A 112,179-nucleotide genomic window follows, 5' to 3' on the forward strand; every position below is an offset into this window, starting at 1 on the left:
AAAATTCGGTTTTATTTACATGTATTTCCTCCCTCCAAAATGGATGATATTTGCCTAAATCTGCCAAAATGTGAGTGTTTGAATATTGATTCATGCTCCACTCGTCTCCAGAGGTATTTCTGCGTTGTTTTGAGAAAAGTCAATTTTTGGCCCAATTTGGCTCAAAATGTAAGGCTAACCCCTTGTTTTTTTTTTCAATTTTGGCCAAAAAATGAAATTCCTTGAAACTTGCAGGAAAGATGCCTAAGGTAACCCTGAACACATTCCAATCCGATTTGGGAACAAACGTGCCTTTGAAAAGATAATTTGGCCGAAAATTTAGGGTAAAAACAGTCAAAATTCGGTTTTATTTACATGTATTTCCTCCCTCCAAAATGGATGATATTTGCCTAGATCTGCCAAAATGTGAGTGTTTGAATATTGATTCATGCTCCACTCGTCTCCAGAGGTATTTCTGCGTTGTTTTGAGAAAAGTCAATTTTTGGCCAAATTTGGCTCAAAATGTAAGGCTAACCCCTTGTTTTTTTTTCAATTTTGGCCAAAAAATGAAATTCCTTGAAACTTGCAGGAAAGATGCCTAAGGTAACCCTGAACACATTCCAATCCGATTTGGGAACAAACGTGCCTTTGAAAAGATAATTTGGCCGAAAATTTAGGGTAAAAACAGTCAAAATTCGGTTTTATTTACATGTATTTCCTCCCTCCAAAATGGATGATATTTGCCTAGATCTGCCAAAATGTGAGTGTTTGAATATTGATTCATGCTCCACTCGTCTCCAGAGGTATTTCTGCGTTGTTTTGAGAAAAGTCAATTTTTGGCCAAATTTGGTTCAAAATGTAAGGCTAACCCCTTGTTTTTTTTTCAATTTTGGTCAAAAAATGAAATTCCTTGAAACTTGCAGGAAAGATGCCTAAGGTAACCCTGAACACATTCCAATCCGATTTGGGAACAAACGTGCCTTTGAAAAGATAATTTGGCCGAAAATTTAGGGTAAAAACAGTCAAAATTCGGTTTTATTTACATGTATTTCCTCCCTCCAAAATGGATGATATTTGCCTAAATCTGCCAAAATGTGGGTGTTTGAATATTGATTCATGCTCCACTCGTCTCCAGAGGTATTTCTGCGTTGTTTTGAGAAAAGTCAATTTTTGGCCAAATTTGGCTCAAAATGTAAGGCTAACCCCTTGTTTTTTTTTCAATTTTGGCCAAAAAATGAAATTCCTTGAAACTTGCAGGAAAGATGCCTAAGGTAACCCTGAACACATTCCAATCCGATTTGGGAACAAACGTGCCTTTGAAAAGATAATTTGGCCGAAAATTGAGGGTAAAAACAGTCAAAATTCGGTTTTATTTACATGTATTTCCTCCCTCCAAAATGGATGATATTTGCCTAGATCTGCCAAAATGTGGGTGTTTGAATATTGATTCATGCTCCACTCGTCTCCAGAGGTATTTCTGCGTTGTTTTGAGAAAAGTCAATTTTTGGCCAAATTTGGCTCAAAATGTAAGGCTAACCCCTTGTTTTTTTTTCAATTTTGGCCAAAAAATGAAATTCCTTGAAACTTGCAGGAAAGATGCCTAAGGTAACCCTGAACACATTCCAATCCGATTTGGGAACAAACGTGCCTTTGAAAAGATAATTTGGCCGAAAATTTAGGGTAAAAACAGTCAAAATTCGGTTTTATTTACATGTATTTCCTCCCTCCAAAATGGATGATATTTGCCTAAATCTGCCAAAATGTGGGTGTTTGAATATTGATTCATGCTCCACTCGTCTCCAGAGGTATTTCTGCGTTGTTTTGAGAAAAGTCAATTTTTGGCCAAATTTGGCTCAAAATGTAAGGCTAACCCCTTGTTTTTTTTTCAATTTTGGCCAAAAAATGAAATTCCTTGAAACTTGCAGGAAAGATGCCTAAGGTAACCCTGAACACATTCCAATCCGATTTGGGAACAAACGTGCCTTTGAAAAGATAATTTGGCCGAAAATTGAGGGTAAAAACAGTCAAAATTCGGTTTTATTTACATGTATTTCCTCCCTCCAAAATGGATGATATTTGCCTAAATCTGCCAAAATGTGGGTGTTTGAATATTGATTCATGCTCCACTCGTCTCCAGAGGTATTTCTGCGTTGTTTTGAGAAAAGTCAATTTTTGGCCAAATTTGGCTCAAAATGTAAGGCTAACCCCTTGTTTTTTTTTCAATTTTGGCCAAAAAATGAAATTCCTTGAAACTTGCAGGAAAGATGCCTAAGGTAACCCTGAACACATTCCAATCCGATTTGGGAACAAACGTGCCTTTGAAAAGATAATTTGGCCGAAAATTGAGGGTAAAAACAGTCAAAATTCGGTTTTATTTACATGTATTTCCTCCCTCCAAAATGGATGATATTTGCCTAAATCTGCCAAAATGTGAGTGTTTGAATATTGATTCATGCTCCACTCGTCTCCAGAGGTATTTCTGCGTTGTTTTGAGAAAAGTCAATTTTTGGCCAAATTTGGCTCAAAATGTAAGGCTAACCCCTTGTTTTTTTTTCAATTTTGGCCAAAAAATGAAATTCCTTGAAACTTGCAGGAAAGATGCCTAAGGTAACCCTGAACACATTCCAATCCGATTTGGGAACAAACGTGCCTTTGAAAAGATAATTTGGCCGAAAATTGAGGGTAAAAACAGTCAAAATTCGGTTTTATTTACATGTATTTCCTCCCTCCAAAATGGATGATATTTGCCTAAATCTGCCAAAATGTGGGTGTTTGAATATTGATTCATGCTCCACTCGTCTCCAGAGGTATTTCTGCGTTGTTTTGAGAAAAGTCAATTTTTGGCCAAATTTGGCTCAAAATGTAAGGCTAACCCCTTGTTTTTTTTTCAATTTTGGCCAAAAAATGAAATTCCTTGAAACTTGCAGGAAAGATGCCTAAGGTAACCCTGAACACATTCCAATCCGATTTGGGAACAAACGTGCCTTTGAAAAGATAATTTGGCCGAAAATTTAGGGTAAAAACAGTCAAAATTCGGTTTTATTTACATGTATTTCCTCCCTCCAAAATGGATGATATTTGCCTAAATCTGCCAAAATGTGGTGTTTGAATATTGATTCATGCTCCACTCGTCTCCAGAGGTATTTCTGCGTTGTTTTGAGAAAAGTCAATTTTTGGCCAAATTTGGCTCAAAATGTAAGGCTAACCCCTTGTTTTTTTTTCAATTTTGGCCAAAAAATGAAATTCCTTGAAACTTGCAGGAAAGATGCCTAAGGTAACCCTGAACACATTCCAATCCGATTTGGGAACAAACGTGCCTTTGAAAAGATAATTTGGCCGAAAATTGAGGGTAAAAACAGTCAAAATTCGGTTTTATTTACATGTATTTCCTCCCTCCAAAATGGATGATATTTGCCTAAATCTGCCAAAATGTGAGTGTTTGAATATTGATTCATGCTCCACTCGTCTCCAGAGGTATTTCTGCGTTGTTTTGAGAAAAGTCAATTTTTGGCCAAATTTGGCTCAAAATGTAAGGCTAACCCCTTGTTTTTTTTTCAATTTTGGCCAAAAAATGAAATTCCTTGAAACTTGCAGGAAAGATGCCTAAGGTAACCCTGAACACATTCCAATCCGATTTGGGAACAAACGTGCCTTTGAAAAGATAATTTGGCCGAAAATTGAGGGTAAAAACAGTCAAAATTCGGTTTTATTTACATGTATTTCCTCCCTCCAAAATGGATGATATTTGCCTAAATCTGCCAAAATGTGGGTGTTTGAATATTGATTCATGCTCCACTCGTCTCCAGAGGTATTTCTGCGTTGTTTTGAGAAAAGTCAATTTTTGGCCAAATTTGGCTCAAAATGTAAGGCTAACCCCTTGTTTTTTTTTCAATTTTGGCCAAAAAATGAAATTCCTTGAAACTTGCAGGAAAGATGCCTAAGGTAACCCTGAACACATTCCAATCCGATTTGGGAACAAACGTGCCTTTGAAAAGATAATTTGGCCGAAAATTTAGGGTAAAAACAGTCAAAATTCGGTTTTATTTACATGTATTTCCTCCCTCCAAAATGGATGATATTTGCCTAGATCTGCCAAAATGTGGGTGTTTGAATATTGATTCATGCTCCACTCGTCTCCAGAGGTATTTCTGCGTTGTTTTGAGAAAAGTCAATTTTTGGCCAAATTTGGCTCAAAATGTAAGGCTAACCCCTTGTTTTTTTTTCAATTTTGGCCAAAAAATGAAATTCCTTGAAACTTGCAGGAAAGATGCCTAAGGTAACCCTGAACACATTCCAATCCGATTTGGGAACAAACGTGCCTTTGAAAAGATAATTTGGCCGAAAATTGAGGGTAAAAACAGTCAAAATTCGGTTTTATTTACATGTATTTCCTCCCTCCAAAATGGATGATATTTGCCTAAATCTGCCAAAATGTGGGTGTTTGAATATTGATTCATGCTCCACTCGTCTCCAGAGGTATTTCTGCGTTGTTTTGAGAAAAGTCAATTTTTGGCCAAATTTGGCTCAAAATGTAAGGCTAACCCCTTGTTTTTTTTTCAATTTTGGCCAAAAAATGAAATTCCTTGAAACTTGCAGGAAAGATGCCTAAGGTAACCCTGAACACATTCCAATCCGATTTGGGAACAAACGTGCCTTTGAAAAGATAATTTGGCCGAAAATTGAGGGTAAAAACAGTCAAAATTCGGTTTTATTTACATGTATTTCCTCCCTCCAAAATGGATGATATTTGCCTAATCTGCCAAAATGTGGGTGTTTGAATATTGATTCATGCTCCACTCGTCTCCAGAGGTATTTCTGCGTTGTTTTGAGAAAAGTCAATTTTTGGCCAAATTTGGCTCAAAATGTAAGGCTAACCCCTTGTTTTTTTTTCAATTTTGGCCAAAAAATGAAATTCCTTGAAACTTGCAGGAAAGATGCCTAAGGTAACCCTGAACACATTCCAATCCGATTTGGGAACAAACGTGCCTTTGAAAAGATAATTTGGCCGAAAATTGAGGGTAAAAACAGTCAAAATTCGGTTTTATTTACATGTATTTCCTCCCTCCAAAATGGATGATATTTGCCTAAATCTGCCAAAATGTGGGTGTTTGAATATTGATTCATGCTCCACTCGTCTCCAGAGGTATTTCTGCGTTGTTTTGAGAAAAGTCAATTTTTGGCCAAATTTGGCTCAAAATGTAAGGCTAACCCCTTGTTTTTTTTCAATTTTGGCCAAAAAATGAAATTCCTTGAAACTTGCAGGAAAGATGCCTAAGGTAACCCTGAACACATTCCAATCCGATTTGGGAACAAACGTGCCTTTGAAAAGATAATTTGGCCGAAAATTAGGGTAAAAACAGTCAAAATTCGGTTTTATTTACATGTATTTCCTCCCTCCAAAATGGATGATATTTGCCTAAATCTGCCAAAATGTGGGTGTTTGAATATTGATTCATGCTCCACTCGTCTCCAGAGGTATTTCTGCGTTGTTTTGAGAAAAGTCAATTTTTGGCCAAATTTGGCTCAAAATGTAAGGCTAACCCCTTGTTTTTTTTTCAATTTTGGCCAAAAAATGAAATTCCTTGAAACTTGCAGGAAAGATGCCTAAGGTAACCCTGAACACATTCCAATCCGATTTGGGAACAAACGTGCCTTTGAAAAGATAATTTGGCCGAAAATTGAGGGTAAAAACAGTCAAAATTCGGTTTTATTTACATGTATTTCCTCCCTCCAAAATGGATGATATTTGCCTAAATCTGCCAAAATGTGAGTGTTTGAATATTGATTCATGCTCCACTCGTCTCCAGAGGTATTTCTGCGTTGTTTTGAGAAAAGTCAATTTTTGGCCAAATTTGGCTCAAAATGTAAGGCTAACCCCTTGTTTTTTTTTCAATTTTGGCCAAAAAATGAAATTCCTTGAAACTTGCAGGAAAGATGCCTAAGGTAACCCTGAACACATTCCAATCCGATTTGGGAACAAACGTGCCTTTGAAAAGATAATTTGGCCGAAAATTTAGGGTAAAAACAGTCAAAATTCGGTTTTATTTACATGTATTTCCTCCCTCCAAAATGGATGATATTTGCCTAAATCTGCCAAAATGTGGGTGTTTGAATATTGATTCATGCTCCACTCGTCTCCAGAGGTATTTCTGCGTTGTTTTGAGAAAAGTCAATTTTTGGCCAAATTTGGCTCAAAATGTAAGGCTAACCCCTTGTTTTTTTTTCAATTTTGGCCAAAAAATGAAATTCCTTGAAACTTGCAGGAAAGATGCCTAAGGTAACCCTGAACACATTCCAATCCGATTTGGGAACAAACGTGCCTTTGAAAAGATAATTTGGCCGAAAATTGAGGGTAAAAACAGTCAAAATTCGGTTTTATTTACATGTATTTCCTCCCTCCAAAATGGATGATATTTGCCTAAATCTGCCAAAATGTGAGTGTTTGAATATTGATTCATGCTCCACTCGTCTCCAGAGGTATTTCTGCGTTGTTTTGAGAAAAGTCAATTTTTGGCCAAATTTGGCTCAAAATGTAAGGCTAACCCCTTGTTTTTTTTTTCAATTTTGGTCAAAAAATGAAATTCCTTGAAACTTGCAGGAAAGATGCCTAAGGTAACCCTGAACACATTCCAATCCGATTTGGGAACAAACGTGCCTTTGAAAAGATAATTTGGCCGAAAATTTAGGGTAAAAACAATCAAAATTCGGTTTTATTTACATGTATTTCCTCCCTCCAAAATGGATGATATTTGCCTAGATCTGCCAAAATGTGAGTGTTTGAATATTGATTCATGCTCCACTCGTCTCCAGAGGTATTTCTGCGTTGTTTTGAGAAAAGTCAATTTTTGGCCAAATTTGGCTCAAAATGTAAGGCTAACCCCTTGTTTTTTTTTTCAATTTTGGCCAAAAAATGAAATTCCTTGAAACTTGCAGGAAAGATGCCTAAGGTAACCCTGAACACATTCCAATCCGATTTGGGAACAAACGTGCCTTTGAAAAGATAATTTGGCCGAAAATTGAGGGTAAAAACAGTCAAAATTCGGTTTTATTTACATGTATTTCCTCCCTCCAAAATGGATGATATTTGCCTAGATCTGCCAAAATGTGGGTGTTTGAATATTGATTCATGCTCCACTCGTCTCCAGAGGTATTTCTGCGTTGTTTTGAGAAAAGTCAATTTTTGGCCAAATTTGGCTCAAAATGTAAGGCTAACCCCTTGTTTTTTTTTCAATTTTGGCCAAAAAATGAAATTCCTTGAAACTTGCAGGAAAGATGCCTAAGGTAACCCTGAACACATTCCAATCCGATTTGGGAACAAACGTGCCTTTGAAAAGATAATTTGGCCGAAAAATTAGGGTAAAAACAGTCAAAATTCGGTTTTATTTACATGTATTTCCTCCCTCCAAAATGGATGATATTTGCCTAAATCTGCCAAAATGTGGGTGTTTGAATATTGATTCATGCTCCACTCGTCTCCAGAGGTATTTCTGCGTTGTTTTGAGAAAAGTCAATTTTTGGCCCAATTTGGCTCAAAATGTAAGGCTAACCCCTTGTTTTTTTTTCAATTTTGGCCAAAAAATGAAATTCCTTGAAACTTGCAGGAAAGATGCCTAAGGTAACCCTGAACACATTCCAATCCGATTTGGGAACAAACGTGCCTTTGAAAAGATAATTTGGCCGAAAATTGAGGGTAAAAACAGTCAAAATTCGGTTTTATTTACATGTATTTCCTCCCTCCAAAATGGATGATATTTGCCTAAATCTGCCAAAATGTGAGTGTTTGAATATTGATTCATGCTCCACTCGTCTCCAGAGGTATTTCTGCGTTGTTTTGAGAAAAGTCAATTTTTGGCCAATTTGGCTCAAAATGTAAGGCTAACCCCTTTTTTTTTTTTCAATTTTGGCCAAAAAATGAAATTCCTTGAAACTTGCAGGAAAGATGCCTAAGGTAACCCTGAACACATTCCAATCCGATTTGGGAACAAACGTGCCTTTGAAAAGATAATTTGGCCGAAAATTGAGGGTAAAAACAGTCAAAATTCGGTTTTATTTACATGTATTTCCTCCCTCCAAAATGGATGATATTTGCCTAAATCTGCCAAAATGTGAGTGTTTGAATATTGATTCATGCTCCACTCGTCTCCAGAGGTATTTCTGCGTTGTTTTGAGAAAAGTCAATTTTTGGCCAAATTTGGCTCAAAATGTAAGGCTAACCCCTTGTTTTTTTTTCAATTTTGGTCAAAAAATGAAATTCCTTGAAACTTGCAGGAAAGATGCCTAAGGTAACCCTGAACACATTCCAATCCGATTTGGGAACAAACGTGCCTTTGAAAAGATAATTTGGCCGAAAATTGAGGGTAAAAACAGTCAAAATTCGGTTTTATTTACATGTATTTCCTCCCTCCAAAATGGATGATATTTGCCTAAATCTGCCAAAATGTGAGTGTTTGAATATTGATTCATGCTCCACTCGTCTCCAGAGGTATTTCTGCGTTGTTTTGAGAAAAGTCAATTTTTGGCCAAATTTGGCTCAAAATGTAAGGCTAACCCCTTGTTTTTTTTTCAATTTTGGTCAAAAAATGAAATTCCTTGAAACTTGCAGGAAAGATGCCTAAGGTAACCCTGAACACATTCCAATCCGATTTGGGAACAAACGTGCCTTTGAAAAGATAATTTGGCCGAAAATTGAGGGTAAAAACAATCAAAATTCGGTTTTATTTACATGTATTTCCTCCCTCCAAAATCGATGATATTTGCCTAAATCTGCCAAAATGTGGTGTTTGAATATTGATTCATGCTCCACTCGTCTCCAGAGGTATTTCTGCGTTGTTTTGAGAAAAGTCCATTTTTGGCCAAATTTGGCTCAAAATGTAAGGCTAACCCCTTGTTTTTTTTTCAATTTTGGCAAAAAAATGAAATTCCTTGAAACTTGCAGGAAAGATGCCTAAGGTAGCCCTGAACACATTCCAATCCGATTTGGGAACAAACGTGCCTTTGAAAAGATAATTTGGCCGAAAATTTAGGGTAAAAACAGTCAGAATTCGGTTTTATTTACATGTATTTCCTCCCTCCAAAATGGATGATATTTGCCTAGATCTGCCAAAATGTGGGTGTTTGAATATTGATTCATGCTCCACTCGTCTCCAGAGGTATTTCTGCGTTGTTTTGAGAAAAGTCCATTTTTGGCCAAATTTGGCTCAAAATGTAAGGCTAACCCCTTGTTTTTTTTTCAATTTTGGCAAAAAATGAAATTCCTTGAAACTTGCAGGAAAGATGCCTAAGGTAGCCCTGAACACATTCCAATCCGATTTGGGAACAAACGTGCCTTTGAAAAGATAATTTGGCCGAAAATTTAGGGTAAAAACAATCAAAATTCGGTTTTATTTACATGTATTTCCTCTCTCCAAAATTCGATGATATTTGCCTAAATCTGCCAAAATGTCGGTGTTTGAATATTGATTCATGCTCCACTCGTCTCCAGAGGTATTTCTGCATTGTTCTGAGAAAAGTCCATTTTTGGCCAAATTTGGCTCAAAATGTAAGGCTAACCCTTGTTTTTTTTTCAATTTTGGCCAAAAAATGAAATTCCTTGAAACTTGCAGGAAAGATGCCTAAGGTAACCCTGAACACATTCCAATCCGATTTGGGAACAAACGTGCCTTTGAAAGATAATTTGGCCGAAAATTTAGGGTAAAAACAGTCAAAATTCGGTTTTATTTACATGTATTTCCTCCCTCCAAAATGGATGATATTTGCCTAGATCTGCCAAAATGTGGGTGTTTGAATATTGATTCATGCTCCACTCGTCTCCAGAGGTATTTCTGCGTTGTTTTGAGAAAAGTCAATTTTTGGCCCAATTTGGCTCAAAATGTAAGGCTAACCCCTCGTTTTTTTTTCAATTTTGGTCAAAAAATGAAATTCCTTGAAACTTGCAGGAAAGATGCCTAAGGTAACTCTGAACACATTCCAATCCGATTTGGGAACAAACGTGCCTTTGAAAAGATAATTTGGCCGAAAATTGAGGGTAAAAACAGTCAAAATTCGGTTTTATTTACATGTATTTCCTCTCTCCAAAATTCGATGATATTTGCCTAAATCTGCCAAAATGTCGGTGTTTGAATATTGATTCATGCTCCACTCGTCTCCAGAGGTATTTCTGCGTTGTTTTGAGAAAAGTCAATTTTTGGCCCAATTTGGCTCAAAATGTAAGGATAACCCCTTGTTTTTTTTTCAATTTTGGTCAAAAAATGAAATTCCTTGAAACTTGCAGGAAAGATGCCTAAGGTAGCCCTGAACACATTCCAATCCGATTTGGGAACAAACGTGCCTTTGAAAAGATAATTTGGCCGAAAATTTAGGGTAAAAACAGTCAAAATTCGGTTTTATTTACATGTATTTCCTCCCTCCAAAATGGATGATATTTGCCTAGATCTGCCAAAATGTGGGTGTTTGAATATTGATTCATGCTCCACTCGTCTCCAGAGGTATTTCTGCGTTGTTTTGAGAAAAGTCCATTTTTGGCCAAATTTGGCTCAAAATGTAAGGCTAACCCCTTGTTTTTTTTTCAATTTTGGCCAAAAAATGAAATTCCTTGAAACTTGCAGGAAAGATGCCTAAGGTAGCCCTGAACACATTCCAATCCGATTTGGGAACAAACGTGCCTTTGAAAAGATAATTTGGCCGAAAATTTAGGGTAAAAACAATCAAAATTCGGTTTTATTTACATGTATTTCCTCCCTCCAAAATTCGATGATATTTGCCTAAATCTGCCAAAATGTGGGTGTTTGAATATTGATTCATGCTCCACTCGTCTCCAGAGTTATTTCTGCGTTGTTTTGAGAAAAGTCCATTTTTGGCCAAATTTGGCTCAAAATGTAAGGCTAACCCCTTGTTTTTTTTTCAATTTTGGCAAAAAATGAAATTCCTTGAAACTTGCAGGAAAGATGCCTAAGGTAGCCCTGAACACATTCCAATCCGATTTGGGAACAAACGTGCCTTTGAAAAGATAATTTGGCCGAAAATTTAGGGTAAAAACAGTCAGAATTCGGTTTTATTTACATGTATTTCCTCCCTCCAAAATGGATGATATTTGCCTAGATCTGCCAAAATGTGGGTGTTTGAATATTGATTCATGCTCCACTCGTCTCCAGAGGTGTTTCTGCGTTGTTTTGAGAAAAGTCCATTTTTGGCCAAATTTGGCTCAAAATGTAAGGCTAACCCCTTGGTTTTTTTTTCAATTTTGGCAAAAAATGAAATTCCTTGAAACTTGCAGGAAAGATGCCTAAGGTAGCCCTGAACACATTCCAATCCGATTTGGGAACAAACGTGCCTTTGAAAAGATAATTTGGCCGAAAATTTAGGGTAAAAACAATCAAAATTCGGTTTTATTTACATGTATTTCCTCTCTCCAAAATTCGATGATATTTGCCTAAATCTGCCAAAATGTCGGTGTTTGAATATTGATTCATGCTCCACTCGTCTCCAGAGGTATTTCTGCATTGTTCTGAGAAAAGTCCATTTTTGGCCAAATTTGGCTCAAAATGTAAGGCTAACCCCTTGTTTTTTTTTCAATTTTGGCCAAAAAATGAAATTCCTTGAAACTTGCAGGAAAGATGCCTAAGGTAACCCTGAACACATTCCAATCCGATTTGGGAACAAACGTGCCTTTGGAAAGATAATTTGGCCGAAAATTTAGGGTAAAAAACAGTCAAAATTCGGTTTTATTTACATGTATTTCCTCCCTCCAAAATGGATGATATTTGCCTAGATCTGCCAAAATGTGGGTGTTTGAATATTGATTCATGCTCCACTCGTCTCCAGAGGTATTTCTGCGTTGTTTTGAGAAAAGTCAATTTTTGGCCCAATTTGGCTCAAAATGTAAGGCTAACCCCTCGTTTTTTTTTCAATTTTGGTCAAAAAATGAAATTCCTTGAAACTTGCAGGAAAGATGCCTAAGGTAACTCTGAACACATTCCAATCCGATTTGGGAACAAACGTGCCTTTGAAAAGATAATTTGGCCGAAAATTGAGGGTAAAAACAGTCAAAATTCGGTTTTATTTACATGTATTTCCTCTCTCCAAAATTCGATGATATTTGCCTAAATCTGCCAAAATGTCGGTGTTTGAATATTGATTCATGCTCCACTCGTCTCCAGAGGTATTTCTGCGTTGTTTTGAGAAAAGTCAATTTTTGGCCCAATTTGGCTCAAAATGTAAGGATAACCCCTTGTTTTTTTTTCAATTTTGGTCAAAAAATGAAATTCCTTGAAACTTGCAGGAAAGATGCCTAAGGTAGCCCTGAACACATTCCAATCCGATTTGGGAACAAACGTGCCTTTGAAAAGATAATTTGGCCGAAAATTTAGGGTAAAAACAGTCAGAATTCGGTTTTATTTACATGTATTTCCTCCCTCCAAAATGGATGATATTTGCCTAGATCTGCCAAAATGTGGGTGTTTGAATATTGATTCATGCTCCACTCGTCTCCAGAGGTATTTCTGCGTTGTTTTGAGAAAAGTCCATTTTTGGCCAAATTTGGCTCAAAATGTAAGGCTAACCCCTTGTTTTTTTTTCAATTTTGGCCAAAAAATGAAATTCCTTGAAACTTGCAGGAAAGATGCCTAAGGTAGCCCTGAACACATTCCAATCCGATTTGGGAACAAACGTGCCTTTGAAAAGATAATTTGGCCGAAAATTTAGGGTAAAAACAATCAAAATTCGGTTTTATTTACATGTATTTCCTCTCTCCAAAATTCGATGATATTTGCCTAAATCTGCCAAAATGTCGGTGTTTGAATATTGATTCATGCTCCACTCGTCTCCAGAGGTATTTCTGCGTTGTTCTGAGAAAAGTCAATTTTTGGCCAAATTTGGCTCAAAATGTAAGGCTAACCCCTTGTTTTTTTTTCAATTTTGGCCAAAAAATGAAATTCCTTGAAACTTGCAGGAAAGATGCCTAAGGTAACCCTGAACACATTCCAATCCGATTTGGGAACAAACGTGCCTTTGAAAAGATAATTTGGCCGAAAATTGAGGGTAAAAACAATCAAAATTCGGTTTTATTTACATGTATTTCCTCCCTCCAAAATGGATGATATTTGCCTAGATCTGCCAAAATGTGGGTGTTTGAATATTGATTCATGCTCCACTCGTCTCCAGAGGTATTTCTGCGTTGTTTTGAGAAAAGTCAATTTTTGGCCAAATTTGGTTCAAAATGTAAGGCTTACCCCTTGTTTTTTTTTCAATTTTGGCCAAAAACTAAATTCCTTGAAACTTGCAGGAAAGATGCCTAAGGTAACCCTGAACACATTCCAATCCGATTTGGGAACAAACGTGCCTTTGAAAAGATAATTTGGCTGAAATGTAGGGTAAAAACAGTCAAAATTCGGTTTTATTTACATGTATTTTGTCCCTCCAAAATGGATGATATTTGCCTAGATCTGCCAAAATGTGAGTGTTTGAATATTGATTCATGCTCCACTCGTCTCCAGAGGTATTTCTGCGTTGTTTTGAGAAAAGTCAATTTTTGGCCAAATTTGGTTCAAAATGTAAGGCTAACCCCTTGTTTTTTTTTCAATTTTGGCCAAAAAATGAAATTCCTTGAAACTTGCAGGAAAGATGCCTAAGGTAACCCTGAACACATTCCAATCCGATTTGAGAACAAACGTGCCTTTGAAAAGATAATTTGGCCAAAAATTTAGGGTAAAAACAGTCAAAATTTGGTTTTATTTACATGTATTTCCTCCCTCCTCAATGGATGATATTTGCCTAGATCTGCCAAAATGGGGGTGTTTGAATATTGATTCATGCCCCACTCGTCTCCAGAGGTATTTCTGCTTTGTTTTGAGAAAAGTCAATTTTTGGCCCAATTTGGTTCAAAATGTAAGGCTAACCCCTTGTTTTTTTTTCAATTTTGGCCAAAAAATGAAATTCCTTGAAACTTGCAGGAAAGATGCCTAAGGTAACCCTGAACACATTCCAATCCGATTTGGGAACAAACGTGCCTTTGAAAAGATAATTTGGCTGAAATGTAGGGTAAAAACAGTCAAAATTCGGTTTTATTTACATGTATTTTGTCCCTCCAAAATGGATGATATTTGCCTAGATCTGCCAAAATGTGAGTGTTTGAATATTGATTCATGCTCCACTCGTCTCCAGAGGTATTTCTGCGTTGTTTTGAGAAAAGTCAATTTTTGGCCAAATTTGGTTCAAAATGTAAGGCTAACCCCTTGTTTTTTTTTCAATTTTGGCCAAAAAATGAAATTCCTTGAAACTTGCAGGAAAGATGCCTAAGGTAACCCTGAACACATTCCAAACCGATTTGGGAACAAACGTGCCTTTGAAAAGATAATTTGGCCAAAAATTTAGGGTAAAAACAGTCAAAATTTGGTTTTATTTACATGTATTTCCTCCCTCCTAAATGGATGATATTTGCCTAGATCTGCCAAAATGGGGGTGTTTGAATATTGATTCATGCCCCACTCGTCTCCAGAGGTATTTCTGCGTTGTTTTGAGAAAAGTCAATTTTTGGCCCAATTTGGTTCAAAATGTAAGGCTAACCCCTTGTTTTTTTTTCAATTTTGGCCAAAAAATGAAATTCCTTGAAACTTGCAGGAAAGATGCCTAAGGTAACCCTGAACACATTCCAATCCGATTTGGGAACAAACGTGCCTTTGAAAAGATAATTTGGCCGAAAATTTAGGGTAAAAACAATCAAAATTCGGTTTTATTTACATGTATTTCCTCCCTCAAAAATGGATGATATTTGCCTAGATCTGCCAAAATGTGGATGTTTGAATATTGATTCATGCTCCACTCGTCCCCAGAGGTATTTCTGCGTTGTTTTGAGAAAAGTCAATTTTTGGCCAAATTTGGTTCAAAATGTAAGGCTTACCCCTTGTTTTTTTTTCAATTTTGGCCAAAAAACGAAATTCCTTGAAACTTGCAGGAAAGATGCCTAAGGTAACCCTGAACACATTCCAATCCGATTTGGGAACAAACGTGCCTTTGAAAAGATAATTTGGCTGAAATGTAGGGTAAAAACAGTCAAAATTCGGTTTTATTTACATGTATTTTGTCCCTCCAAAATGGATGATATTTGCCTAGATCTGCCAAAATGTGGGTGTTTGAATATTGATTCATGCCCCACTCGTCTCCAGAGGTATTTCTGCGTTGTTTTGAGAAAAGTCAATTTTTGGCCAAATTTGGTTCAAAATGTAAGGCTAACCCCTTGGTTTTTTTTTCAATTTTGGCCAAAAAATGAAATTCCTTGAAACTTGCAGGAAAGATGCCTAAGGTAACCCTGAACACATTCCAATCCGATTTGGGAACAAACGTGCCTGTGAAAAGATAATTTGGCCGAAAATTTAGGGTAAAAACAGTCAAAATTCGGTTTTATTTACATGTATTTCAGTTCGATATATCGTGCGTTTGTAGAGTACCTCTAGGAGCGACCGCGAATGATCGCCCGTAGAGGTACCCATACTTCTAGGGGCGAACGTGAATGATCGCCCCTAGAGGTGCGTACCTCTAGGGGCGACTGGTATTGGTCGTCCCTAGAGGTACGTACCTCTAGGGCGACTGGTAGTGGTCGCCCCTAGAGGTACTGTATCTATAGGGGCGACTATTAATGGTCGCCCCTAGAGGTACATACCATAAAGGTAATAATGCGGTTTTATTTACATGTATTTTCTCCCCCCAAAATGGATGATATTTGCCTAAATCTGCCAAAATGTTGGTGTTTGAATATTGATTCATGCTCCAATCGTCTCTAGAGGTATTTCTGCGTTGTTTGGAGAAAAGTCAATTTTTGGCCAAATTTGGTTCAAAATGTAAGGCTAACCCTTTGCATTTTTTTCAATTATGGCCAAAAAATGAAATTGCTCCAAACGTTCTGGAAAGATGTCTCAGACACCCTAGAACGCATTCCAACTCTAATTCTGGGGAAAATAGACTTTGAAAACGAAATATTGCGTCAATATTATGGGTTAAAATCAGTCAAAATTATTAATGTTTTCTTTAAAAAATGATTCTTTTCGCCCAAATCTTGGAAGTTATGCTGTTTCATTAATGTTCCTTTTGCATCCAAAGACATTTCTGAGTTGTTTGGAAAAAAGTCAATTTTTGGCCAAATTTGATCAAAATTGTAAGGCTAACCCCTTGCAATTTTTTTTTTCAATATTGGTCGAAAATGAAATTGCTTGAAACATGCTGGGAAGATGCCTGAAAGTCCCTAGAGCAAATTGGAACTTGAATTTTGGACAGATTAAAAGAAAGATTGCATGTAGCTGAATTTGCTGTGTAAAACCGGATGCAGTATTGGCAACAAAGAAATGACTGTTAGTGTAGTAAATATTACTACACTATCAGTCAAATTTTGTTCACGTTATCGGTTAGGACCGATAATGTAACAACAAAGTACTACACTATCGGTCATTTGTTTGCTACATTATCAGTTGTTACAACACCCCCCTCCCCCCCCCCCCCAAAAAAATTCTGTATCCTAATGTTGCATGTGATGAGATTGAAGCCATCGGTCTGAACTCATAACATTAAAATAAAGGATACGGCTGCACAGAAATTCAATTTTCGCATACAAATTTATTTTGACTACTCTCTCAATTTATCGTCTTCAGAATAACTTTACAAAAATAATACCCCAAAATTATGAAAATTACTTTGTCTTTTAGAAATCTATCCACTGCATGTGTAATAGTATTGTGATGTCTTATAATATTGTGATAATTACAATTTTTCTGTTAATTCTTTGGTAAAAGGCAGGTTGGAGTACAGATTTTGTTTTTGTTTGTATATAAAAATTAATACCACAAAACAGATCCATGCATATTTTGTTGTTAGGCAAATTAATAAGACTAAGATATAAGTAAATAAATTATATGTGATGTTATAATCAAAACTGAAGTTGTAATTTCTTTACTCAGTTTTGTCTCTTCTACATTGGGTTATTGCCCTTCACTGACATATTTTTGTAGCAATTTTACATCTTAATTTTTTACATGGTAACAATTCTTTACATATATTTTACAATCATTGTAAATACTCATACGCTATAAATTTCATACACCCAAACATAAATAAAACACTCTTATGTTTTAAATTAGCCAATCGAGATAACCTTAAAAATAAACCAAAATAATTGCATTGTAAATAACGCTACCTAAACAGATGTTTCTACAAATTTAACGCTAACGGAATACTTTAAATCCATCATTATCCACACCTACGTTTGCTGCCATGAAATAAAGTATTAAAGGTAAAAACAAAAGCATAATATGGGGCTCAACCCTCCCATGCAAACAATGCATTTTTTTGCCAAATTTGATCAAAAATGTAAGGCCAACCCCTTGCAATTTTTTTCAATTTTGGCCAAAGATGAAATTGCTTGAAACTTGCAGGGAAGATGCCTGAAGGTCCCTAGAGCACATTCAAACTAAAAATGTTGGACAGATTGGGCATTTAAAAAAAAAACTGCGTCGATAATTTGGGTCAAAATTAGTGAAAATTTTTGTCTCAATAAGTCGGTGATTTTGGCCAAAATCTTTAATATGTTTAGTGTTTGAAGGTCGATTAATGTTCCTCTTGCATCCAAAGATATTTCTGAGTTGTTCGGAGAAAAGTCCATTTTTTTGGCCGAAAAATGAAATTGTTTGAAACTTGCAGGGAAGATGCCTGAAGGTCCCTAGAGCACATTCGAACTGGAATTTTGGAAAGATTGGGCATTAAAAAAAAGATTGCGTCGATAATTTGGGTCAAAATTGCAGCAATAATTTGGGTCAAAATTAGTGAAAATTATTCATAGTCAAATTCAAACCAGTGACTGTTTTTAACAGTTAAGACTAAGAGGTCCCTGCCTACATTAAGCAGGATCGACTGGCTGGGACTGTTTATGTAACTTGATACAGCTAAGCTTTTACTATAGGTGATTGATAAGCCAGCTGTGCCTACCACTTGCCTGCTTTTGTCTGTTGACTGAATTTAACTAGTCACAGTGCTTGGTTGAAGCATGATCTATGTAACTGTTGGTGACTAGCCTGTGTAAAAGGCATGGCAGGGGAGAAAATCAACATTTTGACTGTCTGTGACTGTTCAGATAGCAGGAGGGTTAGTGTCCCAATTATTGTGCTTCTACATTGCATTTGGGTGGATTCAGGAGAATTGCCGGCAGAAAAGCCTTAAGTAAAGTTACATATAAATTACGACTAAAACATGTTTTAAATTAAAAATGTGGAACTAGCGTTCACCAGCACATCACACGTGTCTTGAATCAAAATTCTTCTCATCTTCAAAGCTGTGTACTAACTAAATCTTTGCATATAGCGAGGCAACGCATCAGCTTAACGAGGTTGTGGAATGCTCGAAGACATTTCCGTCATTATTCGGGTATATGTAGCCTAAGGTGTGATGAAATAAAAACGACTATTGTTTCTATCATGAAATGAATACAAAAGGTACTTTTGAGAGCTGTTTCTCAGGTCCTGTTTCGACCCGAACATGCAATTTGTGTAAAAGTCGTCGTTGGGGGCAGCAAACAAAACATAGTAAATCGTGACGTAATAAACAGGACCCCCTATGCAGCGTAGTATAAACGAGTCCTGTTTATTACGTCACAATTTTTCTGATTTTACGAAGAACCCGATTACTGTTGATTTCAATTATGCGCTCGCCGACCAACAAATTACTCGATGAATTTCAGTTTTATAAACATATAAACGCACATTAAAAAAGAATGGGAGTTTGTTATATTGATATATATGGGTCTACTCTACTATAAAAAAAATTGTAAAAAACAAAACGACTTTCAGCATTCCACAACCTCTTTAAAATGCTGTCAACTGGAGACAATACAACTTATTCATGGGGAAGCCATTTTGGATCGTGTTCCCTGACTCTATTTTATAAATTGTAAACTGTTGAATGGCATGGTGCCAGACTATACGTTCCAAGCCTCACTTTCAATTTGTTTGTAAAATGTGACTTAAAATTAACAAAATTTAAGTTATTTATCAGAGCCGACTGGTATTTGAAATGAAATTTTACTTCATTGCCTTCATTTTAAGTCGCAAGTTCCAAAAAAAATGATTAGATTACATCACTTTCAATAAGCCATTTGCGAGTTAAATTTGAATAGAATCTGGAACGCTGACTTAATCCAATGCTTTGCATGTTTAAGGCTTTGCATTCTCCTGACCAAAGAGACTGTTATCATGTGATTCGGGGCAAGCCTTGTGCTAGCAACCCCTAGCTCCAACATAGTCTGGCGTCTTTGTGCCATTCTCACCCATTGTGAACAATGTATTGGTGCTGAGCGTCTCGTACGTAAACTATGCAAGAGCTTGCCCCGAATCACCTGATTAGCAACAGTGTCATTGGTCTGGAGAATTCACACTTAAAATGTGCCCAGCATTCTGAACAAGTCAGTGTACCAGACGTTTTTCAAATTTAAATCCAAACGGGTATAGGTCACTCGCAATTGGCAAATGCATGGACACTCACACAACTTGATTTGTATATTTTCCAGTTAGAACTGCAAAAGTACAAATTTGCTACGGTGCGAGTTAACTCGGAAAGAATGATAAACGAAATGAGAACGTTAAAATGATTTTGTCTGTTACCCTATTTGCACACACACACAAACACATTTTCAATTCCTAAAACAAAATCATGATGTTTCTGCTGGAATTTCACATAGAGCTGTTTTTATTACTCCAATTTTCTGAAAACTGCAAAATTTAGTTCAGACCCAAACTAGGTTACCAGTCAAACGTCACACACTTAATATTACCTGTGACTGGTATCCTGTATATCTCGGTTGAAGACATACCTCTAATAGGTTTTCACTTCTCCTTTGCAGTTTCATATAATTGAAACCCAAAGTTGATCAATTAAAAATAAATTAAGGTTATACACTGCCTTATGTCCCGCATGCATTCCTGCGGTCATCGGTAGCAAGTTCCCTTACATCGTGACAAGGCACCTGCCTATATGCGGTCGAGAGCCTCACGCTTGAGCAGACGTCAAAATGGCCGCCAGCCGTGACAGAAATCATCCGTTTTTGTTTAAGACCCAAACTCGACGGTTTCCTTGTCGATGGGCTTGTACTCGTAGGCACCGCGACCATCAAACATCAGGTAGTACTGTTGGTACAATGGGGAAACAGTCATGTCAACAAATAGTGTGGGCCTTGTAAGAAACACTAAGCATTGTCATGTTAGCATGAGCAGTGCTCGTAACAGAGCATGCAAGTTGACCTAAAAAACCTGCCAGATTTTACGAAAACACAGCACATCCGGGCACCGTGTAGAGGATCTACAACATGTGCGACGTCCTTTTTCTTGTATTTATTTGGTGTCCTGACTGGGCCCATCCAATCAAGGGCAATAAATGGGCATTTGAAAGACAAAGAAAGTATTACAATTTACAACTTATTGAAAATGTTGTGAATGGATGACTATTATAAAATTAAAAATGTTGACCTCAACTTCCGTTCAATCGATCATGCAGATAACAATTGGGTAAATTCAAACACGGGAGTCTGTGACTAGACTAGTCGGTGGTTGTTATTCAAAATGTTCACATAAAACGCGAACGTTGAAAGGCGACACTTACATGCTCTACGCCAACATGCATTAAAAGGGACATAGGATCATTTGCTTTTCGTGCAATTTTTCTCATTTGAAGCAGCAAAATTGCTCAAAATGCTTAACAACTTAGATGTCAACTTCGAGTCCCCCCCCCCCCCCCCCCCCCGAGTGATTTTATTCCAACTTTCACTCGGGAGGTAACACACTGAGTATACAGTGTTTATAGGTCGGTGAAGGGTAAAACCTAAAATTGATCCAAAAATTATGATTCGTACGTGTGACAAATGTAAAATTCGTGAGATGTATAATACGCGTGGGAGAACATTGGATTTATAACACGTGTGGGAGAACATTGGAGCCTTTCAATGTAATTTTCTTGAAAAGTGATTTTTTTGGGTGATAAACAGACCTGCCAACCTGTGAGATAACAAAACTGTATTCTGAAACTCAAAAACCTGTATTTTTCCTTAAAAACCTGTATTTTTTTGTTTTAATGCACAAACGAGCTTACAAAGGTTTAATGTTGCTGCAGTGCAATTCCACGTGGTGTGAGGATTTTAGCAATACCTAATTTAAAAAAATTGAGCAGAGCTTTGCTGTATTCAGGGACTTTAAAAAAAAGGGCCCGCTAAAACTAAGTCATCATTTTTAGTAATAGGTAATAGCCTAGGTAACATAAAAAAATAATTTTCAAATTCAATTCAAGGAATTCAATTCCATTTAAAATTCAATTCAATTCTATTCACAACTGACTATATATCGAAGTAAACTTAGTTAAGACCTTTCTCAGTTAGTTGGATTACGGATTTGGTTCCCCGGGTCGGGCGGTGAGAGGGAATTTATAAATTAAAAAAAAAAATCAACGCCCTTTACAGCGCGCCCGTAATAGTGCGCCCAGTTTTCGGACACAGTATTCGTGTTCGAACAAAACGTCGTCATTCAGTTTCACTGCACGAGTTTATCACATTAAAAGTACATAAATAATGAAGGAGAAAGTCTGCAGACTAAGCAAACTGTCATTATTTATCTTGTTCCAAACTATGTTTGCTTAAAAAAAAAGTCGTCGCTTCAATACCTGTCATCGAAAAGTACGCGAGCATTAAGCTGTCGATGCATACTCCGATACGGTCGCATGGTCGGTGCAGCTGGTACCCGGCCCGTTAGGCCCAAGATATATTTGTTGACAGGAACCAGTGCACAAACGTAAAACACGTTGCTGCGAGCATGCTACATCCTGATAAATAAGGGCGCCAGCGTGGTGGGGCGGCCGTACTCAATCAACGATCAGGGCATGTGGAAATGTACGGACTACGGTGATTTCTTTCTCTATTTTTTTCCACTAGACGCCAGGATTCCAGTTTAAAAGTGAATCAAAAGCTTGTGGTTACTAGGGAGGCATTTTTTGAGGAATTCTTTTTGGGGGGCGGCGATTTTTCAAAATTATTTCCCCCGACGTTATATGCCCCTTAACGTTACAACTTATTTTAAAAATGCCCTAATCCACCTAAAACTGTATGGCGAGTAAACTTCAGTAAAAACTCACAAAACCATTCTGATTAATAATAATAATATTAGGCCTACTAAACGAAGAGACGAACGGCATGTTATGTTCGATAACATACTCAGTCCTAGCCCCACTAGTGTGGCCGTCGGTATGCTGCGCTGAACCCAGCGCAGCATACCGACGGCCACACTAGTGGGGCTAACTCAGTCCATAAAGTTTCCGCTCTAATCAGATCATAGTCTGTTGGCATAAATTGTCTAACAGAGCGATTAGCACTCTTACTCGGCAATATTTCGGTGCTTGGTCGTTTCAATGTGCTGGGTAATATCATATGATCCACTATGACCGATGCTAAAATCGGAAATACACAACGTACACCGTGCGTAATTCTCTCCTCTCTGGGACGGCTGGATGAAATCCCATTTCTCGGTGTACTCTTTTTTGTACAGTTGCTTCCTTTTAATATCTTTTTTGGAGGTCGAAGCCATATTTATTTCACGCCAGTGCTGCTTTCGAATTCCACGCTCAATTATCCTCAGCTACACATGTAGCTAGTTGCACATGGTATGCGCAGTATATGCCTAGCGCTTTTGTATGCAACGATCCGATTGGTTAATACGCCCGGTCCATGCGTTTGTTTACATCCCATGCACCAATCACAGACACCCTAGCTTACTTGATCGCGATGTCGAGCCTCGTGTCTCAACGTAGTTTACGTTCGCAGCCGTTTTTTTTCTTCTTGCGCACTCTTCACTCGCAGCCGAACTAGGATTTTTTTTTGGCGTGTCAAAATGGTCAAAACCCGTATTTTATGGAGAAAAAACGTACGGCCGTATTTTCAATAAATTCCCGTATTAAATACGGCAAAACCGTACTGGTTGGCAGGTCTGGATAAAGCGTTCATATGCCCTTCTGCCGGGCACCTGATGGTCTCTAGAACATTGTGAGCACTTACCTCATGATGTTTCCATAGCGACTTCCTGTGAGAAACTGTGAAAAGTGTGATCCCGACCTGCATTGGAAAGAAATTGAAATGAAGCCAAGAAAACATTGTCAACTGAATGTTGTCATTTTTTTTGGGCCTCCATTAAAAGACTGACCACATCAGAAATGGTTTGACAATGTCTTTGTTTTGGGCAGTGGCATAGCCAGGGGGTTGCAGAGTGCAAGGGCTAGAGTTTTTATAAGCAACCTCGGGACGCTGAATGAAGCAAGATCGGGACGGTGAAAATGGATTAAAGGGATGAAAATTCCATCTTGCAAGGGGCAAACAAAACCATGGCTATGCGCCTGGTTTTTGAGGCGCCAGTCTCGATAATTTCATGGCAAAAGATATTATGACAAAATAAGAAATCTACCTCTCTAGCATGCGAGTAGATGAACCCCTCAACGTCCACACTGACTGCGCTGGTACATTCATCCAGGATTGCGAACTGCGGTTTGTGGTAGAACAAACGAGCCATCTACAGAAATGGAGAAAACAAAGTCAGCCATCTCATTTTTCAGGCAGTATGTCCAATTTCTCATTAGTCATTGTTCCCAAAGCAAATTCTGGGTAGTATTCTTCCAGTTTCTTTCCACGCACTGCCTTACTACAGAACTCCAGCCTTACCTTATCTCGTTTTCCAGTTGATTATGATCCGTCCCAATTCAAGCGTAAGGTCAATACGTATCTTTCTACTTTAATAAAGTGCTTTTTCTTTTTCTTAGCTTACTTTTCTATCTCTTCCTTTCAAATTTTCCTGAAAAACTGCAAAACTTTAGCTGAACCCCAAACTAGGTTACCAGTCAAATGTCACACACTTAATATTACCTGGACTGGTATCCTGTATATTTCGGTTGAAGACATACCTCTAATAGGTTTTCACTTCTCCTCTGCAGTTCCACAGAACCTCAAGTGGCCCTTAAATAGGGCCTTGTGATTGGCAACTCGCACACACAAAAATGTCCTCCAAAGAAATGCTCAGTTCAAGAAGGCAGGCACTTACAGCCACAGGCATCGCAAGACAAATTTGAATGACGGGGGTGGGGGTGGGGGGACTGTGACAACAAATTTGCCTACGAACCACTCTATGCTGGAGGGTAGCAAAGACTTTATTCCAGTCACCCGCCTCCTCAAAAAGTAGGGGGGGGGGGGCTAGGGGGGCTGGGGGGGGGGGCTAGGGGGGCTGGGGGGGGGGACTGGGGTGCTGTCCAAAGCGGACGATATTTGACACTGTCAGACAATAGATGGCACTAATCATCATGGCATATTTACCAACGGAACACAATTTTACTAACGATTTGACCAATTTGCTGACAAAAACTAATAATAAGGGAGGGGAGGTTCCCCCCCCCCCACCACCCTCTAGCAACACCCATGTTTACCTTAGTATAAGAGGGCAGAGCTGAAATTGGCATGCTAAGCCCAGATCAGTCGAGAACCGAGAACCGGTTACTAGTAATATACATCGCACAATATTTCAGCTGGTGACATGCTGCACCTAAGCAAAACTCCATTGTGCTCGGCATAATTATGTGTGTTGAGCAACTCCAATTTAATGATTTGTGATTGGACTTACTGCTACTCGCTGCTTCTCTCCTCCACTCAGCACGTCCATCCAGTCCTGAACCGCATCCCAACCGCCCTCACGCTCCAAGATGTTGCTCAGTTGAACCTGATGACAAACAATACAGGAGTCAGGTTGGCAAATAGTTATTTGATAATTTTTTTTGTGTGTACTAAACAGAATACCCACGACTACTTTGTCTTAGGCGAGGCGTCATAAATAAATTAACCGTTCGAACGCGTGCGCACGCTAGGAACGGGGCCTTTTGTTACATCTACCTCCCGTTCGCACGCGTGCTCACGGCATCCCGTTCAGAACGCGTTCTTATACAACAAAAGGCCAGTCACGGTCTGTGCACACACGAAGAGCTCATCGGCACTAAAAGTATCCGACAAACTTTCTCGTCGCTACAGGCTAGCCCGTACAGTACAGGGGGGACGTATAAAAATACGGGCACCTTGAACGGGGAAAGCAGTCCTTTGCAAACTTTACTATGAGTATGTAAAAACCTTGAATATTCGATTTATAATTCGCTGATCGTGTGTACAAGGCCAGTTTATAACATCAGTCAGCAAACTCCGCATTTTCTAATAGAACCTGCATGGACCATACATTTTTTTTCGCCCCGCCCTGCGGCCGACAACGATGTTATTGCTTTTATTCTGAGCATGTAGCCGCCCACCAAATATTTTTTTAACCCTTCCAATCTCCGCATTTTTAATATAACCTAGACCATACATATTTTTTTGGCCCGCCCAGCGGCAGACAACGATATTTAAGGATAAAAAGGCATAAATCTTATCAAACTCCTCATACCTGCTCGTGCTGTCTAAACTCTGAAATGTTTTTTTTATTTAATGCTTGCTCCGATATCGGGTTTTCAAATTCCAAATCTGATTTAAATTCCAAACCAAAACGGATTTTTTTTCTGTACAAGTATATACACATAGTTGTTCTTCGCATCTTTATTGTGCTGCTCCCGTTCTCGCACGCAAAGGAACGGTTGATTAACATAACAATACCCCCTCAGTGAAGCTTGCCCAAGCACGATCTACGGAACGCGTTCTAAAAGCCGTTCGGCACGGGAAGGAACGGGGGCCGTTCAGAATGGGAAGGAACGCGTGCGCACGCGTGCGAACGGTTAATTTATTTATGACGCCTCGCCTTATCATGTCTGTCAAAAACAGACTAGCCTTAAGGAGCAAAACTATATAGACAGATAGACAAACAGCCTGACTGTCTGACAAACAAACAACCCCACCTGTGCCATGGAATGTTCCAGATCCTTGTCTGAGATGCCTTTTCTGATCATGTCTTCTTTGCAGTCTGGGTAGATGATCTGATCTCTCAGTGTGCCAAGGGTCATGTATGGTCGCTGAAAAAAAAGGAAAAACCATCAAGACAGGTAAAATGTAATAATATTCTTCTAAAAGGATCATGGATGCACAATAAAATCTATGTTTCTGAGGTTTTTATTGAAAACAAAGTATGTGCACCCATAATGCCTCATTTAACAGTGTTGTTTTTGTGACTTTTTTCAGTCCTTTCAAATATTTTGTATTTTTCCAAGGAAATATGTTCCCGGATCCAGTTTTGTTTTTAGTTTGTTTTTTACCTTTTTTCAGTATGCTGACACATCGGGGTAAGTTTTCATGGTTTTGACACTTGAAAATAGCAGACAGTATTTAGGGTACATTATTTGCTATTTGTGCATTTTTGTTTGTTTGAAGCAACAAAAGTGCTCAAAATCTAAAGACAAGCACTTAACAACTAACCTGATGAACCTTTTGCTCAAATTTTTCAAAAAACAGATTCTCCGAATTACAAACCAACTACTAACCGAAATTTCCAAAAAAGCATTACATGACCCATCTTTGGAAATCTCCTTATTATATTGTTTTCTTCAAAATAATTTGGAATAATTTCACAGTGAGTTTAGTGCTGTTACCATCTATAAACCAAAGTAAGCTTATCAACAAAAATATGATCTACTCTACCTTTAAGTTAAAAAAAAAATACCTGAGGTACATAGAAGAGTTTCTTGGCATCTGGTTTGATCAAAGTTCCTCCAAATAATGGCCAAAGCTGAAACAAAAATCAGAAAAAGTTAACATGTCAATAAAAAAACAACATGTACTTGGGGTTCAGTATGGCAAAATCTGAAATGAACCATTATCCTGCACAAAAATCATCCAATCATTGATGGTAGGTGATGGTCACATGGCACTGATGTCATACAATCAGAACCTATCCCCTCCGTTCACAAGTACCCTCTCACCGGCAAAGAGAGTACAGTTGGGGGTGACCGACCGACACCATCTTGCCTGACTGCAATATTTCGTCGCGGAGCGCGGCCACTGCGTGTGCTTAGTACAAATCCCCTGGTGTATGTGCGTCATCACACACAAGGAACGGTGCACGTCAACCAGCGAAATGTATGTGTCCCGCACATGGGACGTCATTGCCAGGTAAAAGGGCACCCTCTTTTTGTTGGCGCACGGAGCCCATAGCAATAGAGCCCCATGCTTTACATATATCATCTTGACATTATACAAACACAGCATGGTTTGAGGGGAAGTAGGGGAAATTTAGTCAGTTTGACTACCTCCCGACGCGAAACCGACCTACACAGAGGGACAAGTAATTCCAACTATTTTCCAGAAATAAACCGTGCTGTGTTTGTTTTACTACACCTCAAAATATTTAGTAGCCTCACTGCCTTTTTAGTAGCCTCACTGCCTTGTCGATAATGGCCTTCACAGATTTTGCATCCTTATTCAGCACAATTCAAGTTTTTCGTCACAGCACATGAAATAGTCTGGTGCTAACACTCTATAATGTGTCTTTACTGTAGTACTAACAAGGATTACAACAACAGACTGGTTCCGTAAAGATAACGTGCTATAGACTACATATCTACGAGACGGGTTCCAGAGGGAATTTTTAGTGCTGCCAGAAAAAACTACCGCACGGCAATGCTCACCGAGATGACGTCACCTGGGCGCGTATCATTTTTACTTCCCGGACGCCCGGCAAAATCGGCCAATGACGCGCTCCAATTTGATCATGAATATTTATGAGGTATAGTAAAACACAATACTGTAGAAGGGTGAGGAATGTTTTTTATACCTCGCCGAGTATCCTGAATAGTGAGCTTTTGCCGCAACCGTTAGGACCACACACCAGGACATTGACCCCAGATTTGACCTCAAAGGTCATCTCCCGAACCAGAACGTCGCCGTTCGGAGTGACTAACGGAACCTGCTTGAACCTGTGTGGACAAAAATCAGTAAGGCAGAGTTAAGCCTTGTAGGGAAGAAACTGTTGCACAAAAAAAATTTGGAACAATTTAGGTCCATAAAAAGTCTCCAGTTTTTGGTATGGAGCTTGCCCCAAAAGTGGTGCGGTGCCGTGGCCTTTTTTTTTTTTCACTTTTTTTTCTTCAAATGTTGGCTGATGACTGAAAAATGGTGCCAGACTAACTTTAGTCTGAAATATATATGAGTCCAGAGAGGCCATGTAAAGCTTATACTAGATCGTAACCCCATCTATAAACACGTTACAAATTTGCAGCAGCAGGATTCCAGTCAAACCAGTGAGTTTGGAAGTTTTGAGACATCATCTTACATTGAAAAAAAAAAAGTTTTCATTTTGCCGACGCGCATGTCAACGCACGCATACCAGAAACCGGATCCTTTTTTTTTTTGCCTTACGTTAATAATTTTCAAATGAACCACAAAATAATTACAAGTGACTCACTCAATGACATGATCCCGATGAATCAATTTACCACTGCCGGGTACCAGTGGCTCTCTGTCATCCTCGCTGTCAGAATCTGCTAGGAAAATGGAAAAAAAGGTACACCAAACGCACCACGTCAATATCATGTACATGTCATTTCAAGTAAATGGTCCCTTACTCAATTGTGGATGCAGGGGTTGGGGAGGGAAGGAGTGGGGGGGGGGGGGGGGGGGGGGGTTAAACGGGGCAGTGGGACAACAGGGGGCATGCCCCCAAAGTTTTTTTTAGTAACAATACCAGAACAGTGTAAACAACTGTTTTTAAAGCGATGCCTCTTGTTCGCTTTTCTTTTTACGAATATGTGAAATATGAATAAAAAGAGAGATACGGAGAAAAAAAAAGAGATACGAAAAAGAGAGTTACGAAGAAGGATACGAAAAAGACCCAAGCATTATATGAGATCCACTTCCGCTAATTTTTGAGCAGATTCGTTGATTAATTATGCAAGACAACTGCATCTTGACCTCTAGATTTTGACCAATCAGCGGGCGCTTTCTATATCTGGTCTTTGGCCATTCACCCGTTGTCGCATCATAGACATTGGATTTAAAAAAAAAACTCGACACAGCAACAAAGGTGTGGTCGTGCACTCTGTATTATGTTACGCGATACGTGCCTGGCTGTTCTTGTATTACAAAACACTGCATTCGAATTGACCAATCACACATTAAGTACTGATTTGGAAATGAAATGACGTCATGATTGAGTAAAGTCGACTCCGATTGGCTGAGGCACGAGACCGCATAAATCTGCATGCTTTGATATATTAGACGTTATACGGTGACTGGCTCCATGGATAACAGGTGATACTCAGACTAGCCTTAGTGCACCCTTAATACCCTAAATCAGTCAATGCTTACTGTGTGGGGCCATTTTTTAAAAACACCTATCGTTCCTAGATTGTTCCAAATCAGGAACATATTTTGGCCAAATCTTAACAGCTGATTCTTCCTAAAAGGGTCAAAGGTCGTCCAGAATGTTTCCTGACCTTTGGCCTCTCGGACCATGGTCCGCTCATAGCGTCCCATGTTCAGCTCATTCAGGACGGTCATCAGCTCAGTCACTCGTTGCGTGAACCTGAAAACGTTATAAGAGAAACAAGAAAATTTTTTAAAAAGCACATCATTCACAGCAGTCAGATAGTTGAAATGATGAATTCTCAATAAGCAAGTCTTGGGTTATTCTAGAATTGAATGAAATTATTCCGTACTCAAATTAAGAATCATACTCTCAATTTTTTTCTTTTTTTCTAAACAATTCCAGTTTTCCACGATTCAGTTTCAGAAACTCCTTTAGAGAGGGCTACTAACACCTTAATAAGACTTCACATCAGTGATTCACAGTTACTGTCTTGGGTTATTCTAGAATTGAATGAAATTATTCCAAACTCAAATTTAGAATCATAATCTCATTTTTTTTTCTAAACGAATCATGTCGCCAATTCCTGTTTTCCACTATTCAATTTCGAAAACTCCTTTAGAGGGGGCTACTATAACACCTTTTTATGACTTCACATCAGTGATTCACAGTTAAAGTTCACTCGTAAAATTATGGTGCTCTTTTTTTCTTGTCAAAATGCAGTCGTGTCAGCAGTCAAAGGCAAAAACCATTTTCGTTAAAATTGGTCAAACTATTAAAATATGCGTTACATCATGTCTGATCAAACAGATTTTTGTATACACAACGAAAGAGTAGCATTGTACAAAAAATTGTGAAATGAATATTGACAATAGGCTTTATTTGTGAGTCGGCCATATTACATTGAAAGCGAGGTAAAGTCTTCATTTTTGGACTTGCGAATAGAAATGAAAATAATGAAATAAAGTTGATTACAAATTAATACCAGTCTGCTCTGATGGATAATTTAAAATGTGTGATTTATTATACTCTAATGTTTTAAGCCACATTTAAAAAAAAAATCAAAGTGAGGCTTGGAATGCATAAATAGTCTGGCACCATCCCACTGAACAGTTTACAAGGCCGATTTACACATACGTGATTTTGTCGTAATGACTATGTCGCGCAGCAATGTCACACACACATGTGTGTGTGTGAACGAACAAATACGCAATACGTGCTGAAATTCAGCACGTTAAAGCAGCACAACTTTGTCGCAGAAATGTAAACAAGCTCGATGATTTGTGCATATATGGGCCATTCCACTGGGTTGGGAATTTGCTCCATTTGATACCTGACTACCATAACAAAAGCTTTTCTTATTGTGTTGCATGTATAGTAAGAAGTACCCAAAGTGAATTTGAGTAATGTTTCGCAGAAATTAAAAAAACAGGTACAAATGTCATATTTGGACGTAACACTGATACGGTGTCAGTGTTGCGTCCAAAATGACATTTTTTGCTCAAATTTTTGGCAAAATACATTGAAATGATTTCAAACTTTCTGCAGTAGTGAAACACACAACATCAAATATTATGTAGAGCAATTGCTAGCAAGGCATTCATGCTTTTCTTAATATGGTCATATGTCACACATTGTTCCCCAACCCGGTGGAATGACCCACATATAAAAACACGCGACCTTATCGTGCGACAAAATCGCATATTTAAATAACATTCAGGGAACACGATCAAAATGGGTTCCATATGAATAAGGTCTATATGCAGGACAAGCTTTTATTAAGATCACTTTTTTGTTTAGTCACCATCCACCAGGCAAATCGTTAACCCTTCAAAACATCCACCGATTTTTTAGCCAAGAAAAAAAAACACCGATTGAAAATGTTCAAATTTGGCCTTCTATCTGATTAAATAATAAGCTGTAAAACACAAACCCACCATTAAAATATTAACAAAAATTATGGGGCAAGCAGATGGCATAAGCTTGGGGATAAATGAAAGTGGAAAATGTAAAAAACAAAGTGAAAAATTGGGAAGAGATTTTGTTTCATCTTCTAATTTTGAGGAATGAGTTTCTTCTAATTTTGAGGAATGAGTTTCTTCTTCTAATTTTGAGGAATGAGAAAACAAGTGAGAAATGCAGACTCACCCCGCCAATCGAGTCATTTCTCGACCAGCCAGGACAATACGACCAACGGCCTCAGCCATGCGAAGCAGCATGCGCCCCGCCTGGTAATACTCCTGATCATTGAACAAAGTAATAGGGGAAATAGTGACAAGGAGTCTGGGAACTATGCGAAACCTCTGGGTTCGAAGTAAAACGGGTTCAGCTTTTCATTTTATTTTGCTTCGGAAAGTTGACAATTCGGGCGATTCACAATGCAGTGCGCCACCAAGAGTTTGCCACAGAGAGCTCATTTTTCCCAGTGCATTGTGGGAGATAGTTGACAAATTCGCAGCGCGGGACATTTGAAAATGTTATTTTTTTCCGGTCAGAAGTTTCGTAAGCGTATGATTCAAGAATAGGTTTGCCCTTTTCTTTTCTTTTTATCAATATGGTGTTTTTTGTAAGGCGGCAGAACGCTATGCCCAATCTATGACAAATAAGCTCAATCTATGACAAATAAGCTCAAGTTGTCTACTGACACTCATTCAAATGGGTCATGTTTTGTCGACCGTAAACTTGAAAAATGGACTCTCCATGGCAAACTCTTGGTGGCACACTACATTGTGAATCGCCCAAATTACTGAGACACAGTTTTACAAACTTCGAACCCAAGGGTTTGTGATTGGCGATGCACATGATTGGCCAATGAGTACACAGGCACCTTGAATACAAAAATCAACCCCTGTAAAACAAAATGGAAGCTTCCACACTTTCATTTTTTTTTAAAGCCTGATGGAAGATTCCATTTGGTTTCCCAGGAGGTGGCAATACATTCAGGGAGGGGATTACTTACCCAGCCAGCCGGGCCATTTCGCGTCCGGCTAGGACAATGCGACCGATTGCTTGGGACATGCGTAAAATCATGTAGCCGGCCTTGTAGTAGGTCTGTGGCATTAACGGTGGGGGGAATGATCAAGTTAAAGCTATAGTCCATAATTTGTAATTTGTGCATTTTGTTCATTTGAAGCAACAAAAGTGCTCAAAATCTAAAGAAGGGTACTGAACAACTAACCTAATGAAATTTCAGCTCAGCTTCAGCTGTATATTCCGAGAAAAACAGCATTCTAGGATCTCAATTTCAAATCAGAAGTTGCTGAATCATGTTTTGCATTGCGCATGAATTCAGCGTCCGAGACACGTTCTCGCTGAGCCGATTGCAGCTACGCGATATTGCGCAGCGATCCGACGAATTATAGCAGCCGCGCACGTGTGCGTCGTGCCAATGATTGCGCGCGCTTCGCCAAATAACAAAACGAACCACTATTTTAAATTTTCCTACGGTGCGTCTTAAGATGCACCGTTGGAAAGGCCTTCTTTCGTTGATTACTTCAAAATGACAGCTTGCCAGAAATAATAATTTCACAGGGAGTTTAGTCCCCTTACTATCTTTCAACCATTACCAAGTATGTTTTTCAACAATAATTACGCCAGCTACTTTTCGGATAGCTGCAAATGATGGACTATAGCTTTAAAGGAAACATGCAGTGGAAATTCAGCTCATCTTGTTTTCAGGCACATTACTACGTGTTGCAACAATGCATACCGGCACAAGATCTTAATAGTTGATTTCATTGGAAGTGACAAGAAAACGGTAGTTTTTCAATTATTAGCAAATCCTTTTAGGCTGCTATTTTGCTTTTGTCTCACAAGGTACTCCTTGTCAAAAGTGCATATGAACAGTACAAAAACAAGTCCTCCAAAATTACCTACACAATTTTTTTGAAGAAATATTGGCCACTACTATTGTCCAAACAAGCTGTCATAATAAACAAGTAAAAAGTCGAACTGACTCCAAGAAAATGAAGCAAAAGTTTGATATATTTCTGCACAAAGCTTTGGAGACACTACTGTTCTGCCTTGAATGTCATCACGCTTTGGCTCATGAATATGGAAATTTTCATTAGCATCAAAACTAAAATGTTGAAATTTCTCCCTTTTACTGCTACAAAGGCGGTTGAAAGTCATAGTTACATGGCCAGAAAGCTGTTTTAAATGTATTTCAGTTATAAAAATCCTACTGCATGTTTCCTTTAAGTCCGACATGGCTGGCTAGGCCCAATTTTATGGCGCTGCTTAACAATAAGCAGAAAAGTTGTGCTTACTATAGTAGGAAATTTGACGCGCTAACGGTTGTGCGAGCATAGGGTTTTCTATTGTTACGTCAATTTTATCAGCAAATTTTTTCCTCTGTAATTAAGAGTGTTTTTTGATGCGCTTACTGCTTACGGAAAGTGCAGACAGATACTCGGTTAGCAGAAAATTGAGTGCTTAGCAGTGCCATGAAATTGGGCCCTGGTTTTCATTAGTTTTTTATTAGTTCAAAGTAGATATAATTTCAAAATAAATTAAGTTGGATGCTTGGAATTGAAAAAAAAAAGCCAATTTCAATCACATGTAAAGGGTGCACTTCGTCAAAATCCCTTCACAAAATGTTAACAGACTTAATACATTGTAGTTTCAAATATTTAGGGTCAAATTCAACATAAGCTTTTCAAGTTTTGTAGGGGCTAATCATTCTTGCTAAGCTATGGAATGCAACTTGTATTAAGGCACTCAACAATGTTTTATGTATACAAAGTTTGTAGGAATACAATAAGCAAAAACTTTGAATTCAGAATTCTAAATTCAGTAACCATTTCTTCTTCTGTAATATTTAGTACTGCCATTTGCTAAGAATGAATACTCTCAGTACTAAATGAGGAATTTTCCTTCATCTAATAAAAAAATAAAAACTCATTTTTTTGACTCACCTGCATCATGAAGGAGTGGCTCTGACCCTTGAAAGGGGCGTGGTTAAGGTTCATGAAGGGGCGGCTGACCACAAGGTAGCCCACTACTGTAGCAAAGTCTGAAATGAGCAGAGTTGTTTAAATTATTAATTTTTGGGGGTACTACATGCTAATTGGCCAATGCGCCTTGAAGCAACCGATCCGCCATATTGGATCCCCAAAAGGTTACTCCAAGCATACATACATAGAGGATTTTTTTCACTTAAAGGGAAGATACAACATTTGCAAACATCAAAAAACGAAATGATCAAATAATCCCGAAATACCTTACTGAATTGTTAGGGATTGACAGTCTAAAGCATCCTGTAGAATCGTGGCTCCTGGTGTGCTGACATTTTCAAGAAAAACTGTATTTTTCCAACGCTGGTCAGCCGACCAGCGTTTGGCAAAAAAATGGCTTTTTTCCAAAACTGCTCCTAACTTTTCACTTAGTTATTCCGCACTTTCTTTGCAATTGATTACACACCTGTGAAGAGGGTACAAGCCTGCTCGAGTGATTCTTTGACCTTACAATTCCCCAAAGTCTTTACATTTCTCCGTTTAATCTTAAGTGGGGTCAGGGAACCAGACTACAAGAACATGACTGGTTTTCTTGGTTTTTCCAGCATCTACAAGCCCAAAACGTGAAACAAGTCAGTTTAACAATATTTGCTATAACATACTAATCAAAGTCAAAATATTAATAATAATAATAACTGTATTTATATAGCGCCTTTTGCCAGAGGATACAAAGCGCTGGGGGAGAATGCAACCAAAGACAGGTAAATGAAGTATGTGAACATATGAGACCCATTATGTAGCACCTTTTTTGCTAGGTGCTGCGGCGCATAATTGCTGCCACTGCCAGAAACACCGGGGCAAACCCCTTCTCTTAGCGACAAGTGTTACTGGGTTCTTTAACGTGCATTACACTACACAAGGGACCTACGGCTTTGCGTCCCATCCGAAGGACGAAGCAATAATGGTGAAGTGCCTTGCTCAAGAGCACAAGCACCATGTTCCCACGGTCAGGATTTGAACCCATGTACCACGGCACACAAGTCGAACACCGTAACCATTGGACCACATCGCCCCACAAAATATGGTCGAACTATGCTCTTTGATCGAACTTGCCCTAGCATTTACTGCGGTGACCCAATATTGGCTGATGGCTGCTTCAGTGCATGGGCATCGTTAGCCAGTCCATGCACACATGCAAACTTTACCCACTTAATAATATTCTCTCTGAAGAAATGGGAACAAGTCACTATTCTACTCACACTTTGCGATGATGTTGTCCACGAATCCCATGGAGAAACGGAAGAAAATGAAGTTGCGTAAGTGGTCCACCTACAGAAACGAGTATAGATGGGGCATCAGTACGAGGTTTAATATGTAACAAATAATGAAAGGTTTGCGGAAACACCATGTGCGAATAATTTTTCAACTAAGAAAATGGTTCTGAAAAGAACCAGAGGTATAAACTCGACGTTCCAGTCAGTATGCTCTGACCGTCTTCAGGAGAGCATACTGACCGGAACGTCGAGTTTATACCTCTGTTTCTTTTCAGAACCATTCTCTTAGTTGAGAAATTATTCGCACACGGTGTTTCCGCAAATCTTTCATTATTTAGTATCTCCACCATGCAAAGCCTCAAATCTTACTTAATATGTAACAAATTTCTGGTCTCCAAGGGCCCAGGGAAAAAAAATCATTTTAATAATAAAATCCATTAATAAGCCAAATCGACATTTCGTGGGAGAGAGTTTTGGACAAGGATTATTCTATAAAATGTGGGTCTACTTTTATCCTGTGCCTGTTACATCTGACATTTATGATTTTGTACTCATTGTACATCATTGGCTTTTGTTGTAAGTTTCAGAAATTAACTATTTGAGGGGTTAGTATTACAGATCAAATATTGTAACACTGACATGTTTGAGGTTTTGTGTTCGAAAATGCTGGAAAAACAAAGAAAAACAAAAAATGTTCAAGTAGTCTGGTTCCCTGACTCCACTAAAGATGAAATGGATCAATTTAAAGATGCCGGAAAATTGTAAGGTAAGGGAACCAGTCTAGCTCGCCTGCACCCTTTAATGAACATGTAACCAATAGCAAACACAATTTGAACTGAAAATAATGGTAAATTTGGAGCAGTAGTTGAAAAATAGTTAGGTTTTTCCAACTAGTTCAGTCGGAAAAGGGGGGTATCGTGCACCCTTGGAAATCAATTTCTAGTCAACATTTCTAGGTCAGAAAAAATGCGTAGAAAACGATTTGCTATGTTAAAAAATTCAAAAAATGTCCCACGTATTGTTTTTATGCAAATTAGTGCCGCCATTACCGAAAATCTATTTGTAACTATATCTCAGCCAATATTGCAGATAACTGAAAGAACTAGGTGTCTAAACCCATGTTTTCAAGGTCAGAGATCACAATAAAACTATTCTGGAAGTGACCACATGTGTCTGTGGCATAGGAATATGCAAATTAGTGCCGCAAATACCGGAAAGTCATGTTTTTGGCATATCTCGGCCAATATAGCACATAACTATACCTGTAAGGTGTCTAAACCCATGTTTTGAGGGTCAAGTATCATTAGAAGACCATTCACGAAGTAACTTTGTGTGTCTTTGGCATGAAAATATGTAAATTATAAAGTGTCGGTTTATCAGATATTTGATTTTTAGCCAATATTTCGGCCAATATTGCACATAACTACACAAGTGAGGTGTCTAAACCCATGTTTTGAGGGTCAGGTATCATTAGAAGACCATGCACGAAGTAACTATGTGTGTCTTTGGCAGGTAAATATGTAAATTCTAAAGTGTCGATTTATCAGAAATTTGATTTTAGCCAATATCTCGGCCAATATTGCAGCTAATGTTGACAGAGGGGTTTTTGATAAGCAATAATGATCAAAGTTTATTTTAAGCCATCATAAACTGTTATATTGGCTGAAATTGAATATAATTTGGCTGAAAATCATTTTTTTGATAAACCGGCAATTTAGAATTTACATATTTTCATGCCAAAGACACACATAGTTACTTCGTGAATGGTCTTCTAATGATACCTGACCCTCAAAACATGGGTTTAGACACCTTACTTGTGTAGTTAAGTGCAATATTGGCCGAGATATTGGCTAAAAATCAAATATCAGATAAACCGACACTTTATAATTTACATATTTTCATGCCAATGACACACATAGTTACTTCGTAAATGGTCTTCTAATGATACTTGACCCTCAAAACATGGGTTTAAGACACCTTACTGGTGTAGTTATGTGCTATATTGGCCGAGATATGCCAAAAACATGATTTTCCGGTATTAGCGGCACTAATTTGCATATTCCTATGCCACAGGCACACGTGGTCACTTCCAGAATAGTTTTATTGTGATCTCTGACCTTGAAAACATAGGTTTAGACACCTAGTTCGTTCAGTTATCTGCAATATTGGCTGAGATATAATTAAAAATAGATTTTTCGGTAATGGCGGCACTAATTTGCATAAAAACAATACGTGGGACATTTTATGAATTTTTTAACATAGCAAATCGTTTTCTACGCATTTTTTCTGACCTAGAAACGTTGATTAGAAATTGATTTCCGAGGGTGCACGATACCCCCCTTTTCCGACTAAACTAAACGGTGGTCGGCCGACCATCGTTGGAAATAAATACAAAAATACAACTTTTCTTGAAAATGACTTCACACCAGGTGCCATAATTTTACAGGATGCTTTAGACTGTCATTTACCAACATCCTAGTAAGGTATTTCGTAAAAAATTGGTAGGTTTTTTTTGTTGATGTTTGCAAATGTTGTATATTCTCTTTAATGTATTCTTCCTCTAAGAGTGTTGATGTGAAGCAAACGACCCACCCATGTCGCCATTTATCACCACTGCTATTGGTCAAAAACATTAGGGGGCGGGGTGTTAACGGATCAGGTTTACAAGTCATGCGTAATGCTCTCACCAGCTTGTTGAAGGCGTGGTAGATGTTTCTCTGCTCCCGCTTGTTGCCCTGGTAGAACGCCACCTCCTCGCTGTTAGTGATCAGGCGAGAGTTGACGTAACGGAACTCCCCTTCGTATCGCTGTTCCTCCACTGTCATTCTACCTACTGGCCGACGTAACCTTGAAAGATCCATGAAAGACATTTTTTTAACCATATATCCTTGAAAATATCCCTTTGTGTCCCTTCATTTTCAATCTTCGTATTTCCAGTTTTAATGAGGTTTTTTGTGTATGCGTTTTTTTTTTGGTTTTTTTAATTCTTACACAATTTTCACATTCATGGGCAAAAATTGATGTCATTCAAAGCAGAAACTTATGTATCACAGCTATCTTAGCACCAAAGGCCAAGTTCGCGCAAGGACTATAGTTGATCAATGGTTAACTAACGTTTGCCCGAACTCTGTCTAGTCAACGGTGGTTGACTACGCTAGTCAACTATTTGGAACCAGCCTACTGGGTTGGTTGCTTCGCTGGTAACCAATAGCCGCGCGCATTCATAACGCTAGCAGAGAGCCAGGATCCAGAAGTTTTGCTATGACATTTTGACCAGCGTTTGACGAGAGACGTTCGCACGTTGCTATCAGTGCGCAGGCGTAAGGCACGTCACAAATCAACCACTAGTCGACTAATGGTCCTTGCCCGAACTTGGCCCTTGTTGTTAGAATTTTAGGATTTTGGAGTGGCATTCTTCTGGTTGAGGCTTCAACATTGCAGGAATCGAACTGGTAGTATCGAAAACGAAGACTCCTAAAACGAAGACCGAAGACCCACTCGAAAACGAAGACCCGTTTTCGAGTGGGTCTTTTTTTTGGAGTGGGTCTTTGTTTTGGAGTGGGTCTTTATTTTGGAGTGGTTCTTTGTTTTGGAGTGGGTCTTTGTTTTGGAGTGGGTCTTTGTTTTGGAGTGGGTCTTTGTTTTCGAGTGGGTCTTTGTTTTTCGAGTGGGTCTTAGGTCTTCGGTCTTCGTTTTAGGGGTCTTCGTTTTCGATACTACCGACTCAAACTCCCCATATAAGTAAGCAGATCAATTCAAACAACATGTGTGTCTGTTTTCAATGTCATGAGCTGTGCACTCTGTAACTGTCCAATGACCATTACCAGGTTCGGATGGAAGGGGGAAAGGGATTAATTCTTCACTGCAGACTCTCAATTACATGTTGATTAAGTTTTTCACAACGGCAAGACAGAAGCATGGCCAACATGGCCGAAGGCATGCACAAGACAGAATCTATAAACAGATTACCCACAATGCACCTCTCACTCTATGGTGTTCTCAACACGACATGAAGTCACATGGAATGTCCAGCTACAACTCACCTTGTAAGCACCAGCCCTGAGAAGAGTAGGTAGCCTATCATGTAGGCGGGGCCCTGCGCTCCTATACTGGCCGCCAATTCTCGTATGTAGATGAGAATGTCCAACACAGGCTGTAGATGGGACCAGAAAAAGTCACCAAAAAACCTCTGTTATGGACTTCCGTGCACAATACCAACTCACAATGAGAGTTGGAGGACACCACTGGTTAGACTTAAACATTGCGTTCACCATGCGTAGGGGGGGGGGGGGTCAAACTGAGGTGCATACGCAGACTGATTATTTGCTTTCAATAAATTGTCATGAAATCAATGTAATTTCTCATTTTTAATACACACAAAGGAGCAGCTTTTATGCATCAAAAATTGTTTTACTGTACCTTTCACCCCCACAATTCATCTTCCCAGAGACCGCGACATTACTAAATAAAAAGACTGCTTCAATTAGCCGGCATGCATAACAAATTCGTAACACTTTATAATGTACATGTAATGTACATGTACGTGCACATACACATACACTGTACTTGTACATGCTTATGTGCAGTACATGTACACCGGAAACATAAAGATGGTAGGCATTACATTCACTGTGTGGACTTCCAACAAAAGAGGTCCACATAAACCAGGTAGAGGGGACTTTGTGTGGACGTGGGCAAGTCCACACAGTGTTTCCCCATTTCTGGCAAAACAGGTTTAGAGGCATTTTGTGGTTAGGTTTATCCGTGGCAAAATGAAGAGAAACACTAAAGGGAATCATAAAAAAAAAAAAAATTCACAGTGAGCGTAAAATGATTTTTTCCAGAGGTTTTTCTTAACTACACGAAACCAAGGGAATGTCCACACTTGGTATGTAACGTAAACACAAGTTTACTGTACATGTATCTTTCTTGTATCAATTTAAGGAATGCGTATGCGTACAGCAGGGGAGGGGGGTGTTGGATCAACTGCGTATGCAATACTTACAGAGGGGGGTCCGACAAAGTCGGCATTTCAAGCGTACGTACTTTATGGATGCCCCTAATTATAATATCCAGCTGAAAAGTTCAGTAGCCCTAACACAGGTCTGTCTTTCATCTTCAAGTCGGATGGTTTTTTCCTTCTTTTCTGTTTTTTACCTTGCTGAGATTGGAGTAGAGATCGGCCACACTGTTGCAGAACCTCTCCACATCCTGCGTCAGGAGCTGGTCGGCATTAGCGATGCGGTTGTCAAGGTTACTCATCTTGTAATACGTGAATCCCCTGTGAGTTGACAAGCAAAAAAAAAAAAAAAAATTATCATTATCTCAAGTTCCAATCATTTTGCTATCATATTCATTTCATTTCTCTTTGACTCTTTCAGTTTTAAAGGGAAAATACAACATTTGCAAACATCGAAAAATAAAACTACCAAGTTGTAACGAAATACCTTACTAGGATGTTGGTAAATGACATGCTTAAGCATCCTGTAAAATTATGGCACCTGGTGTGAAGCCATTTTCAAGAAAATGGTATATTTGTATACATTTCCAACGCTGGTCGGCCGACCACCGTTGGAAAAACCTAACTATTTTTCAATTACTGCACCAAATTTACCATTTTTTTTTTTTAGTCTAAATTTTGTTTTGCTAGCTATTGGTTCCATGCTCATGAACGGGTGCAGGCCAGCTAGACTGGTTCCCTTACCTTACAATTTTTCGGTATGTTTGATCCATTTCATCTTTTGTGGAGTCAGGGAACCAGACTACTTGAATATTTTTGTTTTTCTTGGTTTTTCCAGCATTTTCGAACACAAAACTTCAAACAGAAAATTACAGCAAAAGCCAATGATGTACATTCCCTTTAAAGGAGCATTATACATCAGTATGGAAACTTCACATTAATTTAATGGAAACTACACGATTGAACGATAAATGCTTTAAAGGTAGGGAACATCATTTGTCATTTGTGCATTTTTTTCCGTTTGAAGCAACAAAAGTGCTCAAAATCTGAACAAGTCTGCTTAACAACTAACCCGATGAAGTTTCAGCTCAGTGAATGCTGTATATTCTGAGAAAACAATACTCTAGGATCTCAATTTCAATTCAAAAGTTGCCGAGTCATGTTTTGAATTGTGCCCGAAATCAACGTCCGAGACATGTTCTCATTCAGCCAATTGCAGCTACGCAATGTCACGCACTGAACCTATGAATTATAGCAACTGCACGCGTGTGTGCGTCGTGTCAACGCTTGCGCGCACCCATTCAAGGCTTCGCCGAATTAAAAACGAAGTACTAACAGAAATTTCCAAAAAGTTCCAAAAGTTTCCAAAACTGCATCTTCAGACACATCTTTGGAAATGACCTTCTTTTATTGTTTTCTTAAAAATGACAGCATGCAAAAAAGAATAATTTCACAGGGAGTTTAGTGCCATTACTATCTTTCAACCAAGTATGCTTTTCAACAATAATTTTGTCAGTTACTTTTTGGATAGCTGCAAATGAAATACTCTACCTTAGGCAAAAAAAAAAAATATTCGGTCTCTGGTTGGACCTAAGTTCCGGAATTGACGCGGCGACGCAGTTTTTTTTTTTTTTTTCTTCAAGCTTGGATTGTACAGACAAGGTGGGGTACTGTTTTGCTTTTTTGGTGTCCTCATGTACATTGGTGTCCTCCATAATTTGCCTTGGTGCTCTCGATCATTTGCCTTGGTGCAATTTCCCATTCCTTGGTGCTCATTGATAAAAAAAAATTGAGGAGGTGCGGCAATAGAGGGCGCTGTTGGGAACATTTTGGGAAAAAAAAAAGATTGACGCGCATGATTAAAATCGACGCGCGCTGACCAGAGACCGACTTATTTTTTTTGTTGGCCTTAAGTACATCCTGCACTTTATTTTATCTTACATATACATCATACTTTTCTCAATGTACAAAGATTACATTTAATTCCAACTTACATAATGAAACCTATGGAGTAAGAAGACGGTTTGCATTTGAAATTTTCTTTATCTGTTGCTTATTGAAGGACAAATTTTTTTTTGGTCATTTAATGCCCCATTGAGAAATCCAAAATTAAATAATACTGGAAATTTATTTTTTTTTTTTAAATCCGATGCCCGAAAATGACAGACAGTAAAAATGTTTAATCATGGGCGGTAAAATGCATGCAATTAGTAAAATCATTTTTTGTCTTTAGGTTTTGTTTTTTTGGTTTTTTTTGGTACTTAATTTGAAAATTCAATCAAATTGTATAAATAAGGACCTCTTGTCCGAACTTTTCAGTAGGGACTTTGAAGCTGTTATGTTAGACGACCATTCTAAAAAATATGTATTTTTTACAGAATGGACAACAGTTTATGGGCAGCTCCATTTGTAAATATATTTTTTCAATGTGGGATAAATTTATTTTGTTAAGTTCATTGACTTACTTCAAATACTGCTCATACAGATGGGAAGTTAGCCGCGTCCTAAACCGAAGTTTGACCTCGTTCAGACCAAACTGCAAAAACAAATTTCCTACATGTTTGTATTCATTATAAGGATCTGTGCATTTAATTTTAAAGATTAATCCAAATGCAAAAGCAGACAGTTCCATTTATGTTCCTTTTTTCAAAGGGTCCATGCGATGAATTTGTCTTAGAAACACATTTTTTGCAACATTCTACTCCTGTTAAATGTATGAAAACTATTTGACATCCCTTTTTGGTTAATTTGAAAAGTGCACTTCTTTAAACATTTAATACTGTCCATGCTTTTCCGGACAACTGAGGGCGATGTTGCTGCGATGTCATTCCAGGAAGACACTGTTCAGTTTAGGGGTTTTTTAGTTCAAATTGTGAACCCAAAATGTGCTCAAGGAAAACATTTGTGAGAAAGGTTTGCTCATTGGCTTCCTGCCGTGTACTAGCACGACAACGAATCGCCTAAAGAAAACAAATATACAACAGCAAAATATCCCAAATTCTAACAACGTTTTGGGCTGAATTAGCTGTAACACTGAATACGGGAATTTGCATTAACATAAAAGCAAAAAAACCCACCAAAATACCCGTGAGAATGGCAAGTTGACAATTGATAATAAAGATGAATTGGACACAAAAGTGGATTTTCAAGGATTGCATTCAAAAGAATTACATTGCACAGACCCTGTATTAAGTAGGCCTATTCCAAGGATTTTCGTATCTCAAGACGAATTCTCCATTACAAAAAAAATCATGAAATGGAAATTGAACGACCGATTATCCTTTAAACCATTTCCCCATTTTGAGTACTTCCGCCACAGGAGGTAAGACTTCATACTCCAGCAGAAAAAAAACCCAAAAGAAATATGGCATAAACATCCGTCAATCGTAATAGGGGCCATTATGAACACACGCACTGCGAGTACATCAAGTGGTCGTTAACAGAGGCAGTCCCACTTAAGACGCACTCAGTACTGGGAATGAAAGGCTTGTGGATAAAAAAAAACCCACCAAAACCAAAAAGGAAAATTACAATCAAACTAGAATTTCATGAAAAAAACTACTGTTCTTTCAAATTATCTTACCTTCAGTAGGTTGTTGATGAGTGAAATCTAAGAGAGGTCAAGAAAAAACACAAACCAGGTTTAATTTTTTTTCATTCATTACGTTCTAAAATATGATACACATTTTGTTCAAATTAAAATAAACGTCGAGGTACCCTGCCACTTAATGGGAATATACAACATTTGCTTGTTGTGCTGTAATTTTCAGAAATGGATGGATTTGGGGGTTCAGTATTTCATAGCAGATATTGTTACACTGACTTGTTTGAAGTTTTGTTATTATTATTAATGTATTTATTTGCAACCAAACATGAAAATGGTTTGATTAAAAACAAAGAAACATCAAAATCTTACACAAATCGTAACATTAACCCTTAACCAAAAAAACCCACCAGATATTACATATATATAATTTACCATGAACAAAAAAACAAAAAAAAATGTCATTTAAACACCCCCCCCCAAAAAAAAATCCCAAACTACCTTCAATAACAGTAAAAAGGAAAAAAATCTCATAAAGCTAAAAAGTGTGTGATAAAAAATTACTTCAAGTTAAGAAATGCGTAGATGCTGGAAAAACCAAGAAAAACAATCATGTTCTTGTAGTCTGGTTCCCTGACCCCACTTTAGATAAAATGGAGCAATTTATAGATGTCGGGGAATTGTAAGGTCAAGGAACTAGACTAGCCGGCTTGTGCCTGCTCATAGGTGTGTAATGGATTGCAAACAGAATGCAGACTAACTAAGTATTGTATTAAATTGGGGGCAGAAGTTGAAAACAGAAACATCAAGTGTTGAAAAATTATGCGACCGCCATTATCTCACGGTCGTTGACATGACAACAGTTCGACTAGAGTCGTTCGCACTTCAACTTCAGTGCGCATGCGTTAGGTACGTCACGAACCAATCACTAGTTAAACCACTGGTTCCTGATCAAACTTGCCCTTAGGTTCACATCCATTCATACTCCCAAAATGGCGCCCTCAATCACTCAAAATTATTCAGTTTTCTTACTGATCCAAACTTGAGTCAGTTTTGTTGGAATTTGAAAATTGTGACTCACCGCGGGCATGGCGTAGAGGAAGTTCAACAGATACTTCTTGAAGAGGTTGATATCCCGACCAATAATAGAGCTGTTACAAACGAAACCAAAAAAAAAGAAAAAAAGGAGTTGCCAATGAAAGTGTCCATGAAATGAATTTTACACTGGAGAATATTTGTAGCAAATAATTATCCATTCCTCTGACATGTATAAAAACTATGAGACATCCCTTTTTGAAAAATAAATTTTGCAAATTGCACATTAAAAAAAACATTTTAAATGTTTCATGCCTTTCCTGACAACTGAGGGCGCTGTTGCTGTGATGTCACACTCTGAGGAACACACTCTTCAGATTGGGGTTTTTCTCATCAAATTGTAAACCCAAAACTTCTGCTTATTGAAAACATGCGTGCATAAAGTTTTCTCACTGTATTACTGGCATATACCGTATACCGAAACAACAGTGAACATTGAAAGCAGAAACTTAACCACAGCAAAAAACCTAAAATTCCGGTGACTTTTTTATGCTGAAGCAGATGTGAAAGTGAAGTTTCTGCCTTGCGTGACATCAGAGTTTTGCTCATGAATATGGAAATTTGCATTAGCATGAAAACCAAAAAGGCACCAAAAACGCCCTTAAAGTGGTAGTATGAAGATTAAAAATAAAGATACCCGGTAAATGTGTAAATGAGCATGAAGGTACATAAACTTTCAAGGATTACAATACATTGACGCTAACCTTCCAAAATCCTCCAAAATCCACTTTGCAAAATGGAGGATTTTGCAAAATCCACTTTGCAAAAATGGAGGATTTTTGACACAGATGCACTGTGTCAAGGTCATGGACCAGACCTTGTGTTGTTTATGCTCAGCCGTGCATAAATTTAGGCCTGCCCGCCTACATAATATTTCAAATCCTCCGCACTGCTTCAGGATGTCACTTGCTCTACCTCAACATATTGACAGTGATTGCTGGAGGATTTTGCAGGATTGAGGCAGTGGTCACCCCTCCGAGGACCACATTCAAGAAATAACGGGGATTGAGGTTACGCAATTTTTACATGGAGGCAGTTGGAGGATTTTGCAGGATGAAGTTGCATCCTAGCAAAAATGCCTTGGGAGTTAGGGTTATAAAAATCCATTACATGGGTCCTTTCACGTTTAAGATCGACGTCAGCTGACCACAGCTCCAGAATCTGATTTTTCATTACCAAATTGGAAATATTTTTCTCAGGTTTCCTGGTATGTTTCAATGCAATGCCAATTTCAACTCGAGAGGAATTTTTCGCAACTAGGACGCATTGGAATGCTATATTCATGAAGTACACTGCGCGTAAAATGAAATCTATTGGGGCATATTTGAATTGAAATTAATAACCAAGTTGCGGAACAAAATTACAGTAGATTTCCATGGAATCTGTCACATAGAAGTGTTTAAGTAACCGGGAAAACCTACATGTATATTCATGTGGGTTAAATATTTTTAATGGAATATTAAAGCGCCATGTAGGTTTATACTAGATTAGTTAGGCCAAAAAAAAAATATAGTCGGTCTCTGGTCAGACCGAAGTTCCAGAATTGATGCGGCGACGCGTTTTTTGGGGGTTTTTTTGGCTTTATTTTTTCAAGCTTGTATTGTACAGACAAGGTGGATACTATTTTGCTTTTTTTGTGTTCTCATTATACATTGGTGTCCTCCATAATTTGCCTTGGTGCCCTGTATCATTTGCCTTGGTGCAATTTCCCCATTCCTTGGTGCTCCTTGGTACAAAAATCTGAGGAGGCGCAGCTGTTGTAGCTTCCGTGTTAATTTGAAAAAAAGAAGAAAAAAGGTTGACGCGCATGATTAAAATCAACGAGTGCGCTGACCAGAGACCGAGTATTTTTTGGGGGGGGGGGGGGCCTTATACTGGAAAAATAATCTTGGAAGTGTAGGGGAATCAGAATGCACTGATCTAGATGTAGTGCTTTGTAATCCTACGAAAAATATGCTCCCTATAAATGGGTGACATTACGCAAATATACGTAAACAAGTATGAAAACAGAATTGCTGCGCTTACATACCAGACAATCCGGACTAATGATTCCGTATTTAGGAGATTTTACCGTGCGGTTCCATTAGAGATCAACGTTAATCAGTCACAAACACATACCACACATTGCAATGAGACTAACCAGGATTTCTGTTGTTATTGTTTTCCTTGGATAACAAATAATTATAAAATATTTGATGGCTTTGAGATGGATACAAGAATATATTGCATGAGCTATGACAGACGAGTGCAATATTGTCGTAGCGAGTGCAATATATCCTTGTAGCCACTGAAAAAAAAGCCATCCAATATTATTATTATTATTTATATCAGGCTGACTTGACCCGCACGAGATACAATTCAAGACACTGTCTTCATTTCATCTTTTTCGTCAAACTATTTGAAGCTACTGTAATTGATGACAACATTGCGCGTATACCTGGCCTTCTTCGCGCTGCACGCGCGCAACGCGCGCTACGCTCTGTTGAGTGGTTAACAACTGTGACTTTCTATGCTCTTGATCGTGCGGGAACCAGCGAAAATGCCCGGATGACTGCAATAATAATATTATTGCAGTCTCCGGGTACCGTAATATTGCAGTCATCCTGGTACTTTTTATGAAAGCATGCAATATGCTGATTTACTTTTACCGCTGGCAGAGTTGTGAAGAGTCACTGATTTTTGTTACATGAGTCGAGTCAAGTCATCTTAAAGAAATGACTCGAGTCGAGTCGAGTCATTTTAAAGAAGTGACTCGAGTCGAGTCGAGTCATTAGGTCAAAAGGTCGAGTCGAGTCAAGTCGAGTCAAATATTTAGCCAAGAGTCAATTCGAGTCACGATTATTTGAACACTATATACCAAAATTTATAAAAGGAGGCCATAAGTTTAGCCAGCGTTCGAATCCAAGAGCTTTATAAGAAATCGCCCAAAACCAATGTTGAAACAGCGAATTAGAAAATGTGTTTAAAAATCTGGTTCCTGGATAGTATTTTGTGCATTCTAGAACCACGAGGTGGGAGTCTGTGACACGTTGTATATTTGTACATGACTGCTATTCGCAAAGTAAAGTGAGCATAAATTTTGCACCGTAAGTCATTGCAAATACTTTTTGCAAAGTTGCGCGTTTTTAATATTTTTTTTTGCTTTATTTTTTCAAGCTTGTATTGTACAGACAAGGTGGATACTATTTTGCTTTTTTTGTGTTCTCATTATACATTGGTGTCCTCCATAATTTGCCTTGGTGCCCTTTATCATTTGCCTTGGTGCAATTTCCCCATTCCTTGGTGCTCCTTGGTACAAAAATTTGAGGAGGCGCAGCTGTTGTAGCTTCAGTGTTAATTTGAAAAAAAAAAAAAGGTTGACGCGCATGATTAAAATTGACGCGTGCGCTGACCAGAAACCGAGTATTTGGGGGGGGGGGGGCCTTATACTGGAAAAATAATCTTGGAAGTGTAGGGGAATCAGAATGCACTGAATCTAGATGTAGTGCTTTGTAATCCTACGAAAAATATGCTCCCTATAAATGGGTGACATTACGCAAATATACTTAAACAAGTATGAAACCAGAATTGCTGCGCTTACATACAAGGGATTCCGGACTAATGATTCCGTATTTAGGAGATTTTACCATGCGGTTCCATTAGAGATCAACGTTAATCAGTCACAAACACATACCACACATTGCAATGAGACTAACCAGGATTTCCGTTGTTATTGTTTTCCTTGGATAACAAATGGTGCCTTTTAGTGCCTAGACATTTGCATCATAATTACAGACTCGTTATTTTCCACGCAGTGACTGTCTCTCCCCTTCCCTAATGATTGAACGTCAACATCCAAAAAGGGGAAATGGCCAGTGCCAAAAATAAATTTTAAAGCCAAACAAAGACAATTATATCAGATATTATTAACAAGAATAAAGTATTTTTTTACCTTTCGATGGCCGTTCCGTTCTGGATCATCCAGACATCGCAGTACGTTCTCGCCATCAAGGCAAGCGCCACTAAAGCAAGGTACCCCACCTGCAAAAGGATGACATTGATGCGAGTTGATTAACAGAAACGAGTAAACGATGCATAATTTTAAAGCCAGAGTCCATCATTTGCAGCTATCCAAAAAGTAACTGGCGTAATTATTGTTGAAAAACACACACTTGGTTGAAAGATAGAATGGGGACTAAACTCCCTGTGAAATTATTCTTTCTGGCAAGCTGTCATTTTGAAGAAATCAGCAAAAGAAGGCCTTTCCAACGGTAAGCACCGTAGGAAATTCAAATAAGTAGTTTGGGGTTTTTTTCGGCAAAGTGTGCGCAAGCATTGGCACGACGCATGCGCGGTTGCTATAATTCGTTGGATCAGTGCGCGACATCGCGTAGCTGCAATTGGCTCAGTGAGAACGTGTCTCGGACGCTGACTTCAAGCCCAATTCAAAACATGATTCAGCATTTGAAATCGAGATCCTAGAATGTTGTTTTTCTCGAAATATACGGATGAAGCTGAGCTGAAACTTCATCAGGTTAGTTGTTCAGCACCTGTCTTTAGATCTTGAGCACTTTTGTTGCTTCAAACGAACAAAATGCTCAAATTACAAATGATGGACTATACCTTTTAGTATAGGCCATCAGCCTCCAAAACAGGGGTGTGGACTTTGATGGATTTAGGTAAATTAGGGTTAAAGGGAATGTACATCATTGGCTTTTGCTGTAATTTTTGGAAATGAACTATTTGAGGGGTTAGTATAATAGATCAAATATTGTTACACTGACATGTTTTAAATTGTGTTTTCGAAAATGTTGGAAAAAGCAAGAAACAAAAATGTTCAAGTAGTCTGGTTCCCTGACTCCACTAAGATAAAATGTATCAATTTATAACTGCCAGAAAATTGTAAGGTAAGGGAACCAGTTTAGCTGGCCTGCACCCATTCATGAACATGTTACCAATAGCAAACAAAATTTGGACTGAAAAAAAGGTAAAATTGGAGCAGCAGTTGGAAAATAGTTAGGTTTTTCCAACGGTGGTCGGCCGACCACTGTTGGAAATGTATACAAAATACCACTTTTCTTGAAAATGACTTCACACCTGGTGCCATAATTTTACAGGATGCTTTAGACTGTCATTTACCAACATCCTAGTGAGGTGTTTCGTAAAAAAATGGTAGTTTTGTTTTTCGATGTTTGCAAATGTTGTATATTCCCTTTAATGTAAACTGGGAATAAAGTTTGGAGTTAATTGTTGGGTTTTTAAAGTAACCATTATCACATACCTCTGCCGAAAACCATCCTGGGACGAGAACTTTAAGAACTCGCACTAAACGTCTGTTTAAAATCAAAGCAAACAAAATCATTTTAGTTTTGAGTACGAGTCACAAATCATTTGAGTTTTGAGTCTGAGTCACAAATCTTTTTAGTTTTGAGTCCGAGTCACAAATCATTTTAGTTTTGAGACCGAATCACAAATTAATTTAGTTTTGAGTCTGAGTCACAAATCATTTTACTTTTGAGTCTGAGTCACAAATCATTTGAGTTTTGAGTCCGAGTCACAAATCATTTCAGTTTTTAGTCCGAGTCACAAATCATTTTAGTTTTGAGTCCGAGTCACAAATCATTTTAGTTTCGAGTCCGAGTCATAAATCATTTTAGTTTTGAGTCTGAGTCACAAATCATTTGAGTTTTGAGTCTGAGTCACTAATCTTTTTAGTTTTGAGTCCGAGTCACAAATCATTTTACTTTTGAGTCTGAGTCACAAATCATTTGAGTTTTGAGACTGAGTCACAAATCATTTGAGTTTTGAATCTGAGTCACAAATCTTTTTAGTTTTGAGTCCGAGTCACAAATCATTTTACTTTTGAGTCTGAGTCACAAATCATTTTAGTTTTAAGTCTGAGTCACATATGATTTTACTCTTGAGTCTCAGTCACAAATCATTGTATTTCTGAGTCTGAGCCACATATCATTTTAGTTTTGAGTCTGAGTCAAAACTCATTTAATAAAACAATTTAACAATGCAACTTTGACGATTACAATAACATCACCAAAGCTTTTGTCATCTTTTTGAAACCACAAGTCTTTGAATTGGAAACATGTTATTCGTATAGTCAGTGGATGAGCGCATAGTCTTGGTCCTTCATCGGTTCTAACCAAAGCTCACAATAATAATTTATGTGACAGACACACTTCGTGGGGTGCTGTGGTCCAATGGTTCGACTCGTGTGCCGTGGTACATGGGTTCGAACCCTGACAGGGAACACAGTGCTTGTGCTCTTGGGCAAGGCACTTTACTACAATTGCCTCTCTCCACCCAGGAGTATAAATGGGTACTGTGAAGGTTGAGACCAAATTGCGCTGATCTCGAGCTGCTGCAGAAAAAAATGGTATCATTCCTGATAAACAGGGATAATTGTGATGCGCATTTGATCATATTCATTGGGAATTTGCGTAATGTACAAATTATCAAGTCTTTATTATTATAGACACTGATTGATGCAAAAATCTGTACGTATGCACATGTACACACAGTGTAAATTATATTAAAAAACAACGAAACTTACTTGAAGAAGACGATATCAACCGCAGCTCGGTCCTTTTTGACTTTCTTCACAATTGGCTTTTCCTACAGGAAAAAAGAAAGAAAGAAGGTAAATCGAGGCCCTTCTACGAATATTCTCGACCCGCTGACTACAGAGGGTGACCAAACTTTAAAATTGAATGGTAAAATGACTAAATTGGTTTTGTTAAAAGCGTGTGAATTTTTTTGTGGACAAATTGAATGTTCGAGTTGGTGAATTTGAATGAAAAATCTTTTAAAAAAGCTGAGAAAACCTATATTTAGAAAGGCTTAATTGCGCTTCAATATACACATTCATGGTACTTGAACATTAATTATTAATTTTATACAACTTTATACAATACGAAATCTTTGAAAATGAACCTGGGTCCCATGCATCAGTCTTTCTATTAGACTGCTATTCTAGGATAAAATCAGTCGGTTTTTTTTTGACGCAAATTTCAATACTCATCATGTTCATGAGAAAGTCAGTAATTTCATCCGTGGCTGAAGCTTCAGGGTTACCTTACTTGAGCACAGGAAGTAACAGGAAGGAACAGGCAAGCTTAAAGCCCATTAATCAAAAGATATGAACCATTAAAAGATTTCCATTAAAAAAAAAATTACAATTAAGGCCAAAAAAATAATAAGTCGGTCTCTGGTCAGCGCGCGCGTCGATTTTAATCATGCGCGTCGATCTTTTTTTTTTCCAAAATGTTCCACGGTAGCTCCAACAGCGCCCTCTATTTACGCACCTCCTCATTTTTTTTTTTACCAAAGAGCACCAAGGAATGGGAAATTGCACCAAGGCAAATGATCAAAAGCACCAAGGCAAATTATGGAGGACACCAATGTACATGAGGACACCAAAAAAGCAAAATAGTACCCCACCTTGTCTGTACAATCCAAGCTTGAAAAAAAAAAAAAAAAAAAAATCCGCGTGGCCGCGTCAATTCCGGAACTTTGGTCTGACCAGAGACCGAATATTTTTTTTTTTTTGGCCTAACTTTTCCTTTACTTACATCTATGGAGGCAGGCAAATCAGCAACACTGGAAAAAAGGGAAAATAAAGGTGCAGTAATTAATTAAAGGTAAAAAGTTCTTCATTTAAAAAAAAAAAAAATGGTGCTATTTAGCAGTCATACTATAGCTGGGTTGATTTTCTGCTGACAAAATAATTTTGATCATTAATTAATTTTCAGTTCCCCTAGCAACAGGACCATCCATGCACATACCACATGTGGGATGTGTGACGATTAATACGGAGGTAGTCCAGTATTTCCGTCACATTTCTGGAACTAGTTTGGATGGCGCTGTACACTTCACGCAGGCGTAGTAGTATGGCTAGCTTCACGTAAACAAAATGGCGGCCAACACAAACTCAACAAAGTCGTCGTACGTTTCGCGTATACAAAACAACTTTTGAAATAAATTTAACTTTAATTTAGGCCGAGGGAATGAAAGTCATAGAATACCGTCCACCGCCTGCATGTGCCGAAAGGTGCCGCCGAAATTTTTCATTATTTACAAAAAAATCATTATTTTTCCAGAATATTAATCTGCCACAACAGTTTACTTTCAATTTTATCAGAATCTGCTCTACACAATTTTTCTAACGCAGAATAGTCGTATTCTGTGTACCACATTGGTGCGAAACCCAATCTGCCCTCGCGTACAGACTAGTACGGTGAACACGCGGTACATATACAATGCGTGCATTCAATGTATAGCGCGTGGTTACCAGCACTAGCGCTGCATGATACCAACGACTGCCTGTGGCCGTTTTCCCAAACACTTTTTTATTGTCTACATAGTGACATCATGTATGATTTTACCTGATTCTGGTTAGTGCTTCAGAATAATGAATAATGAATAATGAAAAAAAGCCTCATTGTTTTTCAAAATCAGCAGGACGGTATTCTATGACTTTCATTCCCTCGGCCCTATGCTGAAGCAGTGAACAATGGTGAAGGTGTTTTTTGTTGCTATTTCTACCATATAAAGTTGTTTTTGATGTTCCTAAACTTATACAAAATTTGTTGACGCTGGGTTGACGACCGTACGCCTTGACGCTTGTTGACACAAGTTGACGCTTGTTGACGCATTTTACTAAATTTAGTAGGACCGCCCACCAGCATAATATTAAGATAGTGGATATTTTGCCGGAGGTAATGACGGCAAACTAACGATTACTAAAGGTTTGCCAGCGGCAATCCATATCAACAGAGGGCGCTGTACTCTTTAAAATAGGGCTGAATTATAAGATATATTAAATTCCCACCAAAAGTTGTGAAGCACGTTTGGTGTAATGGTTAAGCAAAGGCTCTAGTAAGCGGGATGACTCGCGTTCGATTCCGACCGCACCACCATTTTAAAGTTTTTTTTTCTCATCCCCAAATAAATAAGAATATTCTTCTTTTATTATTTTAACATGTCTCAAACATTTTTTGCAGAGTATAACATTTTCTTTTTCAGATTTGTGGCTCTGGAGGATTTTTTTTAAAAGGGAAATAAAGTCCGAAATTATAAAATGGTCTGAATCCCATCTTGTGAATACGAGGTAACAACGATAATTTTGGCATGGAGCCAGACTAAAACTTGTCACCGGAAAATGTTTAAGTACAAAAAAACAGTAACTGCGCATGTTCAGTGCATATCCGGCAAACTAACGTTTACTAAAGGTTTGCCGTCTCCGGCAAAATATACACTGCCTAATATTAATATAGCTGCATAGCCAATACGCAATAGCACATCACAATTCACATGCACAGCAGTAGCCCCATAAATGTGGCCTATTTACTGGACTGCCTCCGTAAACATAGGCCACACATCCACATGTACACAAATCGTGTCGACGGAGCCAAATTTTGATTTTCACATTTAGGCTTAGTTTGTAGGATTTTTTTGCTTTAGAAGCATACTCACCCTCTTTATAGGCTAATCAGAAAGTGCTGCCTTTTTCAGATGTCTAATTTTTGTGAAATTTCATGCTGAAATTTTGATACGCAAACGTGTTACAAAGTGGCTATCGTTACGGCACTCGTTGTTTAGCGCCCTCTACGATATTTTTTTGATACGCACGCAGGTATATAATTATTTGTTTCCCCACGTTTTATCGAGCAGTGCGCCAGCTCAGCCGATAAAGGGTAGGATTTTGCACCGCGAGGTTGCGGGTTCGAATTTCGGTTTTGCACTCGAATTTTTTTCCTTTTCTAACCTGAGGCTTTGGAGGATTTTTTTTAAAAGGGAAATAAAGTCCGAATTTCATAAAGTTCAAATTCACTTTTTTCCTTCTAATTTTATATTTTCTTGTCATGTTTTTTTATAAAAGTTGCCAGGTTGCAGTCTACCGTAACGATAGAAAATGGGAAATGCGTTACGGCTGCCGTAACAATAGCCACTGCCATTGCCAACGTGTTAAAATGAATCTGGAAATTTCACGAAAAATATACATCTGAAAAAGGCAGCACTTTCTGATTAGCCTATAAAGAGGGTGAGTATGCTTCTAAAGCAAAAAAAACCTACAAACTAATCCTAAATGTGAAAATCAAAATTTGGCTCCGTCGACACGATTTTTGTACATGTGGATGTGTGGCCTATGTTTACGGAGGCAGTCCAGTAAGCACAGCAGTACACCGGTCAAAGTTTGGCAAAAAAATAGGTCAAGCATCACAGTGATTTGTTTTTCTTCAGGGTCATACCTCTCTACTCTTCGTATTTGTGTCTTTTTTCGATTACTCCGGAGGAGATGAACCAAGAAGGCGCCAGTTACTACAGTGGCAGAAAGCTTACTCGAGAGAACTTTGCTCAACACCGGCGCCATCTTGAAGCGGAAAGATCAAAGGTCAAAGCGAGTACAGTGAATATAGGATCGGAATCCTGCCAGATAGATATTCAATTAACATTAGGTTGGTGACAGGTCACCTGACTAACAAAGTTTGAGAAGTGCTTTGTCACTGTTTGAAACACCTAGGTCCACTGTACTAATTCAAGCCCCATTGAAAACAGTGTAAAATCCACAAAGTTCAGGGCCAAATGCAAGCCGACATCACTGGGGTTTCTCAAACAAAAATTTTAATTATTGTCTTGTCTTTCATCTTTTCATTTCTTTTCAATTTTAGGTAGATTAGCCAATTACTTTTTTAATATTCAAAGCCAAACAAAAGCGATAGTTCCCAAGCCTGCATGTATGCCATTTTACAAGTGGCATCCTTCCCTTAAAGACCCATATTTTTCATCCGTAATGATCAAGCCTGCCCTCAGATGGAAGCCCAAAACTAGGGAGGTACTTCCACAATTCCACCGTTTTTAAAGCCAAACGGTCTCCGTTTTCAAAAGAAGTTGGGGGGGGGATTTTTATGCTACTAGTGAACTCGCGTAGAAATTCTCACTTGAATTAGTTCAGTGCACCCTTAAGCAGCCACGGTTCATGTTTACCCCATGTTGGCATGTGTATCAAAAAAAAATCCCTACCTACCTACCCATTTTCGAACGCCATGTAATCGGAAGCAGATTTTTGTTTTGTTTTTGGCCTAATGGCATGGTTTTGAGATCGGAGGGTGTGAATAACCGCGTTTTTCAAATATTCATTCTTTTCTAATTTTGTGGCTTTGGAGGATTTTTTTTAAAGGGTATTAAATTCCGAATTTCATTAGGTTCGAATTCATTTCTTCTTCTTTTTTCTTTTACATATTTATTTCTCATGTTTTTAGGAAAGTAAAGTCCAACACGTCATAGCGCACACCCCATATGGGTCGTTCGGATGAAAAAATTAATCGCGGCCGGGGGGCCGGGGGGGGGGTAGTCCGTCCCCCCCCCTACCTCCGGTACTTCCGCTACTTCTCTCTCTCTCTCTTACCATGGAGGAAGGAATTAACTCTTTATATAATAGACAAAATGATCATTAGTGACGATGCGGCCTCGAATCCACAGTTGCAGTACATCTAGTATTGTGATTAATCAGTTTTCGTTTTTCTAAATCTGGAATCGAAGTAATTACTTTCCCCTATATCTGTATCTGTCAGCTTCTGTACAAACGCCTGGTGTGGCTATCGCGTACACATGCAGCCTAATCATGGTGTATGTATGAGGATAATTGCCAGAAACACCGGGGCGAACCCCTTCTCTTAGCGATAAGTGCTTGCTGGGTTTGTTTACGTGCATTATACAACACACGGGACCTACAGCTTTACGTCCCATCTGAAGAGGAAGCAATAATGGTTAAGTGCCTTGCTCAAGGGCACAAGTGTCCGGGCCCGGGCTAGAACCCACTTGTTCGTGTGACGTATTAAATCTCAATTCATCCATGCGTAAGTTCATACGGTGTATAGCACGAATGGAACGCAACTCGAGCGTTTATCCAATAAGCGATAGTAATCAGTGGTGCGCGCGCGTGTATGATGTATTACTATACCTCATAAATATTCATCAGGCAATCGCGGCTTTTCATTGGTCCATTCCAGCAACTCAACCGTGTGAAATTTTTACTATCACCCCGCGTCTATCGCACGCGCGCGTGAGGCGCAAAAACAAGGGAAGTACTATCACATCACACTTGGGTCGCAGCCTTAGATTTGTTCCAGTACTGTGTTATCTCTTTACCAACGACGCATGTGCTTAACGTGCGTACCGTGGAGAACACCAGTGAGGACAGTTGCATGTGCCAGTCTATTACGGCAAACATCAAAATGGCGACCGGTGCAGTGGTGCTCGCTTTGCGATTTTAACCGAGGAGGAACCGAGTGAAATTTTACACAATATTTATAATAATAAATGCAGTGTTTTCCGTGAATGTTAAAGTTATTAAATGACACAAAATTAACTTTCAATTCTGTCTGTCTCCTTAAATTAAAATAATGTTTCACTTTATCTAAATACTGCACGATCAAAAACATGGTGGGATGGACGAATGAAATATCGCAGCTGCCCGATGAATATTTATGAGGTAAAGTAAATTCGCCTCGGGAGATAGTCCCAATCATCCAACACCTCGGGGTCATTAGTTTTCCCTATTTCCCGACAAACCATGTTGTACTAAAGAACGCATTATGGTTGAATTGTGATGACGTCACACTTACGAACCGGATAGTAGGCCTATGTACTGATGATGTCACACAATGTTTACCGCAGTGCATTGCGGGTCGCTGCACCGCGATCGCTATAGAAAACATGAGGTATTGTGTATTTCGGGTCTGAATTATTTTAATTTGCGCCTCGAACGCTACCGGTATCAAAAATGACCGTAAATGTGATAAAACCTTGTCTTCATTAATGTAAACAGTATTTCTGGTCGATGATTCTTAAAAATAACGGAGAATTTAGAAATGCGCAACGCTAGACACGATGACCATATATCGTACGGTACTATTAGCGCGCGTGACTGCACTGGGAATGTGGCGCTGTACAGCGGGCAACGAGCGACTTACTTCGGCAGGAAGTTTCGGTGAAACACGTACAGTGCTTCAAGTAAGAGCGGTGCATCCGGTAGAACCTTGAAATAAATGATTAAACCAACTAAATACATCAAAAGGTTAACCACGGAAACGAAATACACAAAAAAAAGACAGATCGTGTTCTGAGAATCAAATTGCAGAAATTTACTCCATCTATTTGTACGTATCGGGACGTACCGAGTTGAATTGGGACCGAGTTGACCTGGGACGTATAGTTGACTGGGGAACGAGTTGGTTTGGGACCGAAAAGACTCGAAACCCGCCTGTGGTTTCCCGCCAACTCGGTCCGAAACCAACTCGGTCCCAAGACAACTCGGTCCCAGTTGCCAAACAAAATATAAAGAACAAAATTCTGCAATTTGATTCTTCGAAGGTGATCTGTCTTTTTATTGTGAATATATTTTCCGTGGTTAACTTTTTGATGTATGTATTTGTTTAAATCACTCATTTCGAAGTTGTACCGGTTAAGTACCGCTCTTGAAGCAGCGCGTTTCCCGCTAACTTCCTGCCGCAGCAAGTCGCTCGTTGCCCGCTGCACTAGCGCTATGTAAATCCTCATATGTAAACAGTGCAGTCACGTCACGCGCGCTAGTACCGTGCGATATATTGCCATCGTGACTAGCGTTGTGCATACCTAAATTCTCCGTTATTTTTAAGAATCACCGACCTGAAATACAGTTTACTTTAAGACAAGGTTTTTTTAGGGTCATTTTTGAAAGCTTTCGTGGTGCAAATTAAAATAAATCAGACCCCCACTCAATCCCGCGGTGCACTGCGGTAAGCATTGTGTGACGTCATCAGTACATAGGGTTATTCCCACTGATCTCTATTCTACGCCGATGGATGTTTCCTTTCAGCAGATGGATGTTTCCTTAAGGTAACAATATCCCTTTAAGGTAATATAGCTTTTCATGGCCCATTTCCTAAAATGTTCATTTACTTCTGCAAATTGGTCATTCATTTTCGCCTGAATTTAGGAATCGCTCTGAACACGCGTTTCATTTTCGCTACCAGAGCATTCGATTCCATTTCAGTTCAAGCGATTGAGCAGCACGTTTCGTTTATGCTCATTCAGATTCGTTTACAAGACTTCCTCGGGCTTTTCGCTTTTAGAGGGGGTTTTCAAACATTGGCCATTCTATGTCACTTTTAGTTTAATAATGTTATGTGATGTAATCTGCTATTTTGAACGAGAAAAACGTACTTTTGATTGCACATTCACGAAATTGTATTCCAGAACTCTGCGCGCAAAGGTATGCTGGTACGCGCGTGTACGTGTATGACGTTTTTACTAACGACCCGGATAGCCACGAGACGTGACGCCGGTCTATGTACAAAAACATCAACATGTTTATTGATATGAAAAAGGCATCATTGAGTCACCATGAGAAATGAAAAAGGATGCTTATTGCACACAGTGAGTGCTGGGTCTAGCCTCTTCACTTGGTGGATTCAGCGAAAGATGGGACACTGTAGATAAGTTGTTCGGAAGCAGACTTTTCTTCCTGCGAATGATTCGGTGAAGGTGTCTGCGAATGGTGCTAGAAGACATTGCATTGAGGTATGTACACAATGACTTGCAAAGGTGTTTGGCTATCTGGAAATTTGCTGCCCAGATGGAATTATCACGAGTATACGTCACTTGTTAGAAGAAAATGATGAAAACGAACACCAAGTCGTATAGCGACTGGGACACGATGCTTGGGACACACAATCAGAGAGTCAGGAGTAAATCATATTATACAAGGATGGATATACAGCTGTGGCTGAAGGGTTGCATATCCCAGAAAATGAAAGTGCTACATGCAGAATTTCACTAAAACAATGGTCCAGACATTTGGGTTTCGGTTTTTTTTACTCACCCTGTACGTCAAATAAATTGAAAGTGGATTTTGTTCTCTTAAACCAAACCGGGCCCGTAACTACACGATCGCTGTTTTCGAAAAAATAGAGAAATTTCCATCATTTCTTCACGATGGTTGACTAAACCATCGCTTTGCCAACGGAAACCTATGCTTTGAATCGAGACAAATGAAGATGCATTTTCACAGATTTCTCAAAAAAGGATTTTATATCCACTGAGCTGAAATTTCGACAGGGTAGTTTTTTTTTTAAAGAACTTACTTCAGATAATCAGATTGATTGAATATGGTTGTTCCTTGAATCAGCCAAAAAATTCCCCAAAACAACAACAACACGCATTTGTTTGCAAAACCTTTTAATGAGGTTTCGTGATTGTTCTGTGTCAGCTTGCTTGAATGTTATTATAATTATACATGTATAGGGCCCCGGGCCGATTTTAATGAAGGATTATGTAGGCATACACAATAAATTATAAGTCCAACATCTGCCAGAGCAATTACGCCATTTCCCCTCATTTGCTTTGAAACTTGTCAAGCCAAATCAAGAGATTCCTTAATTGACAATAGAACCCCCCCCCCATAGCTCTTCTTTCATTAGATAATGTACAGCTTCTTCCCATCCACCATCTCAGAGACGCACCGTGCAAGGAGGGATGCGATGCTAAATGACCAGCGCAGTAATTGTCAGGTTTGTTGACGACAGTCATTGACGACAGTCACGATTGTTGCCGGCCCGTGGTGTCTTTTTTTTTAACTCCTGTCTCCGAGGATCTAGTCTCACTGATGAGCACGATGGAGGAAGACGCTTTCGCATCCGAACTCCCCAATGTTGCTGCAATCCTGTCCGGTGTCTGGATTCTAATGATCAGTGAGTAAACGAAAACAACATTTAATCTTGTTTTGTCAAAAACAATGTTCGGCCTTCGATCCGAGTTATAGCCGGCTCATGCTTGACCACTAAAGCGAAGCGCATTTCAAGTTTCGTTGTGAGAGTCGACGAATACTCTGGCGAATTCGCTTCGCATTGAAACTCGCGCGTGTGAAGTATTAACCGGACTGGGGCCTTGATGTATAAATTGGCGTTGGCTTTACCTTTCGGGCCGAGTATATGAATCCATTATGCGTTTTAGATAACGACTTCGTCTAATGCCATTGACACACCGTGATGATGAACATGTACACCAATCCATTGCACGCTTTCACTTCTATCATAACAACCCCTTTAATCGCGAATGGCTTTGTGCTATTGTTCAGATAATCCGTCACACACGGGGGCAGTACCGCTATAACCTTCTTGCGGCGTCACAACTCTATACCAAGGCGTCATATCCCAGGATTTGACGTCAACCTCGTACTTCCCGTGGCATGGTGTCGAGCAGTACGTTCCCCCCACTATTGAAAACGAGGATGGAAGTAAAGAAACCTCTGGGGACGAAATAGCTTTACATGTTGCTTTAATTCAAAATTTACATTGTTACAGTCGTATAACCAAATTAGGTTTTGCCCTTCACCGACGTATATACACTGTATACTCAGTGTGTTACCTCCCGAGTGAAAGTTGGAAAAAAATATATACGTCGGTGAAGGGCAATACCTAATTTGATTTACATCACCCCGACGCAAAAAAAAAATCCATCTTGTGAATAGACGCATAATGTTACCAAATTGCTTCATAGCGTGAGATTCCACGTCGCTACAACGCCCAAATTGTCTCTCAACATATGGCCATGTTAACGCTTTGAGCATTGTTCGTAATAACTTCCCATAGACACTAGTTCTAAAGGCCCGTACTTCAAAAATCTTTTAAAAATACTCAGAACTCTCACAGGTATTCAAGCTGCACAGAAAAATGATGATCAATGTGTCATCTTTTCTTATCTTTTTTTTTTTTGGTGGGTTGACCATTGACTTTTCCAGAAATTCTTTACATGTTGCTTTAATTAGGCCTAAAAAGAAAGAAAAAAACATTTAACAGTTTTGATTAATATTTTTTTCTGAATGTTGCACTTGTTTCAGCACACTCTGTAGTACATTATTTTCTCAGACGAATCGTAATATTTGTTGGGTTTTCTCCCCAAAATTCCGACAGTAGCAGTTTTATTCAATATGAACTGTTGACGTTTCTTCGGACATAAAGCAATATCACAGACCTGCATGTAAAGCCCTTCCTAAGCCTGGGGGCGGATAAGCTCCTAAATTATCTTCCGGGCGGCAGAATTACGGAGCCCCTAAAGGGACATCCAAAATTATTTTTTTTATCTCGTGCGCACGACATAATTATCTCGTGCGCACGACATAATTATCTCGTGCGCACGAGATAATTATCACGTGCGCACGACATATATCTCGTGCGCACGACATATATCTCGTGCGCACGAGATAATTATCTCGTGCGCACGAGATAATTATAAGTATTAACGGAGCTTGCTGCACGTGCAGTGGACGAGTTTGTGTGTAACGAAAGCAGCGTGTCAGGCGCTTTACGCTATACATTTCAAGTCATATCAGTTCAATGATTGACAGCTATTTAGCCTTCAGCAGTGATTTTCTTTGCCTCATTTTAACGTTTTTTTGCAAATTATGTCGTGCGCAAAATTAATTATAAAAAAATTATTTTGGATGTCCCTTTAGGGGCTCCGTACAGAATAACCCCCGATTGGTGACATTAATCTTAAAGTTGGAGTTAGAAAACGATGAATAAAAACATTATGTCGATGCAGCTATAGAATGATATCCCTTGGGCAAACTGATCGATGTAACAAGCTCTTAAGGCGCAACCGACTCGAGTTGTCCGGTTATATAGCAACCAATCTGCAGTAAATTGGTCTGCGTGTATAAATCAAATCTAAGGCCTTAATTTCAAGGTTTTTGAGAATAGCAAAATTACTGCGTTCATTGTGAACGTTGTTTCGTTTTGCCCGGACGTTGTTTCGGGAAATGATTACCGGGCGACCTTCCCTACTTATAATGGCATCATTATCAGATTACATAATTATTACCTATAATATTCGCATGACAACATGAAGAATGTGTTGGTCGATCCATGATTTCAGGATTTTTTTCAGGCACTTTTGTATGAGGCGCCCTTTATAACTTTATTGCGAAATTAATCAATATGTAGAAAACGAAGCTAGTTTCATCCTATATTTATTTATTTGTTTTGTCCGATATTTGTTTCGTCCTAAATTTATTTGTTTAGTACTATATTTATTCGTTTTGTCCAATATTTACTAGTTTCGTCCTATATTTATTTGTTTCATCCAATATTTATTTGTTTCGTTCTATATCTATTTATTTGTTTCGTCCTATATTTATTTGTTTCGTCCTGTTATTCGTTTCGTCGTATATTGATTTGTTTCGTCATATATTGATTGTTCGTCCAATATTTATATGTTTTGTCCCATATTGTGTCGTCCTGTTATCTGTTTCGCAATAAAGTCATAAAGGGCGCCTCATACTTTTTGTGTGCAGTTTAAATGATCGAAACATCAACTAAAAGTCTTTTGCTTTTGTTTTTAATTAACTCGTTTATGTAACCACGTACGTGTGTTAATTGCATATCCCTCTTACACCAGGATCAATTAATATTACTGACATTTAACGGAATTTTTCATTTACAAATATATTTATTGATTTTGTATCGACAGTGAAGTTCGGCTTTTGATAATTGTATTGATTGTTTAATTGATTAATGACTTATTTACGCGTATCGATCTCTTTATCGACTACTCCAACAGTTCTAATATCCTGTGTTGGCAACGGTGCCGTCCTGGTGACCTCACTGCGCAAGCGCAGGAACTTGAAAGCGCTGGACCTTCTGACGATTAACCTAGCGGTGTCAGATCTAACGGTTTGTCTGATTGGTTATCCCTTGCCAGCTGTGTCAGGATTTGCCGATAGGGTGAGCCAATAGGCAATACGCTTTTATGAGATACGGAGGACACAATTGCATTTTTTTTGGGGGGGGCGGGACAATTCTTTTATATTCACCCAAATTTACCCAAACCAAAAAGTGCCGTCCGATTGTGTCCGCTGTATCTCACAAAGTGATGTGTGACATTAGGTAATAGGCCTATTTTTTTAAAAGTGAATATGGATTTAATGTGAATTATGTGAGTACGAGTACTTTGCTGCCCATGGATAATAGACCGTGGATTTCGCCAGTGGTCCATTACATAGATTATCCGGACCCCGGCGAATATATGATGATTAGCGTGAAAAAGTTGGAGTTAAAAAAAAAACCTGGTACATTGATTTCTAAAGAAAGTCACCCTCGGAAAAGGCCTTTGTAAAATTGTAACTAGCTTCTCGGTTTATGGAAACTGAAAAGTCGCATGACGTGAAAGAGAAATATTGTACCAAAAATTGACCTCTCACCTCCACAAATCTAGCCTTTGGTCAAGTCCCACGCGCTTATCCGAACACGTGACGCACCCCGAATGCTGGCACCAGTGGCGTCACCAGACTTTTCAGTCTGGGGGGGCACAGGGGGGGGCACCAGCATTTGATGGGGGGCACTTAGGTGGATACGGATCGCCGTCCTGGGGGAGGGGTCTAAGGGGAGGGGGTGCCCCCCTCCCCTTTGGAAAATTTTCGCATACGGAGGATGGGCTAGATGCAAAATGGTGCCACATTTGATGCTAAATTCGATCTGAAGATATCTCCAGAAATTGCTATTTAACCAATTCAGATGATGGGAGTTGAATATAACAAAATATATATATATTTTTTTACCAACCCAAATCTCAGATGGGGGGGGGGGGGGGGCACTCGGGGGGGCACTAGGTTTTCCAGGGGGGGCACGTGCCCCCCCTGGCCCCCCCTTGGCGACGCCACTGCTCTTGGTAGGTTTTCACGTCTGCCAGATCTCAGATACGCGGCTACAATTGACCTGCAGCAGTAGATCTGTTTATGCCAAGATTGTCTGCAAGTTATAGATAGCCTTGGGCATTGACATCGAAAGCTTCGATCAAATGACCACGGCCTACATTTGAAATTCTCATGTAACGCCCATGAGCTGGCATATTGATGTTTCTAGTGCTTCAATCTTACAGTTTGCATGGTGATCAGAGCAGTGGCAGAGTCTTGTGGGAGACAGGTTTTTATTATCTATATTTCCAAATTGTAACAAAAAACACTCAATCTTATTTTTACAACAACGGAACGACATGGACCTATTTCGAATAACTTTGCTTGCTTTCCACATTATGCTTGCTTATAATGGTGAATTCGAATGACCAAATTTACACAGCTGGAAGCTCCGGCGAATTTGGATGCTCGTTTGTGCAATTTTAATTTGAATGCCCTATTTTTGAAATTGCATGGTTGAAATATGAAATCGCATACTTCTAATGTGAAATTGATTGGTGTTTTTTAGGTAATTGAATGTTGATCTCAACGTGCATTCAAATTTTGGTTGCTAGGTTCATATAGTACACAACCGAAATAACAGTGTTATAATGAAAGTTCTGGTAATCGGAATGCATTTCCCAAAAGCGAACGCATTTCTAAAAATCGATACATCTTTAAATCAAATTAATGCATCTTTAAATCAAATATATCTTTCAATCAAATGTGTGTTTTACCAGTCCAGCTGCAATGCATTTCCTAAAACCGAATGAAATTTTTACAAACCGAACGTCTTTACGTTTTGAACGCATTTCCTCAAACTGAAATTTTACAAACCGAACTTTCTTCAACGTTTTGCATGCATTTTGTTCGACATAAAACATCCGCCGGTTACGAATTAGGCACATGTGAACATGTACATGTGTACATGTACATACACATGTATGTATTCGACATCTGAAAATGCATTCGATCTTTTTGACCGTGTTCGGCCCAGTTCATGGCCGATTACCGAAGTGGCATAGATAGTCTCTGCTCTAGAATAGCGATAAAACATTGCTCCCCTAGGAAAGTGCAGCGCGGTGTACAAGTACAAGGGCGGATCCAGAACACAATTTTTTTTGGGGGGGGGGCGAAAAAAATATGTGGTCCCCAAAAAGTGTGTCCAAAAAAAATTGGAATTGATTACACGCCTGTGAAGAGGTACACGCCTGCTAGCTAGACTGATTTGCCGACCTTACAATTCCCCAAAGGGTATTAATTGCTCTGTTTCATCTTAAGTGGGGCCAGGGAACCAGACTACAAGAACATGATAGGTTTTCTTGGTTTTCGCAGCATCTACAAGCCCAAAACGTGAAACAAGTCAGTTTAACAATAATTATTTTCTATAACATACTAACCCTCCAAATCCATTTGCTTCTGAAAATTGCAGCAAAAACAAATGCTGTGCATTCCCTTTAAGATGAAATGGAGCAATTTATCGACAACGGGGAATGGTAAGGTCAGGGAACCAGTCTAGCCGGCTTGCACTCCTTCATGGGTACAATCGATTGCAAACAAAATGCGGACTAAAATAAGTATGATAAATTGGGAGCAGTATTTGAAAAAGGCCAGTTTTTTTTTCCAACGCTGGTCGGCCGACCAACGTTGGAAAATGATACAAAACGACCACTTTTCTTCAATATGCCAGCACACCAGGTGCCATGATTTTACAGGATGCTTTAGACTGTCACTCACTTACAGTAAGAGTCCAGTAAGGTATTTCGTAACAATTCGGTAGTTGGATTTTGTTTTAATGTTTTGTTTTCAAATGTTGTATATTCCCTTTAAGTGAAGCACTAGTCGTGGAAGTCAATCGAACTGTCCTTCAGTCCCATTACAAGTTTGTCTCGTTGAAAATCTCGCCCACTTGCGGGTCAGTCAGGCTCAGCAATAAAGGACTGGGCTTTGCTTGGGGGTGCGTGGGAGGGCTGCGCTGCTATTTTGTTTTCAAAAAAAATCAACCACCGTGAATGCCGTGTGGAACGGTTCTGACGTCGCTTGGATGATTGCTTCAGCCATGCTTGAACAAGTGGCGGGCAGTGGGTGTATATAAGTGCATGCAGAGTATAATACCCTGAATACCTCCACACCTTATACTTGTCACCTTGAACCTGCGTCAGTATTGTACCATAACAACTCAAATGGACAATAACTTATTTCGGTTGACAAAATTTTTTCACGGAAATATTTGTTTTTCTTCGGACAACAATACACGGTACCCTAAGGGTTCACAGCATTTGACCTGGACCTCTGGCAGCGAAATACCGTCAGTGGCGATAAACATTTATCCATATAATGCATTTCAATTGAAGCGCGACAACACCCAATTGAATAACACAATTCAAAGGTTTTGGGAAAGGGGAAGATATAATTTCGTTTCTCATAGATTCTACAATTTCCGTTAGTAAATATAGGTTTTCCCGGCCAATTCACAAAAACAGCATTCGAATTCATCTTGATAGTGGCCAATTTGAAGCGAAGTAGCGCCATGCTGTCATTCTCGTGGTTCGTATTAGATTTCAGGTTTCCAATTCGTTTTAAGACTTGACGTTTTCAAGTTTAACACATCCTAAATTGAAGTTATGTCATTCGGCTTAAGTGATCATTCAAATTATAGCAGTCGGTTTGGTTTAGAGTTATTTGCATGAGATTCTTGTTTTCGTTTTCATTTCCGCGCATTCTGTTTAGCACTCTGTGCATTCAAAATTAAAGTAAACGAAGGTATACGATGCGAGTCTTTTCATTTCTTTCACCTTTTGATTATTTCTGCTTCATGCCGTGGTCCATTTTTGTGTTTCTGACCCATCCTCTTGGTCAGTGGCGTCACCAGACTTTTCAGTCTGGGGGGCACAGGGGGGGCACCAGCATTTGATGGGGGGGGGCACTTAGGTGGATACGGATCGCCGTCCTGGGGGAGGGGTCTAAGGGCCCCCCTCCCCTTTGGAAAATTTTCGCATACGGAGGATGGGCTAGATGCAAAATGGTGCCACATACGATGCTAAATTCGATCTGAAGATATCTCCAGAAATTGCTATTTAACCAATTCAGATGATGGGAGTTGAATATAACAAAATATATATATATATTTTTACCAACCCAAATCTCAGATGGGGGGGGGGGGGGGGGGCACTCGGGGGGGCACTAGGTTTTCCAGGGGGGGCACGTGCCCCCCCTGGCCCCCCCTTGGCGACGCCACTGGCTGGCACGTAAAAAGACAAGCACTAGCGGCGAAGCCATCCGACTGGTCTTTTTTCGTGTCAGAATCTGGGGAGCCATGCGTCCGGGTAGACACGTGCGTCTTGACTAAAGGCTACCACAAATCTAAAATACATGTGGACCAGTGGCACTCAGAGCACTCGCACAAAGATGAAAACCCTACAATCTGAAAAAGCATCACTCAAATTTGGCAAGAAATCTGTAAACTTGACTCGCCATTTGGGGTCAGCTGAGTGCAACTGAAAATCGGTCATTCTGACTAGATTTTTCCAGTCAGTATTATAGACTTTGGAAAAATAGTTATGCAAATAACTGAAATTGGAGTCGAATCCAACTACTTAGGCATAGTATGAAACTAGTTTAACTAAATTCCTAGTCAATTTCCAATAACTAGGAAAACCAGTCAATATTTTGACTAAGTTGTTTTTAGAGTGTATGGGAGCGAAGTCGGGACGCTAGACGAAGTATGGAGCCCGTCTAGTAAACAACGCGTGACGTCATTAGTGTCAGGCCTGCCTATTGATCTATTCGAGAAAATCTGGGGGAAAATGAAAAAATGGTGTTTTTTTTTAAATTGTATATTGCAGTGGATGTTTGGCGAGAGCGGCTGCATATGGTACGGCTTTTGCGGATTCTTTTTCCCCATGAACGCGATGATGACGCTGGTTGCAATAGCCGTATGCCGCTACCTGAAACTCTGCAAAAAAAACTTTGGTAAGAAATTGTGATCTGATACACCGTACCCTCTGGAGACATGCGCACAATAGGGAACAAAAGATTGTATACGTCTCCACAGGGCAATTTCTATAGATGAATACCTCTCCACAAGGTTTTCAGGAAATAGATATATGGATTTTACTCAAAAACTAGGAATTTCCGAGGTATGTTGATCCGTCGCAAATGGTAGAGTTCTAGAAAAGGGATATGAAGTCCGAATATCAGCCAAGGAAATTAATTCTGTTATAAGATGGAATTTTTTGAATTTTTTTTTTTTCTGGTTAAAATAAGAGCATTTTAAAACTGTACTTTTAAACTCGAAAGCTTAAGTACACGAGAACAAAGAAATGTCTCCACAAGGATACAAATTTCAGTATGTGCGTACTGCATAATGCTGAGCCGTTGGATTAAGGTCCTTTGTTGTTGACACCCCCCCCCCCCCCCCCCCCCCAAGAAAAAAACTCGATCGGAAACATCTCGGAAGCTGCGGGCCAACGAATTCGTGTTCATGCACGAGTCGTGGTGTGGTTGTGCCGTATGTAATTTCTCTGGAAGGAGTAGTGTTTTGAGTAGAATAACAATCAGGTATTCGACAACCTCGTTTCCATGGGTACGATCTTGCTGCGCCATGTTGCTTCCCATCATGCCTTGCGCGATGAAGGAACGCGCACGCGCCCATGGAGTTGAGGCTGGGTTTTCGACCCATGCAGTGACCCCCTTTTGTGCCATAAAGCATATGGTGATCACTCATTTCCTTCTTAGCAATAAAGAAAAGAAACAAGCAAACGCCCTAACTAACAGCCCCCCCCCCAAAAAAAAACCCCATCCCTCCCCCCAAAACGACCTTCAGGTTCTCAAATCCTTATTATATTTATTTCATTTTCTAAAGAACGCATTGCCTCTTGTTTCAGACGACACCCTGCTTGCTAAACACATGCCGAAGATTATAGCGGCCGTATGGATGTATGCGCTCGTCTGGACAGTCCCACCGTTAATGGGCTGGAGCAGGTAGGGAAACTTACATCATTTTGTGCTGTAATTTCCTAAATTGGATGGATTGGGGGGGGGGCTGGTATGTTATAGCAAATATTGTCACACTGAGTTGTTTACAGTTGTGTGTTCGCAGATGCTGGAAACCAAGAAAAACAATTATGTTGCTGTAGTATGGTTCTCTGACCCCCACTTACGATGAAACAGAGCAATTTATACACGTCGGGGAACTGTAAGGTCAGGGACCAGTCTAGCTGGCTTGTACCCGTTCATAGGTGTAAAATCGATTACAAACAAAATGCGAACTAACTGAATATGGTAAATGTGGGGGCACTATTTGAAAAAGGGCACGGTTTTTTTTCCAAAGCTGGTCGGCCGACCAGCGTTGGAAATTGATACCAAAAAATACCACTTTTCTTGAAAATGACAGCACACCAGGTGCAATGATTTTACAAGATGCTTTAGACTGCCGTTCATTAACAGTCCAGTAAGGTATTCATAATAATTTGATCGGGTCGATCCAGCACTCGGTTCAATGATTCAATGAAAAACAAATTGGTCACGTACCGATGCCTTAAAAGCTCAAAATAATGAGGAAACAGTACACTGCTCTGCGACTTCAGGATTTCAAAACCTTGATGTCATGAGCATAATCAGTGAGCATTGGGAACCAGAACGTGAATGTATATAGTTTGGTTCGGGTCAGATACTTTGGTTTGATTTGATTGTTTCCTTTTTGGAAGTATTTTTTTGAAGACACGCATAGGCTTTACAGTGGCCCATGTGATATACAGGGTGAGTAAAAAAAACCCAACGAAACCCAAATGTTGGGACCATTGTTTTAAGGAAGTTCTGCATGTAGCATTTTCAAAATCTAGGATATGAAAGCCCAATTCATAAGCTTTCTTCTAGAACAAGAATCATTCAAATCACTTATGTACTTGTTAGTTACGGAATTTTAAACACAACCACCGTTTTAAGGTTCTGTCCACGGATCACAAAAAAAGTTCAGTGTTCTTTCAGCAAAACGAAAACAAATCACATAGGGATGTGTGTGAATGGTTTTCGTTTTGCTGAAAGAACGCAAACCTTTTCTGTGATCCGTGGATCGAGAGAACATTAAAACGGTGGTTGTGTTTAAAATTCCGTAACTTGCAAACAACATGAGTGATTTGAATGATTCTTGTACTAAAAGAAAGCTTATGAATTGGGCTTTTATATCCTAGATTTTGAAAATGCTACATGCAGAACTTCCCTAAAACAATTGTCCCAACATTTGGGTTTCGTTTTTTTTTACTCACCCTGTAGTGCAGCATATAGGCTAGCCTTTAGTCAAGTCCCACGCGCTTATCATATCTGGTCACGTGACGCACCCCGGATGCTGGCACGTACAAAGACTAGCACGAGCGGCGAAGCCACTCGACTGGTATTTTTTCGTGCTGGGGCGCCACTCGTGAACACACGCGCGCCTTGACTAAAGACTACATATAGGCATAGGTCTACATGTACATATACTTTTCCTCAATACGATAATTGTGATCATTTCGAAACAAGGTTGGGCAAAGTCCTCACTGTTGTTAAAACAAATATAGGTTTTCCCGGCTATTTTAAAAGATTTTTCATTCAACTTCACCAACCCATTCGTTTAATTTCGTCCACGAATAATTTCACACGCTTTTAACAAAACCATTTTAGCCATTTATTCAATTATAATGTTTGGTCACCCTCTTTAGTCACCGGGTCGAGAATATTCGTCATTACAGATCCAATTCGTCTATAAGCTTTTGCCGAATGGCAGCATTCAGAGATCGAATTCGTTTATATAAATCAATTAGACGAATTTGATTTCTGAATAACAGGGTTTGGCGTAGACGAGACGAAATCGATACTCAGGGTCGAAAACATGTGCTCCTTGTTTGAATTTGTTTGGACTAAATTTGAAATTGTTTGACAAAAGACGAAATTAAACATTGGAAGTGCACTAAATCGATGTTGCTGGACGAATTTGAATTATTGGAATCCGTTCGGTGAATTCGAACGAATGTTTTAAGATATAAGTCTGACGCCTCATAAGTCTGAAATTTCGGACTTATGAGGCGTCGGACCTATGAGACGTCGGACTTATGATACGGCCCCGTGTGACGTGACGCACCTAATTCTGATTGGTTATTATTTCAGGTACGTCCCGGAGCGGTTCCGCACCTCCTGTACCGTGGACTGGGCGAGCCGGCTACCCAGCGACCAGGCTTACATCATTTGCATATTCATCTTTTGCTACCTGTTCCCCCTGATGTGCCTGATTGGCTGCTACGGAGCCATCACCAAGGCGATATTTGCCCACCGCAGAATGATCCTGCAACAGCACACGACCCACTTTACGCATTTCTGGACCGAAGTTCGTTTGATCAAGGTATTTATTACAGGGGGTGTCTATGTCTACAGGGTGAGTAAACGCCCAATTCAAAAGCTTTCTTTTAGTACAAGAATCATTCAAATCACTCATGTACTTTTCAAGTTACGGAACTTAAACACAACCACCGTTTTAAAGTTCTTTCGTCCACGGATCACACAAAATGTGTGCGTTCTTTTAGCAAAACAAACAATTCACTGCACATCCGTATATGTGATTTGTTTTCGTTTTGCTGAAAGAACACTGAACTTTTTGTTTAAGATGGTGGTTGTGTTTAAAATTCCGTAACTTGAAAAGAACATGAGTGATTTGAATGATTCTTGTACTAAAAAAAGCTTATGAATTGGGCTTTTATATCCTAGATTTTGAAAGTACTACATGCAGAACTTAACTAAAACAATGGTCCCAACATTTGGGTTTCGTGTTTTTTTTTACTCACCCTGTATATTTCCCCAAATACAGCGCGTCCCAAAATACCTGCAACTTTTTTTGGCGAGGCACTGGCGTCGGCGCGGAAACACGTACCGCCATTATTTTTTATACCATTTAGAGCTTGGAATCTTAACTTTATCCCAGGCGAGTATTTGGTTGATATTTTAAAGAGTTTTAAAATAATCCGTGTTCAAATAAAGGCATCATGTCGAAAACAAACTCAACCGACTTCAAGGGAAATCTATGATGCGGTACAGATTCAAAATTAGTTACACTTTGAGCGCACGGCTTTTTGAATAGGTATACAAATTGCACGTGAATTTCAAAATTGAACTTGAAACGAAGAACAATATTGTGAATTCATTTAAAGTGTAGTCTACGTGGATCGAAAAGAATAGGAAACACAGAAAGTAAAAGGCAACGAGATCGTCACATCATAAATATAATGAAGCATTTCCACATTTTTGTTTTTGAAATGCCTTTATTTGAACGCGAATCATTTCAGAACCCTTTTGAAAATTAAACCAATACTTACCAGGGATAAATTTAAGATTCCAAGCTTTAAAATGATATAAAAATAATGGCGGTAGGTCTACGTGTTTCTGCGGCGACGCTAGAGCCTCGTAAAAAAAAAAGTTGCGGGTATTTTGGGACGAGCTGTACACCCCTCTCCCCATCCACAACCTAAATCACGTTCTCGTTTCATTTCATGCGCATGATGTAGGCCTACATTATTTTGTAGACACATCAAATTCGTCAAAGTGTCCAATTTTGTGGACCCCTTAAGTAGCTGTATGGCTAACGTACTAGTTAAAGAACAGGTGAAACCTGCCACAAGTAAATTATGTTAAAATAAATCGCACATATATTTGTCTGTTTTTAGCATGTTTTATTTATTTATTTATTTCGTGTTATTTTACCAGGGTAGCCCAATCAGTTGTCAATGAACTGTTTTCCCTGGGGGCCCTAGATTTATACATAAAAACATGATATAATGACAAGAATTGCAGAAAAACACAATAAAAGACATAATGAATACATTACTAAAAATAAACTAAGGAGTTAAAACCACTCAAAATTAAAAACCCTAGATTAAAACAGACGATGTATTGGTAATCAGATTTAAAATGGAATATTAATCCCGAGTTAAAAAATTGCGTTATCGTATTTAAAAATGACGTGTGACATCCCTTGTTCATTAAAAGGCAACTGTTCTTAAAATACAAACCATCTAAAAACCACCCCACTCCCCAAGAACCATAAATAAAGATTTTCTCAAATGACTGAAGGCCTTCGTTTTGTGCTGAACATTTCTGTCATCTTAATGATTCCACGACCCCTTTAGCGATCCTCTCAATTTTATTGTCTCTCTCTTTTGACACCCAGTCCTCCTTTTCGGTTACCCTCGCGTATATGATCGCCTGGACTCCATACGCAGTCATCTCCTTCTGGGCCTTCGCCGGCGACGCCTCGAGCCTCCCGGTCGCAGTCTCGGCCTTGCCCGTCTTTCTCGCCAAGTCAGCCGCCGTCTACAACCCCATCATCTACACCATCTTCAACCGGAAGTTCAAGAGCGAGCTGCAGGAGATGTGCTGCTGCTGCGGCTGCAAGTGCTACAACATCTCCATCAACATCAACACGACCATCACCCCTCAGCAGGAAGGCGTGCTGCCCGTGGCGACAGGCACTGCCGAGCGCTCGCGCCTCGTCTTCTACAACCCCTTCTCCAAATTCCTGATCGCTTCACCCTCCATGACCCACCCGGTCCACAAGGTTGGCACCCACAAACGCCTGTTCGTAACGACGAAGAAAGCCAGCATTCCCGCAGAACCCGCTAACCCCCTTGGAATGGTAATCCACCAAGAGATATCCAACCCTTTCCCTTGCATTCCGGAAGACGACATGCCCGGTCCTTCCAGGGGATTCTCGTCCGGTGAGAGGCGCGGTACGCTGACGATCACTATGCCGCTTGTTCATCTGCCCAACGTAATATCCTCCGCGTCATCCGTCTCGGGTGTCATAAATGATGCCTACGACCCGGCGTCGGCTGCGCAGAATTTTAACCCAAGGAAGCGCGGCTCATTGTAATTGCTGAGATTGAGATATAGACCCGATGGCGTGCTGGGATGCCCGTGGACCTTTTTCACGAAGAAGCCATTTTCTTGTCGTGTTCCCTGAATGTATTTTGTAAATTGTGAACTGTTGGATGGGATGGTGCCAGACTATTTAAAAATCTAGCCTCACTTCATTTCTTATCAAAATGTGGCTAAACATTAGGGTATGTTTAATCACAAATTTTAAATTATTCCGTAAGAGCAGACTGATATTAATTGGTAACATACTTTATGTCATTGCTTTCATTTCTCTTCGTAAGTTCCAAAAATGAAGATTTTTTACCTCGATTTTAATTCAATATTCAATACATGTATGTTGATTTTTTTTTCTCTGAAATGAAAAACAAGTTTTCTGCCTGAAATGTCAGATCCGTCCCAATTTCTCAATCTAGGACGTACCGCGTCCTCTGATACATGGAATAAGAAAGACGATGTTTTAATTAATGTTTCTTTATTCGAGAGGTGCTAGATCAGTGCGGGAAATGTATACTTTTCTCGGGTCAGTCTATTTCATTGTGTATATGTATGTGACAATAACAGTTGTATCTTTAAAATTGTATTTTGATTGTTTCAGATGGTGAATAAATCTCATATATATTTTGTCAAAATATACAAATCGATGACGAGTGTTTATTGTATGCAGAACGCATAGGCTACAAGTAGGAGTTTGCGGGAATTATGGGCGGGGTTACCGTGTGGGGATCGAGCCGTAAAAGATGGTCGAAGAAACTAGGCACAGTTTTCCTGTTAAAATAGGAAAAAAAATAATGCGATCTAGCTGTGGAGTTATGTGATTGTACATCATATGTTGATGCATGACATCAGATCGGAGGAAGCAGTGGCGTTAATCTGTGCCAGTGAGTGAGGGGGGGGGGGGGGGGAGATGGAAACTCGAAAGGGGTGGGGGTGGGGCTGGACACCACACTACACTAGGGGGCGCTCTTCAGGATATAGATGTATATCACTGAATATGTATACTGGCGATTACATCAAAACTGCATTTTAAAAGCTTTTGTACTTTGTTTCTCCACTTTTCAGTGCTGTTGAATACATTTTGGTTGTTGGGATGTTCGAAAAATACCTCGAAATCCGCATTTTTTTCGCATCACGAAAAAGTGTGTGACTGGGTGTGTGGGTGTGTGTGTGTGGGGGGGGGGGAATGATTCAATAGCCCATCCCCCCTGGTCAAAAAGTGGGGGGGGATGAGAGAAAGGGCCACATCACATGTGCACAACAATATTTTATTTACAGTGTACTAGTTTCTCAGGGTCTTGAGTGATGAGGTTTCTACATTGTAGGGCCTGTATCATCAAGACGAATCTTTGCATATCGGCAGCGCTACCCGCAGGAATTTCCGAGAATACCTCACACTACGCGCGTGTGTGGTATTCTCGGAGGTTGAGGGCGCTATTTGAAAAATCTTCCTGAAGCCTGGAGCCTGAACGCCTCTACTGTAGTACTGTACCGATGAAAATATAATTGGTTTGACGCCTGACTATCAAAGATGGCAGCGCCCATACGTGCAAAATAACTTTCGGCTCTTATATTCGAACTAAGTTATACTACTTTACTAGTTCAAATACCAGTAATGTAATGATTGAAATAAGTGTAGGGGATCATCGCGATGCTTATTGAGCAAATTGGTTGCCTACACTTGTTTTCAGTAGCAGTGTTCATTCACCTGTCGCTGTTCCCGCCTGACATGCCTGAAATGATTTGGGAATCATGTCGCACGTGTACGTCAGTCGACGCTGTGTTTTGATTGGACTCGTTGTTTTTGGAATGCTGTTTTTCGCTGCACAGATTTACCTCTTGAAATGGGCGGGGACTTCGGGAATATTCAGCTTGAGCAGTTTATGGGTAAGGTGCAAAGAGAGTGTGGTGGAAATGTGACTTCTATAAAAAGTTCTATACACGGACATGACGGGCATCAAATTTGACATTTTAAAATTTTCTGTTTTAGTGTTTATTTTATTGAATGGGGATTCCTCTTTTCGAAGTTAACAGTTTATGGGGTTTTAATGAGTAACTTGTATTTTAGCTGGTATTCACGTACCGGTTTATCTTAATGATTTGACTTAATTGTTGTAGGTTTTTGTGTATTTTGATTGAATTTTTAAATAACTTAGTCTTAGGCCAAAAAAGAGAAATAGTTCTGCTTCCGGTTTCCCTACCTACCCTATTCTGACAGCCCCTACCCTAATTTTTTTTATTAGAAAAATGAGAAAAACACCCAAAACCATCACTTTATACCTTTTTACCCTTGACTACACGCAGACGCCGCGCCTCCATCTGATCGTACACAAAAAAATTAGCAAAAAAAAAAATTCCCTACCTACCTACCCTATTTTAGAATGCCATGTAATCGGAAGCAGAACTATTTTGTTGGGGCCTTATTATTCTTATTGTAATGTAAGGCGCATTTGATCAACTTTATTTGGAAAATGCGCGGTGGAAATTTTTATATTATTATTATTATTTAACTCTAAAACGGACCTTATAAAAATTAAAATGTTTAGTTTAGTTTTTTGTGATCTGAGAATCTTTTCTTGACTAGTTAGGGAGGCTCATACATTTTTCAAATAGTTTCTATAGGCTTACCATTGGCCCGTATTTGTTTTTGATGTAGTTTTTTTTAAAGAAAGTCATGAGAAACGTTTCATTCAAATTTGGATTCCGGCAGATTCTGCAAAGCCAAGAAAAAAGCTTAAAATACCAGAATTTTAATTCAAATTATATAGAAGTTAGAACACTATTAAAAATGAGCCGTAAAAAGTAAATTTGAATCACAACTTGGTTCATCAAAGGAACAGCGTCCTCTTAGTTACTTTTTTTGAAAGGCCCTAACTTGACCTCTTTAAGTTTGTATTAGGCTACTTTTAAGTAGGTCACTACTTATCATAGACTTATTTTAATAATAAGGCCTATACGAATAAAATTATTAACATTTGCATTTGATCTTCCCATTTTATTGGTAGGGAGGACAATCCCATGAGCACCCAAGGAAAATCCCTCCATATGTAAGTTTTGTAATGATTTGACAGTTTAATCTAATATTATGTTGGGCTATGAAGTCAGCCGCATAAATTTAAACCGGGGCCCTCTGCCACCGATGGAAAACGTGAGGAAAAAAACGTCTTTGAAATGCTGACCGGTTGACGACTTTATTTTTGGTAAAGATGCACAACTACCCATACCTGGTTACGGGGACGTCTCTATAGTCCGAAGTACCATTGGTCCGAAGTCCCATTGGTCCGAAGTCCCATTGGTCCGAAGTCCCATTGGTCCGACATCTCATTGGTCTGAAGTCCCATTGGTCCGAAGTCCCATTGGTCCGACGGCCCATTGGTCTGAAGTACCATTGGTCCGACGCCCCATTGGATTAGGGTAAGGGTAAGGGTTAGGGTCAGTGGCCTGAACAAGTGGAACTACACAGTATTATGTTTCGGACCAATGGGACTTCAGACCAATGGGACTTCGGACCGATGGTACTTCGGACCGATGGGACTTGGGACCGATGGGACTTGGGACCAATGGGACTTCGGACCAATGGGACTTTGGACCAATGGGACTTCGGACCAATGGTACTTCGGACTATCGAGACGTAACCCCTGGTTACTACACAGGTTACAAAGGAAAATAAAGGATGGTCCTATTTAACCGGTCATGCAAGAGCAGACCACTGTGACAATTGGCCATGCAGTGGCTGTCCATTAGGCCAAAAATAAAAGTCAGCAAACCCGCGTCGATGTCGGTGCACCACTTTTGGGGCAAGCTCCATACACTCATACTGAAATTTGTATCCTTGTGGAGACATTTCTTTGTTCTCGTGTAGTAAAGTTTTCGAGTTTGAAAGTGAAGTTTCAAAATGCTCTTATTCTTAACCAGAATTAATTTCCTTGGCTGAAATTCGGACTTAATAATCCCTTTTCTAAAACTCTTCCATTTGCAACAGATCAACCCACTTTGGAAATTCCTAGTTTTTGAGTAAAATCCATATATCTATTTCTTTAAAACCTTGTGGAGACGTATTCATCTATAGAAATTGCCCTGTGGAGACGTATACAATCTTTTGCTTCCTATTGTGTGCACGTCTCCAGAGGGCACGGTGTATCAGATCCAGAAACCGGAGACTTTTTTTTGTCGGCCTTATCAGTCACTAAGGTCTTGGCTACATCCTATATCTTGCAAATCTTCTGCTAGGCCTAATGTTGCAGTTATTTCAGTACCGTTACCATTATCGTGCACCAACATTTTCTGTTTGCTAAAACCGAGACTTCCTTTTATTTTGATTTTAAGAGAGCAACCAAAGTTTTTGCTGACGCTTCTGCAAAGTTCAGCGTGCCAGTGTTTTTGATTGAACCGGACTGTCTGACGAGCATTGCACTACTGTGGAGGACAGAAATGAAAGAGTCAGTCCCGGGCAAATGTAAACATTTGTGTGGAGAACGCAACGTTACAACGTTTGGGGTTCTGGATTCACGCTTAATATCCCAAGTAAGATTTTTTTCACTGTGTACAAATCAGTACTTAATAACTTTGATATAATGAAATGAAATTGAAAAGCAACTTACCGACACAAGTATGATCTTTTTGGTTAAAAATAGAATGCTTCTAGTTGTGTTCATGTACTGCATGGACATATTGTATCATATTCCACTTTATGTTTCAATTTATATCCATGTGTAACCTGGAAAAATGACACAGTGGGAAATACTGGATCCTGACCAGTTTGCAATGGAGGACGTGATAACACGCACAGGCTGATTTTATGCACTGGCACGGCTGATGGGTCAAAACGTCAAAATTGCCAGGACTCGCCTCCGGGTGACGTCTAAACACACTAATCCCTCGTGCTTTTTGTACACACACACACAAAGTCCGTGAAGTCTGTGGAGGCGGACCGTGTGTTGATCTTGAATTGGCTATTATGCACGGCCTGTTGTTCAACAATTTACGCTCCAGTGCACATCTTGGAGAATTGAAACATAAGGTTTCGGCAAGAACTATCCTACAAATACTGTTAGAATGACTCTTGCGAATCAGTATGTGTGGCGTTTGGCTGTTTATATCAGAAGTTGGCTGGAAAATTTTGCCTTTTGTGAAAATCAAAATTTTCAGCAAAAAAATAATCCCAGCGCGAAGTGGTTAAAAGCACACTTTGACTGAAATCAATGACTGCAGCGGACAAGATCCAAGCAGAACGCACCACTCTAGTTAAGAGGGTGAAGAGTAAATTCTTCTCTGCTGGCCTGCTGTACCGAATGAATGTGGCTAAAGTGGCAAAAATTAAATAGAGGGGAAATCTAGGGCTTAAAAGGGTATATACATCATTTGCTTTTGCTGTAATTTTCAGAAATGGATGGAATTGGGGGGTTGGAAATATATAGCAAATATAGTTACACTGACTTTTTTGAGGTTTTGGGTTCGAAAATGCTATAAAAACCAAGAAAAACAATCATTTTCCTGTAGTCTGGTTCCCTGACTCCATATAAGAAGAAACAGAGCAGTTTACATACATTGGGGAACTGTAAGGTCAGGGAACCAGTCTAGCTGGCTTGTACCCGTTCATAGGTGTGTAATCGATTGCAAACAAGTGCGATGGTCAATTGGGGCCATTATTTGAAAAAAAGCCAGTTTTTTTCCCAACGCTGGTCGGCCGACCAGCGTTGGAAATTGATACAAAAATACCACTTTTCTTGAAAATGACAGTATACCAGGTGCCATGATTTTACAGGATGCATTACACTGTCATTCACTAACAGTCCAGCAAGGTATTTCAAAATGATTTGGTAGTTTTATTTTTTGATGTTTGCAAATGTTGTATTTTCCCTTTTAAATAAACAAATGGGGGACACACCTAACTAAACACAGGAAAATTATCCAGGGGGAACCACTCCTAATTTATTATTTCACAACAAAAACATGAAATTCTCAGCAAATTCTGGCTCTGCCACGCATGCGTATAAACTTCGGTCATTTCAAATCTTCGGAATTGAAATAAGAAGCAGTTTTCATTTTAATTTGCTCCATGCAGGATTTTCTCCTGTTCCTTGAGGAGCATATCGACATAAGATGTACGGTATTGTACGGCCCCGACCCGCGCCTTATCACCGTCGACAACCAGGAAACGGGAGAGATCCCACTTCACTACCTCTTTGAGTACTCGGGCCAGTTTATCCATCTCGTGGTGTTCTACGAGCGCGCCGGCAGCTACCTGTGGCACGGCGCGGCCCGAGCCGATCAATTGTCGTCCCGAAGAATGTCCCTGCTGTCACCGTGCTTCCAGAACCTCAACCTCCGTAAACTGAAATTTGGTGGGACCTTTGCTGGAGCTTATGACAAGTACGTCAATTTGAAAAAAAACATGAATGGGAAAATGACTTAGGTAATACTGTGAAATTAGTGGTGGGTGAAGTCAGAGATTTCAAAATCCGGTTATCCTAATTTTTAAGCTCTGGCATTAGAGCTTTTACAAGTCACTTTGGTGTTGGTCGGTCGGTCCCGACAAAAAAAATTGACCCAAAAAACCCCCTAACTCACCCATAAAACTGTAAGTACCAAATTGTAACTGTCCAAAAAACAAAAAACAAAATACATTAAAATTAATACTTGACAAAAATTGTAACAATTCGTGGAGTTATTTATGAAAATTGTGTTCATGGAGGCAAGAAAATGTGGTATATGTAAATGTCACGTGGTATGTAATGGTTAGGAACTTAGGGGCTTCTACACACATGTGACTATACATCACCCCTGCCTCTGGCCATGTGTCAGGTTTTTGAGTCTCCATGGCCTATATAGGGATGAGGCAAAAAACATTATTCTGCTTCCGATTACATGGCATTGGAAAATAGGGTTGGTAGGTAGGGAACTTTTTTTTTTTGGAAATTTTTTTGGTGTCCGATCATATGGAGGCGTCTGCGTGTAGTCAAGGGTAAAAAGTAGTAATTGATGGTTTTGGGTGTTTTTTTTCTCATTTTTTCCACATAAAAAATTAGGGTAGGGGCTGCCAATTGACAATCACAACCAAGTGAGTAATTGTATCATTTCACGCAAGACTTTCATGCAAGACAGCCAGAGCTTATTGTGCAGTCGCACTTGTTTTCAAACCGAATAACAATTATCTGATTTCACCGGAAGTTCCCATCCAGCTCACAGTCAACGCCAACAAAAAGTGACGAGTGAGGTGCCACATGAAATGCCCTCCCAATGACTGGGTATAGTTTGCAGGATTCAGTGACCACTGGGCCTTTACAAAAACACTCCAGAGCTGTAATGTTAAAAAAAAATTTGATGGGAACTCTCTGATAATTTAAATGGGCAGGCTATTCATGAACCAAGAAGACCACTAGCAAGTGAATGCAGTTACAATCAGAGACCATGGAGCAAATTGGGGGATGTTCCAGTTGTTTTCTTCAGTCTGTGTAACAAAAAATGGAAGGCTTAATTTTTTAAAGTTTGGTTTTTAATATATTTAGTTTCCAAAAATAAATGAATTCGAAAAGTGAAATTCAAACCAAATTTTTAAAAATCCGGATTTAAAGGGAATATACAATATTTGCAAACATCCAAAAATAAAACTACAAAGCTTTTACAAAATGCCTTCCTAGGATGTTGGTAAATGACAGTCTAAAGCATCCTGTAAAATTACGGCACCTGGTGTGAAGTCATTTTCAAGAAAATGGTGTTTTTGTATACATTTCCAACGGTGGTCGGCCAACCACCATTGGAAAAACCGAACTATTTTTCAACTACTGCTCCAAATTTACCCTTTTTGTCAGTCCAAATTTTGTTTGCTATTGGTTACATGTTCATGAACGGGTGAAGGCCAGCTAGACTGGTTCCCTTAGTTTACAATTTTCCGGCATCTATAAATTGATCCATTTCATCTTTAGTGGAGTCAGGGAACCAGACTACTTGAACATTTTTGTTTTTGCTTGGTTTTCCCAGCATGTTCGAACACAAAAATTCAAACACGTCAGTGTAACAATATTTGATCTATTATACTTACCCCTCAAATAGTTCATTTCTGAAAATTACAGCAAAAGCCAGTGATGTACATTCCCTTTAAATCCAAGCACTATGTGAAAATATTTGTCAAAAATATAGAACCCTACAATTTCACGTTTTGGTCCAATTCAAGTTCATTCCAAGTCTTTCGATGGCCATTTCTAAGCATGTTTTGCAGACATTTAGGTACTTATGCCAGCTACAGCCAGTGGACATTTCCATTTTCATGAGCTAAGTAGGGATGTCGAATTCCCTGACCATATTCAAAGCAACATTACCTAAAGCTATCAATCAGCGATATTTCTGCCATGAACCTGCTAATTCCAAATGCGCTGATCTATGGAGTTATTAAGCTTGGTTGCCATGGTAATTTGGAGCCGGATGGGAATTTTCCCATTTCCCAAAAGGGTTTTCGCGGGGGTTTTGCCCGTCCCGTAATCAGCAAATGATGCAGTCTACTTAAGCTTTTTTTCATATATTTATTTTGAAGGTCCTTGTGTAAGAATTGATGTTCAACGTCTGTTCCAGCAATGCATTTTTTTCCATTTTGGATTTTACTTTGTTTACTTTGCTTTGACTTTAAATGATAATTTGTAATGCATGCAGGGCTCAAATGGAAAATTGTTCCTAGCTGTTTTGGTGTACCCTGGGTAAAGAAATAATGGAATAAATGTGTGATTGGGAGGTATTAAACACTCTGTTTAAGACCGGTTGGAGTCTGGGTGCTGATAATTACCAGAGCTGAAGGCGAGTGTAATTATCAGCATCCAGACTCCAACCGGTCTAAAACATAGTGTTTAATACTGGCCAAGCACAAGTTTATTCCCATTCATAAATACCTTTTCAGTCAAAAAAAAATAAAACTTTTGGGAGGTATTAAACACTCTGTTTTAGACCAGTTGGAGTCTGGGTGCTGATAATTACCAGAGCCGAAGGCGAGTGTAATTATCAGCATCCAGACTTTAACCGGTCTAAAACATAGTGTTTAATACTGGCCAAGCACATATTTATCCCCATTCATAAATACCTTTTTCGGTCAAAAAAAATTAAAACTTTTCGGTCCACAAGAGTAACAAAAAAGTCAAAAGTTATAAATTTCCAACGATTTTGTTCAACAAAACACCCCTCTAGCTTTACAATGCCCTCTGGTAAACAACTCCTTATATAGAGATTGGCGCGCACGTTGCGCGTACTGCGTGATGTCGCGCAGAATGCAGATGCACCGGTGTAGTGTGAATTTAGGACTATGAAATACTGACTCACCGGTAGTACTGCGCATGCCTACTTCAGGATTGTGAAGGTTCAACCAATAAAACGGTGCTGGCACCGGATTTAATAGGAGTCCAAATTTCATGTGACACTGGGAAAGTGTTTTAAGACAAGCCAGCCATGTCTTTATCGACCGTTCAATACCAGCCACGTGATGGGCTCTTGGCCAATAGGAATGGGTAAACTGTCTTAGGTATTTATGAATGTACATGTAATATAAATGTCATTCGAAGGATTGTCAGTGATAAAAATGTTCTGGCATCAAACAGTAACAGAACTAAGGCCGAATAAACAAACAAACATGTTTCTCGTCCGGGTTTTCGAAAGGGTTTTTGGTTTTCGGAAGGGGGGCTTTTTATTTTTTACTTTTATTTGTTTCAAGATGGCCGCCATTTAAAAATTTCCCGCAATTGTTGGTGTTTCCACTGTTCGAAGACACTTTTAAAATGAAAGATAAGTTGGACAAGAGAACTGAACATATTTACAGTGTCATTTAGACTTGTATTGATCTACAATTTATTTTCCGATGAATTTGTGGACTTTTTCGGTGGTTTTTTTTATTGCATTTTTCAAAAATAAAACATAATAAAAAAATCCAGGCGGCCTCCAAAAAGGAAGCGGGCGGGGACGAGAAACATGTTTTTTTTTTACTTCGCCTATAAAAGTGTGTTCTGCAAACTGTTATCTGACAACATGGACCTGAAATATGCAAATCATAAAAGTTACAAGGACACCAAGGTGGGCCCCAGAAAAAACCCAAAATACAAGAAAACAAACAAACAAACAAAAACCACAACCAGTTTTGGTATTATACAGGGCGAGTAAAAAAAAATTGACCTGGATTAATTATATTTTTTCCTCCTAAAAAGCAATCAAATTTGAAACACCAATGAAGTACGTCTCAAAAGAGCATGTTCTTCCACTCATCTGAAAAAAAAAAGAATTACTGAAATTGATCCATGCTGTCAGAATTGTACATGTTTTACTAAAAAAAGCCATTTTTCTAGCTGTCCATGGTTTTTCCAGCATCTTTGAATCCAAAACTTCAAACAAGTCAGTGTAACAATATTTGCTACAAAATACTAACCCCCAAGTCCGTCCATTTCCTGAAAAAATACAGCAAGAGCAGCTGTTGTATAATCCTTTAGGGCGAGTCGGGGCATGCACGAGTGAAACCTCGATTTGGCCACGGTAAACCCCATCTAATCTACGCATCGCATCTTGGGAATGACACCGGAAAAGGTCAGATTGACAAGATGGTGGTTTGAGTCCGATGAGTTTATCTGCTCATCTGTTTGAGCCATCGGCATCAATCAAGGGATATATTTTGTCAGCTCCCCGAAGCCTTACACAAGACAGATTATAAACCACGATTGTGGGTGTGCATTTCTTGTCCTTAATCCTCTTTTGTAAATTTCAACATGCACAACCGTTTCTTTGAATATCATCTTTCTAAATATGTTTGTAATGCTGATATATTTGTAATGCTAATTGCCCCCCGGTATGTTTGTTTATATTTGGTTGTCATTCACTTTTCCCCTCCGAAGTACAAAACAAAATAAGTAAAATAAATTGTAATACTCCTATGCAAACATACATTCTATGCCAAGTTGTCCTAGCAGTCAAAATCAATCAAGTGATTTTTTTCAACCCTTAAGAATTTCCAGCCCACATAAAGCAGTATTGACTGCCTTGGACTGTTTAAGTAACTCGATACATCTATGCTTTGACTCCGGGTGAGTGGTCAAACAGCTGTAACCACAGCTTGCCTGCTTTTGTCTGTTGACTGAATTTGACTAGTCACAGTGCTTGCTTGATATGTGATCTGACTGCTGGTGACTAGCCTGTGTTAAAAGTCTAGCAGGGGAAGTGGAAGTGAATTTTGACTGTCTGTGACTGCTTAAATAGCAGGAGGGTTAAGCGCCTTCCATCGTATGAATAATCTCAGAATGCTTTACAATTATTTCCCCGTTCATCAGGCCACGAGACCACGCGGCAGCGGATATCAACGCACATTCGGTCTTCTACACTCACAGGTACACATTCATACTCCTGGGTGGAGAGAGGCAATTGTAGTCAAGTGTCTTGCCCAAGGGCACAAACACCCTATTCCTGGCAGGGTTCGAACCCATGCTCCATCGTACATGAGTCAAACACCGTAATCACTGGACCTTGGCATATTGCATATTTGTACAACATAATTTTCAATTCATAAATACCTAAGACAGTTTACCCATTCCCATTGGTCGAGAGCCCATCACGTGGCCGGTCTTAAAAGGATGATAAAGACATGGCTGGCTGGTCTTAAACACTTTTCCAGTGTCATATGAAATTTGGACTCCTATGAAATCCAGTGCCTTTTACCATGTTATTGGTTGGACGTTCACAATCCTCAAGTAGGCATGCGCAATACTACCAATGAGTCAGTATTTCATAGTCCTAAATTCACAACGCACTTGTAACCTGGAAAAATGACACACTTGGGGAACTCGCAAAAACTTAAGACTCAATGGGGATTAACTTAAACAAAACTAAACTAAACTCAGGATCTTTGAAGAGAAAAGGCGCGAGGAGATTGAATTAATAGAGACAAGGGACACAAATTCTAGATTTCGAACAAAAAAAAAGACAAAAAAGAATTTATTTACAAGAACTTTCAAAATGACCAGATAATTATAAAACCAAGACCACGAAAATCAAGTAAGAGCAAAGACTAAAAACCAAAACTTAAACCTAAAAAAACCAAAGACTTAAACCAAAAGAACCAAAAGTATTTAACCAACACAGTGTTGTATAAAGTGGACCTTAAAGAGAGGGTTTCTTTTCTTCAAGTTTCAAGTTTCTGCTGATTGAACTAAAGTGTGGCTGGACCATGTGGCAGCTTATGTAGGGGGAACATGTGGGCTAAAGTAAACAACCAGGGGGACACACTACATATACCAAGAAAGGGGGGGGGGGGAATCTTAAGTAAAACTAAAATGATTTCTTTTTGTTCTAAAGGGGAGCTACTCCTATATACTATACACTTCATACATGAAAAATATACAAGATAAATTTGGCCTTGCCACACACTCACCACAGCTGCATCTGCACATCATCCCGCAGTACGCGCGACGTGCGCCAATCTCCATAAAAGAAGTTGTTTACATCTTACTCACGAGCTGGACACTCCATTATTATATATATAGCTAAAGGGGTGTTTCGAAAAACAAAAAGTAAAACTTATTTTTGACTTTGTTTTGACTCATGGACCGAAAAGTTTAGATTTTTTGACCGAAAAAGTATTCATGAATGGGAATAAATATGTGCTTGGTCAGTATTAAACACTATGTTTAAGACTGGTTGGAGTCTGGAATGCTGATAATTGCCCTCGGCTTCGCCCTGGGTAATTATCAGCATTCCAAACTCCAACCAGTCTTAAACATGGTGTTTAACACCTCCCAAGCGCACATTTATTCCCTTATTAAAGGCAAATTCGAACACCCATTTTTCAAAAGCTGACTACATTGACAACCTTGCTCTATAGTCTGGTTGCCTTTAACAATTAAAAAAAGACCCCTCGAAAAAAAAAAAAAAAAAAAAAAAAAATCAGCATCACAGCCAATGTTAGTTTTACACATTTTCATACAATTTTCACCCCTCACTCAGAATGGAGTTTCGAACCAGACGAGCCGACGGCGTCAACCTACGCATCCCGAAGGACATCAACCGGTTTCTGGAGCAGATCCCGTTCTCGCGACACCTGGAGTGCAATTACGACCAGGCGAGGGCCTTCGGGCGGAGCTACGGGCGCGACGGGACCCCCGAGGCTCTGGCCTTCCGCCAGTCTGCTCGGGACCTTCTAGAAAAGGGCAAACGGGTCCTGGACGAGCTCGGCATCCGATTCTGGCTCAGTAGCGGCACCTGCTTAGGTGAATGCCCTGTTATCGCTACTAACGATCAGTGTATCTCCGATCTTTACTTCCCAGGGGGGAGTGTTTGACATGTCTCGCTAGACAAGCTGTGTTTATACAGTGTGTATAAAAAAAAATGCAAACAAAATATAACATACATACTGAAAGTTGTATCCTTGTGGAGACATTACTTTGTTCTCGTGTACTAAAGTTTTCGAGTTTGAAAATGTAGTTTCAAAATGCTCTTATTTTAACCAGAATTAATTTCCTTGGCTGAAATTTGGACTTAATACCCCTTTTCTAAAACTCTTCCATTTGCGACGGATCAACATAGCTTAGAAATTCCTAGTTTTTGAGTAAAATCCATATATCTATTTCGTGAAAACCTTGTGGAGACGTATTCATCTCATAGAAATTGCCCTGTGGAGACGTATACAATCTTTTGTTCCCTATTGTACACACGTCTCCAGAGGGCACGGTGTATCAGATCGAAATGCCAGACCTAGAATGTGTAACCAACGTAGATAATACAGGTATGGTTTGAAAGATTCGCCTTTCCACTTTAAAATGACACATCAAACGTCCAAATGTGATAATTTTAGACAGAGTTATGAGTAATTTTCCAAGAGAGGTCAAATTGACCATGGAACCAAGTTTTCAATTTTAGGCGTTGGGACAAAGGTAGGCTAATTGCCCCTGTGTAGATATTTGCCTGGTCTACCAAAAAAATGTCTTTAGCGAGTAAACACAATTCTAAACATTTTCTCGCTATCAGTTTGTAAACATGTTTACATGCTAAACCTTTTTAGCATGAGGTGATAGCAAGAAAGTGTTCAGAATTGTGTTAACTCGCTAAACACATTTTTTGTAGGCCAGGCAAACATCCACACAGAGGCAATTAGGCTACATTTGTCCCAATGCCTTAAATTGAAAGCTTGGTCCCTTGGTCAATAATTTGACCTCGCTTTGAAAATTACTCCTAATTCTGTCAAAAATTATCAGATTTGGACGTTTGATGTCTCATTTTAAAGTGGAAAGGTGTATCTTTCAAACCATACCAATATTATCTATGTTGCTTACACATTCTACGTCTGGCATTCCGTTATATTTAGTTTGCATTTTTTTTTTATACACCCTGTATATTTCACTTTGATAGTCACACTGTCCTCTGTGGTTTTGTGCGTCCAGAGAAAGAATTTCATGGCTCTGGGTCTCGAATTGTCCAATCTGCACTGGTGTAATTTGTATACAAATTCTGGCCACTCACCACAAAGACATGAGTGGCCGCATGTTAAAGTGAAGTGCCTTTGTTCCCATGGTGTAGGAATGAGAAGATTACCTGTGCAAAATTGTTACCAAATTAAAAAAAAAAGTGAAAAATAAACCTGTTTTGATAACCAATAGTATAAAAGTAATAGTGCTCTGTGTACTCAGCACTAAAAAGTCACAGGTTTTCTGTCTTCTGTTCAAACATGGGGTTATTCTAAAAATTTGAAGACCCTAAAATTCCTCCCTTCCCACCCCCCCCCCCCCAACACCAATTTAAAAAAAATCTGTAATACTTTCTAGCAACATGTCAGAATTTGTTCTTCATTTTGAAACAGGACCTCACATGTCCCAACTTTTTTTTTTTTGGATACCGACTTGAACGCACCACCATGCCGCCAACTTATTTAGTCTAAAATTGCACTTGTTGACTGCAGTACAAGTGTCACTTTAAAGGGAAAATACAACATTTGCAAACATCAAAAAATAAAACTACCAAATCATTTTGAAATACCTTGCTGGACTGTTAGTGAATGACAGTGTAAAGCATCCTATAAAATCATGGCACCTGGTATACTGTCATTTTCAAGAAAAGTGGTATTTTTGTATCAATTTCCAACGCTGGTTGGCCGACCAGCATTGGAAAAAACTGGCTTTTTTCAAAATGCTGGCCCCAATTGACCATCGCACTTGTTTACAATCGATTACACACCAATGAACGGGTACAAGCCAGCTAGACTGGTTCCCTGACCTTACAATTCCCCAATGTATGTAAACTGCTCTGTTTCTTCTTATATGGAGTCAGGGAACCAGACTACAGGAAAATGATTGTTTTTCTTGGTTTTTATAGCATTTTCGAACCCAAAACCTCAAAAAAGTCAGTGTAACTATAGTTGCTATATATTTCCAACCCCCAAATTCCATCCATATCTGAAAATTACAGCAAAAGCAAATGATGTATATTCCCTTTAATACAGAGCAGCTGTTTCTTGCACGTGCTGCCTAACGTGCCATGTGGTGTCTAGGGTATTCGTTAGCTTCAATGACGTACACTACAGAAACTGCCCAAACCAGTTGTGCTCAAGGGCTTCAATCGCTTCTCAAAAGTGAGGGGGGGGGGAGGGGAGGGGGGGGGACGACATACCTTGATCAGAACTAACGTGAGTGCGAATCCGTAACAGCGTGGGGTCCGGGACCTTAAAGTTTTGGATTCTAGACACTCTGTGGTGTGATGTGAGGCAATTTCTGACCACTTTAACCATTTTATTTTTAGCAAAAGATCATCATTTAAACATCAATCTTCAAGTTTGGAGTCATTGCATCAGCTATTCTGAGCTATAGAATCAATTGTAGGCCACAATTTATATTCAGGGACCAAAAGAAAGGGGGGGGGGTGACAAACAGTATGATATTTCCCCACTTTAAAAAGGGGGGGGGACGACATGTCCCCCATTGATCGACACCCACGATTGTGCTTAACTAACATCTATTTCGTTTTTCTATGGTTTCCCATGTCGAGATTCCCTCTTACCGGTATTTAGAATTTTTGAAATATATCTCTTTAATGTTTATTTTCAAGTTTATTTGTTGATTGTTTTGTTTTTGTTGTTGTTTACCTCCAGGCTGGTTCCGTGAGTGCGACATCATTGCCCACAGCCAGGACGTGGATTTCGGCATGTGGATAAAAGACTATAACAGCCAGATTATACAAGAATTTGACTCAAGAGGGCTCACTCTCAAACACCAGTTTGGGAGGGTAAGATCAGCCGCTTTCAAATTGTTTGTTTTATAAAATATGTGTGGTATCAAAGATTACAAATATCAATAAATCTGAAAATTGGAAAAAATCCCCCTAAGGCCAAAAAAAAAAAGTCTCCGGTTTCTGGTATGGAGCTTGCCCCAAAAGTGGTGCGGCGATGCGGCTTTTTTTTTTTTTTTACCTGTTTTTTTTTTTTTTTTTGGCTTCAAATGTCGGCTAATGACTGCAAATGATGCCCGACTAAACTTAGTGCAAATATATGGGAGTCCAGAGAGGCCACATAAATCTTATTCTCGATCATATCCCCATCTAAAAACACGTTAAAATTGTGCAGCAGCAGAATTCCAGTCAAACCAGTGAGTTTGGCGGTTTTGAAACATCATCTTGTATTGAAAAAAAAACTTTTTCATTTTGCCGACGTGCATGGCTACGGCGACGCGCGCGTATACCAGAAACCGGAGACTTTTTTTGGGGGGCCTAATGTGTTGGTTTTTTTTTGCTTCATTTTTCTCCACTAAGGCCTGTGCTGAGTTCCGTCTCATTTTGCTAGAACAGCTCACATATGTCTGTTTATAAATGCCAAAAAAAAAAAAATTCGGTCTCTGGTCAGCTCGCGCATCGATTTTAATCATGCGCGTCAACCTTTTTTTTCTTCAAATTGTCCGCGGTAGCTACAGCAGCGCCCTCTATTGCCGCACCTTCCTCAAATTTTTGTACCAAGGAATGGGGAAATTGCACCAAGGCAAATGATGGAGGGCACCAAGGCAAATTATGGAGGTCCCCAATGTATATGAGGACACAACAAAAGCAAAATAGTACCCACCTTGTCTGTACAATCCAAGCTTCCAAAAAAAAAAAGGCCCCCCCCCCCAAAAAAAAAACTGCATCACCGCATCAATTCCGGAACTTTGGTCTGACCAGAGACCGAATATTTTTTTTTGGCCTAATACAAGCATCAATATTGTATTTGATTATTTTAATTTTTTTTTTACCTTTGAATCAAAATACAATTCAAAATTTAGACAATTTACAGCAACAATTATTCAGGCATGGACATGTCAATTTTTTTGTCTTTTTTACAACAGATTTCGGACAGTTTTGAGTTGTCGTTCGTGGATGACGGCATCAAGCTGGATATCTTTTTTTTCTACGATGAAAAAGATCACATGTGGAACGGCGGCACCGAAGTACGTTCCGGAAATAAATACAAGTAAGTTTAAATTTGTCCGGACATTTGCGCCAATTATGGCACATGCACAGGCAGTTCGGGGTAGGGTTGCATCCCTGTGGCCCCCCTTCCCCCAATTAGAAGTGTCGGGGTGTGACTACACTCTCACCCCCCCCCCTCCCCTTACCCCCACCTCAAAGGTTTTGGGTTCGAAAATGCTATAAAACCAAGAAAAACGATCATTTTCCTGTAGTCTGGTTCCCTGACTCCATATAAGAAGAAACAGAGCAGTTTACATACATTGGGGAATTGTAAGATCAGGGAACCAGTCTAGCTGGCTCGTACCCGTTCATAGGTTTGTAATCGATTGCAAACAAGTGCGATGGTCAATTGGGGCCAGTATTTGAAAAAAAAGCCAGTTGTTTCCAACGCTGATCGGCCGATCAGCGTTGGAAATTTATACAAATATACCACTTTTCTTGAAAATGACAGTTTACCAGGTGCCATGATTTTATAGGATGCTTTACACTGTCATTCACTAACAGTCCAGCAAGGTATTTCAAAATGATTTGGTAGTTTTATTTTTTGATGTTTGCAAATGTTGTATTTTCCCTTTAAAGATTGCTTAGTGATTAGCCTGTGATTGATATAAAATTCAATGCTTCGTTCAAAGTTTCTGCAGTGTTTTTAGAGAAATTTCTCCAAAATTGTCCCAAATCAGTAATAAATTCAATAACTAAATGTGGGCCAATTTTTTTTTTGCTCGATGTCTCATTCAAAAGTGAACAACTGTTCCATCGCAAGAAAAAAAACCACAATTTAGAAAAGGCGTCTACGTGTGGTTTTCAGGATGAAACTCGAGAACAGCACGAATCAACTTTAAGGTTTCGGAAAACACTTCTGCTACATACAACGGTGCTCATTAGCATTACTGTTTTAAGGTGTCATGCGTCACTCTTATACCTATTCCAAGAAACCCTCTAACGAGCGTATGCGGAGCACGTGAGGCACGTGCACGGGAACACCTGAGGCACGTGCACGAGAACAATGCATCAATTAGTGGAATAATGACATTTATAGAAAACATACACATGAGACAAGAAGTAAACATTGAGTAATGACTTTAGTTTAAGATGATTAAAAAAAAAAATTCTTTGGAATGTTTTGCTTTTTCACAATCATTTGGTAGTTTTAATGTCTTTAACCCTCCTATTTAAACAGTCACAGACAGTCAAAAAATTCCATCCGCTTCCCCACCGATGCCTTTTACAGGGGCTAGTCACAAACAGTCAGATCATATTTCAGGCAAGCACTCTGACTAGTCAAATTCAGTCAACATACACATGAGACAAGAAGTAAACATTGAGTAATGACTTTAGTTTAAGATGATTAAAAAAAAAAAATTCTGTGGAATGTTTTGCTTTTTCAAAATAATGTGGTAGTTTTAATGTCTTTAACCCTCCTACTATTTAAACAGTCACAGACAGTCAAAAAATTCCATCCGCTTCCCCAGCCATGCCTTTTACAGGGCTAGTCACAAACAGTCAGATCATATTTGAGGCAAGCACTCTGACTAGTCAAATTCAGTCAACGGAAAAAAAAGCAGAAAACTGGTGGCACAGCTGTCTTATCAATCACCTACAGTCAAAGCACAACTGTATCAAGTTTAGCTACATAAAAAGTCACAGCCAGTCAATCCTGCTTTATGTAGGCTGGGAGCTCTTAACTGTTGAAAATAGTCACTTGATTGATTTTGACTGAAAGGACAACTTGGCACAGAATGTATGTTTGCATAGGAGGGTTATTGTGGCAAATGTTGTACCTGTAATACTTAAAGGTGCATTACGGCCTGAAATCCCTGAAAATGTCATGTTTCAGATTGTTTATACTTACACTATTTAAAAGCTCTAGTTGAAAGGAAACTAACTTAATGTCTTACCGTTCATAAGAAAGGACTAAAAAACCTGGTTGTTTACATCGGACGCGGGGGAGTACGCATACGTTTTTCCTGTCGTTTTCATTCAATGTACATGTACGATACACGTTGTGTGTGTCACATACATTACACACAGAATGTGGTTTATCTTACACGTCTGCGGAAGGCATACCACCATAATCAGAGTCCAACAGTTTAGGTGTTGAGTTTACCATGGTGTTGGAATTTGCAGGAGGGAGGAAGATTCCTAGTAAATCACTCAAAGGGGTTGGGATAAAAAAAAATTCGAATTTGTTGAAGAGCACAGGTAATAAATGCAACTTTAAATGAAGCACATCTGTTTTTCTTGCTAGGGTTGAGAGAATGGAGGGTGGGTGGGGGTGGAGTTGGGTGGGGCTGTGGGGTGCTGTTGTCATCAATTAAGCTCGGAACTGGGCCTGTTTGCAATAACATTGTGTGTTTGTATGGTTTTTGTTTCCAGATACGTCTTCCCCAAGTTCACCCTTTGCTGGGCGGAGCTACTGGAGCTGAGGGTGCGGGTTCCGTGCGACACCAAGCGATACATTGAAGCCAACTACGGCAAGGAATGGAACCAGAAAGTCACGACGTGGGATTGGAAAAGGAGCCCCCCAAACGTCAGACCTAACGGACAGTGGGATCGGGAGGAATGGGGCGAGGTTATACAAATATTCTAGTGAACTTGGGCAACTCCATAAAATCTGTAATGGTCTCAGTTACCCTGCGTGCTGACATTTCCAGATAAATAAATTTCAATAAAACATGCATTCCTTGTTTTTGTTTTTTTAGTTTCACCTCAAAAAAAGGTTTATTATTTCAATAGATGACTCTCATAGGATGCAATCTTCGTAGGCAAATTACAACTGCGTCTTCAATGCCATCAGGTGCTGTGCCCGCAGTGTGCAAAATGTTCTAAACACGCGCGTGTGGTTGATTTTTGTTTTCAAAATACGGCGCAGCTGATGCGCCTCACACAAATTTGACGCCCAAAATGCCGATGCACGTGGCAATCTGTAGGAAGTGACGCCATTTGAGAGAGACCTATTTGCTATTTTCCTAACAATATAGAAGTTACATGTATTCACTTTTGAATAAGTCATCAAACGAAAAAAAATCCACCACCATTTATTATTGATTTACTTCTCCACATTTGAATTACTGTCTGTCAGACAGTAATTCCTGACTAACGGGGTAACCATTCAAAGAAATTTTTAACATTTGGAGTCGCCCAATTTTTTTTCTCTTTTTTACTGTCCAATTTGTTTGAGACGTGTTTCCCCACCAATATTTAAATTTGTAGGAAAAGATTTTTTTGATAACTCTTGTGCTATTTATATTTTAAGATGTATGAAAAAAGCCAAATATTTTTTGAAGATATTCTGCTCAAAGTTATTCTTTGTACAGAAATCTTTTGATCACCGTGCGTAAATTCCCAAAAATGTCAAAATATGTTGTACATAAGTTGTGATTCTTATAAATTATCAAAATAATCTATGCAGAAATATTTTAAAATAAGATTTTTTTGCAACTGTATTCTGCCAGAGTTTTGGCTTATTTCTGTTTTACTTTACAATGCTATCACAGGAGCGTATTTTCATTTGTAATTTTCTTATCAACAGTCGAGTCTTGTCTGAGTAGTATGTTATTCAGTAATCATCAATAATTATGCAAAACAATGCAATAACGAAGCATGGATGAGCACTATTGTTCTGAAACCTTGACCGGCGAATATAGCCATTTGCAAGTCAAAAATTAATGTTTAGTGTCCCATGTTTTTATTAGTAAATAATGTTTATATTATAGTAATAAATATTTACAATTATTCCATACAGGCCTACTCCCAAGTTTAGAAACACCATTGCTACACATGGACCCCATAAATGAACAGTACATGGCCTGTGTGACCATATTGTATTCGCGTACTAGTTTGCACATGTATGGTGCTTTGTTTGCACGACTTATTAAACCCCAACTCCCTAGGCATGTTTGCTAGGATGCAACCTCAATCCTGCAAAATCCTCCAACTGCCTCCATGTTAAAATTGCATACAGCCTCAATCCTCAATCCAATGTGGTCCTTGGAGGGGTGACCACTGCCTCAATCCTGCAAAATCCTCCAGGAATCACTGTCAATATGTTGAGGCAGAGCCAGTGACATCCTGCAGCAGTGCGGAGGATTTCTAGTATAATCTAGGCCGAACTTGATACACGGCTGAGCATAAACAAGACAAAGCCCGGCCCAAGACCCCGACACAGTGCATCCTCCAAAATCAGCCACACATTTTTGCCATATATCCTCAATCCTGCAAAATCCTCCATTTTACAAAGAGGATTTTGGAGAATTTGGGATGGTTAGGGTTAATTTTGCAAGTGCACATGCTCCAAGCGTCTCCACTCGAGCATCAGGTGCAGTCAATCATGCATTCAAATGTCCCTCCAAATAGGGCCCCCCCAACTCTCCCTTTTTTAACCATTGAGGGGGTACTTTGTGCATGAAGTCTATTCAACAAGTGACGAGCAGGAGCTCTAACATTATTTTGCATTATTTGCAAAATAATGTTAGAGCTTGGCCCAAAGTCATGTGATGTAAGGTGGTATCTGATTTACTTGGCTAGCTACAGCCAAACTATTATCACATAAGTCTATGTGAAGTGGCTGCAGCGGCTAGCCAGTGGCTTCCATAGGTGCACGTGTTATTCCTAGCCGTAGCCATAGGTGATTCAGACACTGCCTAATAATACAGAAGCATGTTAAAGAGTCAGGGTTCCAGATATTTAAATTCATGGCTACTGCCTAATGCAGCAGCATGTTGAACGAGTCAGGGTTCCAGATATTTCAATTCAAAGCTATGGTCACAGGTCACTGTACTTGGCGTTTTTTTTTAAATGATGCAAAAAAACAGCAGATATAATTTATTAAATATTGAGAAATAAATATATTTATTGTGGAACTGTACAGGAAGGTTTCATGAAAAGGCTATTTATTCATTCTGATATAAATACATGAAAAATTGTAAATAACCCTAACTTCCTAGGGTGTGTTTATTATACAAATACAACATGGTTTGTGGGGAAAATAGTGAAAACTAATGATCTTGAGGTGTTGGATGACCCAATCATCCAAACAGTCCCAATCATCCAACACCGCGTACAAAGATGCGGGGAATAGTAAAATTTTCACACAGTAAGAGTTGCTGGAATGGACCAATACGATGCTGTGGTTGCCTGATGAATATTTATGAGGTATAGTAATATAATTTAAAGACTGTTAGGGTTAAAGGGAATATACAACATTTGCAAAGATTGAAAAATAAAACTACAAAGTTTTTACGAAATACCTTACTAGGATGTTGGTAAATGACTGTTTCAAGCATTCTGTAAAATTATGGCACCTGGTGTAAAGTCATTTTCAAGAAAATGGTATTTTTGTATGCATTTCCAACGGTGGTCGGCCGACCACCGTTGGAAAACCCTAACTATTTTTCAACTACTGCTCCAAATTTACAATTTTTTTCAGTCCAAATTTTGTTTGCTATTGGTTACATGTTCATGAACGGATGCAGGCCAGCTAGACTGGTTCCCTTTTCTTACAATTTTCTGACATCTATAAATTGATCCATTTTATCTTTAGTGGAGTCAGGGAACCAGACTAAACAGTTTTGTTTTTCTTGGTTTTTCAAGCATTTTCGAACACAAAACGTCAAACATCAGTTAAACAATATTTGATCTACTATACTAACCCCTCAAATAGTTCATTTCTGAGAATTACAGCAAAAGCCAATGATGTACAAATGTACATTCCCTTTAATTAATCTCCCATGACAGCTGTTCTTACTAAATGTTTACTCATGCTTATCTATGCAATACAAAACCACTGCTCTCCAACTCTGCCTTAAAGGGAATATGCAACATTTGCTTTTGGTGTAATTGTCAGAAATGGATGGATTTGGGGGGTTAGTAGTTTATGGCAGATATTGTTACACTGACTTGTTTGCAGTTTTGTGATCGTAGATGCTGGAAAAACCAAGAAAAACAATCAGGTTCTTGTAGTCAGGTTCCCTGACTCCACTTAAGATGAAACAGAGCATTTATGGACAAATAAAATGCGGACTAACTTAATATGGTAAATTGGGGGCAGTATTTGAAAAAAGCCAGTTTTTTTCCAACGATGGTCGGCCAACCAGTGTTGGAAATTGATACAAAAATACCACTTTTTTTGAAAATGTCAGCACACCAGGTGCCCCGATTTTAAAGGATGCTTTAGACTGTCATTCACTAACAGTCCAGTAAGGGCTGGTAAGATATTTCATAATAATTTGGTAGTTTTGTTTGCAAATATTGTATATTTCCTTTAAAGCCAGGACCCATGCAATGTGAATTTTTTAATGCAATTCTTGAAAATACACCTTTTGTGTCCCATTTAACCTTAATTTCAATGAAATGTTCGTGTTGCAATCCAAGGGTATTTTGGTGCCTTTTTTGTTTTTATTCTGATGCAAATTTCCATATTCATGAGCAAAAGTGTGATAGCATTTCAGGCAGAAACCTCCATGTTACAGCTATTTCAGCATTGAAAGTTGCCAGAATTTTTGATGTTTTGCTGTCGTGAAAGTTCTTTTCTTTGGTGATTCGTTGTCAAGTGTCAGAAAATGGCAGTAAGCCAATGAGCAAACTTTTCTCACAAATGTTTTCCATGAGCAATTTTTGGGGTTCACGATTTGAACAGAAAACCCCTAAACTGGAGAGTGTCTTCCTGAAATGACATCACAGCAACAGCATCAGCACCCTCAGATGTCCGGAAAAGCATGGACATTTTACAATATTTAAAGAAGTGCACTTTTCAATAAAATTAACCAAAAAGGAATGTCAAATAGTCTTCATACATTTAAGAATAGTAAAAAATGTGTTTCTAAAAACAATTCATTTCATGAACCCTTTTAAAACCTGTGCTTAAAAATTGGTGCTGACTAAAATTGATCAATGAGAAATAAATGGGCCTTATTAGGTGAAGTAAAAAAAACCCATGTTTCTCGTCCCCACCTGCTTCCTTTTTGGAGGCCGCCTGGATTTTTTAAATTATTTTTTATTTTGGAAAAATGCAGTAAAAAAACATCGAAATGAATCACAACTTTTAGCGGTTAAAGCAAATGCATCTAAAACTCATTGTAGACCAATACAACTCTAAATGACAATGTAAATATGTTCAGTTCTCTTGTTCAACTTGTCTTTCATTTTAAAAGTGTCTTTGAACAGTGGAAACACTAACGGTTGCATGAAATTTTAAAATGGTGGCCATCTTGAAATAAAATAAAAAATAAAAAGCCCCTCTTCCTCCTTTTTTTCCCAAAACCCAGACGAGAAACATGTTGTTTTTTAAAATTCAGCCTTATATTATCATACAACGAGATGGAAAATAAATACCAAAATAGTGGATATTTAAACTAAACTGAACTACAGTGTGTACTGGCCTCAACTTGTTTTGTCTTTAATGTAAATCAATGTAGTTTTGCCCACTGCTATGCAACTAGACTTGGTGCCGAGTCGGTACTTGTTTTGCGTAGGGTAATCGGTTACTGGCTCCACGCTCGCAACATATCGCTGCAATGCACGTAGTCTGGTTCCCAGACCAAATGATGCTGACTATTTCTGATAAAATTATGTCGCAACCCGGCTGATTACGTACTAGTCTTTTACCAGCCGCGCCGATGGAGTTTGACTGAAGTTCACAGACAAAATGCAAAAATATTTAACGACTTGTCATCAAGTCTACTGTATAACTAACTTGCTAAGTAAACCAACGGGGGAAAATGAAACTTTCACTTGGCAGTTTGCCAAGTATCACTCCTCCCTTTTTTACGATTTACTTGGTCATTTGTACCTTTTAAAAGAATTTCTCTTTATGATTGAAAATTCCAGCCCACCTAATCAAACGTTCACGGACATTCAGTGATTTCAAAAATGAAAATGTCTAATTTTGCAATAGCCCCACTAGTGTGGCCTCAGCTCGAGCGCAGGAATACCGAGGCCACGGGCTAATTCATCAAAGGCTCTTGGAATGTAAACAGATTATTTCAGTGCTTAACAAATCACAGTCGATAACATTTTTTTGTGTGGAAAGATTTCCACACCTGGACGTCACTTGCCACCCTGTGCACAAACCCTTTGAGGCTGGCCTGAAAATTTCCGAGTGTTTTCTTGGTAAATGTTTCAATACTTTTCCTGCTAAATTTGACTTTAAATTAGGACATATATGTATAACTTTCTGATGGCGATACTGAGTGATAGGTTACTGCAAGGAATGGGAATCTTTCCAATTTTTTGTGGGAAAAAGGACATGGTTTATGGCATTTTTTTTAGGCACTATCAATAGAAAAGGGGGTTTAAAAATATTATTTTTACATGGAAAACATCTTTGCGCAGTTGATGCTATTAAATTGCAATGTCTTGAAGTTGACATTTTTCTTCAAGGCAAGTGTCTTTCATCATCATCATCCGAGATGGAAAAGTTCCTTGAAATATTGTTCTGCAAGTGTTCCCCCGGTTTCCCCGCCTCCTGTTCTCCCTCAACCGGAAGGGGAGACCCTCCCTCAGAGTTCGCCGCCACGCCCTGGTCGAACCCGGAAGCGTGCCGGCTCCCCGGCATGCCCGGCGAAAGCGGTGTTTTCCTCAAGGCGCCCACGACGATTTCCAGCGACGGCAGTTCCTGGCAGACCTCCTCCAGAATCCTGCTTCTCTGTTTCAGCTGCAGTATCTGGGCGTCCTTGTCCCGGCAGGAACCCATGAGGTGCTGGACGTGGACCTCCGAGGCTTCCAAGGATTTCCGCAGTTCGGCGATCTCGCGGTCTTTGCTTCGGCCGAGCTCGCGGAGCGCTTCCCCGGCCTCCTCGTCCTTGCGAATCATCGCCTCAGCCTGTTCCTGCACCGTGCTCTCCAAGTCCTGCACCCGCTGGTACAGTTTCTGAAGGTGCTCATTGGCCTCTTTTATGTTTGACTTGTTCATTGTGAAAGCTGGAATGTCGAAGAACTTTTTGGGTGTTCTCTCAATCGAATATGATAATTTTATAAAGGCATTTCAGTTCATGAAATGCAAGAAATTTATGCTTCATTTGAAAACTGCCATGCTGGAACCACATGCTCTCTTTAGTGCCATTTAAATTGGATGGTACTCTGCATGCTTACTCGACCTCCGACCCATAGAGCTGTATAATAAATTACCTAGAGAACCAGTGAAATTATGCTAATTTGAACGTTGGGGGCGCCAAAATTATTTACCGTTGTATGCATGAAATGTTGACCATCATCAATCAATAATGACAATCAATCACAAACGCTGACGAAGAATAAAACCAAGGTAGGCCTTCCTCCAATCCCCCATGCTCGACATGTTCAAGGAAACCATGGACATGATGGAGGAATTCCTCCATGAGCCTCAGCTAAACTTCACAATCTCCCAAAGCTGCCTTAGCTGATTGTGAAGTTTACACACTCAGTGACACTTGTCATGCACATGCTTGTTTGTATAGGACACCTCAGGTTTTTAAATTGGTAGTGGATATTTTGCCGGAGTTAATGACGGCAAACTAACGATTACTAAAGCCTTAAAGGTTTGCCGGCGGCAATCCATATCAACAGAGGGCGCTGTACTCTTTAAAATAGGGCTGAATTATAAGATGTATTAAATTCCCACTAAAAGTTGTATAGCACGTTTGGTGTAGTGGTTAAGCAAAGCCAAAGGCTCTAGCAAGCGGGAAGACTCGCGTTCGATTCCGACCGCACCACATTTTTAAGTTTTTTTTTTTCTCATCCCCAAATAAATAAGAATATTCTTCTTTTATTATTTTAACATGTCTCAAACATTTTTTGCAGAGTATTAAGTACTATTACATTTTCTTTTTCAGATTTGTGGCACTGGAGGATTTTTTTTAAAAGGGAAATAAAGTCCGAAATTATAAAATGGTCTGAATTCCATCTTGTGAATACGAGGTAACAACGATAATTTTGGCATGGAGCCAGACTAAAACTTTTCACCGGAAAATGTACAAAAAAACAGTAACTGCGCATGTTCAGTGCATATCCGGCAAACTAACGTTTACTAAAGGTTTGCCGTCTCCGGCAAAATATACACTGCCTTAAATTTAATTCAATTTTAACTTTTTGGGGGGGGGGGGGGGCATGGGAGGATGCGACTTCATTACCTGATTTTCCAGTATAGTTGATGTACCCTAATGCGCCTATCAAATGTACCTTTTTCAGATGTCTAATTTTTGTGAAACTTTATGTTGAAATTTTGATACGCAAACGTGTGCAAATGTATCTGGAAATTTCACGAAAAATAGACATTTGGAAAAGGCAGCACTTTCTGATTAGCCTATTCAGAGGGTGAGTATGCTTCTAAAGCAAAAAACCCTACAAACTTACTAAGCCTAAATGTGAAAATCACAATTTGGCAAAGTGCGACACGTTTTTGTACATGTGGATGTGTGGCCTATGTTTACGGAGGTAGTCCAGTAAATAGGCCACATTTATGGGGCTAGCCGTTATCATGGTTATGCGCCTATCAAATGCATAAGGCAGGGACACTAGCCTTCACCAGGTGGCTCTGTCCCCCAATGACCCCAACACTGTTCTCAAACATAAGAAAATAATGAACCAAAATTCATTGTGTGAATACTAGGTATGGTTGATTAACTAAACGCTCCAGAATTGGTTATTTGCTGTGAGTGGATGAATCTCTGAAGCCCGGCCATCGCAATGTCTGGTCAGAGACGCTCTCCGAGACTGAAGGCCAAAGTGTTCACACACCCGTGGGAGTCAGGCACTGCGATCCTGCCAGACGAAAGCCTCATTTCGATCTTCTCCTTTCTACCAATCAAGAGCAGGTGCCGAGCTGCAAGGTGAGACAAAGATCAAGAAGGGGTGGGGGAGGGGAGGGGCAAGGAAGGGAGTTTCTGCAGGAAAGGGGGGGGGGGGAGGTCGAACTAGTGTAGTGTGGTAAGCACCGTCGATATCAAAATTTTCAATAATCGTTATATCGGAAATCCAACATTGAGAATATTCAATATATTGAGTATCCCTGGATGTAAAAGTTCAAGACCATAAAGATCACTTAAAGGGAAGATACATGTACAACATTTGCAAACATCAAAGAACGGAATGATCAAATTATCACGTAACACCTTACTGAATTGTTAGGGAATGACAGTCTAAAGCATCCTTTAAAACCGTGGCTCCTGATGTGCTGTCATTTTCAAGATAAACTGTATTTTTCCAACGCTGGTCGGCCGACCAGCGTTGGAGAAAACTGGCTTTTTTTCAAAAACCGTTGCCACTTTTTCATATTTAGTTATTCCGACTTTTATTGTAATTGATTACACACCTGTGAAGGGTTCAAGCTTGCTAGACTTATTCTCTGACCTTACAATTCCCCAAAGTGTATTAATTGCTCCGTTTCATCTCAAGTGGGGTCAGGGAACCAGACTTCAAGAATATGATAGGTTTTCTTGGTTTTTCCAGCATCTACAAGCCCAAAACGTGAAGTAAGTCAGTTTAACAATATTTTCTATAACGTACTAATCCTCCAAATCCATTTATTTCTGAAAATTGCAGCAAAGCAAAAAGTTGTACATTCCCTTTAAGTCCCAATTTTCCACGGATTTCTCTGGAGCATATTGCTCAAACTTTTTAACAAATCTCAGCACTGACAGTTTGTCCAGAACAGGCGGTGTCTTATGAGGTTTTACATTGGGGAGACCGAGAATTCCAGCGAACGCAGAGCACAAAGCAACGCCGCTTGGCATTTCGCGCTGTTTTTTTATTTTGAGTCACAAGCTCAAGTTGCCGCTGAGTTCTATTTCATTATACAGCAAAGGTTAAACACAAAGTAAAAGCACAGAACACAGATTTATTTTAACAATAATCTGACGCATTTCTGATAATTTCGATATCATTCCTCGATATCGAAAATTTCGATATTTCGACATGATTAAAAATTGCTATCGGCGATATCGGTATCAAAATAATATTGAAAAATCGAGTAATATTGTTATGTCGACGGTCCTTGTATTATGGCATGTACAGATGTCTATGTGCATCTAATTTTAGGTGTAGCCAGACTTTTTGTGGCTTTTGTTTTATGGATATCACCCAAACTCACGGCCGAGACCAATCAAAAGGTGAGGGCTGCAAACTACAAAGGCTAGAGAAAGAAAGAAATGGTGAATGAAGGTATCTTTTCACATTTCGCTTGGATTGCGAAAGATTGAATGTGGAAGGGACGCACGATTCCAGTAGAGAGTTTCAAAGAGATGCAGTTTGAGGGATAAAATAGAGGAAGATTTTTTATGAAACGAGGACAGCGAAAGAATGTGAAGTAGTAGCGAAGTATGTGGATTGCTTGAAAGTGCAGTCAGGAGGAACAAGTGAATAGAGACTTTTGAAACACATCCCATGGTGGTGTCTATAATAAAGACTTGTCATTATCACCTGGCTTGAAAAAGATGGCCCTTTCTAAAACACACAAATGTGATGGTGTTTGCTTCCCCCTTGTGTTTTTTTGACAGGGTTAGCAAAAGATGGAACACTCTAATGAAGGACAAGTCACTGTGGAAGAATGTCAGCATCACAGGCAACGTCAAAAACCGAAATCTGAACAAGGTGCTTCTGTTTGTCCAGACCTACCTGTCGGATAACTTGGAGACGCTAGTCCTCCACCACGTCAGCAACAAGATCCTTCAGCATCTCACCAAAAACTGCCCCAAGCTGGCGGCGCTCTCTCTGAAAGGCAAGGACCTGAAGACGACAGATCTGGCCTTCCTGCCCCCGCACCTGATGGAGCTGCGCCTGGTGTCGTACCAGTTTGCCGCCAACTGGTACTGCTCCCTGACGCAGGGCTTGCTCTACCAGATCGAGAAGCTGGAGGTGTTCTGTCCCCACATCACCAACAACACCCTCGGCCACCTGGCCACGCTGCGGACGCTGAAGTCGCTGCAGCTGGTGTCCTGCCGCAGCAGCGTGGTGGACGAGAGTGAGGGAACCTACACGGAGCGGGGCTTCTCCTGTCTGGTGGAGCAGCTGACGGAGCTCCGGGTGCTGCGCTTCCAGCAGTGCTCGCAACTCAGCGACACGGCCTTCTACCGGATCGGCAGCAGCCTGACCAAACTGGAGGAGCTGACCTTGCACTGCTGCTGCAACATCACCGACGTGGGGCTCAAGCACTTGAAGAACCTCCAGTCGCTGAAGATCCTGGATCTGGGCGGCGGGAGCCCGGTTTCCCCAGAGGCTCTGATGGGTGTGGTCCATGAGCTCAAGAGCCTCAGGGAGCTTTGGATTTTCGACACGGATTACATCCGGCAGCAACATATTGATGAAATCAAGATAAACGAGCCGCGACTAATTGTCCATGTCAAAGATAGATGGGACTCCTTGCAGTTCTAAATTATAGACCACAGTACCCCCCAAAAATAAAATAGTATTAAGAGTACTTCACAAGTTCTGTCATTCTTAAAAACAGTATTGAAAAACTAGTATAGAATGTAAGTTTGTAGAATGTAATTTTTGCTTAGCAAATAAATTTGCTGTTAAGCAAATTTAATCAGCAGCTCATTGAAATGTGTATATCAACACCTTGTTATGTCTGTTATGCCCCAACTACAGGGTAAGTAAAAAAAAAAAGAAACCCAAATGTCAGGACCACTGTTTTAGTGAAGTTCTGCATGTAGCACTTTCAAAATCTAGGATATGAAAGCCTAATTCATAGGCTTTCTTTTAGTACAAGAATCATTCAAATCAGTCACGTACTTTTCAGTTACGGAATTTTAAACACAACCACCATTTTAAGGTTCTGTCCACAGATCACAAAAAATTCAGTGATCAAAAAATTCAGTGTTCTTTCAGCAAAACGAAAACAAATCACATAAGGATGTGTGTGAATGGTTTTCGTTTTGCTGAAAAAAAACGTACACTTTTTTTGTGATCCGTGGACAGAACTTTAAAACGGTGGTTGTGTTTAAAACTCCGTAACTTAAAAAGTACACGAGTGATGTGAATGATTCTTGTACTAAAAGAAAGCTTATGAATCAGGCTGTCATATCCTAGATTTTGAAAAAGTGCTACATGCAGAACTTCACTAAAACAATGGTCCCGACATTTGGGTTTCATTTTTTTGACTCGCCTGGGAAACAGTCTAATGCATAGTTTGGATTCACAGTATACTTAGGGACTTGAAAGAAAGAACTACCTACAGCACTGCAGAAGTTTACTGTGACATTTTTATTTCTTATTTTGATATGATTGAACTTTTTATTGCTGTATTGTTGAACTTGCTGCGTAATAATGATGCAGCGCCTTCATAGCACCAACAATGGTGGATACGTGTGCTTTATAAATACACATTATTGTTTATTTATTATTATTTTTATTAAGTGCCCACTTCACAACTTGGGCCTTTAAGTATACAGACCGTCCCTTCAGTCGCGTGTGCCCACCTAACAAATTCAAGCTTGTGTCGTAATGAAGACCTGGTTATAAGTATGTGTGCAAGTTACCACTGTAAAGTTGTCTTTAAATTGTGATTAGTAGGCTACATGGTCTGCTGTTGTAGCTTGCTTACTGGATGTTTTGTAAAAGGTGGAATATTTTTGAAGTGGAATTTACCATTGGTTGGTTGATAACCCGAACCCCATAGCTCCTTTTGGCTAGGATGCATCCTCAATCCTTCAAAATCTTTCAATTGCCACAAAGTAAAAATTTGGATACAATCTCCCCAAATCATCGGTTGTTTTCTTGAATTTGTTCAGTGGAGGAGTGCCAAATCCTTCAGAATCCTCAAACTCGCTTTTAGACATTGAAGAAGTATACAACATATATATCTAGTGTTATGTAGGATTACTTTATGTATGACTGAGCATAAAAAATGCAAGGTCAAGCTAAAGATCTTGACACAATGCTAGTGGTGGGATTTATATCCGGATTTTTAAAAATTTGGTTTGAATCCACTGTTCGGTTTCGAGTTTGGAAACAGGATATTCAAAACCAACCTTATAATAAACAAAATTAAGCCTTCTTTTTTTGTGTGACACAGGCTAAAGAAAACAACTAAAACATCCCCAATTTGCTCCATGGTCTGTGATTGTAACTGCATTCACTTGCTAGTGGTCTTCTTGGTGTATGAATAGCCTGCCCATTTGAATTATCAGAGAGTTCCCACCCATTTTTCTCTCAACATTACAGCTCTGGAGTGCTTTTGTAAAGGCCCAGTGGTCACTGAATCCTGTAAACTATACCCATTTATTTAGACGGCATTGCATGCAGCACCTCACTCGTCACGTTTTCTTGGCATATGACTGTGAGCTGGATGGGTCCTTCCCGTGAAATCGGATAACCGTTATTCGGTTTGAAAAAAAATTAGGATAACCGGATTTTGAAATCTCTGATTTCTCCCACCACTTCACCATGCGTCCTCCAAAGTCCTCCAAAAGCACCTTGCTGACTTTGGAGGATTGAGGAGGATTAGGATTTAAACCATCCAATACAACATCAACAGGGTTTTACTCGGTATTTCACATTTGTGATGAGATCAAGCTACATGAGTCGTTTGTCGGAAATTTTCATTTGGAGATACAGGCCAAAATGGGGCCACTTCATCACATCACTTCATCACATCTCATTGTGTTCCGACTTCCATAATTTTTGAACTAAAGATGGTATCAGTATGCGGTTTTCACAGCAGTTATGCTGAGATTGTGCTCTTTTCAAATCTGCAATAAAAAAATATTGACTGGGGTCGACAAACGACTCATTTAGCTTGATCGCATCACATTTCGTTTTAACGTTTGTCCAAGATAAATGGGCAATTTGTGAAGGACTTTGTAAGCTTGTAAATGTGTGCAATATATTATTTTGATGTACCCACTTTTTACATAATTTTCAATTGATTTTACTATTATGAAATTTAATTGAATTATTTTGTGCATGGATTTGTGCTTAAAAAAAATTATTAAAAAAAATGAAATAAATTGTTTTTGACCGGCATTGCAAAGCAGGCTTAAATTGTTGACATTTTTGTAATTGTGTCTTCTTAAACTACTCTTGTGATGTCACTCTATGCAGTTAATTTTTGGTGTTATTTTTTTTAAGAATCTACACTTTACTTTAGATTCTTATTAATAGGATCTACTCCTAAAATGTAGATTATATTGACATGGGCGTCGCCAGGATTTTTTCTAGAGGGGGGCAAAAAATTTTTTTGCCAAAAAATGCTTGTATTTCTCAACACATTCTCGATTTATCAGTTTTAGAGGGGAGCAGGGACATTTTGCTACTCCCCCAACTCATTAAATTTACACCACTTTGTCTTCGCGCCTCTTTTTCTTTTTCTTTTTTCCTTTTTTGTTGTTGTTGTTGTTGTTGTTGTTGCCTTTCTAGGGAGGGGGGGGGGGGGGGGGGAGGGGCGCAAGTGCCCCCCCTTGCCCCCACCTCCCGACGCCCATGTATATTGAGAATCTACAGGTTCTGTTGTGAATAGCCCCTGCAAACAATTACATGCATAAACTGGATTCATTTGAGAAGTAACAGTCCACTTTAAAATTTCAGTTTATTTTTCTTTTTTTTGCAAAATGCATGAATTTTAGGTATTTGTTCAAAGTAATCTGACATGTACCTGATATTAATTACCAACAATTTTTGCCGTAAAGTTCAGGAATTTTTTACAGTACATTGAACGGTGTATCTTCATGCTTGACTTGAAAAAAAAATCCCGGAGACTTAAAAAAACTTCAAGCAAAATACGGAAATATACAGCATCCGCTAAAGCTACAACTACCGTAATTTTCGGAATATAAGCCGCGCGGCGTATAAGCCGCAGCACGCAAAAATCTGCAAATTAAGATTTGAAGTCAGCGTATAAGCCGCACTGGCGTATAAGCCGCACCGACGGCAGCGGTTTCAATACGGGCGATTCCCAATAGTGCGCCTCCAAGAGTTTGCAACGCGTTGGTAAACGGAATGTTTCTGTCAAAAATTTTCACCGTAAATTTAAGGAATTCGTATTATTTAAACCTTGCCTTTTCAACATTTTGGTTGTTTCTATGTTTTTGTTTTAACACAATCGAACTAAGTTTTCTCTTTGCATTTTTCAACTTGACGGTCCGATATTTTTAATTTCATTTTCGGTGGCAATTATAGACCATCTTTTAAAGTGAAATAGAATAAAATACTTTCCCTTTTTATTATTTTTTTATTTTTATTTTTTAAATTACCTCTAATGATTTTCACTGAATATCACTTATTCTCTTTCAGTTTTTTATGTTCACATCTAATCTTAATCAATTTACTTTCAGTTTTATCATAACTCTTTCTCTGTTGCTTAAGTAATGGCCGGTAAAAAAATTACCAAAAGGACAATCCGTGGATATAATTATAGGGAATATTATGATTATTATTATTGTTATTGGCTTTTCTGTATAGTTGCGGAAAAGCTTTTCTTTTTGTTCAGATTTTTCTTTTTCTTCTTGGGTTTTCTATCCAAAATCCCATAGACTTTGTGCACGTCTTTTGTCTGACCTTTTTGGGCTACAACATAGTCCTATACCAATGAAACGTTAACATAGGCATAAAACCACATAGCAAAGTCGTATTTTTTTAAAATCACATATAAGGGTAGGTCCGATCGTCATGAAATTTGGTGGGTAGGTAGATATTGGTACAATTATGGAAAATTCGAAGTGATGTCATGATGACGTCATCAATTGATTTTTTAAATAAATTTTTAAACTTTTCAAATTCTACTCTCAAAATTTTACATAAAATTCAATCAGATTGACTCTAAACTAGGCACAAGCACAAGACTCTGCAGTAAAGTTGGTCCTAGACAATAACGTCATGACGACCTCATCATTGGTCATGTGACGTCACCTTAAAGGTGTACATTTTAAGATTTCACATCTAGAGCTTGCAAGTCTGATTGCGTTGAAACTGAATATGTTAAAGTAGACCGGGATGTGTTATACGTTACAATTTCAGTCATTCACAATAGTGTCATGTGATTTTTCATTGATTTTTAAAAAGTATTTAAACCTTAAAGCCACATCTGATAACCGTGAAATCCTAAATTAAAAAGCCTTTAGGTAACTAGGTTTGTTAGGTCATACATGATTGCACAAAATTGCGACAAATGTCTGACGTCACAATGACGTCATCAGACATGTGATTTTTAAAATCACATGTAACGGTAGGTCCGAGCGTCATAAAACTTGGTGGGTAGGTAGATAATGGTACTACTGTGCATAATCCAAAATGACGTCCTATGATGTCATCGTCGTGCATATTTTTAAAGAACTACAACACTTGCTGTATCAGCCAATACATGTTGGAACTCGTGGAACTCAGTTCATACAGCAAAAAACGAACATTGAAATGACTGCAAATGGACAAAAAAGCATCAACTCATTAAAAACTCATGATATGGAAAAACCCTATCACACATGAGACCTAGCTCTAGTTAGTATTATTATCAGAATATATAAATAACTGAATTAATCAAATTAACGGCTAAAAACTTACCGATCACTGTACTTCTCAGATGATATTCCAGAGTTATGTGTTCCAAATGAATTAATTTCCTGTGGTAGGTGAGATGCTTTGATGTGTACTCCATGGTAACAAAATTTCCAGTGGTCTTCATTTGAGTGGACAATGAAATGTGGTTCCACACTTGAGTTGCTCACCAAACTTCCTTGTGGTTGGTGTTAAAAATCTTCAATCCCATACGATCACTTCGAATAGTTATTTTAACCCCAACTCCCTAGGCATTTTTGCCAGGATGCAACCTCAATCCTGCATAATCCTCCAACTGCCTCCATGTAAAAATTGCATACAGCCTCAATCTTGCAAATCCTCAGTTATTTCTTGAAGTTGGTCCTTGGAGGGGTGACCACTGCCTCAATCCCACAAAATCCTCCAGCAATCACTGTCAATATGTTGAGGCAGATTTCAAGTATAATCAAGTCCTAAATTTATGCACGGCTGAGCATAAACAGCACAGGTCCGGTCCAAGACCTTGACACAGTGCATCCTCCAAAACCAGCCGCACATGAACCATATAAGCCACAATCCTGCAAAATCCTCCATTTTGCAAAGATGAATTTGGTGAATTTGGGAAGGTGAGGGTTAATTCAGTGCATCTCCAGCTGTAAAACTCCCATATATTACTCCACTAGGATTTCAGAGCTGATGAAGAGCTTGTATGAACTACAACCCATGATAAAGACTGCATGTGTGTGACTGTATTTCTAGGACAAATGTACTGTGCATTGTGATGAATGGAACAAAAGTTGTGCACTCATGCGGAGGGTCAACAATAAGATCCGGTAAAGGTACAAATGAATAATTAAGGCTGAGAGTGGGGCTTTTACACAGCAACTCAACACTAAACAATGGATCAAATTCATGTCACAGCTTAAGGCATTAACCCCATGCGCACGGAAAGCGGTCATGGCTGCGGCTGCTAATCCTCATTGGAATGCAGTTGCCAGCTGTGGTATGCCGTGGCACACGGCTAGTGGGTAGTTCCACAGCTGCTGCTTTTGTGCAGTCCCGCTACCACACAAAGGCTGTGCAGTCATGCGGGCCACTTGCTCTATGTGTGGAGGAATGTCCCCATTACACCCCGTCCTTAAGGGGTTAACAAGAATCGACACTTTGTGTTCCCTTGTATATACTGGACAATACTTGCTTAAAGCTAAGTCCATCATTTGCAGCAATCCAAAAAGTAACTGACGAAACAATTGTTGAAAAACATACTTGGTCGAAAGATAGTAAGGGAACTAAACTCCCTGTGAAATTATTCTTTCTGACAAGCTGTTGTTTTGAAGAAATCAACGAAAGAAGCCCTTTCCAACGATGCGTCTAAAGACACATCGTTGGAAATCTCCGTTAGTACTAGATGTTTTTTTTTATTTAGCGAAGCACGCGCAAGCATTGACACGACGCACACGCACGGCGCGGTTGCTGTCGGTGTGCGACATCGCGTAGCTGCAATCAGCTCAGTGAGAACGTGTCTTGGACGCTGAATTCAGGCTTAAAACATGATTCAGCAACTTTTGATTTGAAATCGAAATCCTA

The 112,179-nt window shown here is 39.2% G+C and overlaps 5 protein-coding genes across 9 annotated transcripts; 3 read left to right on the forward strand and 2 right to left on the reverse strand.

Annotated features, from left to right (window-relative positions):
- Positions 1 to 20,053: 20,053 nt before the first annotated feature.
- On the reverse strand, positions 20,054 to 55,504 carry LOC119722364 (ATP-binding cassette sub-family D member 3-like). Of its 4 annotated transcripts, none has more exons than XM_038192437.1 (23): positions 55,361 to 55,504; positions 52,682 to 52,709; positions 51,664 to 51,725; positions 50,380 to 50,431; positions 49,051 to 49,139; positions 45,106 to 45,175; positions 44,064 to 44,090; positions 42,946 to 43,016; positions 40,678 to 40,801; positions 39,564 to 39,673; positions 38,208 to 38,367; positions 35,506 to 35,575; positions 34,208 to 34,305; positions 31,440 to 31,531; positions 29,422 to 29,510; positions 28,392 to 28,467; positions 27,762 to 27,903; positions 26,652 to 26,717; positions 25,894 to 26,007; positions 24,645 to 24,740; positions 23,442 to 23,546; positions 23,039 to 23,095; positions 20,054 to 20,132 (listed from the first exon to the last, which is right to left on the reverse strand). In XM_038192437.1, exons 1-23 carry the CDS (start codon positions 55,480 to 55,482, stop codon positions 20,055 to 20,057), a joined length of 1,998 nt encoding a protein of 665 aa, XP_038048365.1. In that variant the 5' UTR covers positions 55,483 to 55,504; the 3' UTR covers position 20,054. The 4 variants fall into 4 exon arrangements, with proteins under 4 accessions (XP_038048365.1, XP_038048363.1, XP_038048366.1 ...); XM_038192435.1 differs by having other exon boundaries at positions 28,392 to 28,470; XM_038192438.1 differs by lacking the exon at positions 31,440 to 31,531 and adding an exon at positions 32,251 to 32,342.
- Positions 55,505 to 59,223: 3,719 nt separating this feature from the next.
- LOC119722365 (opsin-5-like) lies at positions 59,224 to 75,350 on the forward strand. The gene is made up of 7 exons (XM_038192439.1): positions 59,224 to 59,672; positions 60,606 to 60,841; positions 63,711 to 63,874; positions 68,667 to 68,793; positions 69,708 to 69,804; positions 71,965 to 72,196; positions 74,015 to 75,350. Exons 2-7 carry the CDS (start codon positions 60,757 to 60,759, stop codon positions 74,714 to 74,716), a joined length of 1,407 nt encoding a protein of 468 aa, XP_038048367.1. The 5' UTR covers positions 59,224 to 59,672; positions 60,606 to 60,756; the 3' UTR covers positions 74,717 to 75,350.
- A 1,102-nt stretch (positions 75,351 to 76,452) lies between these two features.
- Positions 76,453 to 95,891, forward strand: LOC119722366 (fukutin-like). The gene is made up of 8 exons (XM_038192440.1): positions 76,453 to 76,602; positions 77,721 to 77,762; positions 79,042 to 79,239; positions 80,780 to 81,087; positions 87,673 to 87,935; positions 90,806 to 90,939; positions 92,028 to 92,152; positions 94,528 to 95,891. Exons 1-8 carry the CDS (start codon positions 76,468 to 76,470, stop codon positions 94,739 to 94,741), a joined length of 1,419 nt encoding a protein of 472 aa, XP_038048368.1. The 5' UTR covers positions 76,453 to 76,467; the 3' UTR covers positions 94,742 to 95,891.
- Positions 95,892 to 99,440: 3,549 nt separating this feature from the next.
- On the reverse strand, positions 99,441 to 101,326 carry LOC119722368 (vimentin-type intermediate filament-associated coiled-coil protein-like). The gene has a single exon (XM_038192444.1). The coding sequence runs from the start codon at positions 101,060 to 101,062 to the stop codon at positions 100,526 to 100,528; it is 537 nt and encodes a 178-aa protein (XP_038048372.1). The 5' UTR covers positions 101,063 to 101,326; the 3' UTR covers positions 99,441 to 100,525.
- LOC119722367 (F-box/LRR-repeat protein 20-like) lies at positions 100,937 to 105,540 on the forward strand. Of its 2 annotated transcripts, none has more exons than XM_038192443.1 (3): positions 100,937 to 101,026; positions 102,737 to 102,956; positions 104,622 to 105,540. In XM_038192443.1, the coding sequence occupies exons 2-3, from the start codon at positions 102,814 to 102,816 to the stop codon at positions 105,493 to 105,495; spliced, it is 1,017 nt and encodes a 338-aa protein (XP_038048371.1). In that variant the 5' UTR covers positions 100,937 to 101,026; positions 102,737 to 102,813; the 3' UTR covers positions 105,496 to 105,540. The 2 variants fall into 2 exon arrangements, with proteins under 2 accessions (XP_038048371.1, XP_038048370.1); XM_038192442.1 differs by lacking the exon at positions 100,937 to 101,026 and adding an exon at positions 101,322 to 101,413.
- The last annotated feature ends 6,639 nt before the right edge of the window (positions 105,541 to 112,179 follow it).

Source organism: Patiria miniata, unplaced genomic scaffold (assembly GCF_015706575.1).
Source record: "Patiria miniata isolate m_02_andy unplaced genomic scaffold, ASM1570657v1 HiC_scaffold_15, whole genome shotgun sequence".
Classification (NCBI taxonomy): domain Eukaryota; kingdom Metazoa; phylum Echinodermata; class Asteroidea; order Valvatida; family Asterinidae; genus Patiria; species Patiria miniata.

Excerpts from the sequence above, each read along its gene's own strand:
- LOC119722364 (XM_038192435.1), bottom strand. The coding sequence starts at position 55,482 with ATGGCGCCGGTGTTGAGCAAAGTTCTCTCGAGTAAGCTTTCTGCCACT. Across the intron at positions 51,726-52,681 it reads ATTTGCCTGCCTCCATAGAT|GAAAAGCCAATTGTGAAGAA; the intron begins GTAAGTAAAGGA and ends TTTTTCCTGTAG. Across the intron at positions 39,674-40,677 it reads TCTACTCCAATCTCAGCAAG|CCTGTGTTGGACATTCTCAT; the intron begins GTAAAAAACAGA and ends TCCCATCTACAG.
- LOC119722365 (XM_038192439.1), top strand. The coding sequence starts at position 60,757 with ATGAGCACGATGGAGGAAGACGCTTTCGCATCCGAACTCCCCAATGTT. Across the intron at positions 60,842-63,710 it reads TGTCTGGATTCTAATGATCA|TTCTAATATCCTGTGTTGGC; the intron begins GTGAGTAAACGA and ends CTACTCCAACAG. Across the intron at positions 72,197-74,014 it reads CCGAAGTTCGTTTGATCAAG|TCCTCCTTTTCGGTTACCCT; the intron begins GTATTTATTACA and ends TTTGACACCCAG.
- LOC119722366 (XM_038192440.1), top strand. The coding sequence starts at position 76,468 with ATGTCGCACGTGTACGTCAGTCGACGCTGTGTTTTGATTGGACTCGTT. Across the intron at positions 87,936-90,805 it reads CAGTAGCGGCACCTGCTTAG|GCTGGTTCCGTGAGTGCGAC; the intron begins GTGAATGCCCTG and ends GTTTACCTCCAG. Across the intron at positions 90,940-92,027 it reads TCAAACACCAGTTTGGGAGG|ATTTCGGACAGTTTTGAGTT; the intron begins GTAAGATCAGCC and ends TTTTTACAACAG.
- LOC119722368 (XM_038192444.1), bottom strand. The coding sequence starts at position 101,062 with ATGAACAAGTCAAACATAAAAGAGGCCAATGAGCACCTTCAGAAACTG.
- LOC119722367 (XM_038192443.1), top strand. The coding sequence starts at position 102,814 with ATGTCTGGTCAGAGACGCTCTCCGAGACTGAAGGCCAAAGTGTTCACA. Across the intron at positions 102,957-104,621 it reads AGCAGGTGCCGAGCTGCAAG|GGTTAGCAAAAGATGGAACA; the intron begins GTGAGACAAAGA and ends TTTTTTTGACAG.